The 122,501-nt window shown below is 48.3% G+C and overlaps 2 protein-coding genes and 1 non-coding gene across 8 annotated transcripts; 2 read left to right on the top strand and 1 right to left on the bottom strand.

Annotated features, from left to right (window-relative positions):
• The first annotated feature begins 18,601 nt into the window (after positions 1-18,601).
• LOC125432985 (zinc finger RNA-binding protein-like) lies at positions 18,602-68,853 on the top strand. 4 transcript variants are annotated; one of them, XM_048497195.1, is made up of 19 exons: positions 18,602-18,738; positions 29,214-29,448; positions 31,140-31,254; positions 35,560-35,796; positions 35,888-36,198; positions 37,555-37,737; positions 41,200-41,419; positions 47,495-47,652; positions 49,939-50,058; positions 52,086-52,234; positions 52,835-52,976; positions 53,465-53,652; positions 55,772-55,943; positions 56,553-56,697; positions 62,457-62,554; positions 62,923-63,018; positions 63,877-63,988; positions 65,549-65,646; positions 68,454-68,853. In XM_048497195.1, exons 1-19 carry the CDS (start codon positions 18,680-18,682, stop codon positions 68,634-68,636), a joined length of 3,021 nt encoding a protein of 1,006 aa, XP_048353152.1. In that variant the 5' UTR covers positions 18,602-18,679; the 3' UTR covers positions 68,637-68,853. The 4 variants fall into 4 exon arrangements, with proteins under 4 accessions (XP_048353152.1, XP_048353154.1, XP_048353151.1 ...); XM_048497194.1 differs by having other exon boundaries at positions 18,644-18,738; positions 29,193-29,448; XM_048497196.1 differs by having other exon boundaries at positions 18,665-18,803.
• A 3,643-nt stretch (positions 68,854-72,496) lies between these two features.
• DUS3L (dihydrouridine synthase 3 like) lies at positions 72,497-94,377 on the bottom strand. Of its 3 annotated transcripts, XM_048498651.1 has the most exons (13): positions 94,029-94,374; positions 92,293-92,596; positions 90,609-91,154; positions 89,109-89,150; positions 88,816-88,968; positions 87,475-87,591; positions 85,816-85,881; positions 84,170-84,280; positions 81,122-81,218; positions 80,118-80,193; positions 77,835-78,023; positions 75,855-75,983; positions 72,497-72,674 (listed from the first exon to the last, which is right to left on the bottom strand). In XM_048498651.1, the coding sequence occupies exons 1-13, from the start codon at positions 94,280-94,282 to the stop codon at positions 72,602-72,604; spliced, it is 2,157 nt and encodes a 718-aa protein (XP_048354608.1). In that variant the 5' UTR covers positions 94,283-94,374; the 3' UTR covers positions 72,497-72,601. The 3 variants fall into 3 exon arrangements, with proteins under 3 accessions (XP_048354608.1, XP_048354610.1, XP_048354609.1); XM_048498653.1 differs by lacking the exon at positions 75,855-75,983 and having other exon boundaries at positions 94,029-94,377; XM_048498652.1 differs by lacking the exon at positions 85,816-85,881 and having other exon boundaries at positions 94,029-94,376.
• On the top strand, positions 81,673-81,744 carry TRNAD-GUC. The gene has a single exon. It is a non-coding gene; the product is annotated as a tRNA-Asp (tRNA).
• Positions 94,378-122,501: the final 28,124 nt, after the last annotated feature.

Below are 122,501 nucleotides of genomic sequence, written 5' to 3'. Positions count from 1 at the left end.
ATTGAAAGCCCCTCCGTAAAATGTTGACTTCCATGAGGAATGTGGTTAATTCGTTGAATGATGGAACAGAAAACAATATGTTAGTCAATTATCTTCATAAAGAGATTAATTTGTAGGGAGCTAATATGGTTGGTTGCTATTTATTAAAAGGATATAGGGCTTTATAAAGGGATATAGCCCTTCTTCAAAATGTTGACTTCAATGGGGAATGCCTGATAAGTTGAATGATTAACAGAAGAATACGTCAGTCAATTATCTTAATTATAAAGTTAATTCATATAGGCAGTTAATAATGTTTATCACTATTGTCCGTTATTAAAAATAAAAACAAATTCTTAAAATGGAATGCATACTTAGTTGAAAATGTTGAACAGAGCAATATGTTAGTCAATTATCTTCATAAAAGGTTTGATTCATATGCAATTAATACCGTTGGTCACTAATAAAAAATATAGGGTTTTGTTGATAATCCTTCCTTAAAATGTTGGTTTCTGTGAAGAATACCTAATTCGTTGAATGATGAACAGAGCAATATGTTTGTCAATTATCTTCCTAAAAGGATTAATTCATAGGCAGTTAATATTGTTTGTCAAGATTTACTAAAAAAAGAGAAGAATCGATAAGCCCTCCCCAAAGTGTTGGCTTCCATGAAGAATGCCTAATCAGTTGAATGATTAGTAGAACAATATGTTAGTTAATTATCTTCACAAAAAGATTAATTCATAGGCAGTTAATATAGTTTGTCACTATTGTCCGTTATAAAAAATGAACAATTTTCTAAAATATAGGGTTTTATAATATTGATAGTTTGTCCTTAAAATATTGGCTGCTGTGAGGGATGCCTAATTAGTGGATTGATTAACAGAGCATTATTAATTCAAAGCAGGGAGCAGAACACAGCCATACAGCCCAGAAACCACACAGCACCCAAACATTATTAATTTTATTTATTTAAGTAGATTTTAATACCACTTCTCCCCTGTCGGGCTTGAGGCAGTTTCCAACAATATAAATACTGTTAAATACAAAACTAAAATCAGTAGTAAATTATACATTAGTCAATTATCTTCATAAGAAAGATTAACACATTCCAGTTGTTATAAATACTGTCATGCCCCCACAGTGGCTTTTGTTATTTCCCCATTAAGCTTTAGTTTCCCCTTAGCATGGGTTTAGTTCATTAAGTCTTCTAAGGGAGGGTATTTTAGTTAACCCCTGTCCATTTAAGACATATCCCAATAGGCAGTCTTCCTTTTTTACCCAGCAATCCCCTGTTTTAGCTCTTGCCAGCCAGTCAGAGCAAGGTGCCAAGAGTAGCTGGAGACTGGAATATTCGTGACGTATATGGTGGTCCATAGAGCACAAGTTAAGGTTAACAGCAATTAGAACCAAAGACTGAAAGATCTAAAAGGAAGCAAGACACAGTGGACTTTCTTGAAAGTAGCCAAGAGAAGACACAGCTTCAAATCTGCTCAAGACAAGCAAGTACTCTGATTTAGATAGACCCAAGGGAGGAGTTAGGCAGGGTCTTAATCCTCTTAAGTAATCAACCTATTGTTGAACCTGGCTTGTGTCTCCCCCACTCTGTCCTAGCCAAGTACAGGCCACCAAAAACAGATTCACTTGGGGGGGGCAGAACAAATACTCTCAGTCACCTGCTCTAGCAGGCTCTCAAGAGACTCTCTGCAACCTGCTGTATCAGGTTCAGGAGAAACAAATCATTGAACCCAGTGGTCATAATTCAAAGCAGGGAGCAGAGCAGGTTGTGTTTCCTGTTCTACTTGAAGTAACATAGAGATTACAGCAATTTATAATTCCCTTTTCTCCCATGACACAATGGTCCCTTTTCACTTTTTAGGAACACTTTTCCAGAACACCTATTACATATCAAGACCCCTATCCCACATGTAGCAAATGTCAGTGTACATTTAATGTCTTAAGGTGCTGAATCTTGACTTTCATTGCTTCTTTCTCTCTGTGCTTGCAACTATAGATAACAGCAGCATCTCTGGCCTTCTTTGCATTGGGAGGGGTGGCCAGATGGCCCCATATCTTTCCCAGGACATTGGGAAGGGACTTTTGCTTTCTCTCACTTTTCCTGCTTTTACTTTGTGTGGTTGGGGGCAGGGGAGGGAGTGGACATCGGAGGTAATAAAACTAGAGGCATTTGGGATATGAGTTGGACTAGCTTTGCAAAAGCCAAGGGTTCAATGTTCGTCCCAATAAAGACTTCTGATAGATAGAGAAATCCAGAGTGTGTCATTGAATGAATCATAGACCTGACAGCAAGCCCCCTCCCCACTTACATGCATTCCCATGATCATTATCAACGTTCCTTATTCATACTGGGAAGTAAAAGTTAATATGCATTAGCTAATTACGCATGCCTCTTTTACATGACCTCCTGACCTCTGCTTGCAGTTTTGTGCCTACTCAGCTTTGTGGCTTTCATTACAACTCATACACTTGTTTTTGCCCAGACATTTCCTTTTTATCATCTGTTTTCATCTTGCGGTTAGGTCTTTCTACCCCATAATTCTGAACAAACATCTTTTAATCATCTGTCTTCACCTTGTGGTTGTTAAACTCTTGAACAAACATTAGTCTGTTAAAAACCTTTAACCCTTTTTTATAATACAGTTATAATTAATTGGCCTGTTCTTAAAGTAGATGACCAATTGAGAAAATCTGTGTTTATGGAACAGTTTACTGAGTCGTTTGGGACCGGACAATTAACTGAATAGCAAACCTATGAATTCACTGCCCTGCATTTGTAACTCACAATACAACTCAACTTGAGGCATAATAAACTGTTCAATTATGGTTTTTCGCCCTAATAGCATATTTAATGTGAATTGTTTGCCTTTACTTTGTAACCCCATTAAGGTAATTTATTTCTTCCTCATTATATAATTGAATGGACCAATTTGATTGGCTGACCGATGACAAAATGGCTGCCACAGGAGGTGGAACAAACTAGAAAATGGCAGCCATAGGAGGTGGAGCCAACCACAAAATGTAAAGGAATGAGTTTATGCATGATTCTAGTAGTAACTCTGACATTTCAGGCAAAAGCTCTGCTTAACAGGATTACTTTTAAAATGAATGTTTTCTTACATAGACACAGCTTATCTTCAGTCGCACAGCAAAGAAGTGGTGGCATTTTTTTCCAAAGCAATTTTAAAAAACATCTGTACAGCAAATCAGATCTCCAATAACCAGTCAGAAGTCCTGATGGGCAAAAGCCCCACCCACTTTCTAAAAGCACTTGGCAAGTGCCACAAAACATCTTGGAGGGTGCTTTGGTACCCAGAGAAGAAGAAGAGTTGTTTTTTATGCCCCACTTTTCTCTACCTTAAAAAGTTTCAAAGGCAATTGCAAGGGCCTTCTGTTCCTTGCCACACAACAGACACCTTGTGAGGCAGGTGGGGGTGAGAGAGTTCAGAGAGAACCGTGACTGGCCCTAGGTTACCCAGCATGTTACCGCTGCTGCCCGGGTAACAATAAGTGATTTCAGCTCAGCAACTTAATGAGGTGCAGGAAGCCGACGTTCTCCAAAGCAAAAGGATTTTATTTATTATTATTATTATTATTTATTTAATTTGTATACCGCCCGATCCCCGAAGGGGATTTACAGGTGATGGTCACAGCTCAGGCAGGAGGATCGCACTCTTGCAACCCAGTGCAAGAACTTTTATTCCCAAACTTCAAAGGGGCAAAGGGGAGGTGAGGGGGCAAGTCCCTCACCAAACACCAATAAGAAAACAAACAACACAAAAGCAAGATACAGTTACAACTTCTGAATGGGATTACAAAATCCCGCTGTCAAACGTCTTCTCGCGGGATCTCGCAATGGTGCTGAAGGGAAAGCAGATAACAGTCCATTCAGAAAATCCAGGTGGGCTCGCTACCGCACCCAGCTATTTCCTTTATCAGATGGCTGTTTCCTTTAGTAATACCCTGAGGCTCCCGCCTCACATCATTGCAACAAAGAAAAATTCAAACTGTCCAATGGTGGTCCCTGCACGTCTTCCAATGGCTGAGGACCTCTGGGTGCTGGCAACAGATTCGATTTGCAAGTCCAAAGAGGGTCTTTGTCTTTGTTAAGGAGTCGGCTGGGCGTTGGTCTAAACTACATTCTAGAGCCAACTTTCTTGTCCCTTAATATCAGACTTTATAGGCTACTGCTTTTGCTATCAGACACAAATTTCAAAAATAACATTTCTAAACTTAAACATTAGGGACACCTTAAGGGATAAACACATATACTTATAGGCAAGACTTTCCTAAACCTAACAATAATAGAACCTTAAACTAACTGGAGAACCTAGTCAAACTAAAATCCTAAACAGTGGGCACATCATAAATTCAACTCTGGGGTTTTTATTACATCCTAGAATGGCATAAGCAAGAGGAAAACCATATATCATTGGCACAATTCATATGTTTGCAACCTTTGCAAGTCTTATGAAGGCTTCTGAGACACACAAGTATCTGCGTCCTAGCATGGAGCCAGTGTAATCAGGCAACCTGACTCAGGAAAATATTTTATTTATTTTCCTGGCGGTAACAGACTTCATGTGGAGGAGCAGGGAAACAAGTCCAGTCCACCAGATAAGAGTCTGCTGCTCATGTGGAGGAGTGGGGAATCAAACCAAATTCTCCAGATTAGAGCCCACTGCTCCTAACCACTACACCACTCTGGCTCTTGGATTAACTGAATACGTGATGGCTATTTTCTTGAAATTTTAAAAAAAAGTTGGAAAGAAAAATATCAGAAAAGAACATTGCATTTAAACCAATATGCATGTTTCTCAAGACCTCCATGGTGTAGTTAAGAAAAACGAAACTGGAAAGAAGAAGAAGAGTTTGGATTTATATCCCCCCTCCTGCAGGAGACTCAAAGGGGCTTACAATCTCCTTGCCCTTCCCCCCTCACAACAAACACCCTGTGAGGTAGGTGGGGCTGAGAGAGCTCCGAGAAGCTGTGACTTGCCCAAGGTCACCCAGCTGGCGTGTGTGGGAGTGTACAGGCTAATCTGAATTCCCCAGATAAGCCTCCACATCTCAGGCAGCAGAGCTGGGAATCAAACCCGGTTCCTCCAGGTTAGATACATGAGCTCTTAACCTCCTACGCCACTGCTGCTCCTTTCCACTGTGAAAAGAACTGAAAGCCTAATGTTAAAAAGCCATTTTCTATTGATGGAAAAAAGATGTTCTCTTAAAAGGCATTCTTCTTTAGAGGGTAATGTGGAAGAACCATAAAAAAGTGAGTGAGCTCAGTTCTCCACCTATTAGTGTTCCTTCCCCAGCAAAATGTTCCAGTCTGCCAAAGCTTTTAATAAAGGCCCGCACATGCAGAAAAACACACTTTCAATCCACTTTGCAGCTGGATTTTACTGTGTGAAATAGCAAAATCCACTTGCAAACAATTGTGAAAATGGATTGAAAGTGCATTATTCTGCATGTGCGGAAGGGGCCTAAGGGCCATCGTTGAACTGAGCAAACACTACCTGAGTCAGTTTCATTGAACAACTGATTTAAACAAGCACCGTTTTAACAACCAGTTCTGCGTTTTTCGAAGTCTTCCTCAGTATCACCAATTGGGTAATTCATTCACTCAGACTTAAGTACCAGCGATAGTGTAAATATTTCATAGGCTGTCAATGGGTAATCTGCAAATAAGACAAACATCACAACATCAATCCCTTATGTACATAGGGCAGGGGTAGGGAACCTGTGGCTCTCCAGATGTTCAGGAACTACAATTCCCATCAGCCCCTACCAGCATGGCCAATTGGCCATGCTGGTAGGGGCTGATGGGAATTGTAGTTCCTGAACATCTGGAGAGCCGCAGGTTCCCTACCCCTGACATAGGTGATTGTTGTTGTGACGTTTGTCTTATTTGAAATACTGAGGAAGACTTCAAAAAACGCTGGATACGCGCGAAGCGTTTCTATGGGACTTGATTCCTACCATTATAGATGGACGGATAAGTTTTCATGCAGTGGACTTGAACAAGATAACAGAGTGACTTTCGGGACACAAAGATAATGTCTGAATGAACTTATTGATTGGAACGAAGACTCCAGTATTTGGTTTGGATATGTTAAATGAGATGATCCAATTTATTCAGTTGGGGGGTTGGTAACTTATGTTGACTGTATCTTTAGAAGACTAAAGCTTATGTGATGTTTGTCACTGCTTATGAGTTGTACTAAAAATTATTTGATGTTTAAGAATGAAAGCCTGAATGCAGCGTGTAATTGATTGATTGATTGATTGGACTTTGTCACCCCTCCACCAAAAGCTCCCCCACGCTCCAAGAGGTCCCCCACCCTCTGATCCTCCTCGGGCATGGAAGCTGCGAGGTTGCACAGTTCAGCTTCCAAGTGTAGCGAGGTGGGAGGCGAGTCGCAGGCGGTGGGCGGCCGCCCCCCTTGGGTGTCTGCTTGAAGCCTGAGGTGAGAGAGGGAGAAAACAGTGCCGGTGGGCCGCGGTTCGGCAGGCATGGAATCAGGGAGCCGGGACAGTGTGTCCGCTAGACAGTTGCTCTTCCCTGGGAAAAACTTAAGGGAGAAGTTGAACCTAGCAAAGAAATCGGCCCAACGAAGTTGCTGAGCGGTGAGCTTACTGGGCCCTTTGAGGTAGGCCAGGTTTTTATGGTCAGTCCAAACCTTGAAAGGGTGTTGGGCCCCTTCCAACCAATGTCTCCAGGCCGCTAGAGCCCTGCGGATAGCGCTGATCTCTTTGTCCCCCACTGTCCAATTCAGTTCTGGGCCAGAAAACTTACGGGACAAATAAGCACATGCATGAAGTTTACCGTCCTCCCCCTGTTGAAGCAGAGCAGCCCCCAAAGCGACATCCGACGCATCCACATGCAAAACAAATTGTTTGGTCGGATCAGCATGTACCAATACCGGCTCTGACGTAAGAATCGTTGAAATGCTGCCTGACAATCCATTGTCCATGCTAGGGGAGGCCCCGGCCTGGCCCAGAACCTTTTGTGCGAAGGAGGTCCATGAGGGTAATGGCCACTATGGAGAAATCAGGGATGAAGTCTCTATAAAAGTTTGCAAAACCCAAAAAGGATGGCAGCTACCTGCAAGTGTGTGGGGCCGGCCAGCCCACCACAGCTACCTTGCCCGGGTCCATTTCAATCCCCCTCCCTGAGATGCGATAACCCAAAAAGTCCACCTGGTCCCAATGGAACTCGCATTTGGACAGCTTGGAGCGCAGGGAGCGCAGTTCGGTTCTCAGTTCACCCTCTATACCACAGGTGTCAAACTCGCGGCCCTCCAGATGTTATGGACTACAGTTCCCATCATCCCCTGCCAGCATGATGCTGGCAGGGGATGATGGGAACTGTAGTCCATAACATCTGGAGGGCCACGAGTTTGACACCTGTGCTCTATACTGTCCTCTGCAGCTTCTTCCTCGGTGGTAGGGGCCTCGAGAGCCACTTTCTCCTTTTCTCGTTCAGCCATTAAGTAGGCCACTTGCTGCTGAAGGGCTGAGAGGTCGGATTTTAGTTGGTCCCTTTTGCGAGTGACCTCTTCCACTTGGAGCTGCAGTGTTTTGTACGCATGCCTCTGCTTGTCCGCCTCACGGGTCGGTCCTCTCCTGAGCGCTTGGGATTCAGTCAGGAACGACACCAGGCGAGCTCGCTCCCTTTCGGTGTCCTCGCGGAGGGTGCCTACTCCTGTCCAGGATGAACGGTGGGGGGGGGGACTCCAACCCACTTGTTCAGGTGTTGACCGCTTCACCGGGGTCCCCCACCCTGCCAGGGAGAGTCCAGGATAGCAAGCATATTCTCCTGACCCAGCCATGCTTACTAGTAGGTCTGGGTATGTGGTAGAATGATAGAAAGCAGTTCCAGCACAATGTAAGGCTGAACACCACTCAAAGTCAACGTAAAAAGAGGTACTTTATTGATTTGGGTCACCCTGGCTACAGGGTGCTGGAACTGAGGATTCTTGAGCTCAGTTCCAGTATTTATTCTATGTACAAAACCAGAGAGCAACCAATCAGCTTTTCCCCTCCCCCCAGTTCCTTGCCAATCATTGGTTCTGATGGAGCTACATAGTTTCGTTTTGCCGAAGCTCCTCAGCTTGGTTTCCCGCTCCAACGCAAAAAGGCGGGAGCTGGTGATTGCTGGGAATTGTAGTCCTGACAGATTAGGGTGGAGGCTAATATACATCGCCTCTCCATCTACAAATGGTTGTCAGGCCATTTCATTCCTCAAGGCCTATTTCCAGTGGTGGGATCCAAAAATTTTAGTAACAGGTTCCCATGGTGGTGGGATTCAAACTGTGGCGTAGTGCCAATGGGGCTGGGCGGGGCACGATGGGGACGTGGCGGGGCATGATGGGGGCGTGGCTGGGCATTCCAGGGGTGGAGCATTCCTGGGCGGGGCTGTGGCAAGGACACAGCTGCTGCGCTGGTCCTTGGGCGGGAAACGAATGCACGCAGGTGCAGGCTGCCACGCACGCCGGTGCACCTCCTGCTAGACTGCTTCAAGTTCTGTGTGCTACTGCCGAGAGGAGGGGCGTAACTAAGGCAAAAATCACTTGGCAAAATCACCAATTAGTCACCCCCTCTCGGCACACACAAATAATTAGTAACCTACTCTCGGGAACCTGTGAGAACCTGCTGGATCCCACCTCTGCCTATTTCCTTTAATACTGCGTGATAATTTCCAATCTAGGTGGCTTAAATCAGTAGTTTGTTCTCTGCATAAGATGGGTATATCCCCCCAGGCTATTTTAGAGCTGGGACCTGCACGGGCTAAATCATTTGTCAAGCAAAGAACTTTTGATATTGAGCGTCAATCTGATTTAGCGGCATTTTCAGAGTATCTACCTCCAGATCACCTAAAATACAAAAACAACCCAGCACCCTATTTATATTTTTTAGAAGGAAGTACTAAGAGAAGAGCATTCTCTTTAGCTAGAAGCGACTCACTCCCCTCTAGGATTTTGGAGGGAAGATAAAGGAAAATTCCCTTTGAAAAAATGTGATTGTCACTTAAAAGAGATCGATACTATGAAACGTGTGTTTTTTAGGTGTCCATTACTTGACAAGCCTCGCAAAGACATATTTGGCCCGATATTAAAAAGACTTGCTGGAAATTACAACAAACATATATTAAGATGGTTACTTCAGGGAACAGATCCTAATATTACATCGTCAGTTGCAAGATTTTGTGTATACTTGTGTAAATTGAAGAATTTTGACAAACAATGAAATATAGGGTGAAGTGACTTTTTAAAATAGACCTTGAGAAATACCATTATAAGTTTTAGTTACCTTGGCTGTTGAAATATGGAAGAGTAATATTTAACTGTATTTTATATTAGTAAAGAAGGTTTAAAGTTGGTTTATTTTTAAATTTTATTTTAAATGTTTTGGTCTAAGACCGTAAACAAACAAACAAACAAACAAACAAACAAACATGCATACATACATACATACATACACACATACATACATACATGTATATGTGTGTGTGTGTATATGAATATGTGTGTGTATGTTTGTTTGTTTATTTTGTTTGTTTGCGGTCTTAGACCAAAACATTTAAAATTAAATATATACACACACATACACACACACACATATATCTATGTATATCCCTTTGGGATAGGGTGGGATAAAATATGAAAGAAAGAAAGAAAGAAAGAAAGAAAGAAAGAAAGAAAGAAAGAAAGAAAGAAAGAAAGAAAGAAAGAAAGAAAGAAAGAAAGAAAGAAAGAAAGAAAGAAAGAAAGAAAGAAAGAAAGAAAGAGACGGGCTTCACTTGAACCAAAATGGAAGCAGGCTGTTGGCAATTAATATCAAAACAGTGGCTGAACATCTTTTAAACTAATCCCAGGAGTTGGGGAGCCTTCATTTTCAGACAGTTCTGAAGAAATGATTGCTTTAACGCTCAGGGTAATATTGATAGGAGCATAGTAGAATTTGCTTTCTTTTTCTAATTTTTAAATTTTTATTTCAGTACACCAAGTAAACATAGGCATATACCTAAAACACAGACGTTCATATTATAGTTTATAAGGAGCTTACTATCTAAAATGACATTAAAAATTAAATTGCTCCAAGTTTTCAAAGTATCTTTATATCTAATAACGTATTTACTCTAACAACCCAATACAAAGGGTTTTCAGGCAGTGAGGATCAGGAAAGCCCGGCCACCTCAAAAGTTCCCATAGCTCCCCAAAATGTGTAAGTTCAATGGAAGTCAACTAAGCTTGGCTCTGCCACCAGGAACCCCCCAGACTGCCCCCAGCTGCACCGGCATCTAAATTTAGGCTGGCACAGCTCTGCAGGGATCTTCTGGGTTGGGCTCCAAGGAGCGCTGTGGTGCCTGCCTGCCTCCCTGTTTGCCCTCCTTGCTGGCATAAGTGCCACTTACACAGGTGAGGTGGGCAAATGTGCCAGTGCATCCTGGCACCGGTTCCGAGAGCCGATTCCCTCCCCCCGGCCTGGATTGGGCCACCCAATATATATTTGTCTAAATCTTTGTTCTTCTGTTTTGGTTCAATGTTGGTGAATTTTATTTTATTTTTAATTTTCAGTTATATAATTTATTAAATTTCATTTTAAAAAGTTTGAAATTAATCTACTATGTATAAAGGATGTTAGTTTTGCCTGTATCTCATATTCAGTTCATTTACTCATCCATTCATTCATGTCTGGATATTTTTCCACCTTCCATTTGGCTGCATATATTACCCTGGCCACTATCACTATGAACTTAAATAACTTGTTGTATATTTTTGGAATATTACTTGGTACAATATTTACATCCCAATCTAGAGGGGAGGGGAGCAGCAAGGGGAGAGAGCACCTCACACTTCTTAATTCGTACGTATTCCTTCTTTGGTATCAATTGTTTCCCATTTTACATTCCTTTGCTTAAGATTGATAATCCAGTGTGATACCCAGACTAGTGCAGGAGCTTGATGATGCAAGTTAGCGTTGGGTACTGTTAGACCAAGGACATTTAATGTATATAAAAATGGGTAGCATTTGACACCAAGGATAACTGTGAAGAGCTTGAAGAGAATCTCCAGAAATTGGGTAAGTAGGTGATAATATGGCAAATGAAGTTCAGCATTGCTAAGTGTAAGGTGATGCACACTGGGACAAGAAATCTCGACTTCAAATATCAGCCAATGGGGTCTGAACTTGCTGAGACGAAAAGAGGAAAAGATCTTGCCATCATAATATAGCTCAACCTGCTGTGCTGCTCCAATAAAAAACGCAGACTCTCTAATAGGGATTATTAGAAAAGAGACTTGGTTTTTATAACATGCTTTTTTCATCTACCATAAGGACACACAGAACTGCTTAAAGTCACAATCCCTTCGTCTGCCCACAACTGGCACCTTGAGAGGTAGGTGGGCCTGAGAGAATTCTGAGAGAACTGTGACTGGACCAAGGTCACCCAGAAGGCTTCATATGGAGGAGTGGGGAACTGAACCGGGTTCTCCAGATTAGAGTCTGACGCTCTTAAATATTATGACATACTGGCTCTCAGGAAAGGGACTAAAAATAAAACAGCCAAGATTATAATGGCCCTGTATACATCCATGGTACAGCCTCATTTGGAATACTGTCTGTCTGTCTGTCTGTCTGTCTGTCTGTCTGTCTGTCTGTCTGTCTGTCCCCTACCCTTTACCATGGTCTCAGGGTGGGTTACAATAAAAACCATACAAAATCTCCTCTAAGAATGATAAAATCACAATAAAACTCCATCCTAAAAACCTTAAAACAATCTAACATCTCAAACACCCACACCACCCACCCACAAAGAGGGAGGTGTGTATGGCCCCTTAGGGCCCCCCTCTCAGTGGGGGGAGTCAGCCAAATGCCCTGGTGTAGAGGACAGTCTTTGCTAGGTGCCAAAACTCCAAGAGATTAGACGCCTGGGGAACCTCTGGAGGAAGAGATTCTCCACTGTGTAGAGGCCACTGCAGAGGTGGCCCTCTGGACCGCCCCTGTAGGGGTGAGCCCGCGAACCCAGCAGAACCGTAGAGAGAGCGCTTGGAATGCCGGTGCCAGCTACGGCCTTCTGGGCGCACACGCTCCCCCAACCCCCGCTCCCCCGTGAGTCACGGGTCATGAACTGCCTGACCCGCGGTCACCAGGTGTCCCAGACAAAGGGACAAAAGGGCTCTCGCCCTCAGGTGGGGATTAGACCCAGACGCAGACACTTCCTCCTGCACGTAGCAGCCCGATGAGATCATGCATCACATGATGATCTCCCGCTCTCCCGTCCATCCGACCCCTTTGCACGCCCACAATGAAACCCTAATAAAAGGTGTTCGGGACTAGCGCACGGCAGAGTTGCTAGGATCATGGATCCCGCTTCCTGCTGCTGGCTCTCTCCACCAGATGATATCTCCGCGTCTCGCCTCTTCCTTGTGACCCCGCGGGCACGACTTCACTCCCCCACTCATCTCACCTCCAAAGGGGGTGGGGACAACCAGGTGGGCCTCCCCCTCCCCTGGGTCTCAGTGCCCAGGCAGGAATATATTAGTGGATGCACACTCTCAGGTACCCCAGGACCAAAACCATATAGGGCTTTATAGGTTAGCACCAACACTTTGAACTTTGAAAGGTAGCCCACCTTTCTAAGACTCAAGGGACCTTTCTAAGACTCAGAGCCCCCAGGGGATGGGGCGGTTTATAAATCGAAACAATAAAATAAATAAATAAATAAATAAAATAAGGCAGATTACAACTTTTTAAAGCCTTTTCAGTGCAAGACATCCAAGAAACTGTCAGCCATCCCACAAAACAATTCTAATAATCATTTCTCAAAAAGGACGTCACCGAGCTGGGGAAAAAAGTACAGAAGAGGGCAACCAAGATAATCAGGGGCTTGCAGCCCATTTTCTATGAAGAAAGGCTGAAGTGTCTGGGACTTAGAAAAGAGACGACTACGAGGGAGCATGATTATGCACTGCGTGAAGAATGTTGGTTGATTGATTGATTTGGTTTGTATCCCGCCCTCCCCCGAAGGGCTCAGGGCGGCGTACAACAATGGTGTAAACAACAATTTTATTTATTTATTTATTTATTTATTTATTTATTTATTTATTTATTTATTTATTGTTTGATTTTAATATACCGCCCTATCCCCGAAGGGCTCAGGGCGGTGAACAATAAAATATCATATATAAAAACATACATATAAGTTAAAAACAGTTACAATCTAAAACAATGTCCCACAAAACCCATATGCAACCCTCCCAGGAGCAAAATAGTGGGTCCCGGAGCAAACAGTGGGACCCCGTGTAGAGCAGGTGGGGCGGGGGCAGGGCATCCCTCAGCGGCTGGTCTCCTCTCCCAAGGCCCGGGTGTGAACAATCTTGGTCTTACAGGCTCCTGTGTGGAATCCCCTCTCCAAGGTCCCGCAGGGTCTTCGGACAGGGCAGGTGGTGTGTGAGTGCTCAACCAGGCAGAGGCCAGAGATCCAGTAAAGGCTCTCTAGCCCGAAAGTGAAGGCCACAGCTGCACTGGCACGAGGGGCCAGGGATCTCCAGTAAATTGGCCTCTGCTGAACGCAGAGGTTGACCCGGGACGTATGGGGTAACATCAATAACAATGGGGTAATATCAATAACAATAACATCCAATACATTACAATAAATAGTTAACATCAATAAAGATGGGCAATAAAGTCAGCAAATAGCAGACATCACAACATCATACATTACAAATCATAATATACCATCAATAAACGGAAAAACATCAATAAGCATAACACAATAGGACACAATATAATAATATCGACAAGATAACAACAATCATAACAATATACCTAACAAAATATCAGTAAACATCAATAAATATTGCCCGATTATTTCACAAAAAACAACAATAATCCTAGCCCAATAACAGTTCAAAATACAGATAGAGATGGCGACTTCTTCAAAAACGAAAACTACAAATACAACCTAGTTCTAACTATCTAACAGTCTATTGACAAAGAAAAATATTTTTTCTCTCTCAAAACACTGGAACTCAAGACCATCATGCATTCCAAATAAAGAGTCTAATGGGAATAAAAGAGGATAACCGTGAGAAATGGATCAAGATAGAAAATGAAATAAATGGAGGAATTGGTAAATATGGGATATTTACCAATGAAACGAAGAAAGGGAATAATTTAATGAGAGGACCAAGAAAAGTGATATCAGATATATGGGGAAAATGGAAGGAAAAATGGATGCCTGGCATTCTGGACGTGGCACCATTGGCAAGCGTGGCTGGAAAAGAAGGGATACAGGTAATAAATTTTTTGAAAAGACAAGGAATTCAATCTGTGGCAAATTTGATTAAGGAAAGAGTGGAAATTATGCCATTACAAAATTTTATAGAGATAGGAGGTAAAGGGAATTGGTTGGTATTGAGAGGCATATGGGAAAGGATAAAGGTTTCAAGAATAAAAGGAGAATGCAGAATGAAGAAGTGCTTGGAAATATATGAAAAAAGCAAAGGGAAAATTTTGGGGCTTTTATATAGAAACGTGATAGAAGACAAGGAATTCATGATGAGAATGTTGAAGCAAAAATGGGAGAAGGAGGGCTCTTTAGATAGTGAAAAAATAGAAAAATGATTGGAAAGTATGCATACCATAAAAATTGAAAAATATGAGGAACTGGAAAGAAAAGTGATATTAAAATGGTATAGAACTCCAAAACAATTAGCTTATATGATTTGGGGACTAAGCCCAAAATGTTGGCACTGTGGTGAACAGGATGCATATTACAGCCATATGTGGATTGAATGCAAAGCGGTGAAAAAGTTTTTGGGAAATGGTATCGCTGTATATAGAGAAAATGGTCAAGGTCAAAATAGATTTAAATAACGATTTAATGTTTAAGGGCGTAATTGAGCACAGAAGGGTTGATAAAAAAATATAGACAAATGTATCAAAGAATGATAAGAGCGGTACATGCAGTAATAGCGTTTGGTTGGAAAGATAAGAAAAAATGGACAATCCAGAAATGGTTAGAATATGTTTGGGAACACATGCAACTGGACATATCTGACATAATATCATGAAATGAACTGTGGCAATACAAACAGGGAGAAATTTTGAGGATATGAACAATATATGTGGACTGGATGAGAGAAGCTGGAGTCAATGAAGAAATATGGGAGAAGAGGCGACTTAGTTGATTTGGGCGTCTTAGTTGATAGTTCCATGGGAATGTTGTAGTAATGCAATCGGGCTGATCCTTCCAGCAGCACCGCGGTCGAGCCGCTGTTGAACACCTATCTCCTACGGCCTTTCCTGGTCGCGCGACCGCGACCTCCCCACTCCTCATCCCCCCTATGAGTCACGGTCATGAACTGTTCGGTCCAGTCACCGGGCGCAGGGACAATGGTCTTGCCCCCAGGTGAGGATTAGGGCTCAGATCGCTTACGCCCTTCCTCCGCGACGTAGCCAGGTGGAGATCATGCATCACATGATGATCTCTCCCAACCTCCCGCCTTCCCGAACTCCTCTCCGCTCCTCCCTTCTACACTCGTATAGAATCATAATAAAAGGTGGCAGAGACCAGCACACGGCAGAGTTGTCAGGATCACGAAATCCCGCGCTTCCTGTTGCTGACGCTCTCCACCAGATGAAACCTCCTCCGCGTCTCGCCTATTCCTTAGCGACGACCCTGCGGGGATGACTACAAATGTCAACTCAATGCATGGCTGCTGTGAAAAAGGCAAACTCTATGCTGGGGATCATTAGAAAAGGAATTGAGAATAAAACTGCAAAGATTGTCATGCCCTTCTATAAAGCAGTGGTGCGACCGCATTTGGAGAACTGTGTTCAGTTCTGGTCGCCACATCTCAAAAAGGATATTGAAGAGATAGAAAAAGTGCAGAGAAGGGCACCGAGGATGATTGAGGGACTGGAGCACATTCCTTATGAGGAGAGGTTGCAGCGTTTGGGACTCTTTTTAGTTTGGAGAGGAGATGGCTGAGGGGGGATATGATTGAAGTTATAAAACTATGCATGGGATAGAAAATGTTGACAGAGAGAAATTTTTCTCTCTTTCTCACAATACTAGAACCAGGGGGCATCCATTGAAAATGCTAGGGGGAAGAATTAGGACTAATAAAAGGAAACACTTCTTCACGCAACGTGTGATTGGGGTTTGGAATATGCTGCAGCAGGAGGTGGTGATGGCCACTCACCTGGATAGCTTTAAAAGGGGCTTGGACAGATTGATGGAGGAGAAGTCGATTTATGGCTACCAATCTTGATCCTCTTTGATCTGAGATTGCAAATGCCTTAGCAGACCAGGTGACCGGGAGCAACAGCCGCAGCAGGCCATTGCTTCCACCTCCTGCATGTGAGCTCCCAAAGGCACCTGGTGGGCCACTGTGAGTAGAAGAGTGTTGGACTAGATGGACTCTGGTCTGATCCAGCTGGCTTGTTTTTATGTTCTTAAGAAGCAACAAAGAATGAACTTACTGCTGTTTGGTTGAAAAACTGTCAAGATATAATTTCTAGGGAGTGGGATAAAAGGGGGAAATGTATGGTTTGGAAAAATGTAAATAACTATACTAAAATGTAATGTGGATTCAGACTATACAATAAAAAATTATTTAAAAGAAAAAGAACTCAAGACCATCCAAAGAAACTGATGGGTAGTAGATTTAGGATGGACAAAAGGAAATACTTCTTTACATAACAGAGTGATTAAAATGTGGAATTTGCTGCTGGAGGGTGTAGACAATTTGCTGCAGGCATAGACAGTTTGAAAAGGGAGTTAGCTTTGTGGAGGAGAAGTCTATCAGTGTTTACCAGCCCTGGTGACTCAAGGGAACCTCCATGTTCAGAGACAGGAAACCTCTGAATCCCATGCCAGGAGGCAATCTTGTTACCGCGCTGCTCTTGGTAACTTTTACTAACTCCGAAGTACTCAGCTCTCGGCAGCACCCAGGAACCCAGGCAAGACCCTACACGGCGAGTATAATAAAAGGAAGGTTTATTGAGATGCTGACCTAAGTGTCAGCACCTCCGTTCCACACAGCCACTCTGCTGCCTAGCAGCTTTACAACATCTTAAATACACTTTCTCCCGTCGGGAGCCTGGGAGAACTCAAGACAGCCCACCACCATTCATTAACAAAATTCAAAACAACCAATAATGCATTTGCGACATGCAGGAACCAATCAGAGTTCGATAGGCATCTCCTTCTTGGGTTTCGCGCCAGAGTAGGGCGAGGCGATGACGTATGCCCTGGTGGGAGAATCACAAAGGGTCCTTCAGGTGTTCGGGGTCAGGAAATAGAGCTTGATGACGATGGCCCCTTATCTGCCTGCTGACGGGATTTGGCAGGGCGAGGCGCTTTCTCCGAGATCCTCTTTTGTGTGCGCCCATCAGGGACCTTTACATGTGAAAGGACAGGCTCAGGTGGGGCCGAGGTGGATTCCTGCCTTGAGCCAAGGAGGTTCCACGCAGTCACAGATACAGAGAAAATTATAAATCCTATTTCCTATCTAATACAGTTGGCTTCTACCTAACTAACACAGAAATAAAACATAGTTTAATCCTTAGTCAAAACAAAAATCCAGAAGTGGAACGAGTTTACTTCTGGCTCCGCTATCAATCTCACAGTAAGGCCTCGGCCTCCATGCCGTTGTTGGCCCTCCAGAAGAACTGGTCGGCCACTGTGTGAAACAGGGTGCTGAATTAGTTGGGCTACTAGTTGGATCCAGCAGGGCTTTTTATATTCTTCAGTTTCATGCAGCCCAGACAACTATTACCCGTGGTGCACACATATGTCAAACACCCCAAGCTTATGCTTCTTTTTCTTTTCATGTGGAATTTTGCATTTTGTATTATGATGTGCTTGAGCCGACTTGAGAGAATTTTCTGGGAAAGGGCAGGACAGCAAGCCCAATTAAAAAAAATAAAATAAAGGGCACATTTGTTGCTACCTTCGAGATTCTATTTATTTACTTCATTTATAGCCTGCCTTTTTCCACTGAGACTCAAGGCAGATGATAAAATATTTTTGAAATATCTTCAGTGCTAGGCATCCAATCCACAGGTGTCAAGCTCACAGCCCTCCAGATGTTATGGACTACAGTTCCCATCATCCCCTGCCAGAATGATGCTGGCAGGGGATGATGGGTACTGTAGTCCATAACATCTGGAGGGCCGCGAGTAACAATGTTGTCGGATCAGGACTGGGAAACAACATAAGCAAAATAATTCTGAACCATGAAAGGCGAATAAACCCAGCCTACAGCATGACATAATAACTAATGCAGCCTAGTGTGCACAGGAAAAGACGTTGCCATGCTGGCAAGGCCTGATGGGAATCGTAGTCCGTGAAATTTGAAGGCCTTGCCCGAAGCGGAAATTCGCCGAGATCGCCTAGGAAAAACCGCTCTGCCCCAATTCTGCTCGTCTGTCCTTTTCCCCCCGTCAGGGAAGGCCGAGACTTTCGTTCGGATCTCGCGAGAGGTCGGCTGGAGCCGGCGGGTAGGGGAGGGGGCGTGGCTTCCCCACCCGCGCGAGCGCGTGGGCGCCTTGCGCGTGCGCGTCGCGTGCATCCTGCAGCTTCCCGGCCTGCCCCGCGCGCCCGCTCCTTCGCTCTCCCCCCCCCCTCACGCCCTCCCCTTGCCGGTCTCCCTGTGAAGACGCCAAAATGGCGGCCAGTAACTACTACGGGTTTGCAGCCGGTGCCGTCGCCGGCCCTCAATACAGGTATGAGGGAGGCGACCACCCGAAAATCAGGAGGCCAGGAGGAGGGGCTTAAGAGGCTCACCCAGGTGGGTGGGCCGGGGGGGGGGGAAGAGGGCAAGGCCTGAGCTGCCTGTGACAACAGCCCTGTGAGGTAGGCCCTTCTCAGATTAGCGCCTCCCTTGTGGCCCTTGAGGGCGGGGCCTTTCAAGGCTGGTGAGCCTTTTCTGTGGCTGCGGCGCGGGGAACCCCCGGGGTTTGGGGGGGGGGGCTGCACCTGCGCAAATTGATAAGCGATCCTCGGTCGACTCTGTCAAAGAATGTCACGTGCTCCATTTCAGAGGTTTTGAGTAATTTCTCCTGCAGATCTCCGGCTGCCTCTTAGTGCGTTGCAACCGTTATTCTTTTATTTCCTTCCTTTGTCCTGCTTTTCTGCACAACCATGATCCTTGAGCCTATACCCAGTCCTAAAAAGGTAGCAAGAGATAAGCTTCAGAGCCGACCCAAGGGCTGCTCTTAGCTTGGTTATCACAAGGTAAATGGGTAGATTAGCTTTTTGCATCGCCCCTCCATTCTATCTGGGATGGATCGTTGTTGATGTTATCCTTCTGTAGTCCCGACGGCAGCCCTGCTGTGTAGGCTCACACATTTGCAATTGTCACTACCCCTCACGTCAGGAGGAGGCTGAGCTAAGATTAGTCTAACCTGTAATCTTGATTAAGGCCTGCTTTAGGAGATCAGAGCATCTTGTGTTGTCTTGTGGACATCATCATGCCAGCCATGCGGGGTAGGCCAAGGTTCCAATGGTAGATAAATAAAAGGGGAACTTTCCTTCCACATTACAGGGAGTGGATTAAATTGAGGAGTAAATCTGTCAGTAACACCATATAATCCTAGAGTAATCCTGTTGACAACACCGTATAATCCTAGAGAGCACATCAAGATCTTTGCACATGTTATCTTTACAACAACCTTGAAAGGTAGGCTAAGGTTAAAGCTATCACCCTCTGCACATTACATGTGGGAACAGGAAATGGAGTTGAGGGATTGAGTAAATTAAATATGTCTCATTCAGATGAGGTGTTTGGGGTACTTTATGTCAGTTTTCATCTCTCTCTTGTAAGATAGACCAGTGTATTATAAATATCCCCCCACTGCGTTGAGGCTGGCAAAATTAAACAGTTTTCTGTAGATCAATGATTTCCATCCTGGAGCACATGTACCCACAGAGGTACATGCCAGAACATTTGGAGATAAGTGAAATAAAAATTACATAGTGGATTGTCGAAGACTTTCACGGCCGGATTCAACTGGTTGTTGTGGGTTTTCCAGGCTGTGTGGCCGTGGTCTGGTAGATCTTGTTCCTAATGTTTCGCCTCCATCTGTGGCCGGCATCTTCAGAGATGTATCACAGAATGTGTAACAGACTTCACTCTGTAATATACCTCTGAAGATGCCGGCCACAGATGCAGGCGAAATGTTGGGAACAAGGTCTAACAGACCGCAGCCACACAGCCCGAAAAACCCTCCACAACCAGTTACATAGTGGGTTTGCTAATTTGGAAATACAATTTTAGAAAAATGGGTTGCAAAGGGGTACGCAAGTGAGAAAAAGTTGGAAACAGCTGCTTTAGATAATGGTGAACAACCTCTGAATATTTCACAGTTGTAAAGTGTTTTTGCATACATTATTTTGAATAACCTCACAACCACCCCTATTATAAGTCATTTCCTATGGACTGAGCTGAAGTGGAGAGGACAAAAAAATCCCATAGAGCAAGTTTTTTTTAAAGTCTTCAGAGGTCTTGTGTATATTTATGTTTTTAGACAAAAAGATTGCCTTGGTAGGCCTCACAACAGACAAATTAGGTTCGTTTGTGTATCTACTACAATGCAAAAGGGAATGGTTCTGGGGCAATCAGGTCCCAGGCCCAAGGACACCTTCCGTGGAGTGAGCCCAATTGAATAGCATGGGACTTACTTTTGATTAGACCTGCTTAGGATCTTCCTTAAGTCCTCCTGTATCTCTACAATGCTTTGTGTAAGTGATCGCCTAATCCTTCTCTGACAGGTAACTCTTTGTTGACTGTTAGGGTGGGTAGTGCTGAGGCTGAGAAGCAGCCCAAACCCAACTGGGTAGATTTATGGCTGTGGTAGCCCCGGGCTAGCCTGATCTCATCAGATCTCAGAAGCAAAGCAGGGTTGTCCCTGGTGAGTACCATACTTGCGTGGAAGACCACCAAGACATTTGAGGAGGCAGGCAAAGGCAAACCACCTGTGACTGTGTCTTGACTTGAAAACCCTACAGGATTGCTGTTAGTCAGCCATGACTTGACAGTCCATTCTACCGGCAGGTGTATTATTTCTGTGATATTGGCGATGGGAGGAAGCGGGCAGAAGTCAAGAAAACGCAGGTGGCCTGCCGCTAACTGCTGGCGGTGTCATGGCATGGGTCTGTTCTGAGGACTTGTCACCCCCTTCTGTTTCTTGTGGCGCTGTACCGCCTCATCCCAAGGAATGCTTGTTTGGTACCAGCAGAATGCCGGTTTCTTCACAGAATATTTCTTTGGAATACTTCTTTCCCTCTTCTCTAAACAATCTTTTCTCCCAGGTGAGCGTTTGCTTAGTACTTTCTGATTGCCAGTAGTACTTCATGTAGTTCAGTAATGCTTATGACGACTCCATTGGATAAGCAAATATTATTGTCCCATTATATTACAGCTTATAGCAGCACTAAACAGTCTGGGACCCATGTACCTATGGTACCGTCTCTCCTGGTACTTTCCTGGAGAGCACATACACCTGCAAATAATAATCTGCTGGTGGTCCCTGGCCCAAAGGAGGCTCAGCTAGCCTCAACCAGGCTCAGGGCTTTTTCGGCTCTAGCTCGTGTCTGGTGGAACACTCTGTCCAATGAGACCAGAGCTCTGTGGGACCTCGAGCAGCTCCACAGGGCCTGTAAGACAACTATTCCTCCAGGCCTGCAGTTAAGGCAGCTACAATATCATCTGGTCTTCTCTTCTTTTTTATTGAATTTCACCATCAGTCCCTTGAGGGTATGAAATATTGTTGAGTGTTGTCTTGCTGGTTATGCTACGTATTTATAGGATTATTTGACATTGTTGATGTTTTAGTGTTCTATATTATTTATATTGTTATTAGCTGATGGCCACAAACCTGGATAGCTTTAAAAGGGGCTTGGACAGATTTATGGAGGAGAAGTTGGTCTGTGGCTACCAATCTTGATCCTCCTTGATCTGAAATTGCAAAGGCCTTAGCAGACCAGGTGGTCGGGAGCAGGAGCAGCCGCAGGGGGCCATTGCTTTCACACCCTGCATGTGAGCTCCCAAAGGCACCTGGTGGGCCACTGCGAGTAGCAGAGTGCTGGACTAGATGGACTCTGGCCTGATCCAGCAGGCTCTTTCTCATGATCTTAACATGGTGTGAGCCACCCCAAGCCTGAAAGGGAAGGGGAGGCATAGTAAATCCAATTAATAACAATAGGGCAAGATGAGGAGAGTGGTTGTGACTCTGTTTAATGACCCACTGATCAAAGAAACTCATTTGACGGGCACACGAGGGAGTGTCTTTTTGCGGGGTGGGGGGGTTGTCTCACAGTTATGGAATAGCCTCCCCCAAAGAGTTGCACCTGCCCCCTGCTCTTCAATCTTTAGGAGGCAGCTGATGACAGTTTTATTTATTTGACTGATTTTGTTTGTATTGATTGGCAGTTCCTAGTTGAATGGTTTGCTGTAGTCTTTTATGTGTTTTTATAATCGCTGTTTATGTCTGTTGTAAGCTGCCTTGACTTCTGCAGGATAGAAAGACAGTTAACATACATTAAAAAAAAACATAAATAATTACAATTCAGGTCACCTAGGCTTTCTGTGGCAGGTGAGATTCTCTTGCTTTTTCTCCAGGCCTAGGTTTTCTGCCTTGACTCTGATGAAGCTTAGGGTTTGCGTGCACTCCACAAATGGATGCTGTGGTCAGGGATGGGGTGGGGCTTTATGGTTCACTCCTCGTGCCTGAACCCCTTTGCCACAACTCCTAATATGCATTGGGAATTTTATTTTCTAAAATGCATTGGGAATTTTATCACTGCTTTTAAATGTTTATTTATTTATATTGTGTTTTAATTGTTGTACACCGCCCAGAGCCCTTCGGGGATGGGGCGGTATAAAAATCAAATCAAATCAATAAATAAATAAATAATACCTGGCATTCAAGTGGCATGTAACAAAAGTTCAGAACACTTTGGTGAGAAAAGCAGAGAGCTTTTGAGTTTGTGACTGCCTTGACCTGCCTTAACACTGATGCAAGGAGGTTTCTCTTACTACTTCTTGACCTACTCCCTGCTTTTCTCCTGTCCCCCATCCCCATAACAGTAGCTCTCTTTTAAAGTGGCGTTGCTCTTATCCTCGCCTCCCACACCTCCTCTTCTGCCACCCTGAGGCATTTTCCCCATAGTCCTTTTGCTGCCTCTTACCTATCTTTCTTTTTAATGCACTTGTGTTTGTATTAAGTACATAAGAAGAGACCTGCTCTCCTTAGAAACCTTTTTTATGCAATCTGCAAATGAAATTTGGCTATCCCTAAAAAGAAGGCTACTGGGCCATGAGTATCAGTTGCTACTATGTACAGCCAGGGCATCTTGCTCTCCCTTGCACTTTGGAATCTATCCTGAAATTCGCCTCACAGCTAACTATCTACCCCAACTGTCAGAGCCCAGGCAGAGATGGAGCATTACTCGAGCTAGATGCAACGCATTCCCCTCTGCCGTTCTTAAGGGCCGACAGTTGAATATTCCACTTCTATCTAGAACATGTGCAGATTGTCAGGATACTGTTGCGACCCTCGAGCATATTATGTTTTCTTGCCCAAGGTATGCGTTACCAAGACTCTTCCTACCTGTCCTGGCTCTAGGGAATAAAAAAAAGTTGTTTGAAGCATACAAAGACTATTCACCTGCTGAGTAATAGCAAAGGCGGGATAACTGGGAAACCCACTGAATTTTTATTAGAAGTGCTGAAGTCTAAGACTTAATGGAAGCTTGATCACCTCTTCCTTACCAACCTTACGTGCTTTGTCCAGTTTTATGTTCTGTTTTAACACCCGCTCTGTCCTGTATTTTGTTTTATTTTTACTGATATGCCTAATAAAGGTCAGTTGAAGTTGAAGAGACCTGCTGTTTCTGACCTGTGGTCCACGTAGTTCACTATCCGGTCTCAGGCAGTGGCCAACCAGTGGTCTTCCTCTGGAGGTCTAACAACAGGGCATGGCCGAGACCTTCTCCTGATGCTTCCTCCTGGCCCTGGGAAGTTCACTACCTCTGAATGTGAAAGTTCCCTTTAGTCACCATGGCTAGTAGCCACTGATAGACCTTGAATCTGTCTAATCCCCTTTTAAAGCTATCTGTGCCTGTAGCCGTCACAAAGGTAGTGAATTCTACGTTTTAATTGCTTGCCGAGTGAAGAAGTATTTCCTTTTGCCCTCCTTTATCACCCATCAGCTTCATTGGATGTCCTTGAGGTCTAGTATTTGGGGAGAGAGAGAGAGAAAAAAAATCTCTTTATCCACCGTCTCCCTCTTAGTCATTTATTTCCTAAACTTCAAAGTCCTGACTCTTCAGTTTGTCCTCATAGGGAAGGTGCTCCAGTACCTTCATCACCACAGTTATCCTTTTCTGTACTGTTTCCAGCTTTGCAATGTCTGTTTACACGCAGTGTTCTGGTGGACCACTGCGAGTAGCAGAGTGCTGGACTAGATGGACTCTGGTCTGATCCAGCAGGTTCTTTCTTATGTTCAAATCAGGCCGCACCAGAGATCTACGCAGGGGCATTATAATATCGGCTGTTTTACCTTCAATCCCTTGCCTCCTCACCCATAGCTTGGAGTGTACTTTTGATCACTGCTACAGCGTGCTGGGTTGTCACTTTCACTGAGCTACCTACTCCGACCTCAAGATCTTTTCCCCTCTGAATGTCAGCACATTCAGACCCTATTAGCCTATCTTTGAAGGTGAGATTTTTTTTTTGTTCCAATGTACAACACTGAACTTCATTTGCTCACCCAATTCATGGGGATCTGCTCGGAGCGTTTCAGTCCAAGTAGTGGGGCTTTATTCCATCCATCCATCCATCCATCCATCCATCCATCCATCCATCCATCCATCCATCCATCCATCCATCCATCCATCCATCCATCCATCCATCCATCCATCCATCCAATGTATTTATTCGGTTTATATACCGCCCTCCCCCGGAGGGCTTTAGTGGATCCTACACCTCTTTCTCGTGGCACAACACTTACCTGGTTCAAGGTCTGTAGCTCGGGGGGTCGGAAAGGTGCGGCTTGGGGTAAGATGGAAGGATAGGGAGAGGGTGGGGCGGAGTGACTGGGGATGGCAGGAGGGCTGAAAGAGAAGGCTTGGGCGGCAGATTGGGAGAAGGTGGAACAGAGGGGCTCGAGGTGGGGGAGGGCGGAAAGGTGAGGGTTCTAGTGGGACAGGGTGGCAAAGTGGCTTGGGGTGGGGAGGAAAGAAAGGTTAGGGATGGGATGGGGGAGGGCTGGAAGGTGAGTATTAGAGTGGGGGAGAGTTGGAAGGTGTGGGGAAGGGTGGCATTTAGATGGTTGGAGGGGGAGGCAGGGACGCTTTGCCAGACCTATGGATGGCCTGGGTGGAGTTTTGGGGTTGGAGGAAGGGGCTTGCTGGGTGTCTGGGGGCAGAGGCCAGCCTGTGCCTCGGACTCCAGCCCTGAACCCTCACCATCACTGGGGAGGAGTGCCAGGGGTAGCGGCAAAATGCGTGGGGGCCCCAGCGGAGGGGGCAAGTACACTCCCAGGGGGCCAAGGCACCGTTGCCACTGGCCTACAGGCACCCTAAGGGCTGCAGCCAGCTGGGCCATTGGGGCCGCAGCCATGGTGCGGAGGGGTGGGGCCGGGGGAAAGGGAGGAGGGCCAGTAGCATTCTCACGGAAACCCTGGGACGTGCTCATGGTACCTCAGGGTACCGTGGAACCCCAGTTGGGAATCGGTGATCTACATGCTTGTTCGCTTTGTCAAAGAACTTGAAAAGGTGGGTGAGGCAGGACTTTTCCCTTGCAGAAGCCATGCAGGCTTTTCCCTCTGTGTGCCTAATGATTTTATCTTTGGTGACAGACAAGACAGCCTTTAATGGCACAGTTAAAATTATTACATCAAATATAACCTTCAGCCCATTGAAGTCTCTGTTGAACGTTAATCATAGTCTTCACTCAGCACTGTTAGTAAGGCTAGATAACCGTTGATCAGAACCCGCTAATAAAAATCTTGCTACTTCAAAAGTACCAGCTGAATTGTGGTCCATCAATAAGAATTAAGGAAGCTCACGTTCGCTCAGCCTTCGGTAGAAAAGTGCTGTCGTCTCAATTAATTTCTCCCTCAAGTCTTTATGCAGCTGACAGTCCAACAGGATATGAGACAGGGAATCGGGGTCCCGCATCCGGCAATGCAGAGCCCCTCTGGATACGGAATTGGCTGGAATCTGCCAGCCAAGCCTGCTGAGGGTAGAGCTTTTGTTCTGGCTTGCATGAACGCTCTTCTGAGTCTAGGTAGTTTGGGCAGAAGTTGTGGGTTGGTCTTATTCCAAAATAGTATGGAGAGCAGATTTTTGGGTCTGCAGTTTGGTTACAGTTTCAAATAATCTTGCCTTCTGCTCCCCCCCCTTCCAAAAAAAAAGTCTGAGGAGGGGGACTCTCTGCTACCTGGGCTGTGCCCTATTCAGCTGATTCACAGGACGGAATTCTCACCAAAGCATGATTTTTCTTTCTCTTCCCTTTGAAATAAGTATTTCATTCCTATGCATGCAGAGCCTAGAACCCCCCGCCCGGTTGAGTCCCAGCACTTTGTTTATTTAAGTATTGGTATGTGGTGCTTGAGTGCCTTATGGAATACATGATTTGTATATTGCGTGCTTATGTAACATATGCATTCTAACATACATGTGAGAGAGCTTGAGAGATTTATCTGTTTTATTTTTCATTTTATTAGATTTGATATCCTGTCCTCTCCTGGCTCAAAGGCGGCTAACAGCATTCAAAGGCATCATACCCACAACATATAACAATACAATTTTCTATAAAACTGCAGTTTCAGAACATCCAACCCTTAAACGCCATAATGATTGTCGAAAATTCCTGTAAATTCTAGTGGTGTGAGTCGTGGAATGCACTACCTCAGAGCGTGGTGGAGTCTCCTTTAGAGGTTTTTAAACAGAGGCTGAATGGCCATATCTCAGGAGTGCTTTGATTATGTGTTCCTGCATTGCAGGAGGTTGGACTTGATGGCCCTTGGGGTTTCTTCCAACTCTATGATTCTATGAATATTTTTCAATTTAATTTGTGTGGCCAATTAAAACTTTACATTTGCATTATAATAATCCCTTCCTCCCCTCCCTACATCATTTTAAATGACATCGGGGTGCGGGGGGTGGGGTGCGCGGAACGGGTGGGTTGGGAGGCCAGCTAGTTGGACAACCTTTTCTGCCTCAACCAAAGGCCCGGAGGAACATCTCCCCCCTTACAGGCCCTGAGGAACCGAGCTAAGTCCTGCAGGGCCTGCGTCTCAGCTGACAGAGTTCCCCCAGAGCAGAAAATGCTTTGGCCTTGGTTAAGGCTAGCTGGGTATTTTGGGGGCCAGGGACCACCAAGAGGTCACTTCCTTCGGGACTGTTTTCTAATGTGGAAGCTCCCACTTCCTCCTCACCACTACTGATCACACTCAGTCCTGTAATCACCCCCCTCCCTCAGTGTCAGTTTTTCTGTGTTTCACCTCTGTAGAGACACACCCAAATACACCTTCTGGTAGCGGCTCCTAAGTATGTCTCAGTGCAGTACGCTGCTACCTGGTCAGCGTACTCACATGGACAAGTGGGTGCCTCGCATCACTTTTTGTAGCTGCTTATTTCCCTCTTGCCTTTTTATGGACTCCTTTATCTGAGACAGGAACTGTTGCTTAGTAGTTGCTGTGGCAGAATCTTCCATCAGAAGGCCCTGGCTTCTGCACTGGATCGCGTGTTTATTCTACTTTTTCAGGGCAGCAGACGTGGCTTTCTTTCTCTTCCTTTTTGTCTTCCCAACAATCTGAGCGATTGTGACTGGCACCGTCCCAAGATTCGTGACTGAGTGGGGATTCCAACCTGGGTCCCCTCCGTCCTAGTGCAACCCACCTCCCAACTAAGCGTGCTTTTGGAACCTTTTGGCAAAGCTGTCCTGAACCAGTTCCTCCTGACGTTTTGAGTCCCAACCCAGAGTTTGTCGGTGACTGCAGGTAGAAAAGCGGTGGAACGGGACTGGACAGCTGGCTATCAGCAATTTTTAATTGTTTCTTTCCTTTCTTGGCCGCCTTCGCCTCGCCCGTTCCCTACCTGTGATTCATGCCCCACCGTTCTCACGCATGGGGACCCAAAGGGGCTTCCATGGCTGTCTTCTCCTCCACCTTGTCCTTGCGACAACACTGTGAAATAGGTCAGGCTGAGAGTGTGTGTCTTGCTCCAGGTCACCCAGCAAACTTCCATGGCAGAGGCTGGCCAGGTGTGGTTTGTGGACCTCTGAACTATGTTTTCTTGTATTGTCGAAGGCTTTCACGGCTGGAATCACTTGGGTGCTGTGTGGTTTCCGGGCTGTATGGCCGTGTTCTAGCAGCATTCTCTCCTGACGTTTTGCCTGCATCTGTGGCTGGCATCTTCAGAGGATCCTCTGAAGATGCCAGCCACAGATGCAGGCGAAACATCAGGAGAGAATGCTGCTAGAACACGGCCATACAGCCCGGAAACCACACAGCACCCAATATGTTTTCTTGCTTGTCTTGGTCTTCCTTATATGTGCCAATTTGCTTCTCTGCATCCTGGTAGTGACCACCATTGCTTGTGACTCCCATATTGGCTACATGTGGTTTACGATGAATGGCAGTTTTGCTTTGAAGCAGCAATATGGATTTTGTTTCACCCTTCTTTGGTGAAGGAGGGCAGACATTGCAAATTGGGAAGTCAAGAATTGGCACAAGTGGGAAGGGAGGGGAGGGGAGTTTACTGGCTGTTGTGATTTTACTGTGAGCTATAACATCTAAACCAGCCCCCGAAATGGAAAACTTTCTGTCCCATGAAGTCTGCCCTAGTTAGGGACCTTCGTTGTTTTATGGCTATTTTATTAGTTTTAATATGCTGCCCCTCCCCTTTCAGGCTCAGGGCGGCTCACAACACTTCATGGGACAACATTAAACCATTAAACGTTAAAACATTCCAACAAATTACAACTGTCAGCTATACCAAGACACTGATAAACAACCTAGTACCTGTGGGGAATTACTGGTGGACTTGATGGTAACTAACAAAGAAGAGGAAAGAACATCTGTGCTTTAGATGGAGGGACCTTTTTAGGTGCTTCTGAATAAATAGACTGGATCAGGGACAGGAAGACAGTGGAACCATCTTTTCACAGTGTGCTCATCTCCCCTTCCAGTGCCCAGCCTGCTCCAGCTTATACTCACCCACCCACAGTAGCAAGCTACACAATCCAGCAGACACCAGGGGTGGACCACACCATGGCCCCCGCCTATGCTCCGGCTACGCAGGCTGCCAGACCCATGGCCTCGGCAGCATATGGAGGCTACCAGGCGCACGCCGCACAGGACTATGGCTACGGGGCGCGGCAGCCGGAGCCCACTCCTCAGCTTTCTGCAGCACAGAACTACCAGGTAATTAAGTATCATGTGCCGCTTTTTAAAGATTCCCTTTTTTTGTGTGTGTGAGAAAACTACCTTAATACAGTCACAGATTAGGAGACTGTAAAACAGGGTATTTGATAACAAATGACAAGGTGTGGTGGAGCTGCCCCAAGGAGTGAAAGAGAACCTACCACACCAAGGCAAAGGCAAAAATACAAGAAGGCAGAATGTGTCGCATTGAATGTGACACACAAAACACATTAAATGTTATATATTCTGCCTTCATGTATTTTTGCTTTTGCCTTGGTATAGTAGTTCCCTCTTGTGTTCCTTAGAATAGTGTATTGACTTACTCTGATCATCAGACAATCATGTTTTTCCATATACCTGGAGATTCCCCCAAGGCAACCCAGGTTTGCAGCCTTTGAAACTGGCAGAACGGCACCCATTTAGATAGATTTATTTGGGTTTTTTTAGCATTCCCTCCAGGTTGTTCAGGGCTGAGAGTGTGGTGCCATTTGAAAACTCTGGAGGAGGAACGGGAAGTCCAATTGTGCCTCCAGTGTGAATTATCCTGGAAGCTGAGACAAGGATAAAACTCTGAAAGTGCCGTGATGTGTCTGTACAGAAATGCAGCAGTCCGAGATGGCTGCCGCTTTTTCAGCAGATCAGGTTCTAGGTTCCCATGGATAGACCTTTGTTCCTGGTTTATGGCCTGCATGGCAGCAGCTCTTCGGGGTTCCCCATGAGACTCTTGAGGCTAACAGATCCTCAAAAGGAGAGCTCAGCCACTCGCTGTCTTAATCAGCGGTGACCACCGTTTGAAGTCTGCCTGCCCTAACTTCAGCTGAGCCTGTTGTGCGAGGCCTACAGTTGGGGGCTCATGACTTGTGCTGCACCTGGGAGTGGAGGCTTGGCCTGGGACGATCATGTCACTTTTCCTGCTAGCCATTGTGGGAAATAAGATGTTGACCTAGAGCAGGGTCCCCAACAGGGTGCCCACGGACACCGCAGTGCCGGCCAAACACCTTTTCTGCTGCCTGCCTGCCAAGTGCTTTTCGGAAGTGGGCAGAGCAAGGTTGGGCTTTGGCCCAGTGAGGCTTTTGGTTGACTTGAAGATTGGATTGGCTTTGCTGATTTTTTTAAAACACTGTTTCTTTGGCAGCGCAGCACAGGGGTCTGTCTATGCTGTGTTGCCAAAGTTATGCTGTGGCAATCATCTCATGGCTGGGCCTGCCTCCTGCGGCAGCCATTTTGTTACAGCAGCCACTAAGCCCGTGGTGGCGAACCTTTGGCACTCCAGATGTTATGGACTACAATTCCCATCAGCCCCTGCCATCATGGTCAATTGGCCATGCTGGCAGGGACTGATGGGAATTGTAGTCCATAACATCTGGAGTGCCAAAGGTTCGCCACCACTGCACTAAGCTATGTCAGTATTCCAAATGTGCCCACAAGCTTGGGAGGCTGGGGACCCCTGGGCTAGCTGACCAGCTCTGAGATTCTGTGCCACTCCACAGGCAGGTGCACAAATCATTGTTAACGTTAAAGTTGACATTGTGTGGATGTATTTCTTTCCGTCTACCTGGTAGGCTCAGCTGAACCTAAGGTGGGGACCTCTTCTGTCTGACAAGAATGAATCTGACACCTGTAGACTCTGTGTTGTCAAACAAGCTGGTTAATTCCTGGCCTTGTTCTGTTGGTTTTTTTTTAAAACGCAGGATGGCTACAGTTATGGCCGTTCCCCGTCCGCGAGCAGCTACGAGACCAAACCCTACTACCCGGCGGTGGTCACGCAGTCCCAGCATCCTGCCACGGACTCATATTACCACTCAAGTGAGTCATCTGCAGAGTCAGGTGTGGTGGGAGTTAAAATGTAGCACGCGAAAGGCTTGCAGGAGCTTTTTCTGTAACCGCAGAGTTACAGATCCCCTTTCGAGACTTTGGAGGATGGCAAGGGGCCACTTCTGCATTGCCAATAAGGCAGTTCTCCAGGTTGGCATAACAATCGCAGCTTTCCCAGGAGACATGGGATGGTTCCAGAGGGTTAACTGTGTTGGGCCGTTGCACCCACAACACACAGCAGTCTTGTGGCACTCTTCAAGACGAAGTGACTTGTTTGCCTTTAAGATGCTGCAAAACTCCTGCTCGTTTCTCCAGGGAATGGCTTTGTGGATGTTCTGTGATCTTCTAAGGCAGGGGTCTGCAACCTGCGGCTCTCCAGATGTTCATGGACTACAAATCCCATCAGCTCCTGCCAGCATGGCCAATTGGAATTGTAGTCCATGAACATCTGGAGAGCTGCAGGTTGCAGACCCCTGTAGGGAACTGAACCATAATTGCCAAAAGACCTTACTACAAAGCCACAGAAGTCCCAACAGGTTTGCCAGCTGGCTCTTTCATGAGGTTGGCTAACCTCCAGGTGAAAGGGACTATACCCACAAGAAAACTGTACAATTCACCAAAGCACCTATAAATAGAATGAAAAATCCACAAAACATGTGTGCAACACCTGATGTCATTTAAACATATTGTAGTATTAACCTTATACCATCTTAAATATGTTTATCATGAAAGCAAGCCTGTGAGAGCCACGCTTGTTTCAGTAAAACCTGGGTTCTTTTCTCCAATAACTCCAACCAGCTGAGGTCTCAACGATTTTTATTGAAAAACAGAAAACAAAGAAATAAAACATGATTGTGGTTAAGGGATTGCTTAGGTGGTTACATTCCTTTTGGTTCTTTGTCCCTGTTCCAGGAACCCGTGGCCCAGAGATGCTTCTCTGACCACGTCTCAAGATGGAAATTCTAAAACCTTTGTTTTCCCCTTCTCAGGAAAACTCTGTTCAGGCCATGAGGTAACTTAGGCCTTTGAAGTTTCATCCTAGCACCTCTGCATAGTTTCCTGTCCTCCCTCCAGGAGATCAAAAGGCAAAGATGCTTTTCACAGTCATATGTGACTTCCCTTTACTGTAGCGATAGCATCATTCCATGACACACCCCCTTTTGAGATGAAGTCTGTAAACTCCATGTTCACATACTTCAGCTTCCTAATAATACTGGTTGCATAATATCAAAATCGTTTCTGTACAGCTCAGGACGGTGAGAACCTGTGGCTCTCAGATAAATTCAGGAACTTCCATAATTCCCATCAGCCCCTACCAGCAGGCTGATGGGAATGCTGTAGTTCCTGAAGCCCATGGGAATTCTGAGAGTCCTAGAGATATCTACCCCTATTCTAAGAAGGACTAATCACATAGTTCAGCTAACTATTTTCCATCACAATGTTGTAGTATTATCTTCATGCCACAGAAACGCCTTAAAAAAAAAAAAGTGTTAGTACATAATCCCAATACAACCACAAAAGAGTCCAGGATTTGAATCGAGTTAAAGACCGTAATGTCCAAGAACCGGCATGTCCAAGAATACCCATTCAGTTGTATCCCGTTTCGAATGTATTCCTTCTTCAGGGAAGGTCATCAAATTGACTTGTATATTTGTTGTTTTCATAACTATCAGTCTTCACAGGAGAAGCTTCACAAGCAAATGTCCTTCAGAGCATGAGTCCAGCACCTCATAGGTTCATCAGGGACACATCAATTTATATGTATTTCAGATCTGTCATGTGGGGATACCCTGCCTGTAGTGGCAGAGAAGTCCTCAAATGGTCGTAGACACCCCAGGGTGGGTCAGGCAGTTTCCTATCATTACAGCTGATTTCCTAGCAGCTGAGATCAGTCCCTCTAGAGCAGGGGTAGGGAACCTGCGGCTCTCCAGATGTTCAGGAACTACAATTCCCATCAGCCTCTGTCAGCATGGCCAATTGTCATGCCATGGAAGCTTGCTGGGTGTCAGGATGCTGTTACTGTGTGCACTGTCCTTGAGTCTTTCCCGCCTGTCAGCCTAGGATTGGGAATTTCGGTTCCACGTTATCTCAGCCTGCCTGCGTGACTTTACTAGTTCGTTACACTGGGTGGTCTTGGGCCAGTCCCACACTTTCAGCCTCGGCAACAGCAAGTATTTTGAAGGGAGACCTCTAAGGAATACCAGGGTTGTGATGGAGAGGCAGACAGTTTCAAGCCACCTCCAAACCGTCTCTGGCCTTGAAATCTCTGTGGGGTCACCAGGAGTCGGCTGTGACTTCATGGCACTTTCCGCTGCCATCAATGACCTCATCCACTAACCTAGTTTGTGGCCGTTCTCAGTGGTCGTAACGGTTCTGCTGGTCCCTGGAAGCCCTGTTGCCATGACGAGTCCTGCAGAAAACCTTCAAAGAAGGTTGTGTCCTGTTGTCATGGGAACAACCAAATGTTGATGTTGGATGTGGGAAGTGTTCCAGAGGCTCCCAGGGTTTTAGAAGAAACCTTTCACTGTTGCCTGCCATCATCTTTCCAGTCTTCATAGGTGAGGCTGTCCAAGGCTTAGGCGTGATGACAGATTTGTCCCCGGTTCTGCGTTCAATTGACCCGTTCTCTACATGCGTGTGTACAAATGGGAGAGGAGCCATGTCTTGGGGGCAATGCACGTGGCACGAGAATCAGCCCAGTGGTTTTATCTAGTCCTGTATCCTGTTCCATACAATGGCCAGCTGGTTGTCCTGGAGGACCAATAAACAGCATGGAGTCCATGGCACAGTCATTCAGAGGTTGACTAGTCTCTGAATATGGTGGTCCTCTTTATTCACTGAGTCTGGTAGCAACTGCTGAACCTTTTTTCAAGCTGTCTGTGCTAGTGGCCTTCATTGCATCCACTGGCAGTGAATCCTACAATTTAAAGGAACATCTTTTCTGGTACAGATACATGCACCTGCTACGATCCTCAGGCTAACCTCTGCTGGTTGTTTCTCCATTTAAGGGTCTGTCCTGACATCCTTTAAAGGCTCTGTCTGTCCTCTCTAGGGAACAGGCTCGTTGCAGGAGAGAAGAAGAAGAGTTGGATTTATATCCCCCCTTTCTGTCCTGTAAGGAGACTCAAAGGGGCTTACAATCTCCTTGCCCTTCCCCCCTCACAACAAACACCCTGTGAGGTAGGTGGGGCTGAGAGAGCTCAGAAGAACTGTGACCAGCCCAAGGTCACCCAGCTGGCGTGTGTGGGAGTGCACAGGCTAACCTGAATTCCCCAGATAAGCCTCCACAGCTCAGGCAGCAGAGCGGGGAATCAAACCCGGTTCCCCAGGTTATACAACTGCTCTTAACCTCTACGCCACTGCTGCTCCCAGGAGGAGGGGTTATCTCTAGAAAGTCCTACAGAACTACTTTATGTGACTGGGTATTAATGGAATGTAGAGTGCAAGCATGTTTATTGGGGGGGCATAACTTTATTTAATGTGTGATTTGTAAGCCCCCTTGATCCATGAGGAAAAGCGGGATATAAGCATTTAGACTTAATTAGCTGATGGAGTGAAGGAGTGCTGCTGCCTTGCAGGCAAAATACCCCAGCTCCAGTCCCTGGCCTTTCTGGGTAAAGGATCTGCGGAAGTGGGCGTGTGGCCTTCCACCTGCAAAGCCTGTGGTCTGCTGCTTGACACAGATCGTGCCTCTCGCAGAGAAGGCCACGAGGAGCTGGTTTTTATACTCTGCTTTTCTCCACTTTTAAGGAGACTCAGAGCAGCTTACAGACTCCTCCTTCTCCCCATAACAGACTCCTTGTGAGGTAGGTGGGGCTGAGAAAGTTCCAAAGAACTGTGACTAGCCCAGGGGTAGGGAACCTGCGGCTCTCCAGATGTTCAGGAACTACAATTCCCATCAGCCCCTGTCAGCATGCTGGCAGGGGCTGATGGGAATTGTAGTTCCTGAACATCTGGAGAGCCGCAGGTTCCCTACCCCTGGACTAGCCCAAGGCCACCTGGCAGACATCGCAAGGAGGAGCATAGAATCAAACCCAGTTCTCCAGACTAGAGTGCACTGCTCATGTGGAGGAGTGGGGAATAAAACCTGGTTCTCCAGGTTAGAGTCCACTGCTCTTGACCACCACGCCATACTGGCTCTCAGCCCTACCCCATCCCAGTGTCCAGTTGGCCTGCCGAGGTCATCTGCATTTAAAGTTTGTCCTGTTTGTGCCATGTGAGGCTTCTCAGCTCCGTCCTCTGCATTCCCCCCAGCCTTTCTGGGCGCTGGATTACATTTCTCTGTGCTTCTTGCAGACTCGCAGAGCACCTACAGCCAGCCGACGGCGGTGTATGGCCAAAGCCAGCCCCAGAGGCAAGTGACTCCCATTAAACCGGTACAGACTGTGAACGCTCCGTTGTCCGCCTACAGCACATACCCGACGGTGACGACGGGCCAGCAGAATACCTCCGCGTCCTCCATCCACTCCTACACTCCTTCCTCCTCCTCATACAACTCTTCTTCGTACAACACCTCTGCTGTTTCTTACTCTGGTAAGGCCTATTCCCACCCCCTTATCCCTCTGGGGTTGGGAAGAGGGAAGCCACGTCAGACGGGAACGCTGTGTTCTCTTCCTGCCTCTAGGTTCCAGCTACTCCACGTACGACGCAGCTGCTGGGTACCCAGCGGCCAACGCTTCCTACTATCAGCCCGCCCAGCAGCCTCTCGTGCAGCAGCAGCATCAGCAGCCGCCTCCCCAGCAGCAGCCCCCCCCAGCGCAGCCGCCAAAGCCTCTGCAGGGCTCTCTGTGGAGCAGTGGCAGCAACCCTGTCCCGAGCGGCGGCTACAGCAAGAAGCCACTATTTCCCCCCAAGCTGCTGAAACCCAAAGGGCCTCCCAAACAGCCTCAGCTCCACTACTGCGAGATCTGCAAGATCAGCTGTGCCGGCCCCCAGGTGAGCCACTCTGACAGGCCCCTCCCCGTCCAGCTCCTTTGACCCGTGTTCTTGTCCAGATTACCTTCTTGAATGCCGTAGCGGAATGCGGAACAGCACTTGCTTGAGAAGAGAAGAAGAGTTTGGATTTATACCCTGCTTTTTTCTCCTGTAAGGAGTCTCAACGTGGCTTACAAACTTTTTTCCCCATTCCTCTCCTCACAGCAGACACCTAGCGAGGTAGGTGAGGCTGAGAGAGTTCTGAGAAAACTGTGACTGGGCCAGTTCATGTGGTCGAGTGTGGAATCGAACCCGGTTCTCCAGATTACTGTTCACTGCTCTTAACTACTACACCATGCTGGCGGAAGGCCCTCGGTTTAATCCCTGCAGTCTCTAGTTGAAAGGACCAGGTGCTAGGTGATGTGAAAGGCCAGAAACCCTATGGCGATGATCTCAACGGGCCAACTTACCCTCTAATCCTTCCCCGATGCTGTGCAGAACTTCCAAAGCGCTGCATGGTACTGAGCTGCCCAGGATATCTCCTCCTGGCAGGCAGCCCCTTATCTTCATGGCACCAGTAAGATGCCCGTGCATCTTACAGGGAACGTTTCAATGGGCCAGTGGTCTGGCTCGGGTATAAGTCTGCTTCTCCGTTGAGCGAGAGGACATCTGGGTATTCTTCATCAACCGGTCAGGGAGGCAGGAGTACCTCTGGCCAGGACTACCTTTCAGCAGCTTTGGCTCCACCCATTCTTATCTAATCCTTTCATAAAAAATCCTGCCTTTCCTCCATGGCGTGCAGGACTTGCGCAGTTCTCCTTTCCCCATTTTGCCTTCTGTTTGAGGGGACGGCTGCGTTTTGACCAGTTGTCTGTGCCGGGTCTAAGGACACACTCGGGTCTTGCTGGAATAGTCAGGTTTCAAACTGGGTCTTCTCAGTCCTCTAACCCAGGGTCCACCCCATGTATTTTACAAATATCCCAGGGCCCAGCATTGAACCGTGGCCGGGTCCAGCTTTATACCTCTGGCTCTGCTTCCAGAGCTCCACCTCTGAAGTCACGTGGCCTTTGGAGGCGGAGCCTGCAATTTAAAGCTGACCCAGCGAGGCTTCTCTGTGCTGCCAGTTGCTCCGGGGCGGAGATAAGAGCAAGAGGCGAGGAGGAGGGCAGACGGCCGCAGCCCGGGGGTGGTCCACAGGCCGTACTTGTGACCCCTGCTGTAACCACTAGATCAGCATACTGGCTGACCATAATTGTCCCTTGTCTAGAGGGAATGTATTTCTTTGCCAGCCCCCTTTTTTCCCTTGGGCGCTGGGGACCGTAAACGAAGAGTGTTCAAAACGCGTTCTCCCTCAGTGGCTGTTTTTCTCGCTGGCAGACTTATCGGGAGCATTTAGAAGGACAGAAGCACAAAAAGAAGGAGATGGCACTGAAGACGGGGAACCAGGCGGCCGGCGGCCCTCGGGGGATTCAGACCCAGCTCTTTTGCGAGCTCTGCGATGTGTCCTGCACCGGAGCAGATGCTTACGCAGCCCACATCCGAGGAGCCAAGCACCAGAAGGTGAGGGGGCAGACAGGTGAATTCAGAGCTCAGCATCTGACTGGAATGTTTCTCTAGAACCGTGGTGGCAAACCTTTGGCACTCCAGATGTTATGGACTACAATTCACATCAGCCCCTGCCAATTGGCCATGCTGGCAGGGGCTGATGGGAATTGTAGTCCATAACATCTGGAGTGCCAAAGGTTCGCCACCACTGCTCTAGAAGGTGTTAGGAGGTGGAAATGCATGCTACCTGGATATATGTGATTTATGTTGTTCACCGCCCAGAGCCCTTCGAGGGTAGGGCGGTATACGAAACCCAATAATAAATAAATAAATAAACCCGGGTGAGAGGCGGAGCGGCAACAGCCCTGCTTCCTCTCAGACGTGGCCCAGATTGGCTGTGCCTGGCCTCCCAGTACAAAATTCACAAACCCTTAAACACAGTGAGTCTCTTATGTTTGTGGATAAAAAAGATGCAGAACTCAAACACTACTTGGATAAGTTCTTGGTCTTGTCTGAAAGAATCTGAGGGCTTGAACTCGCTTTCTGTGCGAGCATCCCCTGTCAGAAGGTGCACAGAACCCTGCTTGGGGCATTATATTAAGAAGTGGAGGATTCTGAAGCACAAAAGGATTCCCCCTTGGAATCCTAACTTCGCAGGAATGTCCGTGGCTCATATCTGTGGGTTCGTCAGGTTTCCTGACAATGAAGAGAAGAAGAGTTGGGATTTATACCTCACCTTTTTCTCCTGTAAGGAGACTCAAAGGGGCTTACAAACTCCTTTTCCCTTCCTCTCTCCACAACAGACACCTTGTGAGGCAGGTGGGGCTGAGAGAGTCTGGAGAGAACTGTGACTGGCCCAAGGTCACCCAGCAGGAATGTAGGAGTGCGGAAACGAATTTGGTTCACCAGATAAGAATCCGCTGCTCATGTGGAGGAGTGGGGAATCAAACCTGGTTCTCCAGATCAGAGTCCACCATTCCTAACCACTACACCACGCTGGATCTCACTGTGTGCCTCCTCTTTCTCCCTTGGCTCTGACAGCTGCCCCCCCCCCCCTCCCCTCCAATAACTCTTAAACAACATATTGTTGAAGGCTTTCACTGCTGAAATCAACTCTCTGTTGTGGGCAGACCACGGATGCACTTCTTGGGACACCCGCAGCAGCCAGCTCTTAAACAGTGGGGTGCTGGGTGGTTTCCGGGCTGTATGGCCGTGTTCTAGCAGCATTCTCTCCTGACGTTTCGCCTTCATCGGTGGCTGGCATCTTCATGCCTTCGACAATACAGCTCTTAAACAGTTTATCAGGTATCTGTTTCTATTTCCATGCCACTCTCCAGGGAGGTGCTTCCCAAAGCCTCTCTTAAATCCAGAGGCCCAGGCCCCTACCCTTGGGCTGACATAATTATTCATTTACTAAAACGTGCCCTAATTTTCCTTTGTGGTTCCTTCTAAAATAAAGCTACGAATAATGCAATGAAACACACACACCCTTAGCCGCCCCTCTCCCCCAAACACCTGCAGCTTAAATGTGCTGAAAAATGCAGGCAAGTGAGAAAACCTGCTCTGTACGATGTTTTAACGCACCGTCCATTTAAAACAAGGAGATAGGAGCCTGCATCGTCCGCATCTCCATGCCAGCTATGGTTGGGCCCCTGCATCAGTTGATGCACCTGAGTCGCAGCGTTCGCTACTCAGCCGAGCCTGAAAGGAGTGGGGCGGCCTCTTGACCTGGGTTGTTGACTCTCTGGTGGGCGGACTTTGTACATGGGGTAGCCGAGAGCTCTGGTCGAAGGAAACCTTGGGTGACTGCAACACCACATAGAGATACCTCCTCCCTTCAATCACTTAAAAATGTTACCCAAAACTGCTCACACAGAAGGGGAGCAGAGGGAGCAACATCTGGCACTGTCCAACAGAAGTGGACATTGGGAGGTCCAGGCTGATCTTCCCTTACCAGTTGTGCTGGCTGGGCAGGGCTGGGGTGCTGCCACAGCAGCACACAGTACTGAAGAGGCTCAGGGCTGGGCTGCTGGCAGTTCAACAAAGAGTAAAATCTAAGGTATTGCCGAAGGCTTTCACCGTCGGAATCACTGGAGTGTTGTGTGGTTTCCGGGCTGTATGGCCATGTTCTAGTAGCATTTTCTCCTGACGTTTCACCTGCATCTGTGGCTGGCATCTTCCAGCTGCCAGCCACAGATGCAGGCGAAACGCCAGGAGAAAATGCTTCTAGAACACGGCCACACAGCCCGGAAACCACACAACACCCCAGTAAAGTCCAAGGTTACCAAGTCCACAGGAGAGTCCAAAGAGCAGTCAATCAGGCCAGGAGTCAATTGCCAGGAATACATACTGCAACCAGGAGAATCCAGGAATCAAGGTCAGAAGCCAGTTCGTTGTCCAGTCAGGTCTGGAGACAGCAGTGGTGCGCAGACAAGGGCAAACTAGAATCCACTTTGCAACCAGTTCCTGCAGAAGGCTTTGTATTCCTCAGAGCTACTTGCTTGGGGCTGCTCCGGCAGAAGGCTCTGGGTAAGGCCTAACCCAGGGGTCTGCACCTGCGGCTCTCCAGATGTTCATGGACTACAATTGGCCATGCTGGCAGGGGCTGATGGGATTTGTAGTCCATGAACATCTGGAGAACCGCAGGTTGCAGGCCCCTGGCCTAACCTGTCGTCTTTCTGAGCGGCGTGTCTCCTTTAAGGCCAGTCTTAATCTCTGTCTGCACCTCAGGCTTGCATTTGGAGACTCAGAGCTGTTATCATGGTCTTTAGCCCTGCTGATTAGTTCTGTGCCAGAAGCATGTGTGGGTTCAGCCACTACTGGCTCAGCTGGCATCTCTCTGTGTGGCTCCGTTAACGGTGTGTGTGTGTGTGTGGGGGGGGGATGACGACACTAGTGTTCTTGCCTGGACAGAGGTGCTCCAGCTGTTGTGCTCCTCTCCCTCCTTTGGTGTTGACGGCTGATAGTGGGTCCTTCCTCCGGCTTCTGCAGCAGCAGGCCTAACTTGAACGTGGCTCTGGCTGAGGCAAAAACTCCTCATGTGACAAAATGTGCTCACTCAGCAATAACCTTCCCCCCCCCACATCATTTATATTCCATTTTTCCACCCCAATGAGGAAACCAAAGTGCCTTACGACATCACTTCCTCCTCCGTTTTATCCTCACAATATCCCTGTGAGGTTGGTTAAACTGAGAGGTTGTGCCTGGCCCAAGGTCACCTCCACGAGAGAGTGGGAACAGAACTTAGGGCTTCTGGGTCGTAGTCTGGCGCTCTTAACCTCTGCGTGATGCCGGTCCTTTAACCTGCCCGGCCGCCTGCACAAAGCAGCTTGGCCCACTTCAGCAAAAGTGCTGTGTGAGTGCAAAGTCCCGCGGGCCCCTTCCCGTGTCTCAGCCAGCGTCGCCTTTTAAATGAAGCTCGAGGGTCTTTTCTGCACCACGTCTTTTCTCTGTGGTGACTCCACCGGTCTGTTGCAGGTTGTGAAGCTGCACACAAAACTGGGGAAGCCCATCCCATCCATCGAGCCCGTGGTGGTCAACTCCTCGTCGGGCCCCGCCAACGGCTCAGCCAGCAAACAAACGCTCCACGCCACCACACTGGCCAAGCAAGCCCCAGGGATAACGAACAGCGCGCTCGGCTCAAACAAGGCGTCGCCAGCAAAGAAACCTGTCGCTGTAACCAAGCTGACGTTTACAGGTATGAATTCCAGAGGGAACCTGGCATCGCATGTGGGGAGTCTGCTGATACACAGAGGCAGCAAAACTCTTGAGTGGCAGAGTTAGAAGAAGGAGAAAAAGAGTTTGGGTTTATACCCCACCTTTCTGTTCTGTAAGGAGTCTCAAGGTGGCTTACCAGCTCCTTTCCCTTCCTCTCCCCACAACAGACACCTTGTGAGGTACTTGGGGCTGAGAGAGTTCTGAGACAACCTTGACTAGCCCAAGATCACCCAGCAGGCTTCATGTGGATGAACAGGGAAACAAATCTGATTCACTAGATCAGAGTCCGCTGCTTGTGGAGTAGTGAGGACCCAAAACCAGTTCTCCAGATTAGAGTCTACCTGCTCTTAACCACTATGCCACGCTAGAAAAGAGAAGGAAGGAAGGAGGGAGGGAGGGAGGGAGGGAGGGAGGGAGGGAGGAAGGGAGGGAGGAAGGAGGGAGGGAGGGAGGAAGGAAGGAAGGAAGGAAGGAAGGAAGGAAGGAAGGAAGGAAGGAAGGAAGGAAGGAAGGAAGGAAGGAAGGAAGGAAGGAAGGAAGGAAGGAAGGAAGGAAGGAAGGAAGGAAGGAAGAAGGAAGGAAGGAAGGAAGGAAGGAAGAGGGAGGAAGGAAGGAAGGAAGGAAGGAAGGAAGGAAGGAAGGAGAAAGGAGGAAGGAAGGAAGGAAGGAGGAGAAGGGAGGGAAGAAGGAAGGAAGGAAGGAAGGAAGGAAGGAAGGAAGGAAGGAAGGAAGGAAGGAAGGAAGGAAGGAAGGAAGGAAGGAAGGAGGCCATTAGATCGAATGCTGTTGCTGTCCTCAATCATAAGCCTGACGGAACAGTTCTGTCTTACAGGCCCTTCCAAATGGCACCAAGTCTCGCAGGGCCCAGGTCTCACTTGGCAGAGTGTTTAACCAGGGTGGGGCCAGAGCTGAAAAGGCCCTGGCCCTGGTTGAGGACATCAACATACAGCCGAACTTACAGAAACCTATGGAAATCAATGCACTCCCGGTTGTATACCCGACTGCACATTATCAATGTAATGCCAAGTAATATCTATTTTATAATTAATTTACTGTTTCAGTGTTTCACATGTAACACACTAATTACAATTATATACATTTTTCAACAGGTTTTAAATATTATTGTCCGCTTTAACACCAAATCCTCTTCTCATTCTGTGATATCATAGAATCTGAATAGTATTGTATTAACCACATACAAACTTTTAGTATGGAACAACATTCATCATATCAGATAATCATGTCCATTATTTTAAATGTTCATCATCATGTATTTTAATCCAGATGGATCTTGCTATGCGGGAATCATCCCGTCATCCATTACTCACGAGGTACCATTGGGTCTCCTTCAATGTGATTCATTCAGAAAATGCGCAAGTGAAGGTAGCAAGTCTCCTTCCAAGTACTATGTACTATAACCGGTCTCCTTCTGAGAAGTGTTCAAACCGCTCCACGCGTTTAGATAGCGTTTTCGTCACTCCTTTCTCTATATTTTTTCAAGGACTAGCCATGCAGGGTTCTAGTGAATAGAACATACCTATTACTCATTCATCAACAACTTCATTATGTTAGTATAATTTAGTGCCATGTCCATATCTTCATACATACGATTTATCAATACATACGATTTATCAATACATACGATTTATCAATCTACATAACATATTATTATTATCCCTCATTGTAATATACGTATACAAAAGTAACTTACATCATTCCAGATGCAGTTATTGATTCCCAAAGGCTTTTTCTTAGTCTTGCAGCCTGCCTGGTACAACCTCCTAATAAAGCTGCCAGCTAATCCTAATCACCTGTTGTATCTGTGACACTTGTGAATGAATTTAAAGATGTATGTACATATTTCCATATTTTATAAGTAACAGGCTAAATCTAGTTCTCTGTTTAAACCCGTTTGGTGGCTTTTAAAAATAAAAGTCCATCTGGCTTCTTGTCTCAGTATTAAAGTTTTCACATCTACAGTTTTCTCAATTGTGGGTCTATATTTATAGTATATTATAGTACATAGTACTCGGAAGGAGACTTGCTACCTTCACTTGTGCACTTTCTGAATGAATCACATTAAAGGAGACCCAATGGGTACCTCGTGAGTAATGGATGACGGGATGATTCCCGCATAGCAAGATCCATCTGGATTAAAATACATGATGATGAACATTTAAAATAACGGACATGATTATCTGATATGATGAATGTTGTTCAATACTAAAAGTTTGTATGTGGTTAATACAATACTATTTAGATTCTATGATATCACAGAACGAGAAGAGGATTTGGTGTTAAAGCGGACAATAATATTTAAAACCTGTTGAAAAATGTATATAATTGTAATTAGTGTGTTACATGTGAAACACTGAAACAGTAAGTGAATTATAAAATAGATATTACTTGGCATTACATTGATAATGTGCAGTTGGATATACAACTGGGAGTGCATTGATTTCCATAGGTTTCCTGGTTGAGGACGGCCAAACAGTTTTGGGGCCAGGGATCACCGACAAGTTGTTATCAGTGGAGCATCATGCTCTTTGGAGAATGTATCAGGAGAGGCAGGTCTGTGGCTTTTCTTTTTCATTTTTAAAATAACCTTGGGGGAAGGTTTCGGGGGGGGGGGGCTGTTTCTGGCGTGCACAAGATACCCTGTTGACTGCCCACCGTCCACCAGAGGCTGTTAACTTCCTGAGCCCCTGAAGAAGTTCTTCCCGATAGCAAGGCCGACCACTGGCCCAGAATTCCCTTATCGGGCAGCTTTATACTATTTTTCAAACGCAGACTGAAGCTTCCTGGCGTTTGCAGTGGGAGCTCTGAGCCAAGGCCCTGCATCCATCCATCCATTCACTGATTAAGCTCTCCCCCTATCAAGAAGAAGAAGAAGAGGAGGAGGAGGAGGAGTAGTTTGGATTTATATCCCCCCTTTCTCTCCTGCAGGAGACTCAAAGGGGCTGACAATCTCCTTGCCCTTCCCCTCTCACAACAAACACCCTGTGAGGTGGGTGGGGCTGAGAGAGCTCCGAGAAGCTGTGACTAGCCCAAGGTCCCCCAGCTGGCGTGTGTGGGAGTACACAGGCTAATCTGAATTCCCCAGATAAGCCTCCACAGCTCGACGGCAGAGTGGAGAATCAAACCCGGTTCCTCCAGATTAGATACACGAGCTCTTAACTTCCTACGCCACTGCAGCTGATGAGTGCTTTTAACACAAATGTGCCTTCAGCCCCACTGAGAATGCTAGCCTGCTTGTATTTCCAGTGGCCACCCGGGGTGGCCGGTCAAAGTATAAAGTCCAGACCATGCCAAGCATCCAGATCCACTTGAAGCGTCCGGGCCAGAATGTTCACTCTGGCTTTGGCGGACTCTCGAGAGACATAATGTACATAAACAGAAGGATGAAGCAGGTGGGTAGGGCAGGGGTGTCCAACTCTGGCGCTTCAGATGTTCATGGGCCACAGTTCCCATCAGCCCCCGCTGGCATGACCAATTGGCCATGCCAGCAGAGGCTGATGGGAATTGTGGTCCATGAACATCTGAAGTGCCAGAGTTGGACACCCCTGGTTTAGGGTGTGGGGATGTCAGTCCCCCGCTCAGGCAATAAAATGCTTGTAGGCTTTCAAGGATTTTATTGAAGACATATGAGAGACAGAAGAAGACAGTTCTGGCGAAAAGGCGCCAAGCAGTTGATCATATGGATAGCATAATCCCCACCCCTACATGGGAACAGAGAGAGGCAGAAGTGTCCAGCCTGGAGGCTCTCCCCAGCCGCAGAACTCCAAGGCCAGCACTGTTGATAGCAAGGCACCTGCAGAAGCACTCCCAGACATGTCCCCCCTCCCAACAAGAGCATCCTAACAGGGGAACCCTTTAAAAATCTCCCCATCGAAGTCCACCAAGGGGTCCTGATCTGTGGACTGAGGGTGGGAGGAAGTTTTAATCCTATAAGTCAGACCTGGGCATTATACGGCCCGCGGGCCCTATCTGGGTCTCAGCGGATGACCCTGGACCGGTGCCCTAACCCCTGCCTTGCTGTGGAAGTAGCGATAGAGAAAATGTCTTTGCGAAACCCGCATGAAGGCCCGGTTGCCTTGGCTGCCAGCTTCTGCGGGGCTTTCAAAAGCGCCTCGCCCCCCTGCCTTTTGGCCCGGCCCTCCACAACATTTTCTGTTTCTTATGCGGCCCCATGGAAAAAATAATTGCCCACCCCTGCTATAAGTAATCCTTATCTCTCCTATTAGTTACCAGTTGGTTTGACAGCTTAGTAGGACATTATTGTTGTAATTCTTATCAATATTAGTACATTACATATAAAGTATACTAAGCATTAGATATGACAAACCTGTTACTATATATACTCGTGTATAAGTCGACCCGCATATAAGTCGAGGCACCTAATTTTACCACAAAAAACTTATCGACTCGTGTATAAGTCGAGGGTGGGAAATGCAGCAGCTACTGGTAAATTTCAAAAATAAAAATAGATACCAATAAAATTACATTAATTGAGGCATCAGTAGGTTAAACGTTTTTGAATATTTATTTCAAAGAAAAACAGTAAACTAGCTCTGTAAGCCCTGATTCTCCCTTTAAATCCACTCCCCTCCCTTGCATGCCACTCCTCACCCCCTCCCCTCACCCTCCTTCCCTTGCTTGCCACCCCTCCCTCTCCCTCCGCCAGGGTGGGTGGGCCATGTTCTTTCCCCTTCCCTTGTATGCCATCCCTTACTTCCTCCCCTCCCTCCCTCCCTCCCCTTCCCTTGCATGCCACCCCTCCTCCTCCCTCTCCTTCCTCTCCCTCTGCTAGGGTGGGTGGGCCATGTCCAGATGCCGGGCCCCCTCCCTTGCATGCCACCCCTTACTCCCTTACTCCCTCCCTTCCCTCACTCCCCTCCCCTTGCATTCCACCCCTCCCTCCCCTCCCTATTTTTTAATCTTAGTACAAGTTCTATTGAAGTCTTGCTTTGTAGGAGAAAAGATCATGATTTCAGTTTCAGTACACCAGTACACCATCAAGGGGGTTCTCCAGATTAGAGTCCACCACTTTTTACCACTACCCCACGCAGGAGAAAATGAAGCGAGCCCTAGGGTGATTTAAAGGGAGAATCTGGGGAAAATTTGAGGGTGCCTGTCAGGGAAGGAATGTTTATGTTAGCAGTACCAACATTTCAGATCTTTAGGAGACCCTCCTGATGATACCAGCCAGGTTTGGTGAAGTTTGGTTCGGGGTATCCCCATCAAAAGGGTATCCCCATCTACTATTAGCTTCCATTGGAAACAATGGGAGATGGGAGCACCCATTTTGGGGATCCATAACTTTGGATCCTCTGAACCAAATATCACCAAACCTGGCTGGTATCAGCAAGAGATTATCCTGATGATACCACCCATGTTTAGTGAAGTTTGGTTCAAGGGGTCCAAAGTTATGGACCCTCAAAATGTTGCCCCATCTATTATTAGCTCCCATTGGAAACAGTGGGGGATGGGGCACCCCCTTTGGGGATCCATAACTTTGGACCCCCTGAACCAAACTTCACCAAACCTGGCTGGTATCATCAGGAGTGTCACCTGATGATACCCTGAAATTTTGGTGCTGCTAGCCTAAAAACCACCCCCTAGTGGCCAACAAAGCAAAAACCCTAAAATATTTTTCTAAAATACACCTCACTCGCGTATAAGTCGAGAGGGGCTTTTTCAGCACAAAAATGTGCTGAAAAATTCGACTTATATGCAAGTATATACGGTACATTTAGAAATCAAATTATATAAGTAGTTTTCTAAGCTATTAATACCAAAATGTAACGAGATAAGATTTAACATAGATTTCTACATGTAAAGTAGAAGCATTTATTTGTTGGTATGTATGTTTTTTATATTAATGAAATTGTTAAAAAAAATCTCCGCCCTCTGCATGAAATAGTACAGTGTCTTTTACCATCTCTTTCCACTGAAGGGAGCTGAAGGGTGGAAACAAGTGCTGTTCTTGGGCGTCAGGGGAGGACGGCCCCCTCCCAATCCCTCCCTTAAACAGTCGTGCCTCTTTCAAATTTAGGAGCCAGCAAGCTGCAGGGGACCCCTGCGAAACAGGAAGCAGCGGCGAGAGCCACATCTCCCAAAGTGGGGCTTCCGGTGGAACAGCTGCAGCTGGATGGGGACAGCCCGGGAGAGCTGCTTGATGTGCATCCCGTCGGTTATGATTATGTGGAAGAGGTGAGGCCCGAACGTTCCTTCCGCATTGGGAATGGGTCAAGTGCAATCCAAGCCCTTGATGCTGTAAGAAACCACGACCTTCAGAAAGGAGGATCTGTGAAAGTCCTGTGTTTTAACTCAGTGTTTTAACGAATTCCTTCTGTCCTCAGGCTTCCAAGTGTTTACTATAACAGCAGTTATTAAAAAAAATATGGCAGTTGTCGTAGCTACAGGACGGGTCTGTTTAGACCTGGAGGTTGGAAGTGGGTATAAACTTTTAATGGCAGTTGGCAGTTGAGGTTCCTGTTTTGATTTAAATATATATATATATATATAATGCTCTGAGAGTTCCTTTATAATTATTGTTAGATTCAGATTCAGAGATCTTTATTAGGCATATACAACATAGGTACAAAAAAGAGTAAATCCAGTAGAGAACAGTAAAAGTAATGTGGACAAAAGCCCAGGGAACCTAGTTCAAAACGCGCAACAAAAATTTGGTTACGATTTCCGTTATTTCAGCCTCGGGATTGTTGAGCAGACAAATCATCTTTACACTGATTGTAATTGTTACTTGGCAGTGAACAAGAAATGCAGGGGAAAAAACCCCCAATAACCAATCCTTCCCCCCTCCCCCTTCCAACCCTGGGTTCTTCCCTGCCCTCTCTCCTGGGCCTAAGCTTGTAAGCTTGTTTTGGTGTTCAGTTTTGTGCAGCGCTTAACAATTGGGTGGTGTTTGATACATCATTTGAATAGAAGGAGTGGGGGTGAGGGGAAAAGAGTGTTTAAGGCCCCAGATCGCTTGTGTCCACTGAAGGGCCATTTTCTTAACTGGAGGACTGATCGGTTTGCGGGATCTGGCTCCCAAGCATGGCTCTTGGACAGATTTATGGAGGAGAAGTCGATCTATGGCAGGGGTAGGGAACCTGTGGCTCGAGAGCCACATGCGGCTCTTCTGCCCTTGCACTGTGGCTCCACGAGCCGAGCCGCCGGCCCCATCCTTGCCCGTCCTGCAGGCAGCAGGGCAGGCGCACCAACTGCCCATGGCCAGCTGGGCTGCACCACGGGCTTCCCCTCTCGCCCGCCCCGTTTGAGCGGGGCAGGCGCTTTCCCGGCAGCCGGTGAGGCCGAGCTGCTGGCCCCATCCATACGCTTCTCAGAATGAGCGGAGTAAAAGGTAAAAAAACCCAATATATACAGTGTTATCTTTATTTTAAATGTCAAAAATTATTTGCGGCTCCAAGTGTTTTCTTTTCCCATGGAAAACGGGTCCAAATGGCTCTTTGAGTGTTAAAGGTTCCCTACCCCTGATCTATGGCTACCAATCTATGGCTACCAATCTTGATCCTCTTTGATCTGAGATTGCAAATGCCTTAACAGACCAGGTGATCGGGAGCAGCATCAGCCGCAGAAGGCCATTGCTTTCACCTCCTGCAGGTGAGCTCCCAAAGGCACCTGGTGGGCCACTGCGAGTAGCAGAGAGCTGGACTAGATGGACTCTGGTCTGATCCAGCAGGCTAGTTCTTATGTTCTTCTTATGTTCTTCTTATGTTCTCTCTGCATCTCCAGCTGTACAGGTGAGGCAGGCAGTTCGTGCACTTGAAACCGTGAATGAACAATGACTAGCAGTCAGTAGAACTGGATAGCTTAATATTTTACTCAGTCACTAGTGTGAACAGAATCTACAAGTGGGGCTGTGAGACCACTATGGCTGCAGCCTCCACAAAAATAGGCCAAAGCATACAGGTATAGAAAGGTCTTTCCCAGCACGCAATTCAGATCACTGCAAGTTTATCTAAGCTCAGCAGAAAACCCACAATGAGCTGTGTGTATCCAGTAGCATCTGGCTTTGATAAATCTTCCTGAGGATGTGGCCTTTTCAGTGTACATAAAATTTGGAGCCAGCAGCATGGAACGGGGCAAGGGGGAAAGCGTGGACAGCAGTGTGAGGAGTGGGAAGGGTGGAGCCAGACAGGCTGTCCGTGGGCAGAGGGAAGAGGTCCGGGGCAAAGCTGTGCTCACTGAGAAATCTCACTGCTCTGGCAGCGAAGCAGAATTACATTTGTGCTACAAGTGGTCTTGCTTGTCGCAGGGAGACTGGAAAATGGAAGTGGGGCTGGAGGAAAAAGAAACGTTGTCTGCAACAGATGCCTTGTGTGTAATCTGTACCTTTTTTTACCTCTAAGACAACTCGAGCTGGAGAGGAGGCATAAAAACTCCCCAAATAAACTCTGTGGCTCACCAGAGCAGGGCTTTCCAGGCTCCTTTGGACCGCCTGTAGCTGACGATGCTTCCTCTGCCTTCCAGGTGCACAACGAAGAAGGGAAGATGATCCGTTTCCATTGCAAGCTTTGCGAGTGCAGCTTCAATGACCCGAATGCGAAGGACATGCACCTGAAGGGGCGGCGGCACAGGATCCAGTACAAGGTGTGGTGCAGTGGCTGTGTCCCCACGAGCCAAGCTGCATGCAGTCGTGTTGGCCTTCTCCCCCCCTTCCCTCTCCCTCTCCCTCTTCCCTTGCTTGCGGAAGGGTGGTATGGAAGACCCGTGACTTTCTGCGTGCAAAGGAGGTGCTCTGCCAGCGTCCTGCTTTGAGCCCTGGTGCTCTCCCTTGAGCCATTTGGAGTCAGATCCACCATCCCACCCAGTTTAGCGATGTCTCCTGTAATTGTGGGTAGCCTTAGGTATAGAAAGGTCTTTCCCAGCACGTAAAAGATTGTACTGGAGGCCTTCTGCATTCCCGGAAGGGTCCCAACCTCTGAGCCATGCCGTATCGCCCACCCCAAGCCAGATGTAGTACTTTTTAAAATTTAAGTGTAATTTATTTATTTGGTTGGGAGTTTTTTCCCCCCTCTGGATCAAGCTAAAGCAACTTATGAAAAGGTTCCCCATTACAACCCCGCCCCCAGGTCTGGACTAGCCTGGGGCTTGGAAGCTTCTAGGCCAGGGGTGGCCAACCTATGGCGCTCCAGATGTTCATGAACTACAGTTCCCATCAGCCCCTGCCAGCATGGCCAATTGGCCATGCTGGCAGGGGCTGATGGGAACTGTAGTTCATGAACATCTGGAGCGCCATAGGTTGGCCACCCCTGATCTAGGCTGTGAGCCCCTTCCAAAAAGTTCTTTGGATCCCACCCCAAGAGCTCTTCCCTCCCTGTGGAAAGGGAAGGGGCTGGATAGAAATCAGCCGAGGTCCGTGGTGGCGAACCTTTGGCACTCCAGGTGTTATGGACTACAATTCCCATCAGCCCCTGCCACCACGGACCTAGGTGGACGTGCAGCGTTTTCCTTCATTGCTTCCTCCGTGACAGCGACATCGGTCACGGTTATGATGCCTTTCCAGTCCAGCAGGACTGTTTAGCTCCAGCCCCCCCCCCCCCTAATTTTGTAGCACTTTTTAAAGTGTTGTTTTTGGACAAGTACTTGCAAATCCAGGCAGGAAGTTCAAAGCCCTGGTGACCAGGTTTGGGGGGGGGACGGGGGGGGGGGATAGGGCTAACACGTTGCCAACCACTTCTGTAGAGGCGTGGGGAGGCCTGTACCACGAAAAGTCTCCCTGCCGCCGAGATATCCTTGTTGGGCCACCTTTTGGTTGGTGCAACCCCAACCACCTGAATAGACTTATACCACCTGACACCTGGGATAATGAGGCTAATGGCCAGGAGAAAGCCCACTCCACAGCCCTGCCCCAGTCGACGCCTGCTGTGTCAGCGGCAGGGGCACTGGGATGCTGACACTGTGTCTGGTGCTGCGCCCCAGCGCCAGGGAGGAGAGCGGTGCTGGCCACACCCCGGCACAGTCACCCTCCGTCAGGGCAAGCGCCCCGGGGAGGGGAGATCCACCAGTGCGGGTCCCATGGGCAGATTCCCTCCTCCCCCTTTGGATGGGGCTGTGAGCCATCTGACCCTGAAAGCCAGTTCCACCATCGTTGGTGTACCTGAGGGCGGCAGCAGCATTCCACCTTCGTTGGCCTCCCCTCCCCTCCCCTTTTTTGTCCCCTTTATGCTTTCCTCCCCCCTCCCCCCCCTTGGTTGGGATTTATATCAATGATTTATGGGGCCAGAAATAGAACTCAAATTTTAAAGTTGTATTTTGATATATAAATATATAAATCAATGTTTGTAGGTGCAAACATACATGATTTGCATTGGTACACTGGTGTATTTGTATACTGGCTGTTGTAAGTAAGTCAGTCTGGATAGAGCTGGGCACCCTATCAATTCAATTAACAGTAATAATTGATTTAGACTGCACTGGGTGGCTGGCACCAGGGGGCCATACTGGCTGCAGGGAATGCCAGTTGATCAACTGGTGGACTTGAACGCATGCCCCCTATTCACATGCGCAACCCCCCCTCCACCCACACAGCACCTGTTTCCAGGTGTTCCTAAGCAATGCCTGCCCTGTAGGGGAGCTTGTCCTTCAAGCCTCGGGTCTTGGTCACTTCCTTGCAGAAGAAGGTGAACCCCGACCTCCCCGTGGAGATCAAGCCCAGCAACCGGCTCCGCAAGCTGCATGAGGAGAAGTTGTTGAAGAAGCAGCAGCTGAGAGCCCTGGTGAAGAGGCGCCGGGAGGAAGAGCAGCGCTGGCAGCTGGAGATGAGGCGAGTCGTCACCCTCCCCTTGCCGATCGATCGGTCGATGCCCAGGGTGGGGAGGAACCGGGTGCTGTGAGCTCCAGGCTGCTGTTTGTGTCCCAGCCGGCAGGTGGCTCGTATCAAGCGTCACGCCAGCCCACAGCTAAGGAAGCAGCCTGGCAGCGCAGGGGCCCAAAAGAAGCCCATGGGGTGTGGCTGGCTGGCACGCCAGGTCTTGAAGCAGGTGGCAAGCTATTGTTGGCACCTGATTGGGAGACTGCCGAGCACGGGTGGGGTTGCTGTGCGGAAGAAGGGACCCGCAAACCCCCTGTGCTTGTCTCTTGCCTTGCCAGCCCTGTGGTCTGGGGTCGCCCTGAGCCAGTTGAGACTGGATGGTGCACAGTTATTATTCACGACTGTGGTTCTTCCTTCCTCCCTTGGCATTTTGCTCTGTGTGGGGATAAAGAAGGAAAGCTTGTGTTCGTTGTAGCCCTGGGTGGGTTTTTGAGTTCTTGTTCTCACTCATGGCAATCTGCGGTTCCTATTTAGGGAATGGGCTTCTCTGCCGCTAAGGCGCTCTAACTCTGTCTGCGCCTACCGTTTCTCCCCCACCCCGATCTCCTGCAGACGCTACGAAGAGGAGATGTACTGGCGGAGAGTGGAGGAAGAGCAGCTGTACTGGGAGGAGCAGCGGCGTCGGCGTCTGGCTGCAGACTGGCGCCCCCCGCCCCTAATGGGCAGGCCTGGGGTGCCAGTGCCTCCTCTCTTGGTAAATCCCCTCGCTTCGGGATTTTGGTGACTTCAGCTCTCAGATTTCCAGGGTTCATACGTTGTGCTGTCTTTCCTTAGCCCACCTCCGGTATTAGACTCAGAACTTTTCCAGAAAAATGCAGTTAAGGGAGGAACAGGTTCCCCTTCTTGTGTCTTAACAAGGTTCTATAAGTGTCTGCTCTTCCCGCAAAAGCCCTGATAGCGGGTTTGTGCCCCAGTCCTGCACAGAGGCTGAGCCTGAATTCTCTGCATGTGCTGCAGGACGTAAATTGTGCCTGTGACTTCCCCAAAACCACCCACGATCAGGGTCACACTTTGCATAGGACCCACAGCCAGCTGAGTTTGGCTTGGAGTTTTGGAAAAGCGAGCTCCGTCCCCTGCCCCAAACATTATTGCAGTTCTCTTGCCAAGTTTGCAATCTGTTTTTTGTTCTTTTCCCCCTCCTTCCAGATTGCTAGTTAAAGCCTTCCATTTTATCTCCCGCAGCCCACCCGGCGGCCAGACTCTTCCAACGACCGGCACATCATGGCGAAGCACTCCAGCATCTACCCGACGGAGGAAGAGCTACAGGCCATTCAGACTGTGGTGTCGCACTCGGAGCGCGCCCTGAGGCTCGTCTCTGACTGGCTGACCGAACAAGAATCGGGGAAAGAGGAAGGCGATAAAGAGCCGGGGTAATGCTTACCTATCCACCCAGTGCGCTTCTGTTCCTCTCCTCTTCGAAGGGCAGATCTGCCCTTGCCTGTTTTATCCTCACAACCACCCTGTGAGAGAGTTGCTGTGGAGAGAAGGTGATTGGTCCAGGCCTGTAGGTTTCATGGCCGAGGTAATCTGCCCTCCCCATCCCAAGGCATTGCTTAAATTGTTGGGAATCCACCTGTTCTGTTTGGCTGTCTCCATCCATTCCTTTCTGTCTTGCCTTCCAAAGAAACTCAGCGTGGCAGCTGAGCGTCTCCCCCATTCTTGGGTGAGAACTAGGTCAGGGTCATCCCCAATGGCCAAAGCCAGTATCTCACAGCAGCCTTTATGGCACACTCCCTATTGTTTTCAACCATGGTGGATTCTATGAGGATTTCTCCGTTTGGCAGCTTTTCTAGATAATCATTCACCGTTAAGAGACAATTCTCAATATCACGTATTTAAGAGGCAGCCCTTGTGTAAAAGGAAAAAGAGCACAATATATTGTTGAAGGCTTTCACGGCCGGAATCACTTGGGTGCTGTGGGTTTCCGGGCTGTCTGGCCATGTTCTAGCAGCATTCTCTCTTGACTTTTCGCCTGCATCTGTGGCTGGCATCTTCAGAGGAGCTGATAGTTGGAAAAGAAAGCAAGTGGAATATATATACCTGTGAGTAAAGGTCAATAGGTGAGGGCATCTGAATAGGAGTGGTCTGGCAACTGAGTAACAATTAAGTGTAGCATGTGAATAACAATGGAGATAGCAAGGTCAATAGGTGAGGCATCTGAATAGAAGTAATCTGGCCTTTGTTCTCTTTGATTGTCTATAGTCATCCTGTGTCTGTGTGGAGCTGATTAGTCACTGTCTTGACTCTAGTGTTTTTCAAAACTGGCAGCCAAATTCTGTTCATTTTCATGCTTCCTTTCTGTTGAAATTGTCCATGTGCTTGTGGATTTCAATGGCTTCTCTGTGTAGTCTGACGTAGTGGTTGTCAGAGTGGTCCAGAATTTCTGTGTTTTCAAATAATATTCTGTGCCCAGGTTGGTTTATCATGTGTTCTGCTATTGCTGATTTTTCTGGCTAAAATAGTCTGCAGTGCCTTTCGTGTTCTTTGATTCGTGTCTGAGGGCTGCGTTTGGTGGTTCCTAGGTAGACTTGTCCACAGCTACATGGTATGCGGTAGACTCCTGCAGTAGCTAGAGGATCCCTCTTATCCTTTACCGACTGTAGCATTTGTTGAATTTTCGTAGTGGGTCTGTAGATTGTTTGTAGGTTATGCTTCTTCATCAGTTTTCCTATGTGGTCAGTGGTTTTCTTATGCGGTCATACATCAATAGCAGAACACCTAATAAAGACCACTCTGACAACCACTATGTTTAACTGGGGCTTGGACAGATTTATGGAGGAGAAGTCGATGTATGGCTACCAATCTGGATCTTCCTTGATCTGAGATTGCAAATGCCTTAACAGTCCAGGTGCTTGGGAGCAGCAGCAGCAGAAGGCCCTTGCTTTCACATCCTGCACATGAGCTCCCAAAGGCACCTGGTGGGCCACTGTGAGTAGCAGAGTGCTGGACTAGATGGACTCTGATCTGATCCAGCAGTCTTGTTCTTATGTTCTTATGTGTGTTTTGGTATTCTGGACAAGGTGTCTGTATTTTACTTTAAGACTGTATAGTAAGAAATAATCACACAAAGGGATTGTTAGTTCAGTCATTGAATTCATTTTCTGTACAGTATTAGCTAAGAGCAATTTTAATGCTCAAGCATATGTTGGTTAACGCATTTAGCCGCTTCCCACGCGTTTTCCCCCCTTTGTTTTTTTTCCTTTGCTTCTCCCTCTTGCCATGCTGGATTTCTACTAGTTGTATTATTGGTTGGTGCTTAAGCAGTTGGGGTGCCACCCAGTCCTCTTGTGTGTGGGAAATCGCTCAGGGTCAGAATATCTGCTTTGCACGCAGAAGGTTCCAGGTTCAGTCCTGGGCATCTCCAGTTAAAAGGATTAGCGAGTGGACAATATGAAAGTAAGACCCAGGATTGTTTGAGTAGACAAGACCGAGCTTGAGGGCCTGATTCGCTCCGCGCCAGTTTCATGTGCTCACGTGTCCCTCCCACAGGAAGACGGACGGCGTGCCCCGGGTGCTGAAGGGGGTCATGCGAGTGGGCATCCTGGCAAAAGGGCTGCTCCTTCGTGGGGACAGGAATGTGCACCTCATCCTGTTGTCTGCCCAGAAGCCGACGTTGACGCTCCTCCGGAGCATTGCAGAGCAGCTGCCTGAGCATCTGGGGGTAAGATCCCATTCTTTCCAGTTGGTCTGTGACAGTAAATCAATCAATCTGAATATAAACATTGAAATTAACTTAAAGTTTTTAAAAAAGAATCAGACCAGGGAGAAAAAAATCTCTTCCGAAACCCTCTGGGTTTCAATCCCCAGAAGGCCCCAGCAAAGGAGTCCAGGCTGCTCCGAGTCGGGGGTGGGGGGTGGGGGGTGGGGGAGCAGAGTCACAGCTGGGGGAGCCCTGCCCAGTGTAGTTGTCAGCCTTTTCTTTGTTACTGGGAGGCAGTGGACTCCATTGGCCACTCTTGGGCCACTTGCGTGGAGGAGAGGAAAGTCATTAGCATATTGGGGCCAAAAGATGGAGTGGGAGGTGCCTCAGGAGGGCTGATGGAGGCCGGGACAGACAGCTCATCCTTGTGGCAGAAGGGAGACTGGCAAGCCGATGTCAAAATTTGGATAAGGTGGGGAGTCCCCTGATCAAAGCAGTGGGAAAAGGGAATGATTTTGAAGAGGGGTAAAACTCAAAGAGGACAGAGGCTGAAAGGGCGGAGGGTGGGCGGGCGGACTGAGGAGTGGCACGCCGAGGATGACGGCGTTTGCTGTCGGGTCTTGTTCCCAGAAGGTGACCAAGGATAGTTATGAAGTCGTGTCCAACGTGGAGGAAGCCAGTATCGTCATTGGCTCGACCAAGGAGCCCAAAATGCAGGTGACGGTGTCTCTCACCTCTCCACTGGTGAGAGAAGAAGCTCCCGCTGCAGACGCAGGTCAGTTGCTGCTTGTTGCGCTTCTGTGCTCCGATGGGCGCCCGTTTCAGAGAGGACCGTTAAGTTTTAGTCTTGGTGGGTTTTCCCCCTCCTTGAAAACACACGTGGTGGCATTTGGGCACGCCTCTGGCTGACCCGGCAGCGGTGGATGCTGGCCACAGAGTTCTCCAGCTCCGACTGGAGGTTGCTTTTGGTTATTGCTCCAAGTGCTGGCTGAAGAGGGTTGGCTACGGTTGGAATTGCTTACAGTGGTCAAATCCACCGGATTTGGATGCTGTTTGCAGGTTTGAACCTCACCCATTCCCTGAACAAAAGGCAGTTTGTAGCAGTCCAAGGAAGAGGCAGAGGCCGCTTTACTTGTGTTGTATCGTATTGTATATTTAATTTATATGCTGCCCTCCCTTGAGAGGCTCAGGGCGGTGCACAACAATATAATAACAACACCAGTAATCATAACACCATTTAACAAAGCCTTTGACAATACATCATTTAACAAACATCAATAAACATAAAGTCAATAACATAACATAAACATCATAAGCATAACGTAAACAACAATAACATAGCATTATCACACAGCATTATGAGCAACAATAAACATAACTGGTTCTGGTGGGTTTTCCGGGCTGTGTGGCCGTGGTCTGGTGGATTTTGTTCCTAACGTTTCGCCTGCATCTGTGGCTGGCATCTTCAGAGGTGTATCACAGAGAACCAGAACCAGTTGAATCCGGCCATGAAAGCCTTCGACAATACAATAAACATAACATAAACAACAGACATCAGTAGCAACATATGAGAAAGACGGTGATGGAGGGGTTGGCGCCCCTTTTCTATCCATAAAGGCTGGAGATTTTGGGATGCTCCCAATGAGGCTGCGCCCCACCCTTTTATTTTCAGTCCCTCTTAAAATAGTCCTTTCCTGAATATCCCGGGTTCAGTCTCCAGCATCTTCAGTACAGGGACTCTGGACGACCTTCCTGTGTCTGAGATTCCAAAGAGCCACTGCCCATCAGAGGAGGGCAGCTGGTCTGGACGTTGGCAGCCTGCAGAGCTGACCGGCTCTTCAAGTGGGGACTGGCTGGTGGACATCAGCCCTCCTCAACAAAACAGCCGTGGTTGTAGAATTTAGATGATGCGACATACCCCAGCTCTGACCTGGGCGTGTGAGACTAGCCTGATCTCATCAGATTTCATAAATTAAGCAGGGTCAGCCCTGGTTAGAATTTGGGTGAGAGGCCGTCAAGGAATACCAGGGGCGTGAGGCAGAGGCAGCCAACGGCGAACTGTCTCTGGACATGTTTTGCCTTGAAAAGCCCACCAGACTGGCTGCTTGGCTGCCCTTCGCAGTCTCCCCCTCCCTCTGATTTCTCAGTGGCAATCTCTCCGTGGGTTGATGACGGGCCCAAGGATGAGAAAAGCTTTGAACTATTTCAGCCTGAAAGTTCTGTAATGGTGCAAAGTGAGTTACCCAAATCTAATCAAGTAGATTTTTTTTACACCTTGCTAAGCAGGTATCGGAAGGAAAGTAACATGATATATAGTGGAACCTCGGTAATCGTAGCCTTCGGTTTTTGTCCGTTTAAATTTCCGCCGGTTGTCCCCGGCGGTTTTTTGGCCTCGGTTTTTGCCGGGCACCTCTCTTTTCGGCTACGCAGTTGCGTAAATTTACGCTTTGCATAAATTTGCTACTCCGTTTGCGTAGCGCATGCGCAAACGGTGTAGCTTTGGTTTTCGCTGGTTTCAGTTTTCGCCACATGTTGCCGGACGGATTACCGGCGAAAACCAAGGTTCCACTGTAGTCTGATCAGCTAAATTAGCTATGGCTTGGTGGCAACCCCTCCCCCAGATTTTGATAAATGATGGTTTATAAACCTGACTTTGAAATCTATACAATACAACAACCTTTATTAGGCATATTAAAATAGGCTCCAGAGCATTACAGACCCGGGTTCGCGTGCCTCCACCAGCCACGAACACAGGGCCGGGGGGGAGGTGTGGCGATGTTCATCCGTGATTCCATTCCCTTCAGGGCGGCCCCCATCCCAGAGATTGCCGGCATGGAGTGTGTCGGCCTAGAGTGGTTGGCCGTGGAGAGGATGGCGGTCCTCCTGGTGTACCGGTCGCCTAGCGCACCAGGGGACAGCCTGCTGCGGCTGCTGGAGGTGGTGGCGGACTGGGCATTGCGGTTCCCCAGTCTTATTGTTCTGGGGGACTTTAATGTCCATGCCGACACCGCCTCATGTACAGTGGCTGCGGACCTGGTGTCATCCATGGCGGCACTAGGCCTCTCCTTGGTAAGTTCTGGCCCCACTCATGAGGCCGGCCACACGCTGGATTTGGTCTTTGGTTTGGGGGTTAATATGGTCATATCCTCTACGGATAGAATGCCATGGTCTGACCATTACGCCTTGAAGGTTCGGATGGCCCTGCCACGCCAAACCCGTCTAGGCGAGGGGCTGATTTATGCCCGCCCGCGGAGACTTATGGATCCGATTGGTTTCCTGAATGCTCTGCGGGACCCTGAACCCGCCGGCACACTCGATGAGCAGGTGGAGGACTGGAACTCCGGCTCTCCGATGCCATCGAGATTGTTGCTCCGGCGTCCTCTTCGCCCCCGTGTTCGGCAGGCTCCTTGGTATACCGAGGAGCTGCGCCATATGAAACGGATGCTTAGGCGACTAAGAGCAAGTGTGGCGGAAATCTCGTGACGGAGCTTGTGAACATCTTATAGGGCGTTTATGAAGGCCGAGGAGATGGCAACGAAGGAGTCGGAGAGGGCGTGGTCGCCTCCTCGCTTGCGTCTGCTAGCTCCGGCCCGAAGCAATTATTTCATTATAATTCGGTCTGTGACCTCCTTATCGGAAGGGTCTACAAATCATCGATTGGCTATTAGCTGTGAGGCATTCATGAGTTTTGCAGATAAAGTCCGTTGCTTCGCCGGGACCTTCCCGCCACGTTATCTACAATTAGTGAACTGGAGGCTCCCTTGCCGTCTTCGGGCCCAAGTTTGGCCCAGTTCTCCCTGCTCTCCGCAGCCGCTGTTGACAGGGCCTTGGCTGCTGTTAGACCTACTACCTGTCCTCTGGATCCGTGCCCCTCCTGGCTTATAAAAGCTTGCCGGGCGGAGCTACGACCCCATCTGTTGAACATCATCAATGGCTCCCTTGAGCAAGGGGTCTTTCGGATGGGTTGAAGGAGGCAGTGGTCCGCCCACTCTTGAAAAGACCATCGTTAGATCCAGGTGATCTGGCCAATTACCGCCCCGTCTCGAATCTTTCGTTTCTGGGGAAGGTAATTGAGAGAGTGGTGTTGGAGCAGCTTCAGGGTTTCCTGGATGACGCATCGGCTTTTGACCCCTTCCAGTCCGGCTTCCGTGCTGGGCATGGGACGGAGACCGCTCTTGTCGCCATCACAGACACGCTCCGTATGCAACTCGACCGGGGCGGATCGGCGCTGCTGGTTTTGTTAGATCTTACCGCAGCGTTTGATATGGTCGATCACGACCTTTTGACCCACCGCCTGGCCGCTTCCGGGGTACGGGGCACTGTCCTTCAGTGGATTGCCTCGTTTCTCCGGGATCGAGTCAGCAAGTGTGGTGCGGGGATGAAGCCTCCGGAGGTGCCCGCTTCAGTGCGGAGTACGCAGGGAGCGCTGCTATCCCCGCTATTATTTAACATCTATATGCGACCACTTGCTCAGTTGGTGCGGAGCTTTGGGCTGATCTGTCATCAATATGCTGATGACACTCAGCTCATTCTGTTGATGGAGGGGGGAGCGGTTGCCGCCCCTGCGGCTCTCCAGCATTGTTTGGAGGCGGTAGCTGGTTGGTTGCAGCAGAGCAGGTTGCAACTGAATCCATCGGAGATCCTCTGGCTAGACCGCAGGGGTGAGGTTAGGGATTTCCAGCCGCCGGTGTGGGAGGGGGTCTCATTGGCGCCGACCCCCTCTGTTCGCAGTCTGGGGGTCCACCTGGATTCGTCTCTCTCAATGGAGACCCAGGTGGCCCATACAACCCGGACTGCATTTTTCCATCTTCGCCAGGCCCGGCGGTTGGCTCCCTTCCTCTCCCAGGCGGATCTGGCCACTGTGATCCATGCAACGGTCACCTCCAGGCTGGACTATTGTAACTCGCTGTACGCCGGCCTTCCCTTGCGTTTGATTCGGAAGTTAAAACTGGTCCAACCTGCGGCAGCACGCCTGCTCACAGGAGGCGCCTTCAGAGAACACATCCAGCCTGTGTTGCGACAGCTGCATTGGCTCCCGGTTGAATTCCGAATCATCTTCAAGGTGTGGGTTTTGACCTTTAAGGCTTTGCCTGCTGACCTGGGACCCTCGTACCTTCGGGACCACATCACCCCATATGTCCCAACTCGGCCTCTGCGCTCTGCAGAGGCCAACTTACTGGTGGCCCCGGGCCCCTCTATGATGCGGCTGGCCTCCACGCGGGCCAGGACCTTCCACGGCACTGGCCCGGCCTGGTGGAACACCCTTCCTCCAGCTGTCCGGGCCCTGCGGGACCTGGGTGAGTTCCGCAGGGCCTGTAAGACTGTGTTGTTCCACCGGGCCTTTGGAGTGTCCAGCTGCTGACATGGTGCCCCCTTACTGCCCTGCCCCTAGGGCAGTTACATCAGGGTCCCCTCATATTGAGGGGTCCTGCCATCCCCCCCCCATGGGGTAGGTTTTAAATTGGGGTCGGACTTTTATTATGTATTATGGTTTTTTGCTGTTTTATGAGTTTTAAGCTATTTTATGGGATGGAGCCTATGTGTTTATATTTGTACGACCGCTCCTGTTGATGTTGTAGTGAATGTTGTTCACCGCCCGGAGCCCTTCGGGGATCGGGCGGTATACAAATTAAATAAATAAATAAATAATAATAATAATAATAATAATAATAATAATAATAATAATAATAATAATAATAATAATAATCCTCGCTTGGTGTTGATTGATTCCTGTCAGGACCCCCACCCCCCACCCTGGATTGTCTAAGGAAATCACTTCAATTTTAGTAAATCTTTTTTCAGAAACAGCGATTCAGGTAGAATAGGACACCATACGTTTATTGACAGAACTGGTAAATCTCCGCCAAAACTCCTCTACAAATACAGAAAGCAAATGACTAACTCCCCAGGAGAGCAGCAGTGGTATAGTGGTTAAGAGCAGGCGCACTCTAATCTGGGTTTGATTCCCCGCTCAGCCACTTGAGCTGTGGAGGCTTATCTGGGGAACTGGATTAGCCTGTGCACTTCAACACACACTAGCTGGGTGACCTTGGGCTAGTCACAGCTCTTTGGAACTCTCTCGGTCCCACCCACCTCACAGGGTGTTTGTTGTTGGAGGGGGGAGGGAAAGGAGATTGTCAGCCCCTTGAATCTCCTTATAAATCCAAACTCCTCCTCTTCTTCCCACTCCAAAGAACACACACACCTTCTCAGAAAAACCCGACGCTTCTCTCTCAAGCTGAGCCTCCTTATCTCATCCTTTTAACAACAGGATGTGGATTCCCAGGACAGCTTGGGAAGGGGCGGGAGAAATAACCGTACCCACCTCCTGTCAGAGGGAGAACTATAGTCAGGCCTGGTTTAATGACCATACCACCCCGCCCCGCCTTACTATTCTGACCAACTGGGGTCTGATGAAACCACAGTTGAGCATGCCACCCACTTTGACCAGCGTGGACTACGGAGAGGCTGGGTGCTCATGGGTGTGCACCTGTGATGTGATTCAGTTCTGATCCCAGTCTTGGTCTTCTTCAGAGGCCTCGCCAGAACCTCAGCTCGAGTCGTCCGATTTCTTGGATAAGCAGAAGTGCCTGGAGTCACTAGCTGCTCTTCGCCACGCCAAATGGTTCCAGGTAAAGCCGGAGCTTCTCTGAGACGGTCTGGATGTGTAGTTCTCTCTCTTTTTTCCTGGCCTGCCCAGCAAGCCGAGGACACGCAAGGGAGCAACCGTCTTGAGTGAATCCCTTCCCCTTTTTCTTTAACTAAGACCCGTGGGAAGATCAGCATTGGAGCTGCCTCGTTTGCCATTTCAGTTCTGACCGAAAGATCCGAGCTGTGGAAGGATAAGCGCAGAGGGCGGGTGGTGTTGAGTCCACAAGCACCTCTGGATGGTTCCTCCTGGCACGCGGTTTGGGCTTTGCTGTTGTAGGATCTACCCTCCCCCCCACCCCAGAGGGCTTCTTCTCCCACGACATCATTGGTGTTTCGTTTCCTTCCCAAGGCCCGAGCGAACGGCCTGCAGTCCTGTGTGATCATCATCCGGGTGTTGCGGGACCTGTGCCAGCGTGTGCCAACATGGGGTGCTCTTCCGGATTGGGTAAGGAGACAGGGACGGAAGCCAACTTCTAGCCGTCTTGGGGCCATCTTGCCAGATCTCTTGGACAGTCGGACGCTGTTGCGAAAGAGCGCGAAAGGCCCAGAATCCAGGAGTGATTTCCCTCCATCTTCTTGAGGACTGAAATAATCGCTGTTCTTTGGTGCAGTTCTCTGGCAGAAAACTCCTGTCAGACCTTATTAACCCCTCCTCTCTCCCCCCCCCCACACACACTGTTTTGTTTTGTTTTCAAAATGGTGGACATCACCTCGTCTTCCAGTGGTAACTTCTCTGAAGAGCTTTCTTATTTTTTATTCTCTCTCTCTTTCTCGTGTATCTAATCTGGAGGAACCGGGTTTGATTCCCCGCTCTGCCACCTGAGCTGTGGAGGCTTATCTGGGGAATTCAGATTAGCCTGTGCACTCCCACACACGCCAGCTGGGTGACCTTGGGCTAGTCACAGCTTTTCGGAGCTCTCTCAGCCCCACCTACCTCACAGGGTGTTTGTTGTGAGGGGGGAAGGGCAAGGAGATTGTCAGCCCCTTTGAGTCTCCTGCAGGAGAGAAAGGGGGGATATGAATCCAAACTCTTCTTCTGAATCTCTTGCCCACCAATACGAGGGGGCTTATCTTGAGTTCTGTTAACACGGAATAGGAAGCGAACAACTTGGCAGTGCTGATGTTTCTGAACTGATGCGACCCTGGTTTTTGCCCAGCTCCTGCCTGTGAACTCTTGCCTGGGCGGCATTCTCCCAGGGGGAGGTTTCTGGTCTGCTGTCAACACCTGCTCCCATTTGGAGATCTCCAAGGCATGAATGTTGTTGTCTTCTCTAAATGTAAATCTCCGTCCCCCTCTCCCCAGGCTATGGAGCTCCTGGTCGAAAGGGCTCTGAGCAGCACTGCGGGGCCGTTGGGTCCTGGCGAGGCCATCCGGCGCGTCCTGGAGTGCATCGCCACTGGAATGCTCCTGTCAGGTCAGTTCCGCCCAGGTGTCCCTGCGGCACCTCCCTTCCACGGCTGTGGATCTGACCACCGCTTGGATTATGGAAGAAGCATAAGAGCATAAGCATAAGCATTTTATTGTCATTGTGCACGCACAACGAAATTTACAGCAGCATTCCTCGATGCACACAATTCCAGACATTCCCCATCCTCACTTTCCCCTTCCTCCACCCATCCCTACACAGCCCCAAACACATCAACACGAAGCCACAGAGTTTAGCATAGCCACAGCTCTAGAGTAGAAGCTGTCTCTAAGCCTCTTTGTCCTAGTTTTGATAGACCTGTATCGTCTGCCGGATGGTCACAGTTCAAAAAGAGAGTGTGCTGGATGAGACGGGTGTCTCAGAGTATTTTGGGCTTTCTTTAGGCTTCGGGAATTATAGAGTTCTTCCAAGGAGGGGAGAGGGCAGCCGATAAGCCTCTGTGCAGTAGTGATCACCCTTTGGGGCGCCTCAGGCTGGTGGGTTTCTCCAAGAGGTCTCAGGTTGGTGGGTTTCTCCAAGGGGGCCCTATTTTAGCATCCACACTTGTGCTGAGCCACACACACCATCTGGTCCTAGAGGGCACTGCCCAAATTATTCCTATAGAGGACACCTTGCCAGGGAACGGGAAAAATGGGGGGAGAACTTCCTGCAACAGTAGAATGGCTATATTGTACAATATTGCTTGCTAGGCCCTGTCCTGAAGCAATAAAGCAATTGATTGATTTATTGATTAGAATCAACTTAAATTGGCAGTTTCTATCGATTCCCCTTTCCCTCTGCTGATCATTTTCAGGGTTCCCTTCCTGCCAGAACCAGCATTTCATGGAGATCGGGGGGGGTAGCGGGCGCTGGGGGAAGGTGGGAACATTCCATTCTGCCCCTGGGATACAACTCAGGGCCCCTCTTGTCAGCTTGCAGGCTGGCTTCCAAACTGCAGAACCCCTCCATACATTTTTGCCGGGGCTGCTCACCATGGTAAACTGATGCAACGTGCGCAAGGGAAGCTAGGTGTGCTTTGTAGCATGCCAGCCAAATACCTGCAGGCAGGGGCTGCGTGTGTTGGCCCCAGTGCTTTGAGCCCTAGACCCAAGCACGTACGAAGCCCAGGAACTGCCAATGCTGTTGCTTTGTGCTCCGGGCCGAAGAAGCGTTGAGCATTTCCCTCGGGTTCTGGTCCCGACTTCTGAAGATTTGCTCAGTGGGGTCAGTTGAATTTCTCCCTTGTTGGCTTGAAAGGACCAGTTTTGACCCCTGATGACAGGGCAGAGGGTGCGTGGGCAAGAGGGTCATCTTGTGCTGTGTGCACAGAGCTGGGGAGAACTGATGACACTCGTTTGCAACTCCGGGTGTTCTTGAGAGGGGCAATGGGGGTGGGGTGGGGGGCATGGGGCATGGTTGTGCAAAAGTCAACGAACCGAGTAAGCAAGCCACAGGACTGTTCCTTGCAGGGTGGGAGTGGCCTCCAGCTGCCAAAACGCGCCTTTACCTCCCCTCGCTACCTCCCGTTTGGGTCATGTAATTGGTGGTGCCATTCCTCCTTGCCTTCAGATGGCCCCGGGCTTCAAGACCCCTGTGAGAAAGAGGCGACCGACGTCTTGCAGAGCATGAGCCAGCAGTCGCGGGAGGATATCACGGCCAGCAGCCAGGTGGGTCCCTCCCCCCGTTAGCAAAAGTTCTGCCGTACCTGAAAACACGCATGAGAATCAACTTGGCCTGGCAGTGATTCTCTGGGTTCTCAGGCCAAGAACAGTCTTTGCCAGGGCCTGATATTCTTCATGTGGAGCTGCCGGGGGTTTGGGGTTCAGGACTTCCCGCATATGAAAGCTCTGCTATGGATCCAGAATTTCTGCAGTGCGGGCCACAGATGTCTCAGTGAACTGTCAAAGGCTTTCACGGCCGGAATCACTGGGGTGTTGTGTGGTTTCCAGGCTGTATGGCCGTGTCCCAGTAGCATTTTCTACTGATGTTTTGCCTGCATCTGTGGCTGGCATCTTCTACCGCACCACACCCCAGAGGTGTCTCTATTCATTGTGGTCCTGCCTCCCCCCCCCACCCCGTTGCTCTGGGCAGTGCTGGGTGTTCCATTCCCAACCCCGACTGACCCTTTTGCCCTGGAAGATTGAAATGCACAACCTTTCTTCCTTTGGTCTCTCCCTCAGGTAGTCTTCCTATAACTCATAGGTGACAAACTCGCGGCCCTCCAGATGTTATGGACTACAGTTCCCATCATCCCCTGCCGGCATCATGTTGGCAAGGGATGATGGGAACTGTAGTCCATAACATCTGGAGGGCCGCGAGTTTGACACCTGTGCTATAACTGCTTTGCTTGGGGACCAGTTGCAAATCTATTTAATTCACTTATACACTCCCTTTCCCCTCTGTGGGAACCCAGAGTGGCTTACGTCATTCTCCTGTCTTCCATTTTATTCTCACAGCCACCCTGTGAGGTAGGTTAGGTTGAGAGAGTGTGACAGGCTCACGGCCACCTGGCGAGCTTCCATAGAAGAGTGGGGATTTGAACCCAGACCTTCCAGCTACTAGTCAAAACACTTTTAACCACTTCTGCAGATTGGCTCTCAGCTAGGCTCTGGGCCTGGCTGCGGTTCACTGAGCCAGATAACCTGCGCCGGGTGAACTGGCGTCAGACTTCCTTTCTCCTTCGGTGGGGTTGCGCCCTTCACACTTGGCCCATGGAAAACTCGCTCCTCCTGGAACTACAGGGGTGGTCCTTTCCCTTCCCCATCCTCCAGTTTCCACAGCCCTATGTTCGTATAGGTCGCTGTTTTTGGAGCAGCTCAGCTGAATCAAGAAATGGGGAAGATGAACCCCACGTCTCGTCAGCAGAGAAGGCAGGGAGGGAGGGGGAGGGAGACCAGGCTCGTCCTGGATCCTGGATCCAGCCTCGTCCTGGATCCACAAAGGAGCTTCCTTCAGGGGGGAAGGGCAAGGGGGAAGGGCAAGGAGATTGTCAGCCCCTTTGAGTCTCCTGCAGGAGAGAAAGGGGGAATATAAATCCAAACTCTTCTTCTTCTTCACACCAGTTGGGTGCTAATGATGTGCCTGGGGACGAAGGGCACTTAGCGCCCCAACCCACCTGGCCTCATTGCTGGGCCCAGTGGAGAGTCCGAGAGGGTCCCAGGCCCACCGTCCCTGAGGCCAGCTCTGCTGCCTTCTTCGGAGTCTGAGGCCCACATGCAGAGTGGAGACGAGATGACTCCGATTGCTCAGAGAGTACCACGAGTGTCCCAAGTGGGGATCAGGGCCCCGCTGCCTCTAGAGGAGGAGGGCCTCTGGGGTCAGGCTCCTCCTGCGTGGCTGGAAACCGCAAGTCTCCTGGGGACAAATTTGGTCTCCTGCAGCTTTTGCTGGCGCAGCAGGTACAGCTACCACTAGAGGGAGCCCAAGGAAGAGGAGTTTGGATTTATTTATGCCCCACCATTCTCTCCTGCAAGGAGACTCAAGGTGGCTCACAAGCTCCTTTCCCTTCCTCTCCCCACAACAGGCACCTGGTGAGGCAGGTGGGGCTGAGAGCCTGCCCCAGTAATTATTCTTGCTGGGGTTGATGGGAACTGTTGTTTCCGCAGCTTCCCAACTTACATTTGGCTGACTGGGTAGTGGTGTCAGCAGGGGAGATCCACGCATGCTTGAAACACTCATTTTTACAGGGAAGCAAGAGGCTGGGCTGACCTTGTTGGATCTCAGAAACCAAGCAGGGCTGTCCCTGGTTAGTCCTTGGAGAGGAGACAGCCAAGGAAGTCCAGGGTTGCGACACAGAGGCAGGCTGTCCAGTGAGCAGGGAATGTTTAGTGGGGTATATATTGTCCATGTCCCAGGGTTGGGAAGTGACTCTGAGAATTAACAAAGCTTGGCTACCAGTACCTAAAAACACCAAAAGCAAACCCCAGGGGCATGCTAAGTTCATGAACAATGGACTCCAACCAAACACAGGATTTGCATTCACCAATATTGCTGCTGCTGCAGGGCATGGAAATATGAATCGCTCCCTGGACTGAAAAACCCCACCTGCCATACAATACTATCAACCACATATTTGCATAGCAAGTTCCACCCAAACACTTACTGATTGGTTCCCCATCCTGGGATATGGACAATATATACCCCACTAAAACATTCCCTCTGTGATACGCCTCTGAAGATGCCGGCCACAGATGCAGGCAAAAAGTTAGGCACAAGATCCACCAGACCACGGCCACACAGCCTGGAAAACCCGCCACAACAAGGATACATTCAGTTTCCAAGCAGGGATCTGCAACGCTTGTAGCTTTGCGACCACATACTTTTTAAGGGGCTTCTTTTCCCCCCTTAGCAGCAGGCCCAGATCTACGCAGTGAACTGTTGTTGTTCTTTTAAAACAAACTCTTCTTTACCACTCGTGGTGGCTGTTCCAAAACAAAGCGTTTCAGCAGGGGCTTGTCTTCCTTCCCCCCCGCAGCATGCCCTGCGGATGCTGGCATTCCGCCAGATCCACAAAGTGCTCGGCATGGAGCCCTTGCCGCTGTCCAAAAGCAGGCTTGCCGTGCACGGCCGGAAGAGGCGACTGGACACGGACGAGGAGACGGCGGGCGAAGGGGACGGGAAGAAGGACAAGAAAGAGGATGAGGACGACAAGGCCTGACCACCGTTGCAGGACTGGCTAAGCCAACGTTGACATGACTTTGCTTTTTATATATATAAATATATATATAAAAATATAATGTTGCTGTTTAGTCTACAATTCGGTAAATTCGAGTGTTTTCTCTCCTTCCGCCCCCACCCCGACACCTTGGAACAGCATACTGTAGATTTTGTTTTACTGTGTTTGAATCATTAAAGGGATTCCATCATGCCACAAAGAGTAAAGGTTGCTTCCGCAACAGCCCTCGTCTTTCTGACCCCACGCACAGCAAAGATGCCTTCCTCGCAGCCGCGTCCTTTCAGCATCCCTTTCAGGAAATGGCTTGCCTCACTGACAGTGGACCTGAGCTTCAGAAATGTCTCCCGCTGTCCCAAACTTAGCTGCGTGCTTTTAGGCTAGCAAACCCGAGTTGGGTGAAATTCCTCACGGGAATACAGGCAGAAGTGGCCGTTTTAAAGAATCCCGGGGCATCTGCTGGAAAGGATGGCCCCCATCTGCGACTGCTTCTTCCCCTTAAACACGTCCTCCTGTTTTCCTCTCCCCACCCATCCTTGAGTGCAGTTGGGAAGATGTTTGGGTGTAATTATACAAAGAGGGAATGATATTAAATGGGGGGGTTGGTTCACATATCAATTTACAACGGGCTAGGGCAGTGGTGGCGAACCTTTGGCACTCCAGATGTTATGGACTACAATTCCTATCAGCCCCTGCCAGCATGGCCAGTTGACCATGCAGGCAGGGGCTGATGGGAATTGTAGTCCATAACATCTGGAGTGCCAAAGGTTCGCCACCACGGGGCTAGGGGCAAAAGCTTCAGTCCCCAAACGATGGAGAGCACAACGTGCCCCGCCCTCTTCAAACAGGTCAGAGGTTTCATGCCAATACTTAAGGTCATAACATTTTTTTTGGGGGGGGGGGACAATGGAGCAAGAGGCCCAAAAGCCGGCTGTCCAGGGAAACAGGGAAGGACAGCGGGGTGGTCTACATCTCCACATGGGGGGCCACTTGTGTCTCCTGAACCAGGCATATGCTACCTTGAGTGCCTTGCAAAGAGCAGGCCACGCCCAAAGGTGCATTTGGAATTGCGTTTGTGCATTTGTGCTTCCCGCCTCTTGCCTTTTTGTAAACGCGCAGCCATAGTGGGGTTCAGCTGCTGCAGCTTTGTTCTGCCGCGCGCAGAGCCTCTTCTCTGGCGTAAAGGGCCTTCCCCGTGCGCGTTCGCAGGACCCAACCCGTTGAGCTGCACAGATGCTGAAATTTGAATCTCTGTAACCTCATGACGTGGCTAAAGGGGACCCCTTTTTGGGGAGATGGGGTGGGGGGAGGTTTCCCTTCTCGGATCCTGGCTTCATGGGCCAGAGTACACGTTTCTCCTCCGCGGAGGCTTTTCCTAAAACGACTGTGGTGTTTTTGTTAAAATAAGGGTTTAAACTTAACTCTTGCTGTTGGATCTGGATTTTTAAAAAATGACACCCATTTTTGACTGTATTAACTGGTACTGCTTGAGGGCGAGAGGAGAACGGGGGGGCAGGGCCACCCTCCCTGAAATAAAGATATCCTTTCTCCCTCATTCTGTGTAACTTTGACTGTTTACCCTGGAAATCCGCACGAGGAAGTGAGGCATTTGAGTCTTGTCTCCAGATGCGCACACTTCTCCGATATATTCTCCAATGCCCTCTCATCCACCCCACCCCCAAAATTACACTTTAGGTTACCAAAAAAAAAGCGTTCAAATTCGTTTTTGGGTGTGCTGCTTTCCGGGGGCAGCATTTCGGCCCCCAGAATATGTGAGGCACTTCACAAAGCTTTCACTGACAGCTGAAACACCTCCATGGCCTTGAAGCTGTTTCCAGGTGTCCTGGGCATATCCTGGTGTTCTCTTCCTTTCTCAGCTGCCGGAGTTTTCCATTGCTCGGCATCAGGCCGCTTGCACGAAGCTCATGTACCATTCCGACTACCATTCCGACCAGCAGTGGCGTAGGAGGTTAAGAGCTCGTGTATCTAATCTGGAGGAACCGGGTTTGATTCCCAGCTCTGCCGCCTGAGCTGTGGAGGCTTATCTGGGGAATTCAGATTAGCCTGTGCACTCCCACACACGCCAGCTGGGTGACCTTGGGCTAGTCACAGCTTCTCGGAGCTCTCTCAGCCCCACCCACCTCACAGGGTGTTTGTTGTGAGGGGGGAAGGGCAAGGAGATTGTCAGCCCCTTTGAGTCTCCTGCAGGAGAGAAAGGGGGGGATATAAATCCAAACTCTTCTTCTTCTTCTTGTGTGACTCAGCAAACCAAACTGGGGCTAGCCCAGGGGTCTGCAACCTGTGGGTCTCCAGATGTTCATGGACTACAATTCCCATCAGCCCCTGCCAGCATGGGAAGAAGAAGAGTTTGGATTTATATCCCCCTTTCTCTCCTGCAGGAGACTCAAAGGGGCTTACAATCTCCTTGCCCTTCCCCCCTCACAACAAACACCCTGTGAGGTAGGTGGGGCTGAGAGAGCTCCGAGAAGCTGTGACTACAATTCCCATCAGCACCTGCCAGCATGCCCATGCTTGGCAGGGGCTGATGGGAATTTTAGTCCATAAACATCTGGAGAGCCACAGGTTGCAGACCCCTGGGCTAGACGGTAGGGAGAGCCTCAGATGACTGAACACTTGAAAACTTCTCTGGCATAACGGAGGGAGGTGCTGGGGTTATTTTTCCTGCATGCAGGGAGCTTTTGGTGGTAGGGGTTTACCCCCGATAATGGGAGCCCTCAACCAGAGCTTCAGCAGCTCAGCAACCCCACCCATAGGCTGACCAGGAAGAAGAGCTGGTTTTTATCCCCTGCTTTTTGGTACTGTAAGGAGTTTCAAAGCAGCTTCCAATCACCTTCCCTCCCCAGCCCCACCCACAACAGACTCCTTGTGAGGTAGGTGGGGCTGAGAGAGCCCCGAAGAACTGTGACTAGCCCAAGGTCACCCAGCAGCCTTCATGTGGAGAAGCGGGGAAACAAACCTGGTTTTCTGGCTTAGAGCCCACTGCTCTTCACCACGCTCGACAGGCCAGTACTGTCACAGATGAAATGTGAGACCGTGAGGCTCACTGAAAGGACGTACAGCTGTTTTTCCAAGTCATAAGGGAGTTTCAGCCCATCATGTTTGAATCCAAGGCCTTCTGTGTGCAACTGAGCCAGCCCCCCCCCCCCCCCCCGGGCCCATTTGAGGTCAGAAGCAAAAGAGCACAGCTGTGAATTTGTTTTTTATTGAGTCGTGCAGGGATGTTGTATCCCCTCTGGCTGGCAGTGGCTCTCCCAGGGTCTCTGGGGTAAGAGAGACCCCCTTTCCCAGTCCTGTTGCCTGAAATCTTTTTAACGGAAAAAGCAGAAGAGGAATCTTGCAGAGAGGAGGTGGCTCTGAGAGACGCCTCGGAAAGCGTAAGCAAAGGGGGCTCACCACTTCCATCCACTTTTGTCTCAGAGGATGCCACTAGAGGAGAAGGAGGAGGAGCAAAAGAACTGCCCAAGTAAGGCCTAACAGGTGCGCTGAAGAGATGTTTGGATTTGAAATTCAGGGCCTTTGAGAAGCACGGATGACCTGTTTTGATCTCCGGTAAATGTTCAGGAAAGGGGCCCTGTTAGCAAACACAGACACTCCACAATCCATCAGGGCAGGGGGTGTCCAACTCTGGCGCCCCAGATGTTCCTGGACTATTTGGCCATGCTTGCAGGGAGTGATGGGAATCGTCGTCCATGAACATCTGGGACACCAGAGTTGGACACCCCTGCATTAGGGGCTCAACAAATCTCAATAATCTCAGCATGTGTATGCAAAAGGGGCTGTCAAGGCTGAGCCCACCCTGACCCTTACAAAGCAGTCAAATGAAAAATAGGAAATGTTCTTTTAATGTAAAGCCAGCAGAGGGCCGAAACGCTCCTTTGCCTCCCGGGCAGAAACGACATTCGGTGCTCTTCTCCTCGTCACCCTGAGTGCTATTTGTACGAATTTGCCTTGTGCTTCGGCAGGAAGGTGAAGTTGGCAGGAACGGGACCCAAAAGCATCTCACTGCAAGAGAAGAGATATTGTGAACACAGATTGGGGCTACGGCTCCTTCTGGGCCGGATACTGATGAGAAATAGCATTGGTCTTACCTGTGAAGGAGACTTCTCCATTGAGCAATTGAGGACATCTGGGTTTTGCTTGACCTCCAACCAGGAAGGCAGGGGTTAATTAAAATCCCCCCCCCCCCCAGGCTCCTCTCTGTGCTGTGGATCCGCCCCCTCTCTTGTGCTCCAGTTCTGGTTCCTCCAAAAAGCAGGGTCCAGCTGAAAACAGCTCTGGAAAAAACCTGTAGTAACAATCATCCAACTCGCTCCCATGATAAAGAAGAAGAAGAAGAGTTTGGATTTGGGTGCTGTGTGGTTTCCAGGCTGTATGGCCGTGTTCTAGCAGCATTCTGGATTTATTTTAGAGTTTGGATTTATATCCCCCCTTTCTCTCCTGCAGGAGACTCAAAGGGGCTGACAGTCTCCTTGCCTCCTTGCCCTTCCCCCCTCACAACAAACACCCTGTGAGGTGAGTGGGGCTGAGAGAGCTCCGAAAAGCTGTGACTAGCCCAAGGTCACCCAGCTGGCGTGTGTGGCAGTGTACAGGCTAATCTGAATTCCCCAGATAAGCCTCCACAACTCAAGTGGCAGAGCTGGGAATCAAACCCGGTTCCTCCAGATCAGAGTGCACCTGCTCTTAGCCACTGCTCTTAGCCACTACGCCACTGCTGCTGCTAACAACAAATAGGAGACGTGATTGAAGATCAACGGAGAAACCACCAGACTATCACTTCCAGCACTTAAGAGGACTCTCTTAGGGAAAAAATAGGATAAACTGTGCATCTACACCTAAGCCCGTGGTGGCGAACCTTTGGCACTCCAGATGTTATGACTACAATTCACATCAGCCCCTGCCAATTGGCCATGCTGGCAGGGGCTGATGGGAATTGTAGTCCATAACATCTGGAGTGCCAAAGGTTCGCCACCACTGACCTAAGCTGTTAATGAAGAAAAAATGTTAACTATGGGAATGCAGGCAGAGGGAGGTTTTTCTAAATCAACCACATACAAGCGAGGAACATAGCAAGGTGCATGTGACAAGGGATAGTGTCTACAAAAGACTTGAGGGTAAAGCACATAAATCCCAGGTTAAGGACAGAGACAGGGTATACAGGTGTCTCTATGCTAATAGTAGAAGCCTTCGACCTAAAATGGAGGAGCTGGAGTACAGAGTTTGGTATAGTGGGCATTACAGAGACATGGTGGAATGAGGGATGCTGTTATCCCAGGTTACAGGCTCTATAGGAAGGATAGGACAGGACGCACTGGGGGTGGAGTTGCCCTTTACATAAAAGAGAGCATAGTGTCACATAAAATAGACAATGCAAGGGGAGCTGGTTGCCCTACAGAATCACTGTGGATATAAATACCAGGTGCGAAGGATAGTTTAATATTAGGAATATATTATCGTCCCACTGACCAAAGTGCACAAGAGGATTCTGAGATGGAAAAAGAAATTAGAGAGGTGACCCCCAACCCTAACATTTATCCATTTTACAGATGGAGAACACTGATACAGAAAGTCTTAGGCGACCCCTGTGAAAGGGTCATTCGACCCCCAAAGGGGTCCCGACTCCCAGGTTGAGAACCACTGGCCTAAATGAACAACAAGGTTGCTTTTTCAGTCTTTGCTGGCACATTCTCTGATGTCCAACCCATCATTTCACATCAAACCACCTCTCCCAGCTCACCCCGGTCATCTTCATGCCAGGTGACCCAATTTCATGCCAGGTGACCCAATTTCAGGTCCCAATCTATCATTTGAGAATCACAGGTTTAGGCAATCAATCAATCAATCAATCAATCAATCAATCAATCAATCAATCAATCAATCAATCAATCAATCAATCAATCAATCAATGCAGGTGGTGTTACGCCGTCTGCATTGGTTACCAGTGGAATTCCGAATTATCTTCAAGGTGTGGGTATTGACCTTTAAGGCCTTACACGGCCTGGGACCCTCGTACCTTCGGGACCGCATTACCCCATATGTCCCGGTTCGACCTCTGAGTTCTGCAGAGGCCAATTTACTGGAGATCCCTGGCCCCTCAATGACGCAGCTGGCCTCCACTCGGGCCAGGGCCTTTACGGCTCTGGCACCGGCCTGGTGGAACACTCTACCACCAGCTGTCCGGGCCCTGCGGGACCTTGGAGAGTTCCGCAGGGCCTGTAAGACCGAATTGTTCCGCCGGACCTTTGGAGAGACCAGCCGCTGATGCCGACAGTGCCTCTGTCCCCACTCCTCTGATTACAGGGGTCCTTTACATCAACAAGACCCACTATTCTGGGGAGGGTCGTATATGGGTTCATGGAACGTGCTTTTAGAATGTAACTGTTTTAAATTGTATGTATGTTTTTACATAATATTTTATATTGTTCACCGCCCTGAGCCCTCCGGGATAGGGCGGTATACTAAATCTAAATCTAAATAACAACAACAATAACAATAACAACAACAACAACAACAACAATAACAACAACAACAACAACAACAACAACAATAATAATAATAATAATAATAATAATAATAATAAAGTGTATGAACAAGCTATGACTGATGGTCATGCCTCTGGCAACTACACCTCCTCTTCAAACTAGGCTCTTCCCTAAGAATAGAGGAAGTGTTTGAACTTATACCCCACCTGTCTGTCTCTCCAGTAAGGCGTCTCAAGCAGCACTCAAACTCCTTTCTCTTCTTCTCCCCACGACAGACACCTTGTGAAGCAGGTGGGGCCGAGAGAGTTCTGAGAGGACTGTGACTGGCCCCAGGTCACACAGCAGGCTTCACGGCAAGGAACAGGGAAACACCCTGTCCACCAGATAAGAGTCCGCTGCTCACGTGGAGGAGTGTGGAATCAAGCCCCAGTTCTCCACCTTCTTTTAACCACTAGAGCACACTGGCTCTCAGCACGGCACAGAGGTTCAGTGTGGCTGACATGGATGTCCAAGCTAGTTGCGCGACCTCGGGTCCCTCCCAGCAATCACTTTGCCTTTAAGAGTGAGACCCTCCCATTCCCACCTCCTTCTATGTAACTGGGGCAGCCTGAACATGCAAAACGTTTGAAGCCCCTGATAGCCGATGGGATCCCATCTCAGGCAAACAAAAAATATGTGGGAACGGCCCCCCGGAATCTCCGACCTGATCTTAATCCAGTCCCCCACGTTCTGGCTCGCCATGAGGGTCTCCAGGTAGTCTCGGCCCACGTAGTACGGAGGCCGCTCGTTGATCCGCTGCGGAAGACGTTCCAGGAGGCCGGCTGGAATGTACCTTCCCAAAGCAACGTGAAGCTCAGTTAGAAAAGACGGGCCACGCTTCATGACACGGGAGCTGGATCTCACGGGCCGGTTCTGCTCGCAACATTGTTCTCCCGGAGACTGAGGGAGCGTTCCACTGATGCTAGGGATCTGCTAGGTCAGGATGTTCTTGCATAAGGGGGAGACTCCTTGGGCTGAAGGAAAGCACCATTACCCGCAGTATGGATCCACAGGGCCCACCTGAGTGTGCTTAAGAGCAGGTACATTCTAATCTGGAGGAACCGGGTTTGATTCCCCGCTCTGCCGCCTGAGCTGTGGAGGCTTATCTGGGGAATTCAGATTAGCCTGTACACTCCCACACACGCCAGCTGGGTGACCTTGGGCTAGTCACAGCTTCTCGGAGCTCTCTCAGCCCCACCCACCTCACAGGGTGTTTGTTGTGAGGGGGGAAGGGCAAGGAGATTGTCAGCCCCTTTGAGTCTCCTGCAGGAGAGAAAGGGGGGATATAAATCCAAACTCTTCTTTTTCATCTTATTATTATTATTATTTCGTGGGGGGGAAAAATCAAGTGGAACACAACTAAGAGCAGACCAAAAACTCCAGGCCTGCTCTAGGGCCGATGAAGAAGCGTTTGAGTTTATAGCCCGTCTTTCCTGTAAGCAGTCTCAAGGCAGCTTACTAACTTCTTTCCTCTTCCTCTCCCCACAACAGACACCTTGTGAGACAGGTGGGAGAGTTCTGAGAGAACCGTGACTGGCCCAAGATCACCCAGCAGCCTTCACGTAGAGGAGTGGGAAAACAAATCTAGTTCACCCAATAAGAGTGTGCTGCTGAGGTGGAGGAGTGGTTCTCTGGATTGGAGTCCACCGCTCACGTAGAGTGGAATCAAAACCCGGTTCTCCGGATTGGAGCCCACCTGCTCTTGACCACTGCATCGCGCTGGCTCTCCTTTGCGTGCACGGGTTGGGGGCTGGATGTCCAAACAAGATAAGTCAGTGATGGCGAACCTTTTCGAGACCGAGTGCCCAAACTGCAACCCAAAACCCACTTATTTATTGCAAAGTGCCAACACAGTAATTTAACCTGAATACTGAGGTTTTAGTTTAGAAAAAACGGTTGGCTCCAAGGCGCGCATTACTTGGGAGCAAGCTTAGTGGTAATTGGGGGCTTTGATTTGAAGCAACCGTGCAACGCTTTGAATGGGTGAATCACGACCCTAGGGGGGTTTAGAAGCAAGCCCCATTGCCAGCAACAGAGATTACTCCCAGGTAAAGGATTGCGCTTTAGTTCTTCCCAAGAAAATCAGTGGGGTTTAACAGCGCTTAACAGAGTTACCTACACATCGTGCCCAGCAACCCAGGCCAGCCTAGATGTGGGGAAGGGGGGGGGGATCGCCCCACATGACGAACTCTGTGCACACGTGCCCATAGAGAGGGCTCTGAGTGCCACCTCTGGCACCCGTGCCATAGGTTCGCCACCACTGAGATAAGTGATCGTCTGTATTCATGGGGATCCACCCTCCGGTGCAATGAGTGTTTTTGCCCAGCTGTGGCTGAGAGAGAGAACTTTCTTGACATTAAAAGTCCTTAGTCCAAGCTGAGCAACTTCTGGCTGAAGAATTCCAGGACGCTCTCATTCCAAAATTCTGGAAAACCTGTCTTCTGGTAGCCCAGGCTCAAGGGCAGGGCAAGGACACGGAACGTTAAACAGCCACGGTCTGTTGTGTGGGATGTGGGGCGTCAGGAGAGGAGAAGGCTCCGGTGTGCCCCCCCCCCCCCACGCCCCATGCAGTGCGAACTGCTCCCCGTTAATTGGGGGTCACGGAGAAATATGAACCAGCCAGAGAAGTCGGGGATGAAGCTACCTGCACAGGAAAGAAAGCCATTCCAGCAAGAACTTCCGGGTCTTCTCCACGCCCTGCGTGTCCGACCCCCAGTGCTCTAGGCCGAAGCTGCTGAAGTCCTTGAGGAGGTCCAGTCTTTCGCCAGAGGAAATGTCCCAGTGCCTCTGCTCCTTGATCTCCGTGAAGATCCACGGCTTGATCAGCGCGCCCCTGTGGCCGGAAGACCAAACTTATCAGAACATCAATCCTGCCCTTCCAAGAACAACTGGATCCACCTTGCCCTAAATTTAAAAATCTAAAGCCATGCCATGGTCCCGAACCAGAACTCTTATGCTGGGGGCGGGGCGGGGGGCACCACTTCAAAACAGAAGAGTTTTAAGGCTGAGAACAGCAGGAATAAGGGTCTCTTTAAATTCAAACTGTCTACCACTTTTCTATTATTTCTCCAAGGAGCAGCTCTGATAGTTCTCAGAAAGAGTTTTCCTCAAAACTCAACTCCTCATATCCTGTTAAGCGGGGAGCGAGTCTGGGGCCCTTTCCACGAAAGCGGGAATTCTGCTGCTGAGCCCAGAGAGAAACCCAACAAGCCTTTATTGGCATATAAAACAGGACAAAATTTTAAAACAAAACAAGGTTAAGAAATACAGTTAAAATTACTAATTTCCAGTATAAAATTTGCAATAGTTTCACAAAAGAGCACATCAGAGCTGTTCAGGAGATTGGGTATCTTATAACACTCGTGCCACTGAGAACATTGCAAGAAAATGGAATTCATGTATTTCGTGCATATCTTATTGTATTTAGGGCATAGAAACAGAGAATGGTCAAGTGTTTCGACCGTAGTCATATCACACGAACAAACTCTTTTAGCACGTTCCATATTCTTAAATCTTCCCTTCCCTTGCAGAGCTGGCGGCAGCACATGACATCTTGCAGTAGCCAAGGCTCTCCCTCTAAAGGGTGCAGGATTAATCAACAGACGTAAGATATGCTGCCATAATTCCTCGCTCGCATGGGATTAATAATGTAGTCGGAGAACAGGTTGTCTTGGCAGCAAGAGTCAAATTATGAAAATCAAGATCCAAGAGCCTATTCTTAACTAGTCTGAAGGCTTCCACCTTTGTGAGCATAAGGAGTGATTCCAGAGAGAAACCCAATTTGGTTGTCTGGAAAATGCCGTCAAGTCACAAATGACTTATGTCGACTCAACAGGGTTTTCAAGATGAACAGAGGTGGTTTGCCAAAATCCAAATCCAAAAACCTTTATTAGGCATAAAACCAGTGCCAAGAATTTCAAATACAATAAAAAGATCATTATTGCTCAACTTGCAGTACACCGAGCAAAAACATAGCAACAGCTTCAGATATTTCCACACTAGAGCTATTTAGAAGCTTAGCCATTTTTGTTTTATCAGAGAGGAGCATAAATCCTGTTGGTAACACAGTTCTCAAATCGGTTCTGATGTTGTTGTACTTTGAACAATGGAGCAGAATATGAGAAAGTGTTACAGTTGTATCAGGACAGAATTGACAGCGACGCTCATCTTGTGGAATACCAGAGAAGCGACCTTGAAGATGTGCTGACGGAAAAGAGCTACACCTTGCTCTGGTCATGACCCATCTGCTATTGTAATTAATAAGTTGTTGCAGATATATAGCAGGGCTAGTTTTCTGAGGGAGGTGGTTTGCCACTGCCTGCCTCCAGAGGCATACTGGGGGGAAATGGTGCCTGGGGCATCACCTGCTCCAGCACGCCCTCCCCCTGCGCCTTACCCAAGTTGTCGGGACCCGGCGCTGGCTGCTGCTGCTGCACCCCACCTCCATTGGAGCAGAGGCCACGCCCGCCTCGCTCTGAGTGGGGGGGGGGGGTGGTGGTGGCAGGCTTGCAGCTTGCCAAGTTACCACGACCTGGCCAGAGGGACACCTGCAGGCTCCAAGCTTGATCACGTGGGAGGTGGGTGCAATTCTGTGCCCCCCACGTGATCTACTGGGTGGCGCCCCTTGTCCCTCTGGTAGATACGCCCCTGCCTGCCCGCCTGCCCCATGTGGCAGCCCTACACTTCCCTGGAGGTCTTCATTCAAGCACTAACCGGAACCAACTCTGCTTAGCTTCTCAAATCTGACAAGACCGGGCTAGCCTGAGGTTAAGGGAAGCTGATTCGTAAGACTGGTTTGTAGATGGAAAGAAGCTCCATAATTGGCCAACATTTAGGGAGGGGTAGAGAGACATCTGCTTCCTGCTGTTATTAAAAGGGCACTCCCCCCTTCCCGTTTATTACAAGGATGGGAAGGGAACCCACTCACCTCGCAATCATGATCCCTGAAACTCCAGTCTGCAGGGCTCGATTTGCATCTTCGTAAGACAAGATGTCTCCGTTCCCTGTGTCCGTAAGAGGGGACAGCCAAGAATCAGCAAGGAATCAAACAGGTCGAGCCCCAAATTATGATTTCAGATGTGGTGAGAGGCATTTCAGGAATCCCTGCTCCTGCAGACAGTTCCAGCTGCCCCACCAGGCCCAGCCTCTGTTGGACAGGTCCAATTAATTTGCAGGATTTGCCTGCCACAAGACACAGCCAATGGGTTAAGCAAATCCATGGACAGGGAGGTGGCTACCATGAATCACTGTCACCTTTTAGAACATTCAGGATCAGGGACAATCTACCTCTGAATGCGAGTCCTGAGTGTGCAGACAACTTTCATTCCTTGGTTTGATCCAGGAGGGCTCCTTTTATGAATAAAGGGGTGGGTGGGGAAAGATGCCTTAATCTCTGATCTGCTTAACTTGGCTCACTGGCTAATTTAGAAAAAGAAGAGAGAAGAGCTTGGATTTATATCTCCCCCTCCTGCAGGAAACTCCAAGGGGCTGACAATCTCCTTTCCCTTCCCCCTCCCCCACACAACAAACACCCTGTGAGATGGGTGGGGCTGAAAGAGCTGTGACTCGTCCAAGGTCACCCAGCTGGCGTGTGTGGGAGTGAAGACTAATCTGAATTCCTCAGATAAGCCTCCACAGTTCAGGTGGCAGTGCGGGGAAACAAACCCAGTTCTCCAGATTAGAGTGCACCTGCTCTCAACCACTACGCCACGGCTGCTCCTTTTAGCGATGTACCAGAAGCAGAAATGGGAGAGCGCCATCAACTGGCTGCCAAATGCACAGCAAGGGTAAGAGGTAAATTTTGAACAGGTAAGCAAAACGCGAGGAGGTGGCGAATTCAGCGCCAGCCATTTTTTGCATGGCTCAGACCACTTTAAATGCCAACAGGGGTTGAGACAGAAACAAAGAAATGCGGGTTGCGAAACAGCCTACCGAAAAGGGGCATTGGGCTGGCCAGCTTGGCACACTCGGCGATGTACTCCCAGTCTGCCCCCCTGGTGTAGCGCTGCTCTCTCGACCGGCCGTGGAGCTGGAAAGAAAAAGGGAAAAACACACACACAACGAGCGTGAAATTTACTTGTGCTCAACTGTTTCCAAAGCAGTCTGAGATGATAAAAAATTGGCTGTTGCGGGTTTCGCAGGGTGTGTAGCCAGGGTCTGGCAGTTTTAGCCCCTAACGTTCTGCCTGCATCTAGGGCTGCCATCTTCAGAGGAATGTGTTTCACGCCACACTGGGACACCAGTGGCGTAGCACCAAGGGGACGTGGCAGGACGCAGTGTACCGGGTGTGTGCTGGTGCGGGGGCGTGGTGGGGGCATTCCGGGGTGGGGGCATGACAGGGGTGTAGGATGCAGACATGCCCAAGGCTCAGCTCCCCCTCGCTCCACCCCTGGTGACACCTCTTACCATGGCCTGCTTCTGAAGATGCCAGCCATAGCTATGTGTAACGAATCAGCTCCTCCAGAATGCCCGCTTGAGCTGGCTCCTCGTTAGTATAGTGGTAAGTATCCCCGCCTGTCACGCGGGAGACCGGGGTTCGATTCCCCGACGGGGAGCCAGATCAATAAAGCGGGCATTCTGGATCGACTACAGACAATGTGAGATCTGGGGCCCCCCCCCCCCCCCCTCTCACAAGAAGCCGCTTTTAGGGGCTCCCAGATCCCGCCAAAGGACTAAGATAAACACTTAGCCATTCCCACCCGAAGAGCTGTGAGACGGTTTCATGCAGACCAGGGGTAGGGAACCTTTAACACTCAAAGAGCCATTTGGACCCGTTTTCCACGGGAAAAGAAAACACTTGGAGCCGCAAATAATTTTTGACATTTAAAATAAAGATAACACTGTATATATTGGGTTTTTTTACCTTTTACTCCGCTCATTCTGAGAAACGCATGGATGCGTCCGCCCTGCTGCCTGCAGGGCAGGCAAGGATGGGGCCAGCGGCTCGGCCTCGCTGGTCGCCGGGAAAGCGTCCGACCTGCTCCAATGGGGCAGGCGAGAGGGGAAGCCCGCGGTGCGGCCCAGCCGGCTGCGGGTAGTTGGTGCGCCTGCCCTGCTGCCTGCAGGGCGGGCAAGGATGGGGCTAGCGGCTCGGCTCGTGGAGCCGCAGTGCAAGGGCAGAAGAGCCGCATGCGGCTCTCGAGCCGCAGGTTCCCTACCCCTGACGCAGACAGAAAGCAAGGTTAAGCAAGTAGATAACGAAAGTATGCTTCACGCTGGGCAGCGTGCCCAACGAGGCTGAGGAATTCCACCCAAGGCTATTCTCCCCTGCAGGCAACAGATGAAACCTTACACTATAGGCAAAACATTAGGAGTTAAAACTACCAGACCACGGCCACACATTCCAGGGAACCTAAAATAGCCAGTGGATTCCAGCCACGGAAGCCTTCAGCAATATAACCTGTGGGTACTTGAGATCGATTGGGGGGTGGGTGGGGTGGGGAGAGGGTAACGGGATAGAGAACACAGCAGTTTCTATTGTCTGTACCAGAGAAAGTTGTTAGTAGGGTTGTATGTTCCTCCACCACAGAACTCAACATGCTGGACCTTCTTTGTTGTAGAATGCTCCACCTGGGTCCCAGTGGCTACTCCCCCCCCCCCCCCCCGGCATCCATTTGAAAGTAAAAATATATTTCGGCATTCAGTTTAATAATGCACAAAATAATGGTTTTGACAAAGGCAGCACCTAAAAATGAATGATAATTCTGACATTTGTTCGGGACTATATCCTAGCACGGAAGAATACGATTTTCTCGACTGCCGCACCTCAACCGACTGTACTAACATCTTTCCCCAAGACTGAGTATAACGCGTTCTCAGCAGCAGCAAGAAGAATTGCTGAAAGCTGTACTTCTGGATTCCCATGAAGCACTTGAACATCCCCCTTCATAAAGAAAATCATCTCCAGGACAGCCACGCGGGCATATCCCAGAATCCTCACCCACTCCCATCTAGAAGAGGAAGAAGAGTTTGGATTTATATCCCCCCTTTCTCTCCTGCAGGAGACTCAAAGGGGCTGACAATCTCCCTGCCCTTCCCCCCTCACAACAAACATCCTTTGAGGTGGGTGAGGCTGAGAGAGCTCCGAAGAACTGTGACTAGCTCAAGGTCACCCAGCTGGCGTGTGTGGGAGTGCACAGGCTAATCTGAATTCCCCAGAGAAGCCTCCACAGCTCAGGCGGCAGAGTGGGGAAACAAACCCAGTTCTCCAGATTAGACTGCACCTGCTCTTAACCTCCTATGCCACTGCTGCTCTAGAAAACTACTCGTCTGCGATCAGGGCATATGTGATGTTCCTGCATGGCGACCCATGGGGAAGACATTATGGGCTGCCACATTCCTCTAACCAGCCCTTCTCGGAAAAATTCGACCCCCCCCCGTCTTACACCATGGATGGACATTAAGTCTACAATAGGATATCTGGTGAAGGCGGTGGAAACTCATGCACCATGAAAGGAAAGGCTGCAGAGTTTCAGCGAGTCATTCTAGTGGACGGACTGATCCTGGGAAAAGATGTGTGAGAAATATTCTCCACGTTTCTCCTAGGAGCAGCAGTGGCGTAGGAGATTAAGAGTTCATGTATCTAATCTGGAGGAACCGGGTTTGATTCCCCGCTCTGCCGCCTGAGCTGTGGAGGCTTATCTGGGGAATTCAGATTAGCCTGTACACTCCCACACATGCCAGCTGGGTGACCTTGGGCTAGTCACAGCTTCTCGGAGCTCTCTCAGCCCCACCCACCTCACAGGGTGTTTGTTGTGCGGGGGGAAGGGCAAGGAGATTGTCAGCCCCTTTGAGTCTCCTGCAGGAGAGAAAGGGGGGATATAAATCCAAACTCTTCTTCTTCTTGTCTTCTCTGGCTGAGAAAGGACAGATGTTCGGGCCCATCTAAGATTATTAAATCAGAGTCATTTTTTTCTCCAAGGATTGCTCGGAGTAGAGGCCTTCCTGCAATGCACTGGGAAGGGGGAAGGCCCTATTTACCGTGACCAAGGAGGCCCCCCACTCCCGGAGGTTGGGGATGAGTTTGTGGGCTAGGTTGACTTTCTCCTGGACTCCGGTCCGGATCTTCACAGTCAGGGGGACATCCAAGACCTGGGAAAGAAAGAGAAGACGGAGGTGTTTGGAAACTCACACTGTGCCCGGCAAGAATCATGGCTCGGAATGCCGAAAGCCTTTCAGAAACAGATTTTACCCGAGTCGCTGGCAAGGTGAAAAAACTTTGTATTTGGCCCGCGAGGTATAGTAGTTAAGAGCAGTAGACTCTAGCCTGGAGATCTAGGTTTGATTCCCCGCTCCTCCGCACGAGCGGCAGACTGGATTTGTTCCCCTGCTCCTACACATGAAGCCTGCTGGGTGACCTTGGGCCAGTCACAGTTCTCTCAGAATTCTCCCACCTGCCTCACAAGGCTACCAATCTTGATCCTCCTTGATCTGAGATTGCAAATGCCTTAGCAGACCAGGTGCTCAGGAGCAGCAGCAGCAGAAGGCCATTGCTTTCACATCCTGCATGTGAGCTCCCAAAGGCACCTGGTGGGCCACTGCGAGTAGCAGAGAGCTGGACTAATTGGACTCTGGTCTGATCCAGCTGGCTTGTTCTTATGTGTCCGTTGTGGGGAGAGGCAGGGAAAAGGAGTTTGTAAGCCCCTTTCAGTCTCCTTATAGGAGAGAAAGGTGGGAATAAATCCAAACTCTTCTTCTTTTTCTTCTTCATTGGAACTGGGCTGCTCTCCTTCCAAGGAGACCTGCGGGGATCTGGGGGTGGAGCAGGTATGACAGGAAGTGACAGAGGAGGGCAGATTTGAAGGATCAGGAAGGAGAACTGGGCAGACAGCTGCCACAGAGGCAAAGCTGCTGCAGGACATGCACCTCCCACCAATGGTGGTGGGATTCAAACAGTGGCGCCGCCGCACACGCGCACCTCCAGTCCCTATTGGGCAGGGAGGTTGCTTTAGTAACCCCTCCTCGAGAAGTGGGGAGAACTGGTTGGATCCCACCTCTGAACAAGATCTACCAGACCACGGCCACACAGCCCAGAAAACCCACCACAACCAGTTCTTAATTAGGATTTCCCCCCATTTCACATCCCCACCGACCACGGAGGGATTTGAGGGTAAGGGTCATTCAGAGGTGGTTTGCCATTGCCTGCCTCCGTGTCAGGACCCCGGTATTCCTCAGAGGTCTCCCATCCAAACGCTTGCCAGGGTTAAGCCTGCTTAGCTTCCAAGATCTGACAAGACCCAGCAGATGAGGGTGGAACACGAGGGTGGAAGTATAACAGGAAGGACAAAGATTTGGTGCACCTTGAAGGGAGGGATTCTCTGCCGGGAACACAAAAGGGCACCAAGAAAGGCAAGCAATGTTGTAAGCAGCCACTTCCAACACCAGGGGAGATCCAAGGCCAATGGTCAAGACCAACCCCGCAAATCTGGGTGGGGTCCCTAACCACTACTTCCTGCCAGGTCTCAACAAGTTCCGGGCATTCATCAGACTGAATCAAACATGCAAGAGATGAAACAACCCCTTACTCTCGACAATGGGGGCTGTGCTGTTGTTGAAGGGCGACCATGCACCAGGAGTCAACAAAACCGCGTAAGGTTGGAACCGGGTGGAGGACAGACCTCGCTTACCGTGTCCATGCCTCGGACGATCTGTTCAAACTTGTTGGTGCGGCTCATTAAGGCACATCCTCCGCCCTGTCCAGGAAGGAAGGCAGAACTGGGGTGAAAAAAACCCAAAACGAGCATCTTCCTCCTCTGCCGTCAAGCCCAAACTGAACATAACCCGGAGCCCTTCGGGGATCGGGCGGTATATAAATTTAAGAAATAAATAAATAAATAAAATAAATACTACTCAGAGTTGGCCATGGGTGGGGTTGTGAGCCTTTAAATCCCTCCTGCAGAAATCTAGCACGTCGGGGAGAAACGTCCTTCTTGACAGTTTACCTCTCTAAACGCAGGGAATTTTTCATTGTTGTTGTTGTTTTGCACAGAGGAGTAAATCATATTCCCTCCTCCCGGAAAAGATCCTCACCGAGGAAGGCTTTATACCAGGCATTCTCCAGCCACGCTAGTTTGCCATCTGCAAGTTCTTCCCCGCCTTATGAACAGCCAGTGTGGGATCACGACTAGAGAGTTCCACTAGGACTGTAAATACACAGGCTCAGATCCCCGTGCTGCTATGAACTTACTGGGCGATCAATGACTGGTCTCTCTCACATATCCTAATGGACACACCAAGTTGTGGTGAGGATACGAGAGAACACAGCACAGCCCCTTGTTTCCTGGGAGGAAACACGGGGTCAAAACGCACTCGGCGGTTTCAAGCCCCTTGCGGGGAACCTGGGAGAAGGTGGGGCCGCAGATCCCCTTGCTGACACTTTCAGGATTGTGACGACGACTCGTCCCAGACCAGCCAGACAGCACCTGCCTCTGTATCAGGCAGCAACCTCAAAGAGGGCCGCACAGCCGTCAAGGAGAGCTGCCTGGCTGGGGCGTGTAGATTGATATGGTGTATCTGAATGCCAGATGTGGCAAAACCCTTTGAAGAAGGAGGAGAAGAAGAGTTGGATTTATATCCCCCCTTTCTCTCCTGTAAGGAGACTCGAAGGGACTGACAATCTTTTCCCCCATCCCAACAAACACCCTGTGAGGTGGGTGGGGATGAGAGAGCTCCGAAGAACTGTGATTAGCCCAAGGTCACCCAGCTGGCGTGTGTTGGAGTGCACAACCTAATCTAGTCCACCAGACAAGCCTCCACAGCTCAAGTGGCAGAGTGGGGGTTTCAAGTATTCAGCACAACCATATGGGTCTGCATAGTTTAGATGAAAACAAGTCGGGGAGCAGACCGAATGGGCACGGGACCAGAGATCAGCTGTAGCACTATCCCATAATCTCCGTTCTACAGATTTAAGTGCAACCTCATACTCCAAACGAGCTAAGGGGGAGGAAGAAAGGTCTATCGAGGGGGCTTTTCCTGCCGCTTATTACTTTTATAGCCTTTCATGCACATGCTAATAAAGGTGGATTTGATTTGAGGGAGGAGGCTCCTTGTACCTGAGCAAAGCAATACTCGAGTGGACAAGGCATGCAGGGGCCCCACCGAAAACTAAAGTAAAGTCCTGAATGAAACCACCAGTCTGCCTTCCCCGGCAGCTGTTCTCACAGTCCCGATTTCAGGATCCAAGCTGGGATGCGACACCAGGACTCCATCACTGAGCTACCTCCCTGCCTCATTCCAACACCACCAACACCCCACCACCCCCAGCCCCGCTGAACGCAACACGCTACCTTCTTATACACCAGGTCTATCGGACAGCCAACATTGATGTCCACGAAATCCACCTCAATGGTGCGATTCAGCAGCTCCGCACATTTGGTCATGGTGTCTGGAAAGGCGCCTTCCAGCTGCCAAGGACAAGCAAACACATAGAAGAAGAAGAAGAGTTTGGATTTATATCCCCCCTTTCTCTCCTGTGGGAGACTCAAAGGGGCTGACAATCTCCTTGCCCTTCCCCCCTCACAACAAACACCCAGTGAGGTGGGTGGGGCTGAGAGAGCTCCGAGAAGCTGTGACTAGCCCAAGGTCACCCAGCTGGTGTGTGTGGGAGTGTACAGGCTAATCTGAATTCCCAAGATAAGCCTCCACAGCTCAGGCGGCAGAGCGGGGAATCAAACCCGGTTCCTCCGGATTAGATACACGAGCTCTTAACCTCCTACGCCACTGCTGATGTATACTGTATAATGCTGTATACCAGGGGTGGCCAACGTATGGTGCTCCAGATGTTCGTGGACTACAATTCCCATCAGCCCCTGCCAGCATGGCCAATTGGCTGATGGGAATTGTAGTCCATGAACATCTGGAGCACCATAGGTTGGCCACCCCTGCCTTATACGGAATCAGCAAGAGGGTCTTCAGGGTCTCGGGCAAGAGTCTTTTTAACTGGAGGTGGCGGGAATAGAACCTTGGACCTTCTACATGCCAAGAAGAGGCTCCGCCTCTGGGCCACGATCTTCCCCCAGGTGTTCCAGCACAGGCCCCCCCGAAATCGTTTCACATACAGCAGCGTATGCTGGACGGTGCTAAACAGGTCCTCAGTCTTTGCAAGACAGTGAAAGATCCACCATGTTGGATTAGAGCACAGGTGGATTAGAGCACAGCATGATGCTGGCAGGGGAGGATGGGAACTGTAGTCCATAACATCTGGAGGGCCGCAAGTTTGACACCTACAGATTAGAGCAGTGGTTCTCAACCTGGGGGTCGGGACCCCTTTGGGGGTCGAACGACCCTTTCACAGGGGTCGCCTAAGACTCTCTGCATCAGTGTTCTCCATCTGTAAAACGGATAAATGTTAGGGTTGGGGGTCACCACAACACGAGGAACTGTATTAAAGGGCCGCGGCATTAGGAAGGTTGAGAACCACTGGATTAGAGCATGGGTCTGCAACCTGCGGCTCTCCAGATGTTCATGGGCTACAATTCCCACCAGCCCCTGCCAGCATGGCTGATGGGATTTGTAGTCCATGAACATCTGGAGAGCTGCAGGTTGCAGACCTCTGGATTAGGAGGACCTTTAGTCCCACTCAGCGGGGCTCTCCTGACGCTTCCGCCCTCCCAAAGGCATCAAGTCACCTGCACGCCGAAGAGGTCCTCGGTCTGGTGCCGCTTCAGCAACGCCCACTCTGACGACTGGCCCTGGAGCAAGTTGGTGCACACAGCCATCTCGCCACAGGTGACGTCGGCTCCGAAGCGCTTGCATATTCTCCGGAATGGGAGATTGCCACACTGAAACCGTTTGGAGATTGGGTGCTGCTGTTAATTGCTGAACGGGTTTGCATCTGGAGTATTAAATCCAATTTACCAGGCGGACAGCAGCAAGCGTTGAAATTAAACTGATCCTCCAAGGAGGAAGCATTTCTACTCACCGTTGTCAGAGGGGCCAGGTAGAGCTTGCCCTGAAGATCCAACTGGAAAACAAAAAGTTAAAGAGTGGTCGGGATGAGACATTAAAGGTAAACAAATGTCCACTGCTGAAGAAGAAGAGTTTGGATTTACACCCCACCTTTCTCTCCTACAAGGAGACTCTAGGTGGTTTATAAGCTTCTTTCCCTTCCTCTCCCCACAACAGACACACCCTGTGAAGTAGGTGGGGCTAAGGGAGTTCCAAAGAACTGTGATTGGTCCAAGGCCACCCAGCAGGAATGTGGCAGTCACCAGATAAGCCTCTGCCACTCAGGTGGAGGAGTGGGGAATCAAACCCGGTTCTCCAGATTAGAATCCAACTGCTCTTAACCAATGCTCTTAACCACCACGCTGGCTCTCAGTGTGGTGACTGTGGTTTAGTGGCTGGGGTGTCGGACTAGGCTCTTGGGAGATACCGGTCTGAATCCCTACTATCAGTGACGGAAGGAAAAAGATGAAAATAAACGTCTGGGAAGACAACGAAAACATAGTACAGAAGTACTAGGCACTTTAACAATAAAAAGTCACCGGTGCAATGCCCCTCAGCTGATACAGAAGGTATTGTGGGACCAGCAGTGGGGTAGGAGGTTAAGAGCTCATGTATCTAATCTGGAGGAACCAGGTTTGATTCCCCGCTCTGCCGCCTGAGCTGTGGAGGCTTATCTGGGGAATTCAGATTAGCCTGTACACTCCCACACACGCCAGCTGGGTGACCTTGGGCTGGTCACAGCTTCTTGGAGCTCTCTCAGCCCCACCTACCTCACCGGGTGTTTGTTGTGAGGGGGGAAGGGCAAGGAGATTGTCAGCCCCTTTGAGTCTCCTGCAGGAGAGAAAGGGGGGATATAAATCCAAACTCTTCTTCATATAATACATGAAAGATTATAATTAGATTCATTATGCGTCTTATAGAACCATAGAGTTGGAAAGGGCCATACAGGCAATCTCGTCCAACCCCCTACTCCAGGGGTGTCCAACTCTGGCACCCCAGATGTTTATGGACTATGATTCCCATCAGCCCCTGCCAGCATGGTCAATTGGCTAATGAGGATCGTAATCCATGAACATCTGGGGCATCAGACTTGGACACCCCTGCCCGACTCAATGCAGGTTTAGCCTGGAGCATTCCACAGGTGTCAAACTTGTGGCCCTCCAGATGTTATGGACTACAGCTCCCATCATCCCCTGCCAGCATGATGCTGGCAGGGGATGATGGGAACTGTAGTTCATAACATCTGGAGGGCCACAAGTTTGACACCTGTGCTGAGAAGTGTTTGTCCAGCCACAGCTTGAAAACTGCCAGTGATGGGATGGTCAGCACCTCTTAGGTAGCCCATTCCATTGCTACATTTTTGTAGCAGCACTCTCAGTGTGTTATACACGCACTCCCCGGGTCACAGCCGCCTGCAGAACGCTCTTGCGAAAGAAGCTGGCTGCTGACACCCGTGAGACACGGCAAGAAGCACCTTTTTCTTCTCGCAAGACCTCAGTTTGACGACATCTTCATCTGTGATGGCACCAGACGTTGCGAGAGCATGATCCCCCGGTGGGTGGGGACCTCCCGATATGGACCCTCCTCTCTCCGGCACACCATCCACCTCCAGTCCCTTCTCTTTAGGAACTTCTGCACTCCCTTTGGAAAGGGAACCGTTTGCCACATCATTCTCCCCCGGGGCTGCCCGGTTGGGCTTGCCCAAGCAGCGAAGGTATCGGTTGGAGTTCTCAAAGGGCACTTGCTTCTTGCGGAGCCGCTGCTGGAGTTCCTTGCTGAGGCTGTTTTTCACTACAGTCTTCCCCTCCCACTGTTTTAAAAGATCCTCATTGACCACGTTCCTGTAATCGTCTCCAAGGTGGGCCCCAGAAAACCGGCAGGTGACTCCGTACATGCATTTGCCAAAGTTCTTGAAGAGCACACAGCTGTCTCCGAGGTCTGGCAGCTTTGTGGCCATGTACGCCTTCACGTCGTGCAAGAAATGGCAGCGAGGCCCGAAGAAGCATTTCTCTGCACGTTCCTGAAACAACAGAAGTATTTTGATACAGGGGAGCTGTCTTTGCATGCGGAAAGTCCCCGGTTCAATCCCAGCATATCCAAGTAAAGGATCACAGATATTGGGGGAGACCTTTCAGGGTCCGAGATCCTAGAAACCTCCTGCCAATCAGAGCAGACAACACTGAGCTAGACAGACCAATGCGCAAGACAGTGTCCTGTGTTTGGATGCACATATACTCCACATAGGTTAGAGTCACATGCACACTTCATGCAGGCTGAGACTTACAGGGGACACCAGATACCTTCTGGCCACATCAGATCACATCTGTTGGGATCTCAGGGGTGGCCAACCTATGGTGCTCCAGATGTTCATGGACTACAATTCCCATCAGTTCCAATTGGCCATGTTGGCAGGGGCTGATGGGAAATGTAGTCCATGAACATCTGGAGCACCATAGGTTGGCCACCCCTGGTTAACTCCAGGGCCTTCCAGGGTTTGTTGCTCTTAGGCCCAAACCTTGACTTGATCTGCTAGAACAGTGGTTCTCAACCTTCCTAATGCCGCAGCCCTTTAATACAGTTCCTCGTGTTGTGGTGACCCCCAACCCTCACATTTATCCATTTTACAGATGGAGAACACTGATGCAGAGAGTCTCAGCCGACCCCTGTGAAAGGGTCGTTCGACCCCCAAAGGGGTCGCGACCCCCAGGTTGAGAACCCCTGGGTTAGAAGATCCCAAACAGTTTGAGATCATGGAGAGATCTCCCCAGTCACGGCAGAACATATGGGATGGAAGACTCCATGTAAGTCAGCTTCATATGTTCTTTGACGTTGCTGGAGCTACAAGAAGAGTTTGGAGGTCATCCAGTCTACCCCCTCTCCTCAGCAAAGGCAACCCAAAGATAGAGCATCCCCGAGAGATGGCCATCTGCCTGGGGAGCATCCAGTTCTCCTTTCCTGGGGGGTTTCAGGAAGAGGATGGATGACCATCCTCTGCTGGAAGTCCCCCCAGGGAATGAGAGTCCACCACCTCCCCAACGGAAGGACACAAAATATATCAGCAGCATCCTCAGATGAACGCTCGGGCTGAGTCTCAAGACTACCTATTCAACAAATCCTACTCCTCAGCACCACCTGCCCACCTTCCTTGCACACTTTACCTGGATTACTGAAGGACACAGGCAATGTTTCTCATAGCGCATGAAATTCATGCACGACCGGTTCTTATTTTGTCCTCGGGCCCTCTTCCGGCCAGATTTCTTCAGGGGTTCAACTGCCTCTTCTGGCAGACTTCCTTCCTTTCCAGCTTCTTCCAGCTTCTGCAGCTTGGTAGGAGGTTCCGGAAGGTCAATGTTGACATCCTTCTTTCCGTCATCATCATGACCCTCAATGTCCCCTTTATTATTTTTTGGGTCCCCTTTTTGATCGAGGTAAGAATGAAACTCCTCTTTTGTGGTGAGGTACCTATGAAGCAAAGGATTCAACAGGCTTTACACAGCTTCAGAACCTGCACCCGCCTGTTCACTTACATCTTCATTGGAGTTCTTTCTCTAAGTGCCCCCCGCCACTCCCCCCCCGGGGCACTTTTCTGAGATATTGTAAAGCTGGAAACAGTACAAAGGAAAGCAAGAAATATGATTATGAGGTGATTATGACAGAGATGCATCAAATTATGCATGTGCTCTAATAATAGAGCTCAGCGGGACAAAACAAAGTCGTTGAAAAAACAGACTGAGGACTGACACAGTGAACGATCCAATACATCGCAGAACGTTCTCCCTCGCAAGACTAAATGTCTTCCATTCCGCAGTCACCCTAGGGAGATTTTCACAAACTGCATATTCTGCCCGATTGTGTTCTTGTGATGTTAATGAACCGGATACACTCATCCATATTATTCTTCACTACCCCTCACACACAGAAGTCTGAACATCTATCCTCGGACAACTGCTTGAAAATCAGAAAGGTCTTTTGGACAAGGATTGGGTGAAGCTTCTGTTGATGGACAGGAAGGAAACCATAACTTCTACGATGGCTTATTTTCTATCTACCGCAGGGGTCGGCAACCTTTACCACCCAAAGAGCCATTTGGACCCGTTTTCCATGGCCCCGAAGATCTACTGAGCCAGAGAGGCAGCTCCACACAGAGCCGCCTCTGGTTCGGTCCCTCCACTCACCTTTCCTTCCAGTGCTGGGAGGCGGAGGCGCCAGGCAGGGAACCCCCTCTGCCCGACGGAGCAGGCAGTCGCCTGCTCCATGGGGCAGAGGAGGGATGGCGGCTGCGGGAATGGCAGAGGGGAGATGGTGGCACACACAGCAAAACATGTTTTAAAAGCAAAAAGTAACTGACACTGCTGCATCCATGAGCTTAACATCATGTTGCACACTAACAGGTCAAAGGTCATATAAATAAAATCTGAAAAAAATCAAAGGGAAAGGGAAACAGCAAAGGTTTAGTCTGGCTCAGGTCCTGGATAAAAGAAGGGGGGGGGGCAGGCTCCCTTATGGAGCAGATAAAATGCACTAGGGGGAGCACCATAAAGGGGGCTGGTTTGAAGGAGCTAAGGAGGATAGAGATTGAGTGGGCAGAGGGAAGTTAAAGGGTCTGGGGGGACAGTCATAGAGTCCGGGGGTCAGTCATAGAGTCTGGGGGACAGCTATAGGGTCAGGAAGATAGTTATACGGTCTGGGAGACAGCTATATGGCCTGGGGGGCAGTTATAGGGTCAGGAGGAAAACCATAGGGGGGGGCAGTTATAAGGTCAGGCAGACAGTCGTAGGCTCCGGGGGTCAGTTATAGAGTCTGGGGGCAGCTACAGGGTCAGGGAGACGCAGTTATATGGTCGGGGGGGGGGCAGCAAATGGGTCCAGCGAGTGGGTGCATTCCAGGTACTCACTGGGCTCTGATGGGGGCCACCCCCGCAGTCCCTTCCATGCCGGACCAAGGCTTTCGTGGGGGGGGGGGGCGCTCTGGAGACTTCCGGCTGCCTCCCTCTCCTCCGGCACACACGTCTTCCCCTAGGCACGTGGGCACTCGCCAAGCCACCCTCGAAAGGCTACAAAGAACTACAGGGCCAGACAGAACTTCCTGTTTCCGGTCTAGCCTCCGGCTGTTTCCAAGGGCAGCGAAGGTCTGGCGGCTGTCGACCATAGAGTTGCTGGGGCCAAGGCGCCGCTAACTCCCCCAGCTTGCCGTTCCCGCTTTGAATTTGGGCGGTTTTTGCCCCGCAAAGAGGGGGCTTAAACGCCGGTGTCAAACTCGCGGCCCTCCAGACGTTATGGACTACACTTCCCATCATCCCCTGCCATCATCTTGCTGGCAGGGGATGATGGGAACTGTAGTCTTTAACTTCTGGAATGCCGCGAGTTTGACACCTATGGAAGGATAGAGCGGCCACAGAGCTCGACGCCCGAGAATGACGAAATGCGGAGGGGCGGGGAAAGAGGGAGGGAGGGAGAAAGGGGAGGGACTGAGGTGTTGGTGGGCGGAGCCAAGTAGATTGACGGGCTGTGAAAGGGGGAAGACAAAATTGATAATTTATTATTTTTCTTATGGTGAATGAGACCATAGCTGAGCTACAATATCGATTATGGCTCGTTCTGAAACGTTTGCAGACATGTGATTAGTTTGGGGCAAGAGTGCCCAGCTGTGGCCCTCCAGAAGTTCATGGACTACGACTCCCATCAGCCCCTGCCAGCAGGGCTATGAACATCTGGAGGGCCACAGTTGGGCATTCCTGGTTTGGTGATTCTGCTAGCTAAGGTGGGCTGCCGACCTCCAAGTGAGACCTGGGGATCCCCTGGAATTTCAGCTCCTCTCCAGACTGTAGAGATCAATTCCCCTGGGAAAAAAATGGGTGCTTTGGAGCGTGGGCCCTGTGACATCGCACCTTGCTGAGGAGGTCCCTTCTGTCCCCTAAACCCCGCCCTCCCCCTGCTGCTCCACTATACTTCCAGAAATTGACAAAGTTGAACTGTATGCTATTTCAAGACAGTTATGTTAAAATATGGACGGAAGTTCATGTAAATATAAATACATATATACATATGCATGGCCTATTACCTCCACACCTTAACGAACCCACGCGCAAGGAGAGCCCTCACCATTGCGCGTTTTAACGTTATGCCCTCTGCCCTATTAAAGGGTAGGTTCCGCAATTTAGACAAATCCGCAAGGGTTTGCAGTTGCAAACTTAATGTGGTTGAAACCCTGACTCACCAACTCTTGCACTGCACCAGATTTGATAACATCAGATCTAAATATACCAACCTACATTTTTTCTTCCAATCTGGGCTGCCTGATCTGACTAGGTGATCTCTATAATTAAACAACTCGGACCCCGGTCTTTGTGAAGAGGTCGCCAATTTCACTGCGGAGATAGCTGAGAGTTCCCAGTAGAACGTATTTGTTGTGCTCCCCGTGGGGCCTTTTATCTATCATGTATCCATGCAATTGTTCCCGATTCATGCAACTTTTTTCTGACTATGCCAATAAAGGCTTATGTATATGTATATACATATGCATACATTTATACATACACACACACATATTTAAGATGGAATAAACTCCAGGTATCATCACTGGGGAGAATTTTGGCGTTTGAGATGAATGTACCACCAAGAATGTTGTTTTTCTTTCAACAATTGCAGCGTGAGCAACTGAGATTTCTTTTAAAGAATGGTAGAAGGGTATGTGTTGTGCAAGGGGGAAGGAACCTGACATTAAATATAAAAGTTTGCATGATGGAAAGGAAAGAGGAGGTCTTGGTTTATCGGATTTGAAGTTACATTTTGCTTCCGGCTGTCTAGCTTGCTTGGAGGAACGGGTCCTGTTGAGAAACAGAAGATAGCTGGATCTAGAGCAGGTATGGCATTTCTTTTGGGCTTGCTTGGCGTGTCAAACATTCAGAAAATGCCTAACTTGACTATTCCGGCATTTCAACACACACACCCCTGCCCCCCCAACAAAAGATAAACATATTCATCTTTAAAAAAAAAAAATACAGTCCAATCCTGTGAGGTTCTATAAATAATATTTAAAAAATCAAATACTTGCAAAAATGATTCAAACTCAAACAGGGAGAGCAGTTTTTGTCGGGTGTTGGTGAATGGTAATAGAGCAGTGGTGGCGAACCTATGGCACGGGTGCCAGAGGTGGCACTCAGAGCCCGCTCTGTGGGCACGCGCAAATAGTCACCCCCCCCGCCCCCCCCCACACATCTTGGCTGGCCTGGGCCGCTGGGCTCAATTATTAGCATTAAACAACCTAAGACCTAGTTTTGGGGAAGCAGTGTAGGTAACCCTGTTAAGTGCTGGTAAACCTCACTGATTTTCATGCGAAGAACTAAAGCGCAATCATTTACCTGAGAGTAAGCTCTGTTTCTGGCAATGGGGCTTGTTTCTGATTAAACCCTCCTACGGTTGTGATTCACCCATTGGAAGAGTTGCACAGTTGCGTCAAAGCAAAGCCACCGACTACCACCAAGCTTACTCCCGAGTAAAGTATGCCTCAGAGCTAACCGTTTTCCCTAAACTAAAACCTCAGTATTCGGGTTAAATTGCCGTGTTGGCACTTTGCGATAAATAAGTGGGTTTTGGGTTGCAAGTTGGGCGCTCGGTCTTGAAAAGGTTTGCCATCACTGTAATAGATTGTTTGGTTGAGTGCATATGCATGTCAGGGTAATGTCTCTAAACAGGGCAAGCTCTCTGCAGCAGAAATTCTTTGGTGCCATGATCCCCCAGACTCCCCTGGGAAGGTAGAGCAAGACCAAAGAGGCATGGAGCTTGACAGGCACATGGGCAGAAACTGAGATCTGAAATTTTTTTACTATTTCTGCCCTGAATGCAAGCCGAGGGCATTGTCGGAAAATGGGTGCTTGTAAGGAGGTTAAGAGCTCGTGTATCTAATCTGGAGGAACCGGGTCTGATTCCCCGCTCTGCCACCTGAGCTGTGGAGGCTTATCTGGGGAATTCAGATTAGCCTGTGCACTCCCACACATGCCAGCTGGGTGGCCTTGGGCTAGTCACAGCTTCTCGGAGCTCTCACAGCCCCACCCACCTCACAGGGTGTTTGTTGTGAGGGGGGAAGGGCAAGGAGTTTGTAAGCCCTTTGAGTCTCCTGCAGGAGAGAAAGGGGGGATATAAATCCAAACTCTTTTCTTCGTCTTCTTCTTCTTCTTGTTGATGCTTCAGTGAGATCAGATAAGCGCCGTGGAAATTAGGGTACCATATCAGCAACTTTGAGTTTTGAACTGACTGTCATGGCATGCTTCCTTACAATTTACCTTTTCATGAATATTTGTTAGTCCCAGATATTAGTAGTCTCAAGTGGAAACAAACCATAAAGTTGTAAAACAGGTGAAAGACCTAACAACTTTACTAATATAGAGAAGGCTGCAAAAAACTGGAAACCTTTTATGGACTATTGAAAAAAATATGGTAGAAGAGAAATAATTGCAGGATTTGAGATTTAAAAGAAAACAGCAGATTGAAATAGAATAGTAGAAATGATAAAGTGTGTAACTGATAAATTGTTCCACTTTAAATAGATGCAGGAACCTGGAATGGATTAGAATTCAACAATGAGGGGGAAGTCATTATTTGGTGTTACGGTGTGTGGTTTTGTTAGTTATAATAGGTTGAGTCTAGTTGTATGAGTTATGTCTTAATTCCTTTGTGTGTGTTTATATTTTTTCTGTTTTTCATATCTTTGTTTTGCATTGATGTTGTGGTGGTGTGAAAGTGTTGATTATACCTTTGGTATGCTGAGAAAATAAAAAATGATTAAAAAACAGGAGTCAAAACCTTGAACCAGCTATTTTTCTTCAAGTAAAACTGATATACGTATGAGGCCAGTTGTGAGCAATAACTAATTTGAAGTAAAATCACAAGAGCTTTAAATGAGCCCTCATAGGAACTCAGTGCCGATCTCCCTCGATTATTAGGTGTTCTGCCAGGATGCCGTGTGGGAATCCTTTCCTTGCAAAGATATTTGAAATGGTCTAAGGCAGTGATGGCGAACCTTTTCGAGACCGAGTGCCCAAACTGCGACCCAAAACCCACTTATTTATTGCAAGGTGCCAACACGGCAATTGAACCTGAACACTGAGGTTTTAGTTTAGAAAAAACAGTTGGCTTCGAGGAGTGCGTTACTCGGGAGTAAGCTTGGTGGTAGTTGGTGGCTTTGCTTTGAAGAAAACTGTGCATCTCTTCCAACAGGTGAATCACGACCCTAGGAGGGTTTACTCAGAAGCAAGCCCCATTGCCAGCAACCGAGCTTACTCCCAGGTAAAGGATTGCGCTTTAGTTCTTCGCATGAAAATCAGTGGGGTTTAACAGCGCTTAAGAAGAAGAAGAAGAAGAAGAAGAAGAGGAGGAGGAGGAGGAGGAGGAGGAGGAGTTTGGATTTATATCCCCCCTTAACAGGGTTACCTACACTGCTTCCCCCAAACTTGGTCTTAGGTTTAATGCTAATAATCGAGCCCAGCGGCCCAGGCCAGCCTAGATGTGGGGGGGGGGGGGGCACTCTGTTTGTGCATGCCCACCAAAAGGACTCTGAGTGCCACCTCTGGCACCCGTGCCATAGGTTCGCCACCACTGGTCTAAGGGGGATTTTCCAGCAAGGAAAGACACCCCCCCCTTCTCCCATAACATAAATTCAAAGTGAATTGGGAGCAAATGACTGATTTTACAGGCTCAGCAGGTCAGCTCAGTTCCCATACAGCTGGTGGTTTTGTCATGTGTTCTGCCGGCAGATTTTATTACATAATTGTACTCAACAGATGCTAAAATTTTCCTTTACCAGTTGGCAAGGTGATGCAGATTTTATATGGCTTCCGCCTCAGGTGGAACATCAAAGATATTTGGGAAGAAGGTGATGTTTGAAGAATTTTAATTGATCTCTGACAGGAAATGCTCAGGGTGAATGATAATAAAACTTTTAACAGTGGTACTTGCAAACAGACCACAGCCCCATATATGGCCAGATGATGCTCTTAGGATCAAATCGGTGCAAATCTTTCCGAATTCGGACATCTCATTTACACTAGAAATAAAAATGTTATGTTTCCCCTGAGGTGAAACACATCTGAGGAATTCGAAAGGAAGCCAAACAGATTTCAACATGATTTAGCAATATGATTCCAAAGGGAATCGGGAATTTCACTCAGAGAGCGATCAAATCGGTGCAAATCTTTCAGAATGCGGACATCTCATTTCAACTTGAAATAAAAATGTAATGTTCCTCCTGAGGTGAAACACATCTGAGGAATTCGAAAGGAAGCCAAGCAGTTCACTATGATTTAGCAATATGATTCCTTGGGGAATAGGGAATTTCACTCATGCCTGCTTACGAGGAAATTGACACTGTGAAGCGCAAAAATTTCTCACAGTTTACAGGATGGGAGGGGAAAAGTATATCATTTCAAAAGACGGTTTGGAAAATGTGGATTAGTGTAACTGGATGTTTCCAACTGAAGGAGGCAGCAAACAGCTTTTTAAAAACACCTTCTTGCCTTCTTGGACAAAACCTCGTCCTTGAGAGATCTTCCATCACTCAGCACTGAGTGGGATTGAAAGCATGCTCCATTCCGCACATGCAGAATAATGCACTTTCAAACTGCTTTCAGTGCTCTTTGAAGCTGTGCGGAACGGCAAAATCCACTTGCAAACAGTTGTGAAAGTGGTTTGAAAATGCATTATTTTGCGTGTGCGGAAGGGGCCTAAGTCAGGTTCCCGAAACGGTTTATTTTTATTTTGCTGAGCATGTCTGCTAGTGGCCAGCGAAGGAGAGTGGCGGCATCCCGGGCAGTCTGGTGGAGCTGCAGCAGGGTCCTGGCCAGGGCGGGGGCGCCTCTCTGCAGGAGGGGCGTGGGCAGAGGTGGGATCCAGCAGGTTCTCACCAGTTCCCGAGAATGGGTTACTAATTATTTGTGTGAGCCGAGAGGGGGTTACTAATTGGGTCCGCTTTCCCATCTCCCCGCCCTCGCCTCCCGGAGAGGCATCCTGCCTTTGAACGTGAAGGTTCCAGATAGCAATTGCGACTAATAATGTAACTCCCTGAACTGGGCAATTCATGGATTCTCAGCCTTTCGTACCTTTTATCTCACCAGTCTCTATCAAAGAACCTGCATGTTTCACCACTGCTGTGTTCAGATTTGTGAGTTGGGGCATTTTCTATAATGGGATGATGATTTAGAAATGGCCTGGTGCAAAAAATTTTTGGGGGGTCATGGTCGGGTGGCTGCCCATGGGGGGGGCATCCAACTCAGGTTTTGCCCAGGGCTCAGGTTTGCCTAGGTACGCCTCTGCCCCCTTTGCTGAGGGGGGCTGGCAAGGGAACCTGTTACTAAAATTTTTGGATACCACCACTGGGCGAGGGGACTTAAAGGTCAAAAGTAGAACCTTAAACACAATCCAGAATTCAATATCCCAAAGTCCCCCTTCTCTCTAAACCCCGTCCTCAGGCCCCAGGTATTTCCAAACCCAAAGCTGGAAACCCTAATGAGAAATACCAAGCTGGGTCTCCTCATTTAACTCTCACCAATGCACTGTACCAGCATTAATTTTCATTTTGAACTTCTTCACCTTTTTGCTCAGGTCTGTGGGGACAAGGGTACCCTTTCCTTAACTCTTTTTAGAAGAAAAGGAAACATTAAATTTTCAGGAGAAATGTTTACAGTAGACATCTCATCAACGAGGGTGTGTCATACCACTGGCCCTAACTGTGTCCTACCACTGGCCCTTTTTTCCAGAGAATTCCGAGAATTATAGTTCTCCGAGTATGGTTACAGCTTGCTATCAGAAAATGCTTGGCGTCTTTACCAAGCGGTGATTGCCAAGGGTTTTTTTTAAAAGTATGTTTTATTATTTTCTCATTTATCTAAAATATCAAGACTACAAAAAAGAAGAAAAGGTAAAAGACAAGATACAGGAATCAGAAACAAACATTCAAAAGAAGAAAAATCATACAATGAATATAAAATACTGTATTAAAATTCGGGGAGTCTTCCTTGCCCTTATTTAGTCACCACTGCTTCACTTATAGCCAAATATATTCACTCCAACCACAATGCATATTTACTTGCGGGTAGGGGAGGGAAGTCCAGCCATTAACTGTTTCATCTACAAAATATTCAAAGTTTATCAAAGTGAAACCTCATTTTTAACTATTTCAGCACAATACATAATTCCCAAGGTGTTGGTTTTTTGGATGGCTGGATGTAAAACAAACACTATTTTCTAATGTGGTACGATCTAAGGGTTGCCTTCTCCAAAGGCCCCTTCCGCACACGCAAAATAATGCATTTTCAAGCCACTTTCACAACTGTTTGCAAGTGGGTTTTGCTATTCTGCACAGTTTCAAAGAGCACTGAAAGCAGTTTGAAAGTGCATTATTCTGCATGTGCGGAAGGAGCCCAAAATTCTTTTCCTCATATTGCCCAGACCCACTTTAGAATTTCTTCAGTGAGACACAGTTTTGATGTCATGCTGGCTGCTCAGAGCTGTGGTGTAGTTATAGAATGTTAATAACCACTCCAAAATGTGATCATGTATACTGCAGAAGACTGACCTTCTGTTTTAACACAGATTCAACACATTCAACTTTGGACTGAGGTACCTCAAAGTACCTGAGATTCAAGGACCAAATGAAATAGCTGGGACATTTATTTTGCCAGGTCACAACTCTGACACCATATGCATGTTTAAAGAACTAATTCAGTTCGGAAGAATCAATTGAATCATCAAAAAAAAAACACAGTTGCTTTTGTAATTTAATCAACAAGTAGTTTCCCTCAAGGCAAAATACAAGGTGCTGGAAAATTTGGGAACTGAGTTGTAACTCTAGGTCTGTCTTATGCCCATTCGTTGGATCTTTTCATTATTCAGAGTTCCATAAAAGCAGGAGAATATGCTCTTAGTTGCTATATGAGAGTAGTCGAGACATGAATTCCATTTTGGATTTATGTTCAAAGCATCTGTGACTTCCTTTGCTCTTTTTGTGTTTACGCTCAGAGCTCCAGAGCTTTTGAAGGGAACCAGCTACCGGGACTCTGGTTTTTGCTACCTGTCTACTTGATGGATATAATTTCAGGAAGGAGGCAAAGCCAACTGATTGCACTAATTTAAGGTGGCCTTTGAATTTTCTGATTCTTTGTCCTTGAGCAGGGAGGAAGACAAAGATCTGAGCAGCGTGATGTAGCTGTCGCCATTCTTCTAGTTTATTTTGGTTGTTAAAAAAATTGCTATTACATGTCAGATCTCACAAGCAAAACAGCCTCAAGGTCAAGGGCATCAAAGCAAAGATTACATTTAATGAAAAAAAGACGCAATTAACAAACTATTTCTGCTGGCAGCTTAAACCTCACTCAATTTACTTAGAGACTTCAGCTTCTGCAGTGGGTGCCTTATTTTAAAATTCTTGAGTTGTTCCAGCCACTGAAGTTGTGTACAGTAACTTTCCCAAGGAGATGGGTGGAGGTAGGGGGGATCTATTTGTGAACATCAGCTAGATGTGCCATACATTAATTCAATACATTAACTCGGGGACTCTGAGCTGAAGAGCTCATCACCGAGGTTTGCATCTGAGTGTTGCTTTCCACGGGGCCTTGGACGGACTCCGATTCCAGGGCCCCAAAGTGTTCCTCAGAATCTTATCTGGATTCATGAGATGATTACTGCACAACCTAAATAAGACGTCCCGGGGATGCTGAAAAAGGCGCCCTGGGAAGGCACTCTGGCGCAGCTTTCTTCCCAAGATGTCTTCAGGATGCCTTATTTTAGCTCAGGTCCCTTCCGCACACGCAAAATAATGCGTTTTCAAACCACTTTCACAACTGTTTGCAAGTGGATTTTGCCATTCCGCACAGCTTCAAAGAGCACTGAAAGCAGTTTGAAAGTGCATTATTCTGCATGTGTGGAATGAGCCTCAAGGTGTCTTTTTTGGAGGATGCTTCAAAGCGCGCCTTTCTCCCCTGGGCCGCCTGCAAGACGTCTCCTGGCTGGCTGTGCAGAATGCAGAGCTCAGGGGGCGTCTTGTTTTTTTCTGCCCACCCGTTTTGTTCTCTGGTCAGTTTCACCCTCAGTTTGCACCCAACATTTTGTGGGCAGCTGAAGGGATTCTCCTGGCTGCCATTTGCTGAAGGCTGTCCAGGGAGGTTTGCTCTGCAGGCTCTGATCCTGGGCATCCTCCTAGCCGAGCGGCTGATGTTCTGTTATTATTTTAAAAAATAGAAAACTACATGTTGCCAGAACCGGCAGGATGGGCTGAGTACGACTACGGGATGTAATTTTCAGGCTGAAAAGTTTCCCATTCAACCACACACAAAATGTCAGGCGCAAACTGAGGGTGAAATTGACCAGAGAGCAAATCAGTGGTCCAGAAAAAGCCCCCTATAACGAAAGAGCGTTAGCTTCTGGTACAGGAGGGATTCCTGTCAGCTGTTTCAGGAACCCTCCTATGAATTAATTTGTTTTTTTTTCCCGCTGCCACCAATCTGTACTAAAGCCCATACACTGATTAATGGACACCACTCTTTCTTGGGACACACACACACAGACAAAATAAACTGGAACGGTTGTAACTTCAACAAAACTTGTACATTTATTACTGGCTTAAAATGTAGGCTTCTCAGGTAACCTGAGAGGATTTTAAAGCTTGTTGGTTGCAGAGATGTAGTTGGCACTTCAGTCACAAAACATTCACAGACACTCGCAGGTGTCACTTAGGAAAAGATTTTTTCTTCTAGAGGTTCACGCTCCCTCTTCGGTCAGAGACTAGTCCACTGTACCTAACCGCACTAAACAACACACCCCAGTCTCGGCCCCGTGGGATTCTGGCACACTAGCCTCCCTCTCCCACCATCCAAACTGGCCACACTGCCACTGGACTGGGTCTCCCAAGACTGGTGTTGTACTTGTTAGGACAGACTTTAGCCTAGACAGAGGTTTTCCCTCAAAACACCTGAGTGGCGGGTCACTCTCCACCAGACTCAGGGCTTCCTGATGTCTCTGATTAGCTTCCTCAGCTACAGAGTACACTGTCTGACTCCTGCCAGACCAACAGCAGTGACAGATCTTGGCTTGATCTGCTCACTCTGCCAAAAACGCACCCTAAGGCACACTGATTCAAAAGAGAACCCAAAAAGAGCCAAAAAGGCAAAAGAGCCAAAAGAACCCTCAGCACTCTGGCTGACTCTATTTATATTCTTGCCATTTTCCTCTGGCCAATCAGGGCTGGCCAGGGCTTAACCCCTTCAGGGCAGACTCTCACCCTGGAAACTGAATGCATTAAAAGGGCATTCGTTACATGTGTCCCACCCTAAAAGGACGTTGCGTAAGCAAGGTTTTACCGAACCTCGGTGAAGCAACGGGAATGTTCACTTCAACTGCATACAGCAGATACATATGCATAACAGTAGTTTACACTCTAAATACTACTCAATTCTATTTCCCTCTGACGCCTTTGCTGTCTGGAAAGCACTCCAGGGCCTGCCTCTTTTAAAGACGACCCCCAGACATCTTATTTTAGGTGTACAGAATGAAAAGAGGTAGTTGCCACTTTTTGAGACATCCCACGGAGGTCTTTTTTTGTGCTTCGTGGGATTAGAGAGGCCAAAATGGCTAAGTAGAGGAGACTGGGTGAACCATAAGCTCTGAGCCAAACCAAGATTTTAAGACTATAAACATTAAGTGATGCTGGATGGGTTTTTGGTTGAAAACAAGCAAATTGAAAGGGGAAGCTCACCATGAATAAGGCAGCTTTTGTTACAAGGCATCATATGATGCAATGCTTAGCAGGAAGAGAATGTCAGGTTGTTGTCGATGTGTCCCTGAGGGGCCAGGATAAGACTTGCTAAGCTTGGATTCTCAAACATGTCTCAGAGTCCTCAGCAAAGCATGTTGGTTCCATTTCAGAACTGCAAGAGCTCTCTGGTGAACTGGTTGATGTAGAGAAGAGAGCCAGCATGATGTAATGGTTAACAGCAGATGCTCTAATCTGGAGAACTGGGTTTGATTCCCCATTCCTTCACACGAGCAGCAGACTCTTATCTGGAGAACTGGCTCTGCTTCTCCACTCCTCCACATGAAGTCTGCCCCACTTCTCCACATTTGTAAGCTGCTTTGAGCCGCCTTACAGGAGAGAAATGTGGGATATAAATTCAGACTCTTTTTCTTCTCAAAAATAGGCAGTTAGAAGGCCCTGGAATATGAATTCAGCTTATAGATCTCAATTGCGCATGAAGGTTTTCAAAATTAAGAAGAACTGCATCAAATATTTCAACATTTAAAAAAATTAATTTGCGAGACTCCTCATAATCTGGCCTGGATTCTCCTCTCTTTTCCTGAAAACCCCAAGGACTTTCCTGTCTAAAGTGCTTACACATACATACATATGCCTCTATTGGCATCAAATATTAGCATTAAAATAATATCAAATAAGAGCAGAAAACAAAATTAAATAAATGCATACATTATATATTTTAAATACCTAGAATCAGTGGTGGCGAACCTTTGGCACTCCAGATGTTATGGACTACAATTCCCATCAGCCCCTGCCAGCATGGCCAACCCTAGATTAATACTTCTTCCTACCAGTTTGAAGCGTTATAGGAAACTAGCTATTCTCTCACAGAGATCTGCAGAAGGGCTATTTAATAAAAACAACGTCAAAGCTGCAACAGAGGAATTGGCTCTCAGTGCAGGAAGAGAGGTTAAGATCTTAGCCCAGATCTCAGTATAGAACAGGGGTCAGCAACCTTTACCATCCAAAGAGCCATTTGGACCCGTTTTCCAAGGCCCTGGAAATCTACAGAGCTGGAGAGGCGGCTCCACATGGAGCCGCCTCCGGTTCGGCCCCCCCCCCACTCACCTTTCCTTCCAGCGCTGCTCTGGAGGGCTGGAAGGACACGTCCACGCTGCCCTCCGACCTCCAGGCTATGCGGAGCCGCAGTATAAGGCTGAGAGAGCTGTATGCGGCTCCAGAGCCTCAGGTTGCAGACCCCTGGTATAGAATGAGCAAAAGAGTAAAGTATGTTGTACTGTTTCAATAGTGCCTGAATCACAAGGGCAGACTCCTTCTGCATATGGAAGATTCCAGAGAGTAGAGCAGATGGCATCTAAAGTCCTTGTTTAATTTCTGCCTTATTCATGGTGAGCTTCCCCTTTCAATTTGCTTGTTTTCAACCAAAAACCCATCCAGCATCACTTAATGTTTATAGTCTTAAAATCCTGGTTTGGCTCAATGCTCACGGTTCACCCAGTCTCCTCTACTTAGCCATTTTGGCCTCTCTAATCCTTTACTTCCCTCTGTCCAGACACATCTGGCGCGGATCATGGCCCCACCAATCTCCAGCTGTTTCGGTGGACATTTCCCATGGTCCCAGACTTCTTTTCCCAAACACCAAACATTCTTTGTCTGAAGTTATTCCAAAGAAGACTTCGCTTATCTTCTGGGTAATTCACAACGTCCTTGGACTGGCTGCTCTTGGAAATCAGAAATACTTTTTTCCCTCCTGTTTGATCCTTGGGTGAGCAGTGACTCACATAACCGTTGGCTGAGAAATTCAGAGTCCCTGCCCGATAGAGTAGCATGTCAGTATAGAGACAGAAATGTAGTGTTGGAATGCCAGGATATACTGCAGAATAGGAGGATTCTTGGTTCAACAAGAAGTAAATAATTTTAATGGTGTCATCTTTTAATGTATAAAATGAAGACATCGTAGAAGCTTCAATCCCTATACCTGGAACGGAACCCTTTGACTCCATCAAAGTTGTTGATGATATAACTCGGTAAGCGCCTCTCGGGGAGTCTGAGGTAGAGATTATTTTACATACTGCCCATTCGTTTTCTACTGGAGATGCCAGGAATTGAACCTGGAGTCTTCTATATACCAGGCAGGGGATCTACCACTAAGCCACAACCCATCCACAAGGGACTCCACCCCTACTCCTCAAAGTGACAACTGCCGAAGTGTTTGCCAGTCATTTTGGTGCTTTGCATGGGAACATGGGAAGGCAGGAATAGATTATGTTTCTTACAGAGAGGTTCGGTAAAATCCTGCCAGTTCATTTTCTGAATTTCACTTTTTCAGCGGAGCAAATAACTGCTCTGCAGGGCCCTTCCCAAGAAAAAGAAGACAGCTGACAAAATCGGCAGTGGCATAGCTTGGGCAGGGCCACAGAGGCAGTTGCCCTGAGCGCAAAATTCTTAGGGGTGCAACTTGCCACCACTTCCTGCCACTGTTTCCTGCTCCTTCTGCTGCCTTGCTGCCACTTCCTGTGACTTCACTGCTGCTCTCTGATGCTTCCTGCTACCTCGCCGCTGCTTCCCACTACTTGTTCCTGCTGTCTCACTGCCATTTCCCACCACTTTATCGCCACTTCCTGCCACCCCACTCCTTCTGTCACCTCGCCACCACTTTCTGCCATCTCGCTGCCACTTCCTGCCACTCTCTGTCACTTCCTGTCACTTCTGCCACCTTGCTGCTGCCACCTACCACCACTTCCTGCTACTTCCTGCTCACCTGAGTGCTCATCTGTTTGTTGGAGTTGGGGGAGTTCAGCATGGCTGAGGAGGGGCATTGGTGGGAGGGGGAGGAGGCAGGAGGGGGAGTTCAGCTGGGTTGGGGGCTGGGTGCAGAGGCCAGGGTGCAGCTTTGTGACACCACGTCACTGAAAATCAGAAAGGAAGCCCAAATATCTTGGTAAAGCTCCCTTCCCATGCCCTCGCCCCAGAAATGGATATCATGTGCACACACATACGTACTATGTAGGCCATCACGTTCCACAGCCTTTCACACTGAGCATGCCTGCCTGCTGTGCTTCTACGCACAATTCCTTCCCTTGATCTTGCAGCCCTCCCGGTTCCCTCCCTTCTCTGATTGGGGATGGTGTAGATCAGTGATGGCGAACCTATGGCACGGGTGCCGGAGGTGGCACTCAGAGCCCTCTCTGTGGGCACACGCAAACAGAGTGCCCCCCACACACATCTAGACTGGCCCGGGCCGCTTATTATTAGCATTAAACCTAAGACCTAGTTTTGGGGAAGCAGTGTAGGTAACCCTGTTAAGCACTGTTAAACCCCACTGATTTTCATGCGAAGAACTAAAGCATGATTCTTTACCTGGGAGTAAGCTTGGTTGCTGTCAATGGGGCTTGCTTCTGAGTAAACCCTCCTAGGGTCGTGATTCACCCGTTGGAAGAATTGCGCTGTTGCTTCAAAGCAAAGCCATCGACTACCACCAAGCTTACTCCTGAGTAACGCACACCTCAGAGCTGTTTTTTCTAAACGAAAACCTCAGTATTCAGGTTAAATTACCATGTTGCCACTTTGCAATAAATAAGTGGGTTTTGGATTGCAATTTGGGCACTCGATCTTGAAAAGGTTCGCCATCACTGGTGTAGATGCTTAAAGCATTACAGGGATCGCTAGAGAAGGGTAGCAGAAAACTCTCTTAGAACAATTTCTTTATTACAACTAATTCTATTTCAAAGGCTTATAAAGAGCCTTTGGATAAAAGTCAGAGCAGTGATTGTTCTTTTTGAAAACAACAGCACCACCCTTTCAAATGCAAAACAATTTTGAAGCGAACAACAAAACAAACACAAAGCAGAAGCAACAGTGGCCCAGCTAAAACCCCCGCGGATGTTCTCCGTAGACGCAGCACTGTTTGGCATTAGTCGTGAAGGACTGGGATGCTGTTGGAAGTGACCTCTAGCGGGCAGCATTTTCTCCAGTCATGTGAATCCCCAGATTTTATGCCCAATGATCCTCCATAAACTAAATGCTACCAAATCCCCTGGCCCAGATTGCATTCATCCAAGAGTTCTTAAAGAGCTCAAGCATGAAATTGCTGATGTTCTCACATTAATATGCAACTTATCCCTGAAATCAGGCTCCATCCCTGAAGACTGGAAGATGGCCAATGTCACACCAATCTTTAAGAAAGGGTCTAGGGGGGACCCGGGAAATTACAGGCCAGTCAGTTTGACATCTGTTCCTGGTAAATTAGTAGAATCTATCATTAAAGATAAAATTATTAAACATGTAGAAAAGCAAGACCTGCTGAGGAAGAGTCAGCATGGCTTTTGTAGAGGCAAGTCCTGTCTTACAAACTTACTAGAGTTCTTTGAGGGTGTAAACAGACATGTGGATAAGGGGGAACCAGTGGACATTGTCTACTTGGATTTCCAAAAGGCTTTTGACAAAGTTCCTCACCAGAGACTGTTGAGAAAACTCAGCAATGAGAAGGAATAAGAGGGGAAGTCCTCCTATGGATTAAAAACTGGTTGAGGAACAGGAAACAAAGGGTGGGTATAAATGGGAAGTTCTCACAATGGAGATGTATGTAGGAGTGGTGTCCCCAAAGAAGAGGATCCGCTTTTGGGACCAGTGCTCTTTAACCTTATTCATAAAATGACCTGGAAGTAGGGGTAGCGTAGTAATTTGTAAGTTTGCAGATGATACCAAATTATGTAGAGATGTGGTAGGGAACCACAAAGGATAGCTAAGAGCTCCAAAGCGGACCTTTGATAAATTAGGTGAAAGTGGGCTCCAGAAATGGCAAATGCAGTTCCAATGTAGCTAAAATGTAAAGTGATGGCCATAGGGGCAAAAATCCAAACTTCAAGATACTGCGCTTACGAGAGGGTCAAGTGCGGTAAAGCTATCAGCTCACTAGACCAGGAGAAGGATTGGGGTGTCTTAGTTGATAGTTCCATGCTGGGAATGTCCAACTCAATGTGCAATGGCAGCTGTGAAAAAAGGGGCAGAAGCTCTATGCTGGGGATAATTAGGAAAAGGAGCTTGATAATAAAACTGGGTGCAAGGATTACGTCATGCCCTTACTATATAGCAGCAGTAGTGCGACGCGCATTCTTGAGTAACTGTGTTCAGTTCTGGTCGCCACATCTCCAGAAAGGATACTCAAGGATAGAAAAAAGTGCAGAGGTGAAGCCGGACACTTGCAGGATGATTGAAGAGTTGGGGCACCTTCCTTATGAGGAAAAGGCTGCAGCGCTTGGGACTCTTTAGCTTCTTGGAGAGGAGGACGTCTACGAGGGGGGGATATGATTGACAGTCTATAAAATTATGCATGGGGTAGAAAATGTTGTACGTTAAGAAGAGATTTTTCTCTCTTTCTCACAATACTAGAACCAGGGGCACTCCATTGAAAATGCTGGGGGAAGAATTAGAACACTAATAAAGGAAAAAAAACACTTCTTCACGCGTGTAGCAGTGATTGGTGTTTGGAATATGCTACCACAGGAGGTGGTGATGGCCAGTAAACCTGGATAGCTTTTAAAAGGCTTGGACAGATTTATGGAGGAGAAGTCAATCTATAACCAGCTGCAATCTTGATCCTCCTTGGATCTCAGATTGCAAATGCCTTAGCGAGACCAGGTGCTTCAGAGCAGCAGCAGCGGCAAGAAGGCCATTGCTTTCACATCCTGCATGTGAGCTCCCAGGGCTAAGGCACCTGGTGAGACTACTTGCAGTAGCAGAAGATGCTGGACTAAGATGGACTCCCGATGCAGGATTCAGCAGTGCTAGTTCTTGTAGTTCATGTTCCATCCTTACACATTCTTTTGTCTTTCTTTTGGTTTTTATCCTGGAGGGTGGCGAGAAGCCGCTGGACTTCTTTTAAGCTCGCAGACGCCTCCTGGAACAGGACAGACTCCATTTTGTTGTTCAGAGCCATCTTAGGGCCTTTCCCCACTTACCTTAAGCCCCGCGCTACTCTCTTCAGCGTAATGGCGTGGCACTCCCCACTCATCCGGCGACTCTCATCACCGTGAAGCTGCCCGGCAGCCAGCTACCGCGATACAAGTTAATGCCGCCTCTCAGTAGCATCGCATCCCTATGGCTGGAGAAAACGGCTCTGCTGTTGATGACCCCGGCGCTGCTACCAGGAACCATCTGGCGCGCTGAGAGCAGCAGCGGCATAGAGAGGATTGCTTTGAGTGGGGAAAAGCCTTTGTGGCCCAGGAAAAAAAAAAACCTCTGTCCTTATGCCAACTCTTTCCTGCATAAAAGCTGTTTTGCTGAAATTCCACAGGTGGTTTATTTGGGGTGTTTGGCGCTATCCCTGTCAAGGTTATTTTGACCCCTCATCTTTGGCCACAGCTTATCTTAAGAACCAGCTTGTACTGCCTAGTAGTTGAAGACCCTGTAAAGGAGTTATCCAGGAGGTGGGGACCAGAGTCCTCTTTTTCTCAACTCTTCTTTAATTTTTGTAATTTTATTGGCTAGTTCCAAATTATATGAGTAATTGCTTTAGGCCATAAATTAGTTCAGTTCGGCCAGTGATCATCTTTACTTTGACTCTGTCATTGATTGAACTTTCATTCGAACACAACCACACACTTAGCCTGTAAAATTCTGCTTCTGAATTTTGTTCATGGACTGGGAGAACTGTTGTTTACCAAAGCCATCTTTTAGTTTTCTGCAGTATTTTGACTTAGCGTCTGAGTATCTTGGTGGCGGTTCTTTATTCTCCATCGAGGCTGTTATGAGACTTCATAATTCCATCGCCCTCGCCAGCATGGCCAATTGGCCATTCTGGGCAGGGGCTGATGGGAATTGTAGTCCATAACATCTGAGTGCCAAAGCGTTCGCTTTACCACTGCTATCTCCTATTTCACTGTGGTTTTCCAGGAAATTGTTGCATGGACTTCAATATTCTATCATGGCCCATACAGCAGGGCCAATCTCGGCCATGCTAGCAGGGGCTGCTGGGAATGGTAGTCCATGAACATCTGGAGGGCCTGAGTTTGACACCTCTTTAAACAAACTCTCCTTTTTTTAAAAATAAAATTATAAAAATCCAGAGTTGTACCTCAGTGAATGGTTCAGTGAACCTGATGTCTTGGCCTAGCTACGCCGGAGGTCCAGTTCTGGTTCTCCATAAGGCAGAACGGAGCAAACTGGCATATATCTGCACCAGGCTGTCAGGAATGTTATTCGTGCAGCCCCGATAGGAAGAAATCTAAAGCTGCACCTCCTCCCCACGCTCCCATTGTTGTGTGTCAAAGTCTCTGCTAGTTCCCCTTCCAACTTTGGGAGATAGCCACCTTAGTCAATTGAAGTAAAACCAGTAGTAACTCAAGCAACGCCTGACCAACCCCCTTCTCGCTCCAACTTCTGGGCTCTTCGCTGTACCACCTTGTAAATGTCAACAGCTCACTCGCCAAGCCTCCAAATGGGCTTTTATGATTTCACTGTGTGTGTGTTTTCGATTTCCTAAAATAGGCCTTGTTGCTTCTAAGATAGAGATGTCCCCAATTTCAGTCCTTGGTTGGAATGTGATAATGGAACTGTGGCGGTTGGCCAACTGTAAAACAAAAAACAAACGCATAACTTATCAAGGCTCAGAACGAAACAGAATACAGAATAATCCTAATGTGGAGCTATTTTGTTTGCATGAGATGAATTGTAGACAGTTCCAACGGGCTTTTGCCATGGCTAGTTGAAGGTTTTTTCCACATAAGTCGCATAGAACATTTCCATAACATTTTCAGTCCCCCAGCCTCCTTGCCACGATGTTGGTCCGCACTCACCGCCTGCAAAACATTTCATGGGCAATGCAGTTCTATTCACTCGATGCTTTGTTGATTCAATCAAAACAACAAGAACACAAAACCCAACAAAATGGCAAAAATGGAGGCCAGGGGAAAAGAAATGGCAAGGGGGTCCGGGACACTGAAAGATGGTGCCGAGGGGCAAGCCAGGCCACTGCATAGAAGTGTGGCAAACAGCCAGTGGGAAAGATAAATCATCTTAAATATGACCGCACTGTGAGGGAAGCCGGCTTGGAAACGTTTCAGCAGAAGGAACCACTGTAAAAGAGTTTTTAAAAACGATGGATAAAAACGGTTTTGGAAACATCCAGTGATGGGATTCAAAGAATTTAACAACCGGTTCTGGTGGTGGGATTTAAATAATTTAACAAGTGGTTGGTTGCAAGAGGCATTTTAACAATTGGTTCTGCCGGAGTGGTGCAAACCTGCTGAATCCCACCACTGGAAACATCTCAGAAACCACAAGGTGGGGGTGGGCGGCAGGGCAGAGTTCCACGAAGGAAACATTTTATTGAAGAAGAAGAAGAAGAAGAAGAAGAAGAAGAAGAAGAAGAAGAAGAAGAAGAAGAAGAAGAAGAAGAAGAAGAAGAAGAGTTTGGATTTATATCCCCCCTTTCTCTCCTGCAGGAGACTCAAAGGGGCTGACAAACTCCTTGCCCTTCCCCCCTCACAACAAACACCCTGTGAGGTAGGTGGGGCTGAGAGAGCTCCGAGAAGCTGTGACTAGCCCAAGGCCACCCAGCTGGCATGTGTGGGAGTGCACAGGCTAATCTGAATTCCCCAGATAAGCCTCCACAGCTCAGGCGGCAGAGCGGGGAATCAAACCCGGTTCCTCCAGTTTAGATACACGAGCTCTTAACTTCCTACGCCACTGCTGCCTGAAACGCTGTGACGTGTGCAGAGACGGCCACGGACGTTTTGGGGTTCTGATGTGGCAACTGCTTGTCCTCTTCTGAGCAAGCTGCAGGGTGCTGATCTTTGAGGTTCTCGTGAGAAGAGGAAACAGGTTGCAAGCAGCAAAGCAAAGAACATGACTGTAAAACCTGTTCAAAGACCCATCAATGACAGTTCCCACAACTGAGAGAAGCAAGCAGTGGGTAAGGATACAGGCTTGTAAAATTATGCAAAGGGTGAAGCCAGTTGGCAAAGATCATTTTTCCCCATCTCCCAAAATACTAGAAGTCGAAGACATCCAAAGAAGTTGATGGGCAGCAGATTCAGGAAGGAGGGACAGAAGGAAATACTTCTTTACACAACAAGTGGTTAAAATGTGGAATTCACTGCTAGAGGATGTGGTGATGACCTGAGGCAGGCAAGGGTAGCTCTGAAAGGGGAGTAGACAGATTCAAGGATGAGAGGGCTACTGGTGGCTTCTAGCCATGAGGACTAAAAGGAACCTCAGCATTCTGGGGAAGTGAACTTCCAAATCGTTGCGCCAGGAGGCAGCATCAGGAGAAGGCCTCGGCCTCTATGCCCTGTGGTTGGACCTCCAGAGGAACTGACCGACCACCGTGTGAGTGTCGGGCGGCCTGTTTATTATGGGGTTTGCTTTTGCTGCTTTCTGACTGTTGAGGGTGGTGGAATGGGTTAATTGCATTTCTAACTGACTTTTCTCTGTCTTTTGTGTGATGCTATATGGTGCCAGGTGCTGCCCAAGGTCAATGCCTGGCTGTCTTCACTGTTATCTCATTTGCAGTTCTTTTGGCGGGCATTCCCACGATGGGGTGCGTGTGTGTGTGCACCCTGCTTTAACTATAGGGGTTTGCGTGGGCAAATCCCAGTTCTGGCTTTAGCCAGGGAGATCCTCATTACCAATAAACTACTGTTCTTCTACATGAGTAGTTTTTTGGGATTCTGACAGTGAGACAGACTGCTAGACCAGATGGACCATTCGTCTGAAACAGCAGGGCTTTTCTTATGTATTGACATTCCAGATATTTATATATACTCTTTATTATAACTTAAGGGCTAAACTGCATGTGATTTTGGAAGTGTGTGATTCAGACTTCCAGGGAGTTATTTGGTGGGAATGGAGCTGTTATGAATCAGGACCATTGCTCCAGGGTTCTTTCTCCTGTTGCATACCCCCGTTCAAAAATATCACCCCTTTGCCAGTAGCATTTCCCCGGTTGCTTGACTCTCTTAAACTCCCCAAAATATGGGATTAAAATACTGGATATAAGGAGAGAGTTTGCTTTCAGATTTGGCAGACTACATACTTTTCAGCCAGCCATATGGACTACCGAGAAGCAGAATCCATGAACCCAGTCCCTAGCTACTAGCCAGCGGCTACCCTGCAGAGACCAATCTGTTGAACATTATCTTGATCCAGTTAATGGATTCATGTTTTCAGGACAGAGAGCAGAGGTTTCTGTCTGGATTAGAAACTGTTTAATGCACACACGGTCCCTGTCAGTTTTGACTTTGGGTCACTACGGGTGGACGCCAGCTGGCAATGGCCCACTTATTTTTGTCCCAGTAGAGCTGGAGTCAAAACGGAAAGGACTTTGTAAGCTCAAAGATGTTTAAGTTGTCATCAGTTATCTCTACTGGAGTAAGGAGCGGAAAGCATCTAAGAAGCCAAATGACCCCGAAATGGGAGAGCGGTCAAAGATTTCCATTAGGTACTTAATGCTCTAGCTTTTTTGAAGTTTCACATCACTCTGGACATATTGGAGGTGGAAGGGGCCGTGTTTGGGGAGGGTAGTCCATCTTGAGTAGCCTCTGATGCTTATTCTGTCAAGTCGATGATTGAAACATGAATGGGAGTCAAGGGAGCGAGGTTCTAAGCCCTTCCAAATGCCGCCGTGTGTGGCCTCCCCCCAAGCTGGTGTTTGACGGAAGGTCAATGGGGTAATGTCAGCAGTAGGCAAAGGGATACCTGTTCGTCCAGCAGAGAGCTGAAGGGGACGGCAAATGGGGAACTGTCAAGCGTTGGCTATTGACAGAAGATTGAAAAGGGATTTGGGATCTGTGTGCCTCTGTTGACAGAACCCTTCAGAATCACACGGAGTCATCAGAAGGTGAGGTATTGAGTGACACGATTCCTCCGTGACCAGCTGCGTTGGAGACCTGGTGCTCGAAAAACATAAATGCCAAGAAGCACACGAGAAAACTCAATATCGGGCTGCTGAAAATGAGAAGAAGAAGAAGAAGAAGAAGAAGAAGAAGAAGAAGAAGAAGAAGAAGAAGAAGAAGAAGAAGAAGAAGAGGAGGAGGAGGAGGAGGAGGAGTTTGGATTTATATCCCCCCTTTCTCTCCTGCAGGAGACTCAAAGGGGCTGACAATCTCCTTGCCCTTCCCCACTTAACAAACACCCTGTGAGGTGGGTGGGGCTGAGAGAGCTCCGAGAAGCTGTGACTAGCCCAAGGTCACCCAGCTGGCGTGTGTGGGAGTGCACAGGCTAATCTGAATTCCCCAGATAAGCCTCCACAGCTCAGGCGGCAGAGCGGGGAATCAAACCCGGTTCCTCCAGATTAGATACACGAGCTCTTCACCTCCTACGCCACATCCTCAGCACATGAGGATATGCTGATTTATTTACACCCAACATATCATATCCAGGATTGCCATCTGAGATCTCCTTCCATTATTACACAACCTGATTGCACAGTAGGGAAGGCTTTCTCCTCCGCATTGTGTGTTGCATTTATTTGCTCTGCAGCGAGTACCACCTGCCAACCTCCAGGTGGTAGATGGAGATCTTTCTCTACTGATCTCCAGGCGACAGAGATCAGTTCTCCTGGGGAAAATGGCCGCTGTGGAAGGTGGACTCTATGGCACCTTCCTGACAGTCAGGGCAGTTTGGCAGTGGGATAGGCTGCCTCGGAGGGTGGTGGAGTCTCCTTCTTTGGAGGTTTTTCAGCAGAGGCTGGATGGCCATCTGTCAGGAGTGCCTTGACTGTGTCTTCTTTCAACTCTGATTCTATTAATTTGTTGAATAACAGAGTGGGGTGTGTGTGGAGCTCTCTGTTCTGTTGCCATTCTCTTTTAAATACACCGCTGTGAGGAAATTTTCATTTCATCTCATGTAACTGTCTTGGCTGTGGAATGAGACAGTATAACTTGTGAGATCTAGTGAGATCTTGGAAACCAAGCAGGGTCATGTGCGACCACGAAGGAACGCTTGTCAGAGGACGGCCGTGGCAAACCACCTTTGCTGAATCACATGCATTAAAAACCCTATGAGGAATTTTGTTTCTATATATGACAGCAGCTGCAGGAAGAAGAAGAAGAAGAAGAAGAAGAAGAAGAAGAAGAAGAAGAAGAAGAAGAAGAAGAAGAAGAAGAAGAAGAAGAAGAAGAAGAAGAAGAAGAAGAAGAAGAAGAAGAGAGAAGGCCTTCCAGGACCTGCTTGTATGGCACTGATGCTGGGGGTAGGGCTAGCCAGGAGGCATGACCATACTCTTGCCCCCGTGAGGTGGAGATGGGGGTGTGGCCATGCCCCACGAAAGAGACACAGTCCTGCCCCCAGCTCAGTGCTTATAAAAGCAGCTCTCGGAGGCCAAGGGATGGCAGTCACTTCTGGCCTCCCCAGAGGGGAGGGCAGAAGGGACTGTCTGCTGCCGGCTAGGAGCCGGGAGCAAGGGGGGGCGGCAGCAGGGGGCAGCGGCAGCTGGGCATGGGTGGGGGGCGCCTGGAGACAATTTGTCTGCAGGCGCCATTTCCCCTCGATATGCCTCTGTCTGTTACTTAAAGAAAATAATTCAGTTACGTTTTTGGACAGTTAGGAACCCTTGATAGATAAAACGGAAAAAGTAAATTGATGACTAATGGGTTTTGGAAGTTAAGGGATTGTTAAAATAAGATTCAATGGAGAATAAGTGTGACTTTTATGAGTAGGATTTTTAAAGATCCAATTTTACCAAGGTGGTTAAAGAGCAAGAGGTTAAAAATTGTTTTTTAGTGTTAATACTCTGTGAACTGGAAATTCCTTATGGAAAATGAATTTTATTTTTCTGTGATTTTTGTGTGAGTCGTTTGTCATGTAAAGTTGTTCAAGAACTTTTTTTTTTTAACCAAAACTCGTAGAAGGCCTCCATAAGTCAGCTGCGACTTGATAGCATGCTATTCACACAACTTTCTTGGGGTAGTAAAATGCAGGGGCGGAGCGAGGGGGAACTGCGCCCGGGGCACGCACGCACCCTGCGCCCCTGCTGTGGAGCTGCCTGCCCCCGCCCCGCCCCGCCCCGCCCCGCCCCGCCCCTGAATGCCCCCTGAATGCCCCGGCCACGCCCCATCTACGACATGCACCCGAAGTGTCCCGGCCCCCCGCCCCGTTGGTGCTATGCCACTGGTAGAATACAGTAACTTTTTGAGGCATTGCTTCAAAGATATTAAACTCTGTGTTAGAAAAAGAAGTTAGTACGGTCAGTTGAGGTGCAGCGGTAGAGAAAGTTGTAGACTTCCACATTAGAGTGTAGTCCCAACTGAATATGAGCATTATTTATATTTATTTATTTATATTTTAAAATTTTAGACCATCCTCCCTCGAAGGGCTCAGGGCAATGAACAACATTATAATAATTCAACACTTTAAAACCTATTATATTAAAACCATAAAACGTTCATAGCATTCATATTATGCACTGCCTTTGTCAAACCATTATTTTGTGCATTACTGAACATGGTAGTTTGATACAAGAGCATGTATAGTTCAAACTGAATCCCAAGGTGCATCTTTATTTTCAAACTTTCAAACAAATTGGAAGGTGGAGTGGGCTAGGTGGGCACTAGGACCCGGGTGAAACATTCGACAACAAAGAAAGTCTGGCACGTTGAGTTCCGTGGTGGAGGAATATACAACCCTATTAATATCTTTTTCTGAGACAGACTATAGAAACTAAACAGTTTGAAATGTTGGTGGTAGAATGATGGCTTGAGATTTTTTTTTTTAAGATACAAATTACATAGTATTCTACTTTAAGAGACACAGGCATATTTCTAATTTTTTTATAAGCAAAGAGAGCGAGCAGTTTATTATTATTATTATTTTGGCTCAGAGCAGGACCTGAAATTACAAATTACGGTCAAGTGTGTGTCTTGCCAGAAATTAACTAAATATTATATTTGTAATATGACATATTAAAATTAAATCTTTGGGTTTCCAGATCCCTTTTGACGGTTGTCTTGCAGGAGGAAAGAAAACGACATCATAAGAAAGAGGTGGTGACTGTTTCCATTCAGGCCCTTTTCGAAAGCAATAACAGTACTAATATTAAGTCAATATTTCATGATGGCTAGTGAAATCATTCAGGGTGTTGATAGATGGGTTGGGTCCAAATTTTCTGACTTCATTTTTTAATAACATCTGCCTCGGGTAAGAGTCATGAACACCCTTAAGAGCTGGCCATTTCTTCCCATGTATGTTCCTGATGGTAAAAAGCAATAATAATTTGAAGCATGGCTGTAAAATATTTTGTGCAGGTGTGCTAAACTTCTCTCATTAAAAAAGCACACCTAGAAAGAGGAAGATGATGCAGGCAGGTGCCCCAAAATAAGACAGATAAAGCGGAAAAAGGAATAGTTTAGTTAACACCCCAAAGAATCAAAGATGTATCATGACAGTCTGATCTGGCAAGATATTCAGATTTTCCTCTATGCTATACACAGAAATATATCACTGCCCCTGCTCCTTGTTTAACTTATCTGGATAATAAAGATCTAAGGAGAGCTTTTACTCTTGCAAGAAGTGCACATTTACCTTCTGCTGTCTTAGAAGGGAAATATCAAAAGATACCTTCTGCTGCAAGGTTATGTTCTTGCTCTCTGAATTCTGTAGAAACTATAGGAGGCTATAAGGTAAGTTATCAAAAGTGTCCCTTTTATGAGGGAGGCAAGGAAAAATGCCTGTCGTACCGCTCCGCTACTACCAATAAAATGACATATTGTTCTGATAAAGTTTGTTGTAGAAAAACTGTTACAAAGATAAGAAGGAAAGAACATTACTACTAAAATGGTAGCAAAATCCTTTACAGTCTATTTAAAACATCATGAAAAAAGAAAAAAATGATCTGAATATATGGTATCCCCCTTAGATATTTTTGTTTTTTGTTTAAGTATTTTTATGCTGTTTGCGCAAGCACAAAGGAGAATGATATATAGATTGGATAGTCTATGGAATACGGGAGAGAGATCTGCATTCTTGTTTTGTTGTAGATATTTTGGAGATTTGTAATATATCTGGTCATTGACTGTAAATAAAGTCTTCTTCTTCTTCTTCTTCTTCTTCTTCTTCTTCTTCTTCTTCTTCTTCTTCTTCTTCTTCTTCTTCTTCTTCTTCTTCTTCTTCTTCTTCTTCTTCTTCTTCTTCTTCTTCTTCTTCTAGTTTAGTTAACACAGAGTTTGAAGGCCACGTTCCCCAGGAAAAAATAGAACCGTTTGTTCCCAAGAATGTCAAGTATTCAGTACTGAAAAGATGAAAAGACTCCACCACTCTCTGAGGTAGTGCATTCCACCTAAACATCAGGATAAACTTCCTGACAATAAGGACTGTCTGACAGTGGAATGCACTGCCTCGAAGTGTGGTGGAGTCTCCTTCTTTGGCGGTTTTTAAAGAGAGGCTGGATGTCCATCTGTCAGGAGTGCTTTGATTGTGTCAGGAGTGTCAGGAGTGCTTTGATTGTTCCTCCATTGCAGGGGGTTGGACTTGATGGCCCTTCGTTGGGGCCTCTTCCAACTGTGTGATTCTATGATGATGGGACAATCCCCTAACCTATGGAAGGGGAGAAACCTAGCTGGAGGAAAGGGAGAAAAATCAGGAAACATCAGTTAATTGAACACACACGAACACACAACATTGCCTTATATGATTCAATCCACTGATCGAGGGTCAGTCGGTACTACCAGTATCTGTTTAGACTGGCAGCAGGGGGAAGCAATTTGGTCCCAACTTGCTTGCTTTCTTAGATGACTTTCTGTTAGGCCTTACGCGGTCTGGGACACTCATACCTACGGGACCGTCTGGCCACATATGTCCCAACAATTTGCTGGTGGTCCCTGGCCCCTCTGTGATGCGGCTGGCTTCCACTCGGGCCAGGGCTTTTACGGCCCTGACCCCTGCCTGGTGGAACACTCTTCCTCCAGCTGTCCGGGCCCTGCAGGACCTTAATGAGTTCCGCAGGGCCTGTAAGACTGAGCTATTCCTCCGGGCTTTTGGGGAGGCCAGCTACTGATGCCCCCCTTTTTTTCAACAGCTGGGGCCCTGCTGTCCCCCCTTTGGAGGAGTTTTAGTTGCTGGACGCCACCTGTTGTCTTGAAATGGTATTTTATGATTGTGCGCTGTATTTTAATGTGGACCAGTACTAAATGCACGGTGTTGTCTGTTTATTTGCTTAATTGTTTCGTTTAAATTGTTGTGAACCGCCCTGAGCCCTCCGGGGGAGGGCGGTATATAAGTTAAACAAACAAACAAATAAACAAACAAATAAATAAATTGTCGAAGGCTTTCATGGCCGGAATCACTGGGGTGCTGTGTGGTTTCCGGGCTGTATGGCTGTGTTTTAGCAGCATTCTCTCTTGACGTTTTGCCTGCATCTGTGGCTGGCTGGCTGGCTGGCTGGCTGGCTGGCTGGCATAAACAAACAAACAAACACACACACACACAAACAAACAAATAAATAAATAGTGTCAGCTGTTTCCATGCTTTTCATTTGGTAGATTTGTTTTAGAGCTGTTTTGTAGTTTTGTGTCAGATTGGTTTGCAATTCATAATACATTGACATCGTTTATGCATATTATATATGCATAGCAGGGGGTCAGCCCAAGGAAGGGAAGAACACAAAAATAAAGAATGATGTATTTGATTCAACCCTAAGGAGAAGCAGAGTAGGAGTGGGGGATTCTCAGATCCAGCCAGCATAGATAAGAAACTGGAAATCATTCGGAATGGGAAAGTCCAAGACAGATATGTGGGAGAGTCCCATGAGAACATGAAAGGGGAAGGGCCCATTTAGTTCATAATGTCAGAGAAACCTGGAGGGTGCTATTGGCAAGGGACAGGCAGTAGCTTGGCCTGCATGGAGAGGATATTGTAGGCGCAGAAGGCATATAAAGAATATACTTTGTTATATGCAAAGGTTTTCTTCTTGCCCCCCATTGCTTTCTTTCTGTAATGGGGAGTTGGCAACCATAATGCAGCTGAGCAAAGAAAAGATGCAGGCCTGAAAGTCTATTCTCTTCCTGTCACCAGGCAAGCTTGATAGCCCAGCAGAATGCCCTTTGTCCAGAGTTATACAGAATGTGCAGATTCAACTGTTTTAAGGCCTCACAGTTCCTAATCAGATACCTTGAATTTGCCCTTCTCCTAGAGACAGGAGAGAAAAACATAAAGATGTTTAGGCTCTCTTTCTGAGAAGAAGGACAACAAAAGGCAAAATAGATTAGAAAGAAACAGGGCTCTAGTTCATCTTGCGTCAAAGAACCAGGTGCTGACATCTTCCAATAAGGGTCTCGGACAACTCCAAATGTTTTGGGGAAAGGGAAAATCTCCACCTTTCTTTATGACTGATTGATGATGATGAACTTTGGGGTGTATTCTTTTTACTGCTATTCTGATGTAACCTATAGAAGAGAGAACACACTGTCATTTCATGTGGTTCCCCTGATGCTGTTTTGCCCGTCTGTTGGCATGAATAAAATATTTATCTGATTTTATTCCTTTGTCGGCTTAAGCTTTTTGGCTTAAATATTTTGAACCCGTTACCCTGCTGTAACAATATTGTTCAGTGAGTGTGAGGTACGAGAAGTGAAGGATCTCTTTGACATTTTACTTTTTCCTCTGGAAACTTTAG

This window comes from Sphaerodactylus townsendi, linkage group LG05 (assembly GCF_021028975.2).
Source record: "Sphaerodactylus townsendi isolate TG3544 linkage group LG05, MPM_Stown_v2.3, whole genome shotgun sequence".
Classification (NCBI taxonomy): Eukaryota; Metazoa; Chordata; class Lepidosauria; order Squamata; family Sphaerodactylidae; genus Sphaerodactylus; species Sphaerodactylus townsendi.
The sequence above is the reverse complement of the archived record's forward strand: the minus strand, read 5'-3'. Positions and strand labels throughout refer to the sequence as shown.

What these genes read in the sequence shown, in the direction of transcription:
- LOC125432985 (XM_048497194.1), top strand. Translation starts at nt 18,680, where the DNA reads ATGGCGGCCAGTAACTACTACGGGTTTGCAGCCGGTGCCGTCGCCGGC. An exon ending in GTCGCCGGCCCTCAATACAG is followed by an intron (nt 18,739 to 29,192) that starts GTATGAGGGAGG and finishes ATCTTTTCACAG; the next exon opens with TGTGCTCATCTCCCCTTCCA. An exon ending in TCAGCTGTGCCGGCCCCCAG is followed by an intron (nt 36,199 to 37,554) that starts GTGAGCCACTCT and finishes TCTCGCTGGCAG; the next exon opens with ACTTATCGGGAGCATTTAGA.
- DUS3L (XM_048498651.1), bottom strand. Translation starts at nt 94,282, where the DNA reads ATGGTCGACAGCCGCCAGACCTTCGCTGCCCTTGGAAACAGCCGGAGG. An exon ending in ACCTGGCCCCTCTGACAACG is followed by an intron (nt 88,969 to 89,108) that starts GTGAGTAGAAAT and finishes AAACGGTTTCAG; the next exon opens with TGTGGCAATCTCCCATTCCG. An exon ending in TCAGGGATCATGATTGCGAG is followed by an intron (nt 78,024 to 80,117) that starts GTGAGTGGGTTC and finishes TTCCGGCCACAG; the next exon opens with GGGCGCGCTGATCAAGCCGT.